Here is a 122,235-nt window from a genome sequence, read left to right on the forward strand (position 1 = left end):
TCCCCTGCAGGCCTTCTTGTAGTGGCCATCTTTGACCACATGGGGACGGCCATCTTGTGTGTCGGAGTGATGGTCAATTTGCATATTACTCTTTTATTAGATAGGATTATTTCTCCATGGTTACAACATTGGTGTGTCTCACTCAGTGATCACAACCTCACATTTCCCAACCATTTTATTATCCTCCAGACTGTTTTGTCTGGAAGGGTTGTATGCAAGAAGAAAAGAAACATTTTCCCAGCAAAACATTTTTATACAGTGTAACCAGAAAGACACATCATATTCAAGAATTGGTCAGGAAGAATCCTGAACTTTCCTTTTTTTTTTTTTTCAACATGGGTTTACATAACCTCCCACTCCTTTGGTCCTAATCATTTCCCCAGTGAGCAGCCTAGAAAAAAATGAATCCCTTGCTGGGGACAGCTGCATTTAATAATCAAATGTCTTGCAAAAGTGTGTCTAGCAAGAGAGAGGTGAAGGAAGTAGAGTCAGGCTATCAGTTCATTGGTACAAATTGCAAATCACCTGAAAAGTTGACCATAGCAAGTCAACAGCAGTGAGCCATCTCCAAGAAAGGGTGGAGAGTCTGACCTGTGGGGAGTAGGTGAAGTGGTCACACTCCCTGTGATGTCCTTCCCTAGCTTGCAGCCTTCAACAGTAACCACAAGTTAGCCTCTGGTTAACTTGCTGATTTCAATTCAGTAACCACAATTAGTCTCTGTGTCAGAAATATGAAGCCAATCAGCAGCTCAATTATACAAGCCCTTTCCTGTAGGCATTTGTATGATAGTCAAATATCATATTCACTCATCATCCGTGATATTTTCGTACTTCGTGGCCCTGCGGTGGCTGTCCTAAGGAGGCAACCATTCCAGAATCTGAGTCCTGTTCTTTGAGATAGATGCGCTTTCAGTTGAGCACAGCTCACAGTGAGGCTGAAAGCAGCTGCAGAAGAGTGTCAGGTTTCAGCTGCGAGTCAGGCCCTGGCAATTAGAATCTGTGAACCCAGGATTTTTCAAAAGCCAATAATATTGTAATAACTGTGTACAATGCCAGGTGGGTACTTGAAATATCAGGGGGACCAGTTTGTAAAGTATGCGATTGTCTCTAACCACTACACCTGAAACTAATATATATAAAATAGAGAACTATGCTAATTAACCGGGACACCGTAACGGGTCGCCTGAACAGGAGGAGGTTGCTAGCGCAGCATGGGGGGCAGGGCGGCAGGGGCCTCCACGCGCCTGCGCTGGGGAGGACCTGATCAGCAGTGGCCGCGGCTGCTTCAAGGGCTGGAGAGGGAGGCAGGGCCGGACTGGCAGCAGCTGCAACCGCCCCGGGGCCCGGAGAGCGAAGCAGGGCCAGTCTGGTGACTCGAGGGTGGTCAGCGCCTTGCGATTTCGAATCGCTCGCTGGGCTCCTAGTACAAAATAATATTGAATGTAAAATGTAATTGAAAAAATACACTTTTTTAGAAAGCCAGTGGCTTTTTTTTTTTCGGGTACCAGCAAAGTTGAGACAAGGAAGGGCCAGACAGCTGTATTCCCAGCCCAAGTGATAAGAAAGGCTTTCCTAAAAGCCCTTCTTGTCGCTGAAACCGGTTTGGCTCAATGGATAGAGCGTCAGCCTGCGGACTGAAGGGTCCCAGGTTCGATTCCGCTCAAGGGCACGTACCTTGGTTTCGGGCACATCCCCAGTAGGAGGTGTGCAGGAGGCAGCTGATTGATGTTTCTCTCTCATAGATGTTTCTAACTCTCTATCCCTCTCCCTTCCTCTCTGTAAAAAAATCAATAAAATATATTTTAAAAAAAAACAAAAGCCCTTCTTGTCAATTTTAGCATCCAAACAGATGCACTCAAAAATATGTATATGTGGTTGGAAAACCAGCAGCTTCTGCTGCCAACCACTTCATTTCAACAATTGCACATTAGCACACTGGGTTCAGACCTCCCAAAGTGCCATTTTTTTACCTGAAGATTGACTCCCTTTTTATTATATCCCCCATTTTTTTTCCAGAGGCTCCAACAGGCAAAAATAAAAAAAATAAATAAAAATTCATGATGGGGTCTTGTTCTTTCCCCAGAGTTGAAATTGCAGTCTGCCCACAGGCAGCAAAAAGCAAGGGGGCTTTGATGCCTGTACACTTTTTCCCCCTTTGCAGCTTTCCCTGTCAGGATGATCTATGTCTAGCACGGATGAAATGGTGAGTATAAAATGTTACATCAATTTTGATTATACACTCAGGTGTGATAGTCATAAAATACAAAGCCTTTTACAAAGCCCCTCAAACCCTTAGCCTTAAAAGCAGCACATACAGTTCTAACTGGTTTGGCTCAGTGGATAGAGCATCGGCTTGAGGACTGAGGGGTCCCGGGTTCCATTCCAGTCAAGGGCATGTGCCTTGGTTGCAGGCACATCCCCAGTAGGAGGTGTGCAGGAGGCAGCTGATCGATGTTTCTAACTCTCTATCCCTCTCCCTTCCTCTCTGTAAAAAAGCAATAAAATATCTTTTAAAAAAAAGAAAGCAGCACATACAGGGTTAACGTTACAGCAACCAGCAGATCAAGCTGCAAAGTATAAGGAGGGGCTGTCCCTGAGCTGAGGCTGCTGCTAAGCTGAAGAAAAGCCTAGAATGTTTTGTCTTTTTTAAAAATTTGTTTTAATTTCTATTAATTTCAGAGAGGGAGAGAGAGAGAGAAACAATAATGATGAGAGAGAATCATCTATCGGCTGCCTCCTGCACTGAATCACACCAGCCAGCCAGCCAGTCAGTCAGGCTGTTTTTTTGTGTTTTGTTTTTTTAACCCTCCCCACTCCGGTTGACCTAAAGACTTGCTCCAGCCTGGGGAACCAATTTAGCTATTTTTCTTTGACTTGAAAGAGAGAGCAACACAAACTTTTAATATTTTTGTCCGCTCAAAGCCCTCCTTCAAAAATGTTGGGGCTCTTTCCCCTCCTACCTTGAGGAGAGAGCAACTACAAACTAATTATTTTTTATTTTTTATTTTTACTTTTTTTTAATTGTTTGAAGTATTAAAAATAGTAATACATATGTCTCTTTTTTTCCCCCATTGACCTCCCCCCACCCTCCCCTTCCCCACAGTACATGCCTTTACCTGCCCCCCCCCCCCAGTGTCTTTTATCCATTGGTTATGCTTATATGCATGCGTACAAGTCCTTCGGTTGATCTCTTACAGCCCCCCCTCCCCCTAAAACCTCCTCTGCCTTCCCACTGTAGTTTGACAGTCTGTTCAATGCTTCTTTGCTTCTGTATCTATTTTTCCCCCTTTTCTTTCCTTTAAAAAATCTTGCCTCTGCAGACTAGAAATAGACATATAATAACAAAAAATGTTTGAGTCCCAATTTCAATGTCCAAGAGTTCTGATTCCCCGTTTCAATGTCAAACAGTTCCTTATGTGTACATGTCAGCAATGATATCTGGATGGTGGGCACATGGTGGCAATGCAGGTCCGACCCTCTCTGGTTTGGTCCTAGGCAACCTGCTGCGTCTCACAGCTGCTGACTGCTAGTGTGGCAAGGCGTCGTCAGCGTCTTCCATCTCTGGACTGTTTTTCCTCTTGTCTTCATGGTTGGAGCAGACCTGTCAATTCCTCTCTGTTGCAGGAATCCACATGGTCTTGGAGTTGTTTTCTGAAAATATACAAACATATTCTCGACCAAAAGTTAATAAAGGAATCTTTTCTATATAATTGATTTGGGATCCTTTTTATTTTTGCCCAAATGATTTTCCTTTGTCTTATTTAGACACCATGTGTGTTTTGCTGTTAGCATTACAAATAGAAATTAATTTTGTAAAGTAAAAATTTTCTAGATGTAATTTACTTATAGGATATTTTTCCTTACATGATATTACCCTACCATGCCCTCTTTTTTTGATTAATGGAGGCTTTTTGTAAATTTTATAATGCAGTCTTGATAACTTTAAATTTTAACTTTTTGCACAAAAATATGACTGCTTTAGTTTCATTGCATGTTCAGGAATTTTACCATGAGATTATTTTTTTATTGGGGGGACTATTCGGGCCCTTTCTCCTCCCACTTAGAGGAGAAAACAAAAACCAAAGCCATGAGCTGAGCAGCTCTTTCCTCCCTGTAGCCAGCACAGCTAAGAGCAGCCAGGAGATGCAGCGAGGCAACCTGCCTATGGTTGGCTTTAACTGTTACCTTTTCACAAAGATGACAGCTCAGTTGCTGTTTAACACTGTAGGTAACTTCACAGCCTCTCAGACCCCAGGATTTTGTCACCTTCCATCATTGCTTCTTTCTTTTTCTTGAGTAACGCTGTAGCCACATTTCAGTGAGTCAGGGTTGTTTTATTGAGTCCCACCACTGCCACCACATCCAGTGATTCACCATAAGGACTCAGAGGACTCAGGATATAGTTGTATTTACAGCTAAGGTTATAACGGCAAACGGATATGCCATAGAATCAGCAAGGGAAAAAGACACAGGAAGATGCCATGCACAGACTTCCTTACGCTGTCTCTTCCTCCCACCAGGGGTCACACAGAGCATGCTGTTGCCCCAGCAACGGAAATGCAGCAACCCATGTGTGATATTTCTTACTGAGAAGTCTATTACTCAGTGTCCTCGGTTTTTATTGGGATTTAGTCATTAGGCACCCTCTGCTGAGCACGTACCAGTATTCCAGATCCCCAGAAGGAAGCAGATGTTTGTCATAAAACACACTGTATGCACAGTGAACCACCTTATCAGCTAGGAAATGGTGAGAACCCTCCTGAAATCAAGTTCCCAGACTCTAGCCAAGGGCAAACTTTGTGAGCAGGCCTTTAAAAGGATAGCAGTCTTAGGCCTGCTGTGTTAACCCCTTTCTGGGAACTCACATTATTCAGTCTCAGAATAGCAATACTCATACTACCACCACTGCTGGTATAATTATTAAGAATAGTATTAAAATGTAGAATGTAGATATATTCTCCCCATTCTCTCCCAATTTTTTCATGATTGGTCTATATCTGTTACCTGAATCCTTGCACACTAAACTCTCCCTTTGAACTGTCATTAGTCTTCTCAGTTCAGCGTTCACCACCAGCCCTTAGGTCAAAAACTCTCTGGTCATTTTGGTTTTCTGAAGCGTGTTCTTCTTAAAAATATGTTTTATTGATTTTTTAGAATGAGAGGAAGGGAGAGGGAGAAAGAGAAACATCAATGATGATAAACATCAATCAGCTGCCTCCTGCACGCCCCCTACTGGGGATCGAGCCTGCAACCTGGGCATGTGCCCTGACTGGGAATCAACCAGCAACCTCTTGATTTTTTAAAAAAAAATTTTTTATTGATTTCAGAGAGGAAGGGAGAGGGAGAGAGAGAGAGAAGCATCGATGATGAGAGAGAATCATTGATCAGCTGCCTCAAGCACGCTCCTCACTGGGGACCGAGCCCACAACGCGGGCATGTGCCCTGACTGGGTATGAACTGAGACCTCCTAGTTCATAGGTCGATGCTCAACCACTGAGCCACGCCAGCCAGGCCAACCAGCAACCTCGTGGTGCATGGGAGGAAGTCAATCCACTGAGCCACACCAGCCTTGCTGAAGCTTGTTCTTTAATAGGTTCCTTTGGAAGGACTTAGGAGGACAATATTCCTTCAGTTTTTGCATGTTGAAAACATTTTGTCCATGTCCTTTATAGTTGAAAGACAATTTTCTTCGGTGTAAATTTCTTAGCTCACTCTTTCTTTCCTTGTGTATCTTATATGTTACTTTATTTTATTCTGGCGTAAACGGTTACTATCAATCCTAGTTAGTGTGATTCAGTTGGTTGGAGTATCATTCCATGTCCCATGCACAAGAAGGTCACAAGTTTGATACCCAGTTAGGGCATGTATGGGAGGCAGCCGATTGATGTGCTTCTTTCACATCAATGCTTCTCTCTCTCTCTCTCTCTCTCTCTCTCTCTCTCTCTCTCCCTCTTTCTCTAAAAATAGTCTGATGATCATCTAATTTTCTTATCTTTATAAATCACTTGCTCTTATTTTCTACATGCTCAAAAATTTTTTCTTCATCTTTAAAGTCCAGTAATTTATAAGAATATGACTTGGTGGTGATCATTCTGGGTAAATATTGTCAGGTACAGAGTGTGCTCTTTCAAAGATCTCTTCTACCCCTCCTGCCCCACCACCACCCAACCCCACCTCCCAGGGATACCAACTATATCTTGAATTTATCCCAGAACTGATACTCTATTCATTTTTTAAGTATTTTTTTCCTTCTATGTTTTAGTTTGGATAGTGTCTATTACTATGCCTTCAAATTCACTAATCTTTTCTTCTGCCATGTCTAATCTGCTATTAATCCCATTCATGCATTTTTAAATTTCATATTATAGTTTTCATCTCTAAAAGTTCTATTTGGGCTTTTAAACATCTTCCATGTCTCTAGTCAATATGCTTAATTTAGGGTGTTTGTTTTTTTTTACATTTAAAATAAAGTTTTAATGATTACTTCAGTGTTCTTCACTATTTATTCATAATCTGTGCCATTTCTAAGTCTATTTGAATTTTTTTCCTCCAAATGATATGTCATATTTTCTTGGTTCATTGCATGCCTGGTTATTTTTTTTTAATATATTTTATTGATTTTTTACAGAGAGGAAGGGAGAGGGATAGAGAGTTAGAAACATCGATGAGAGAGAAACATCGAACAGCTGCCTCCTGCACACCCCCTACTGGGGATGTGCCCGCAACCAAGGTACATGCCCTTGACCGGAACTGCAGGCTGATGCTCTATCCACTGAGCCAAACCGGTTTCGGCGATGCCTGGTTATTTTTTACTGGATGACAGACATTGTGAATTTTACCTTGCTTGAAGCTGGATATTTTTCCATTCCTATAAATAAGAACAGAAGCTTTATTCTGGGACACAGTGAATTTAGCTGGGAACAATTTGATTCCTTTAGGTCCTGCTTTTCAGCTTTATTAGGCAGGTCTCTGGAGCTCTTTCCATTCCAATGGAGTCCTGGGGCTCTTTGGACTCTCAGGTCCATCTCCTTAACCCGGAAGAGCGCTGGGCTCTGCCTGGATTCCCTCTATCAGCACTGTGACTGGAAACTATCCAAGCTGAGGCATTAGCAGGACTCACTTCATTTGTTTCCCCTTTCTTTTTTGTTTGCTTCCCCTTTCTCAAGGCTCACTGTCCTTCGTTGCCTGATGTCCAATGGTTTGAAGACCATTGTTTCATATATTTTATCATTATTTTAGTTGTTTCAGGTGGAAGGGTAAATCTGGTCCCTGTTACTGCATCTTGGCCAGGAGCAGAGGAAATCTGATGCGCTCTCTCAGCATATAGTTTCAAATTGTTTATTATTGCAGGAAGTTTTCTTGAATTATAGTTTTTAGTATTTGTTTTTTCCCTTGGTCTGCTTTTCTTTTGTTGAGGAACCCCTATGATGTATTAATTGGATACTTTTAAAAAAAACTTTGATATTTGTCATTTGCTTTCAAATATTTTTCTTTATTTTCTTTTTTTAAAGTTTCCTCCTCTTTGCCTTCTATTTCTCTTAAGCTATCATGTATTGTACTTATTTGCTTTGTGTTCTTTGTCATTTATTCTGAATGATTTTTCTTTTATTTCCAAATATTTTCTGAGATCTGTCAAATAATTCCTGAAATTTTCTCTTTCTTATTTATGTTGTTCTTTCGTTGTCTTGCATCATTTTCTTAATGTTTTTTAGCTCGTTTGCATTCACTAATTATAGTTTTGATCTCTTAGGTGAGGATATGTTTCTGGCATGCTTTCATTGCCTCTTAGGATGGTATTCTACCCCTTAAGCTTTTATTCTTATAGCAACATTGTATGGGGTTTGCCCTGGGTACATTTTTGTTGCTCTTTATATGAAATTAGCTTTCCTTAACTTTTGGAAGGATGTGGGGTTCGGGGTAGTTTCTCAAATGTCAGAGCTCCCTCTCCTGTTGTTTTTGCATAGTGCTAAAAATCATGGCAACTTGGTTCTGAGATTTCTTGGCTCTATTTCCCCACTTTGATTTGGACATTCTCTTTCCTTACTGAAGTAGGCTAAATAATGGCTTCCTAGGGGAGATCCATGTCCTAACCCTTGAAACCTGTGAATGTTACCATATGGGGAAAAAGAAGACTTTGCAGATTGGATTAAGGATTTTGAGATGAAGAGATTTTTCTGGATTCTCCATGTGGGCCTTAACTACATACAGTAACAAGTATCTTTATAATAGGGAAGCAAAGAGAGATCACACAGATAGAAGAGGAGAAAGATATGACTACAGGGGAAGATATTGGAGTGATGTGGCCATAAGCCAAGGAATGACAGCAGCCACCAGAAGCCAGAAGAGGCAAGGAATGGATTCTCCCTTAAAGCTTCCAGAGGAAGTATGGCCTTGCCAACACTTTGATTTTGGCCCAGTGATTCTGATTTTGAATTTCTGGCCTCCAGATCTGTGAGAGGACAAATTCCTGTTGTTTTAAGTCACCAAGTTTATGATCACTTATGACAGCAGCAATAGGAAACTAATACAGAGTTTATACCGAAAGTGGGGTGCTGCTATAACAAATACCAAAAAATATAGGAATCACTTTGGACTAAGGTAATTGGAGAATAGGAAGAGGCTGGAAGAATGTTGAGGAGCGCTACAGAAAAAGCCGAGATTGCCTAAGACAGACTGTTCGTAGAAATGCACATGCTGAAGGAACTGTTGGTGAAGGCTCAAAAGAGGTGAGGAACAAGGTAGAAAACCCTATATTGTCTCAGAGGATGCATTTATCATCATAAACAGAAAGTTGGTACCAATATAAACGTTGAAGGGCCTGTTTATGAGGGCTCAAAAAGAAATGTGGTGCCGAAACCGGTTTGGCTCAGTGGATGGAGCGTCGGCCTGCGGACTGAAGGGTCCCGGGTTCAATTCCGGTCAAGGGCATGTACCTTGGTTGCGGGCACATCCCCAGTGGGGGGTGTGCAGGAGGCAGCTGGTCGATGTTTCTCTCTCATCGATGTTTCTAGCTCTCTATCCCTCTCCCTTCCTCTCTGTAAAAAAATCAATAAAATATATTAAAAAAAAAAGAAATGTGGGATATATTATTAGAAACTGGAGGGAAGGTCATCTTTGTCATACAGTGGCAGAAAATTTAGCTTAATTGTGCCCTACAGTTATGTGGAAAACAGAATTTATAAGCATTAAACTTGAATATTTAGTTGAGTTGATTTCCAAGCAAATTGTTGAAGAAGCAGCCTGGTTTCTACTTGCTGCTTATAATAAAATATGAAAGGAAAGAGATAAACGGAAGGAAGAATTACTACGCAAACAGGAACCAGGACTTGATTGGGGAAATTCTCAGCCTGTACAGATTGCAAAAGGTGCTAAAATTAGAATATTCAATGCTAGGAAAGTATGCTCTGCAGAGAAGGCCAAGGGTGTGACCAGACAACCTTTTGCTAGTACTGAAGAGATTAGGCATGTGATTTATGGATCCCTCAATCTTCAGAGCAGAAGCCAGGAATACAGATGGGATTGATGAGAAAAGATCTATGGAGGATCTTCTTGTCTAATGGTTTAAGTTCCTGTGACATATGCCGGAGGTTGCAAGGTTTTGGAGAATGTTATACCAGCAGAAGTACTGCCAGCTTGGATGGAAAGGGACAGATATGGGATAAAATGAAAGAAGGCGGTCAGACTCCTAAAATTCTGCAGGTAGAAAACAGGGTTATAAAACTATTCAGCTTCAAATATGTGTTAACCGGAAAAAAAAAAAAAGGCAAGAATAATTCCTAGATTGGGGTTTGGGCGGGTCATTTGTGGCTGTATTTCAAAATGGCTCAGTAACAATGACTTCCCTTTTCCTTCCATTTCCATGTCAATAACTCTTATCCTATACCTGTCCCACCATTGTATTTTGGGAACAGATAACTTGTTTTCTTGTTTTCCAAAGTCCACAGATGGAGAGAAATTTTGCCCTAGGATGGCATACTTATAGTCTCACCCATAACTGATTTACATCATGAGATTTGGGACTTCCAAACAGATGATTTTTAGATGAAATTTTGGACTTGAGAGGATGCTATAATGTTTTGACACTTTTGAGGATGTTGAGATAGGATATATGTATTTAATTTAATTTATTTTTATTTTTATTTATTTCAGAGAGTAAGAGAGAGGGAGAGAGATTGGAACATCAATGATGAGAGAGAATCATTAATCAGTTGCTTCCTACATGCTCTACGCTGGGGATGGAGCCTGCAACCCAGGCATGTGCCCTGACTGGGAATTAAACCATGACCTTCTGGTTCATAGGTTGACGCTCAACTACTGAGCCACGCCGGCCAGGAAGGGTGAATGTATTTTGTATGTGGGATGGGTGTCAATGTTTGGGGACTGGAAGGAAGACTATGGTAGGTTGTATAATGGCTCCCCAAAAGATATTCATGTGTTAATTTCTGGAACCTGTGAATGCTATCTTATTTGACAAAAAAAAAAAAAAAAAAAAAAGGAGGGGCGGGGGAGACTTCGTAGATGTGATTAAGGTAAGGATCCTGAGATAGGAAGATTGTCCTGGCTCTTCCAGGTGGGCCCTAAATACAATCACAAGTGTTCTTATATGAGAGAGGCAGAGAGATGACACAGACAGAAGAGAAGACAGTGTGACCACAGAGGTGGAGTTGAAGTGACATGGATGAAAGCCCTGCTGACACCTTGATTTTGGCTCAGTGGCACTGATTTAAGACTTCTTGCCTCTAGAACTGTGAAAGAATAAATTTCTGTTGTTAAAAGCCACCGTATTTGAAGTAATTCGTTACGGCAGCCATAGAAATGAATACACTTAGTTTCCATTGCCTCAACCAGCTCAATTTTTATTTCAACCCTAGCAGTTTCTCCTAAGTATAGATCCCAGTCCTAGCAGAGAGCCCTGGTGGATTAGTAGATAGTGAAGGATTAACTCAGCAGGTCTGGATGTCCAAACGTTGCACATTTCAAAGAAAAGTCTGGACCTTGCCAACTCCTGGAAGATAACCTTTAAAGCCCTTGGAATATCCTGCCTGTTAAAATTATCTTTGTTTATCGGAGTCCATGAGCCACACCAGATAGTTTATTCTAACACTGTGATTTATGGCGGGGGTGAGGGGGTGCTTGAGCCATGCATTATCAGCTTGAACTTTAGAGGGACTGAGTAACTAAGATCAGCCATGCCTATGTGACTGACCTCAAATAAAAATTCTAGACATCAAGGATCAGGTGAGCTTCCCTGCTTGGCAATACTTTATGTGTTGCCCTACATCTTCTTGGTGGAATTAAGCACTGACCAGATGGCTGCTGTGGGGGAAGAGAACTGGGAACTTGCTCCTGGACTCTGCCCTATGTGCTCTTTTCCATTGCTGATATAAATCTCTATTCTTTTTTTTGGAGATAAACTGTAACCCTTAGTATAACAGCTTTGATAAGTTCTATGAGTTCTTCTAGTGAATCACTCAACCAGAGGGTGGTCTTGGGGACCCCAAGCACAATCAGTTTTAAGAGCTCACAGGAATTGGGCTGCTCCAGCCCCTTCAGACTTCCCTTCAGACCCCTTGCACTCACTTGCTACAGATGGAGCAAAATGCCTCTCAGTTTCAGCTCCTGAATTCAAGTCAGCTTGCCATCCCTGTTGAGCATTTTATCATTCTCCTAGTCTCAGGTATGACAAATGCCCCTACTTCCCTCTGCCTTTTCCTACACAGATACCTATACCATGTAGTTCTCGTAGCTGTTGGTGACTTGACCTCACTCACATGTATTTTAAGATTCACAGATATTTCAGCTATTTCTATGTAAACAAACCACACCAAAACTTGGTGGCTTAAAATAACCATTTTATTTCTCATAATTTTGTGGGTCAGGAACTTGAGCAGGGGCCCAAGGGGATGGCTCATTTCTTCTCCATATGATGTCTGAGGCAGCTGGAATGAGATCACAGCATCCAAGATGATGTCATCACAAGATTGGGACCTTGGTGCTAGTTGGCAGCTGTGGCCTCAGTCCTCATGCACATGGCCTTTAAAAAAAAATGGTGTCTCGTTTTAATTTGCATCTCTCTGATGATTTCTGACGTTGAGCATTTTTTCATGTCGCTTGGCCCTCTGTATGTCCTCTTTGGAGAAGTGTCTATTCAGGTCTTCTGGCCATCTTTCACTTGGATTGTTTGTCTTCCTTTTGTTAAGTTGTATGAATGCTTTATATATTTTGTAAATTAACTGCTTGTCAGATGTATCATTGGCAAATATGTTCTCTCATACAGTGGGTTCCTTTTTCATTTTGATGCATCAGAGAGATGCAAATTAAAACAATGAGGTACCATCAAACACCTGCCAGAATGGCTACCATCAAATCAACAAACAAGTGCGGGCGAGGATGTGGAGAAAAAGGGACCTAGTACACTGCTGGTGGGAAGGCAGACTGGTACAACCACTATGGAAAACGGTGTGGAGTTTCCTCAAAAAAAATTTTAAAAATGGAATGGCCATTTGACCCAGTGATCCCACTTCTAGGAATATATCCTAAGAATCAGAATGAATGTATACACCCCTATGTTCATAGCAGCTTTATTTACAATAGCTAAGATCTGGAAACAGCCCAACTGCCCATCAGTAGATGAGTGGATAAAATAATCTGTGGTACATTTACACAATGGAATACTATGCAGCTGTAAAAGAGAAGGATCTATTAACCTTTGAGACAATCTGGAGGGACCTGGAGATTATTATGTTAAGCAAAATAAGCCAGTCAGAGAAAGACAAGTATCATATGATCTCACATATATGTGGAATCTAATGAACAAAATAATCTGATGAACAAAATAGATCCAGAGACATGGAAGCATCCAACAGACTGAGGAATCTCAGAAGGAAGGAGGGGGAAGAGATCAACCAAAGAACTTATATGCACATATGTATATATGTATAACCCATGAACACAGACAATAGTGCAGTGAAGGCCTGGGGAGGGGTCAGGAGTGGAGAGGAGGGGACCAATGGGGGGGGGACATCTGTAATACTTTCAAAAATAAAGAGAAATTTTAATAAGCATAACCAATGGACACAAGACACTTGTGGGGTGGGGTGAGGACAAGTGCGGGGGGGGGGGGGCGGGGTAGGGGAGGCCAGGGAAAGGTCAATGGGGGAAAAAAAGGAGACATATGTACTACTATTTGTGATACTTTAAACAATTTTAAAAAGTGGGGAAAAAAAGAGAAATTTTAAAAATAGATGACTCTAAAAAAACGAAAAGAAAATAATAAAAAATGGTGCCTCATCTTCCAGGGCCTCTTTCTGAAGAAAGATAGCATGGACTTTCTTATGGGGTATCTAAGTTTTCCTCTCAATAAAGCAGAAGTTCAGGACCTCTTAAGGCCTGGGCACAGAAGTCCCAGAATGTCATTTTATTGGCAAAACATAACTTAAAGCCAGCCCAGATACAAAGAGTAAAAAAATAAATATTCCACATCTTGATGGGAGAAGTAGCAAGCACATATGGGAATGGAAATATTCTTTGCAGCCATATCTACAGAAAAAAAATCTACCATCCTGGTATACTATGTCCTTGAGTTTCATTATGAATGTTGTACATGGGTTTTGATTTTGCTATCTGGTTGCTCTGTCTATTTGCATGTTGGCACAAAAAGAGATTTAAAAAATGCTCCACTGCCCTGACCAGTGTTGCCAAGTGGTCAGAGCATTGGCCCATGCATCCAAGAGTCGCAGGTTCCATCCCTGGCCCTGGTACCCAGGGAGTCGACTCAAGAGAATGAACAAAACAAAACCAAACCCCTGCTCTGCTGCTACCATGTTCCCAGCATTCCTTCTCATTTTAAAATTTTTTCCCAGAAAAGTACAGAAGTTTTGGGTGAGAGTAGAATGAAGAAGTAAAAACATTCTAAATCGGTGGTTCTCCACCTTCCTAATGCCGCGACCCTTTAATACAGCTCCTCATGTTGTGGTGACCCCCAACCATAACATTATTTTCGTTGCTACTTCCTAACTGTAATTTTGCTACTGCTATGAATCGTCATGTAAATATCTATGTTTTCCGATGGTCTTAGGCGACCCTGCTAGCGGTTCTCAGCCTGTGGGTCGTGACCTGAGAACCGCTGCTGTAGAGCCTAAGACCATCGGAAAACACAGATATTTACTTTCCATTCATAACAGTAGCAAAATTACAGTTATGAAGCAGCAACGAAAATAATTTTATGGTTGGGGGTCACCACAACATGAGGAACTGTATTAAAGGGTCGCGGCATTAGGAAGGTGGAGAACCACCGATTTAGAATGGTTCATTCTCCTGAGAAATTAGGAGAAATGCAAATAACGCATTTCTGTATGTGTATGTGTGTTTAACCTACCACTTGAAATAATTTGAATTATGGTTATGAGTAATGGAAGGCTAATTACCAGTAGAATTGATAAGCAGAGTTGAACTGACAAATTACTAATAGAGGAACAATAAACAGAAACAACAAACATAAGGACATGAAAAAGGAGTAAACAACAAAGTAGAAAAAGGGAAATAGTTCTTGATGGAAGCCACAAAATCATGTATATCATTAACAAATAAAATGGAGTGGATTCTCCTATAATAGACTGTAAAATTGGGTTAAAAACAAAAGCTGTGTGGCCCTGGCTGGTGTGGCTCAGTTGGTTGAACATCATTCCATGCACCAAAAGGTCTCCAGTTCAATCCCTGGATTTCTGGTTAGGGCACATGCCAGGGTTCCGGGCTCAATCCCCAGTAGGGGGCCTGAAGGAGGCAGCCTATGGGAGTTTCTCTCTCTCATCAATGTTTCTCCCTCTCCCTCTCCCTTCCTCTCAAATCAATAAAAACATATATTTTTTAAAAGCAGTGTTTGTTGTTGCCCTGGCTGGTTTGGCTCGGTGGATAGAGCGTCGGCCTGCAGACTGAAAGGTCCCAGGTTAGATTCCGGTCAAGGGCACATGCCCGGGTTGCAGGCTCAATCCCCAGTAGGGGTTGTCCAGGAGGTGACCAATCAATTATTCTCTCTCATCATTGATGTTTCTATCTCTCTCTCCCTTCCTCTCTGAAGTCAATAAAAAATATATTTTAAAAGCAGTGTGTTGTTTACTAAAAACATATCCTATATAATAAAAGCCTAATATGCTAAGTGTCCGGTCTTCTGGTGACTGGTCGACTGTTCAACCAATCAAAGCATAATATGCTAATGATATGCTAAGGTTGCTCAACTGCTCGCTATGATGTCCACTGACCACCAGGGGGCAGATGCTCCAACCAGTAGGTTAGCTTGCTGCTGGGGTCCGATCAATCAGGGCTGAGCAACTCAGGCCTGACACACCCTGGAGCCCTCCTGTGGTCCCTCCCCAGCCCTGATTGTGCACTGGTGGGGTCCTTCAGCCTGGCCTGCACCCTCTCACAATCCGGGACCCCTAGGGGGATGTCAGAGAGCCAGTTTGGCCTAATCCCACAGGCCACTTCCCTCAGGAGGGCGCCAGACGCAGGGCTCACAGCTGGCAGGCCCTGCTGCAGCATGAGCCTCTCCCGAACGAGACTGATTGGGTGCAAACCTACGGCAGGCTGAGTGGGGCAGGGATGAGTGGGTGCAGCAGGTAGGAGCTGCAGGCAGCATTGGACTATGGGTTTGGGCCAGATCCCTGCAGGCCACCCAGAGGGACCCCACCCATGCACAAATTTGTGTATCAGGCCTCTAGTTTAAAATAAAGAGGCAAAATTGAACCCATGTGAGGATACAGCATATAAATGCAAGCAGAACAAAAGCAGGTCTGATGATATAATTATCAAGTTAAAATCTAAGGCCAAAAGCATTCAACAGCTAAATAAAAGACATCCTATCTAATAAAAGAGTAATATGCAAATTAACCATCACTCTGTCGCACCCACCAGCCACGCCCACCAGCCAATCAGGAGTGAGTATGCAAATTAACCCAACCAAGATGGCTGCAGCCACGGAGAGAGTAGGAGGGAGGCTTGGGTTTCCCTGGCGATGAAGGAAGCCAAACTTTCCGCACACCCTGGCCGGCCCAGGCCTCCACTCCAGGCTACAAAGTTTCAATTATAGAAGATACATAAACCCAAAACAGAAATGGCTGCCGCCACAGAGGGAGCAGAAGGCTTGGCTCCGCTCCAGGCTACAAAGTTTCAATTGTAGAAGATAAATAAACTCCAGATACCAGGGCCTCCGCTTGGGTCACCAGGGGGAGTGGCTGGCCTGCAAACCACCGCAGGCCCTTCGCTCAGGCTGCCCCACGTCCCAAGGGAACCCCCACCCTGATCCAGGACACCCTTGAGGGCAAATCAGCTGGCCCCACACGTGCACCAGGCCTCTATCCTATCTAATAAAAGAGTAATATGCAGATTGACCATCACTCCAACACACAAGATGGCTGTCCCCATGTGGTCAAAGATCCTGCCCCCATGTGGACACAAGATGGCCACCACAAGATAGCCAGCAGGGGAGGGCATTTGGGAGGGACCAGACCTGCAAGGGAGGGCAGTTGGGGGCGATCAGGCTAGCAGGGGAGGGCAGTTGGGGGTGATCAAGCCTGCAGGGGAGGGCAGTTAGGGGTGACCAGGCCTGCAGGGAAGGGCAGTTAGGGGGGACCCAGGCCTGCAGGGGAGAGCAGTTGGGGGGACCAGGCCTGCAGGGGAGGGCAGTTAGGGGCAAACAGGCTGGCAGGGGAGCAGTTAGGCATCAATCAGGCCGGCAGGGGAGTGGTTAGGGGGTGATCAGGCTGGTAGGCAGAAGCTGTTAGGGGCAATCAGGAAGGCAGGCAGGCAAGCTGTTGGGAGCCAGCAGTCCTGGATTGTGAGAGAGATGTCCGACTGCCCGTTTAGGCCTGATCCCACCGGTAGGATCCCAGTGGGATCGGGCCTAAACGGGCAGTCGGACATCCCTCGAGGGGTCCCAGATTGGAGAGGGTGCAGGCTGGGCTGAGGGACACCCCCCCCCCCGTGCATGAATTTCATGCACCAGGCCTCTAGTTATATAATAATAGAAATGCAACAAAACCTTAAAATCATAATTTATAGTCTGAGATTATACCTCTTTCAGAATATGATGGATTAAGTTAACAAAAACAAAGGTAAAAAAAATATGAAAATTATAATCAATAAACTACATTAAATAGAAATAAAAAGAACTTTATATCTTACAAGCAGACTATATAATCTCTATTCCTATATCCTTAAAAAACATTCCCTGGTCAAGGGTGCTGTAAGGCCATGACTTGCTGCGGGCTCACCAGGACTAGAATTGGAAGGAGGAGGTGGTGACCAAGGAGACCTGGTTGCAGGGCTCACTCAAGGTCTCCTGTCTGTGTGGGCTCCCCAAGTTTCAGGATGGAGACCTCACCCTGGACCAGTCCAATGCCATCCTGTGACCCCCCCAAGTCACTCCCTTGGGCTGTACTGGAAGGACCAGTGGAAGGCAGTCCTGGCAGATCTGGTGAATGATCGTGTAAAGGACCTCCACTGTAAATACATCACCCTCATTTATATCAACTACAAAGCGGGCAAGGAGGACTAAGTGAAGGAAATGCCAGGGTACTTGAAGCCCTTTGAGATCCTGTTGTCCCAGAACCAGGGGGGGCAGGCTTTCATGGTGGGCAGCAAGGTCCTGCCACCCTGCTGCCTGGAGTCCTTCCTCGTGCTCTCTGCCTGGGCCTGTGGGGCATACCTCTGACCCAAGCCCAAGGCTTTCTGGCCTCCCTTCCTGCCCCTGCAACATGTGAAATTCCCCATCAATGGCAATGGGAAACCGTGAGTGCTTGTGGCACCCTCAGTAGGAGGCAGGGCTGCCTTCTTTCCTTTCCTCAGGACCAATAAAATTTTCAGGAGAGAGAGAAAAAAAATGTAGGGCTTTGAAGGATCACATTCTCTGATAAGAACCAATAAAAACAAATAAAATATTGCCAAAATACCTTAACCAGCTGGAAATTAAGAAAATTCATTACACCAACACTTTAGAAAAGCCACATAACCCTGGCCGGTGTGGCTCAGCTGATTGAGTATAGTCCCATGCACTGAAAAGTCATGGTTCAATTCCCTGTCAGGGCATATGCCCCGGTTGTAGTTCAATCCTCAGTCGAGATGTGTGCGGTAGGCAACCGATCGATGTTTCTCTCTCTCCCCCTTCCTTCCTCTCTCTCTAAAAATCAAAGAAAACATTTAAAAAAGAGAAAAGCCACATAATTCTATTAATTAACATTAAAAAGTATATAATACAATTCAGTAGCCATTTATATTAATAATAAAAACTCAAATTAACAATCAAAGGAAACTACTTAAAAATTGAGAAAACCATATTCCAAAATTTGCCAGAGAGCTTTATACTAACTGGTAAAATGTTTAAATCATTTCCATTAAAATTGGCAAAAAGATAGGGATGCTCTCTATAATATCTATTAGCCAACATTATTTTAAAGGTTCTATCTCAGCATTGTCCAATACAACTTTCCATAACGATGAAAATGTTTTCTATTTAATGCTGCCCAATACAGTAGCCACCATAACTGAAACCAAGGTTTGGCTGCCTGACCTCATGAAAGCCAAACTCGTGAGACAGATGCTGGTAAAAAGGAAAGAGATTTATTCAAGTGCTGGCATCTTGGGAAGATGGAGGATTCTTGTCCAAAGTCCATTTCCCCACCTCAGTGCAGGCAGAGGATTTTATAAGAAGGGGGAGGGAAAGCAGAACAAAGAAATCAAGGGGAGGGGATTTAAAAGTTCTCTGTGTGCAGGCAAACACAATCCATTCTGATAAGGGTCTCAAAACTGGTCAAGTGATGGTCTGGTGTTCATCATCCTGATTTTATGGTTGAAGGTCAGCAAATCTAGAACTGAGATGACTAAAGGTCAGAGTCTGCATTTTCTGAAGTAAGTTCCTAGGATTCTTATACAAATATGTTGTTTATCTACAAGCTACATATTAGTCAGAGTCAGCATTTGCAGAAACTATGTCAAAAAGAATAGTGGGATGGATTACAATTCACAACTGTTACACCACTAGCCATACACGGCTATTGGGCACTTGAAATGTGGCTAGGTGACTAAGAAACTGAATTTAAAACTTTTTTAGTTTAAATAATTTTAAATTTAAATAACCACATAATTGCAAGCAATACTAATAAGGAATAAATCTCTTTCCTTTTTACCAAAACAGTCAGACATAACTTGAATTTGCTATAGCAACAAAGTCTAACCAGGCGTCCTCAAACTACGGCCCGCAGGCCACATGCAGCCCGCCGAGGAGGACATTTATCCGGCCGCTGGGTGCCGCTGCCTGTCCTGCTTAGCAGCTGACTTGTCCCGGGCCCGCAGTGCGCATAGGAATTTGTTCATAGTTTTTTTTTAGACTATAGTCCGGCCCTCCAACGGTCTGAGGGACAGTGAACTGGCCCCCTGTTTAAAAAGTTTGAGGACCTGCCAAAACCGGTTTGGCTCAGTGGATAGAGCGTCAGCCTGCGGACTGAAAGGTCCCAGGTTCGATTCCGGTCAAGGGCACGTAACTTGGTTGCGGGCACATCCCCAGTAGGAGGTGTGCAAGAGGCAGCTGATCGATGTTTCTAACTCTCTATCCCTCTTCCTTCCTCTCTGTAAAAAATCAATAAAATATATTATAAAAAAAAATAAAATAAAATAAAATAAAATAAAAAGTTTGAGGACCGGCCAAAACCGGTTTGGCTCAGTGGAAGAGCGTCGGCCTGCGGACTCAAGGGTCCCAGGTTCGATTCCGGTCAAGGGCATATACCTTGGTTGCGGGCACATCCCCAGTAGGAGGTGTGCAGGAGGCAGCTGATCGATGTTTCTCTCTCATCGATGTTTCTAGCTCTCTATCCCTCTCCCTTCCTCTCTGTGAAATATCAATAAAATATATTTTTTTTTAAAAAAATAAATAAATAAATAAAACTTTTTTAGTTTAAATAATTTTAAATTTAAATAACCACATAATTGCAAGCAATACTAATAAGGAATAAATCTCTTTCCTTTTTACCAAAACAGTCAGACATAACTTGAATTTGCTATAGCAATAAAGTCTAAACAGGCATCCTCAAACTACGGCCCGCAGGCCACATGCAGCCCGCCGAGGAGGACATTTATCCGGCCGCTGGGTGCCGCTGCCTGTCCTGCTTAGCAGCTGACTTGTCCCGGGCCCGCAGTGCGCATAGGAATTTGTTCATAGTTTTTTTTTAGACTATAGTCCGGCCCTCCAACGGTCTGAGGGACAGTGAACTGGCCCCCTGTTTAAAAAGTTTGAGGACCGGCCAAAACCGGTTTGGCTCAGTGGAAGAGCGTCGGCCTGCGGACTGAAAGGTCCCGGGTTCGATTCCGGTCGGGGGCATGTAACTTGGTTGCGGGCACATCCCCAGTAGGAGGTGTGCAAGAGGCAGCTGATCGATGTTTCTCTCTCATCGATGTTTCTGACTATCTATCACTCTTCCTTCCTCTCTGTAAAAAATCAATAAAATATATATTTTTTTAAAAAAATAAAAAGTTTGAGGACCCCTGGTCTAACCTATTCCAGTGTTCTCTCCTCTATCAGACAAGCTGTTATATAGAATTAGACACATTCAAAATTTTTAAAAAGCCACATAAACCTAGTAACTACTGTATGGGATAACTAATACAATGACAATAGGAGAAATAATCACATCAAATATTGGATAAAAGACACAAAAGAGGCGATTGATTGCCCCAAAGAGGTAGGCCAGAGCTGGGAGTCCCACCTCGGCACTGCGTGGAGCAGTGGGACCCCTGGCCTCACAGTGCGGAGCCGCAGGCCCCGCCTCTGTGCCATGCTCGCAGCGTCAAGCCCCCACACACCCACGTGCACCCACTGTGCACACAGCCTCCTGGTGATCGCTAATTGCAGCATGAGGGCATCATGGCATGAGGGCGTGACGACCACATAGGCTTTTATTAATAGGATGATATGATTGTACAATTAGAAAACCTGAGAGACTATACCAGGAAGCTACCAGAATTGGTAGATAGTTTTGATAAGGAGCTATATACAAAATCTATATATGTAAAAGGCTAATGTGCAAAGTGTCCCCTTGGGAGTTTGACCAGGAGACCAGGACTTCGATCACTTGATTTGATGTGCGCTGACCACCAGGGGGTGGTGCTGAATGAAGAAAGGCCCCAGCTAGCAGCTGGAAGGCCCCGATCGGCCCTGATCCCCAGCCAGGCCTAAGGATCCTACCCGTGCACAAATTTTATGCACTGGGCCTCTAGTGTATTTATAAAAATGGGTACTTCCTTTCTGTACTAGTAGTAAGCAGATAGGATTAGCAAATATAAGTTTTAACAATGACAACAAAAATATTATAAATATCTAAGGACAAATTTTATAAGATAATGGACTTATAAAAAGACTATAAAATACTAGAGGCCTGGTGCACAAAATTTGTGCACTCAGGGAGGGGGGTCCCTCAGCCCAGCCTGCGCCCTCTCACAGTCTGGGAGCACTCGGAGGATGGGGAGCGGGCTTAAGCCGGATATCCTTAGTGTTGTCACAGAAGCGGGAGAGGCTCCCACCACTGCCACTGTGCTCACCAGCCAGCCGTGAGCCCAGCTCAGGGCTTCTGACTGAGTGGTGTTCCCCCTGTGGGAGCGTACTGACCACCAGGGGACAGCTCCTGCATAGTGGTCAGTGTGTGTCATAGTGACCGGTCGTTCGGGCATTTGGTCGCTTAGGCTTTTATATATATAGATAATACAATTCAAGTCAAAATTGCAATACTTTTGTTGGGGGTTGGGGGGCATTCATTTTGAAACTTGATAAAATAATTTTAAACTTCAGAGTTCCTGGAAAGATACATTTGCAAGAACAAAAATTCATATTACAGAGACACAATAGCGTTCAGATGAAATGAAACATATTTGTAACCTTATATTACAGAAGTGGTATTTAATTCAGTGAATGCAAGGCAATGTGTTCCATAACAGGTCCTGGCTGACAATGAATTTGACCTAAGTCCTGGGACCATTACAAAATCCCCTTGCTCTTTGTGTTCCAGAAAATGGCTTACTGCAAAGAATCTCTCTTCTGTATATGACTTAGATAGGACTCACAGATGCCCCTCTTGCTTACCTACAACAAGTTTGGATACAGACCCTTCAAATTCCAATTATTTGCCTCATAAACACTGATTAATTGGAACAAAATGCTTGTTAGCTAAACTTCAGTCAGGTTTCTCTCTTTCCTACAGGCTCCTGAACTCTGCTTTTCCCCAAGCCTGAGCAAGCACAAAAAATGTAAAACGTTTTCCTAAGAATGAGCTGACCTGTCAGAACCCGCTGGTCATTTTTCTGCTTGTGCGGCCTCTCTACAGATTCTGCTTATCTCGGCTTGCCTTCTCCTTATCCTGGCAATCAAAGAAAGGCCCTTTTCCTGTTTGGTTTTGAGCTGCTTGCAGATTTCTGAGATGGGAGCTTTATCCCTATTGCAACAGTCTTCCTTTCTAGTTAGTCTCTTCATATCTACATCTGGATTTGACACAACAAAAACAGAGCTTGACCTTGACCTCATGCCACACACCAGAGGAAATTCCAAGTAAATTCCAAGTTCCAGCAAAAAAAAAAGGAAGACAATAAAAAATAAATAAATGTTAAGACTATGTTTTTAGGGTGAAGGGATTGAGAAATACAGATTGGTAGTTAAAAAATAGTCATAGGGATGTAAAGTACAGCAGAGGGAATATAGTCAACAATATTTTAATAACTACATATGGGGCCAGGTGGGTACTGGGAATATCAGGGGAACACTTTATAAAGTATATGATTGCCTAATCACTATGCCATACACCTGAAACTACTATAAAATAATATTGAATGGAAACTGTAATTGAAAAAAAAATAAATTTAAAAAAATAATAAAGTGAGATGCACACACACACACAAATAAAATAAAATGCACTTAATGGGCTACAGGTAAACTATGTGATATTTATGAAAGTGAAGTTTTATTGCATCCATCCTTAAAAAAAGATTACCTTTTAGGACTACCTGGAATGGGGAAGGAACACCATGCAAGACAGGAGATACAGAAGCCAGAAAAGAAAGCTTAGACTTTTCTGATGACAGAATACATTTTTCTAATTACAGATCAAAGGACACATAAAATGCAAAGGACAAAAAGAGTTAAGGAGGGAACTATTGCAATGCAGCAAAGGGTTAATAACCCTAATGTACAAAGAGAGTCTACAGATTGATAAGAAAAGACAAATCACTCCAAAGAAAATTGGACAAAGGATTTGAAGACTGGCAGAAGTCAAAATCGAAATGGTCAACAAACAGAAAAACATCCTCAGTTGCACAGTAGTTAGGAAAATGCACATTAAAGCAGTTCAATGCTACTAGCCCTTAGACTGGCAAAGGTTAAAGAGAACATGGACATCCACTGCTGGAGATTTGCCTCAATGAATTCACATTTTGCTGGTGAGAGCAGGACATGTTACAGTCTTTTGGGGGAGTGATTTGGCTGTATCTATTCAACAAAATACCCTTACCTGTAATTAATAATAAAAATTAAAAATATAGGGGAGAAACCAAGATGGCGGCATAGGTAAACACCTAAACTGCTGCCTCGCACAACAATTTCAAAACTACAACTAAAAGACAAAACGGACACCATCCAGAACAACAGGAAGGCTGGCTGAGTGGAAATTCTACAACTAGAAGGAAAGAGAAAAGCACACTGAGACTCAGAGGAGCTGCAAGAGGCAGAGGTACTGAGACGCACGTGTGGAGAGGACTGGCAACTGAATGCGCGGCTGGCTTTCTCAAGCGGGAGGGAGACAAAAGCTCCCGACAGCTCTGAACTCCAGTTCCGGGTAAGACTCTGGGGACCCAGACTCATTTGGGGAGAAACTGGACGGTCTGGCAGTGGGCGAAACTCAAGGGTGGCTTTCTCTCAGAGGTGCTTGCAGCGATTACCACGGGACACTGAGACCCAGGGGCCTCTTAGGGCAGGGCTGACAGGAAGCCATTGCTGTCTGCTCCGCCCTAAGACTCCGCCCCATCCAAGCTGAGCACAGAGGCTTTTGCAAGTCTTGTCTCATAAGGGTGTCTCCAGCACAGAAGTTCTCCCAGCGGAGACACAGCTGATCCTCACAGCCAACTGGCCTGGAGGTCAATTCCTCCCAGTGATACCAACAACAATCAAGGCTTAACTACAACAAGACTGTGCACACAACCCACAAAGGAGTGCACCAAGTGTGTCCACCTCAGGTAACTGGGGAGGCTGAGCCACTGGGCCCTATAGGACACCTAGCACACAAAGCTACTCGATCAACTCAGGGAATCAACCAAAATGCAGAGACAAAGATTGTCAGCTGATTTCTCAACAGAAACTATGCAGGCCAGATGGGAGTGGCAAGAAATATTCAAAGTGATGAATAGCAAGAACCTACAGCCAAGATTACTCTACCCGGCAAAGCTATCATTCAGAATTGAAGGTCAGATAAAGAGCTTCACAGATAAGAAAAAGCTGAAGGAGTTCATCACCGCCAAACCAGTATTATATGAAATGCTGAAGGGTATTCTTTAAGAAGAGGAAGAAGAAGAAAAAGGTAAAGATAAAAATTATGAACAACAAATACATATCTATCAACAAGTGAATCTAAAAATCAAATGAATAAAAAATCTGGTGAACAGAATAAACGGAACAATAAAGATTTATTTTTTTAAAAAGTTCAAAATATAAGAAGCACAAATTGGTGCTGTGAAAACCTGACTTATCAACAATACAGAAAGAGAATCTCTCTCTTCACTCAGTAGCTCATGGGGAAAGCAGAAGAAAATGATCAGGAAGGAGATACACATTTTAAAGGGCCCAAGAACAAGCTTGTGAACTAATAAACACAGATGCTTAACACAACAACTGGAAAATTTACTCTTTTCTTTTTAAAATATTTTTAATGTTGACTCTGTTTTCCCCCATCACTCCCCAATTTGCCTCCCTCCACCCTGTCCCCACCCCCCCAGGGCTTCACCACATTATTATCTGTGTCCTTGGGTACACAGTGTTTTCAATGAAGAGATGACACATTTTTGAAAATTGGGCCCATGGGTTTTTTTTTTACCTCATTTTTATTGTTGATACAATTACGGATGTCCCCATTTCACTCTCTTTGCCCACCTCCACCCAGCCCTGGTCCCCCCTTTTGCCATCACCACGCTGTTGTCTGTGCTTATGGTTTATGCATATATGTTCTTTGACTAACCCGTTCACCTTCTTTCATCCAGCCCCTCCCCCCCCCTGACATTGACAGTCTGTCCCATGTATCCATGTCTCTGTACTTAAGCCTTAAGGCAAGTTTGAAGACATTTCAAAGACAACATGTTCAGGCTGCAGTGCAATTAGGACAGCAGTCACGACCATCCGATTCCCTTTGTGTTTGGGGAAATGGAAACCGGTGTGAGGAACTGTAAAATATTCTGCACTCCCTCTTCATTCTTTCTTTGAGTCATTAATTCTGAGAACAGGATGCTGCGGACTGAGGTGGCCCAAATCGTCAACAGCTCCTTCCGGCTGCATTTCAAACACCTGCGGATCAAAGGCCACTCAAGTGCAGCTGGTACTTGATGCTCTTGTTCCTTCCCCTATAAAACTCCTCTGCCGTGGAAAAGTCCCCAGGCTCCAGGGGACAGTGCTCGGGGCTGTTTTCTCTGCGGCACCCATCTGAATCAAGTACCCGTTCCCTTGCCCCTTGGGTCTCAAGGCATTTTGTTGTTGTTAATCTTCACCCAAGGATATATTCGTTTCACTGATTTTTACAGAGTGGAAGGGCCGGGGATAGACAGGAAGAGAGAGAGAGAGAGAGAGAGAGAGAGAGAGAGAGAGAGAGAGAGAGAGAGAGAGACACGCGTGGATGTGAGAGAGACACATCGATTGGTTGCCTCACACTGGCGCCCTGCCGGGGGCCAGGGATGGAGCCTGCAATCAGAATCAAACCCGCGACCCTTCCGTGGTGGCGACGCTCTAACCATTGAGCGAACCGGCCAGGGCTCAAAGCATCTGTGCAACTTCGACAATGGACTTCTGAATAATTCATGGGTCCAAAGGAGAAGAAAGCTATAAATGAGCACTTGAAATTGAACACTAACGATAAGACATCAAAACGTGGATCTTTACTAGTGGAACTTTAGCCTTAATGTTTACATAAGGAAACCAGAAAGGTCGATTAACCGGTTTTTAAAAATTGGATGACATGCCCCAGGACAGACGTCACCGGCCCCCCAGGTGCTCCTCGCACAGATAATCACTTTGGCTCCCCGCCCAGAGTGGTTCAAGTCCCGCGGCGGATGACTTCCGCTTCCTGGCCTAAATCTGACACGTACTCCCCCCCCCCCCGACCCCCTCCCGGTGGTAACGACCCAGGGTCGGTGACAGCCGAGGATCGGGCGATGCCCTCAGCCGGCGGGTGGACCGAGGCGCCTTCAGGTGGGCACGAAGCGGTGCCCCGGGTTCTGTGCGCCAAACGGGGATCTTTCAGTCCCTTGAGCAGGGGTGGGGGCGGGGCCGGGGCCGGGCCAATTTCCCCGGCTGCTGGGAGGGATGTGTTCAGCTGGCATGGAGGCGGGGGGAGGAGGGGCTGGCCGCCCGGGGGTTACAGCTGAGTGCCAGCACCTGCGTGCTGGAAGGCACAGCGCCTGGCCTGAGCCTCGGCGATCGCTGGGGACAATACAGGGGAGAAGGCCGGCGGAGTACCGCGGGGAGGGGGGGAGGGGGGGAGGGAGAGATCGGGCTGGGGACCGCAGGCTCCAAGACAGGAATGACCACCCTTCCAAGATGGCGACTCCCGGAGACAGATTCCTAAGGGGACAGCCATGCTAGGTGCCTGACAAAAGTCACTAAAGCAAATGGGAGAGTCCCCCTCTGCTCCCCCCACAGGCACACGCACTGAGATGTCTCGAGTGAGCCCGGTGTCATTGCAGATCACTTCCCAAGCGACACTGAGCATGTGCAGGATGAAAGAGTGCCTCCAGGGCACTTTTTAGGGCTCCGGGCCTGAGTTTAACAGGGGTGCCGACTAAGGGCCAGGAAAGCAGTCACGTGATTGTGTGGGTTTCATCACGTGAATGTGGTCCTCAGTGATGGTACCCGGTAGGGTGAGCGATGGATGGGGCTTCCCTGTGGTCACTTAGGAGGTGTGCAGAGTAAGTGCGAGGACCTACCTTTGACTTTGTTGGTCCTCCTGTATCTTTCTTTGTGTCATTAATTTCTGCCCTTGATTTAATTCTTTTCTTTTTTTTTTTAAATATATTTTATTGATATTTTTACAGAGAGGAAGGGAGAGGGATAGAGAGCTAGAAACATCGATGAGAGAGAAACATTGATCAGCTGCCTCCTGCACACCCCCCACCGGGGATGTGCCCGCAACCAAGGTACATGCCCTTGACCGGAATCGAACCCGGGACCCTTCAGTCCGCAGGCCGACGCTCTATCCACTGAGCCAAACCGGTTTCGGCTAATTCTTTTCTTTTTAAAAAAACTCTTATTTTTAAATTCCTGATTGAATGCTTACCTCATTAATGGTCAATCATTTTCTTTTATGATGTAATATAAGCAATAAGTTCATGATTTTCCCCCTGGGAACATTTGAGCTCCATGTCCCAAGTTTTGATATGTAACATGTTCACTATGGTTCCCTTCTAATGTTTTCTAATTTCTTTTTTTTTAAATATATTTTATTGATTTTTTACAGAGAGGAAGGGAGAGGGATAGAGAGCTAGAAACATTGATCAGCTGCCTCCTGCACACCTCCTATTGGGGATGTGCCCGCAACCAAGGTACATGCCCTTGACCGGAATCGAACCTGGGACCCTTCAGTCCGCAAGCCGACGCTCTGTCCACTGAGCCAAACCGGTCAGGGCAATGTTTTCTAATATCTGCTGTGGTTTTCTCTCTGACTCCTTAGTTACTTAGATATTTGATATCTCAAAAAGTTGACATTTTTGTTATTGATTTCACAACTACAGGGAGAAGCTGTCATCTGAGTGATTATTAGGTGCAGGAATGGATGTTTTTAAGTTCAATACATACCACCAGATTACTTTCTAAAACTTGTAAAATTGGAACTCCCACCAGCAGCCTATAAAACAGCTCATTCCAAGATCCTCTCCCACACTGAATGTTAGCGCTTTTTAAGTTTTCCTCATTCTCAGAGCCAAACACAATGATATCTAGCTTATTTTGGTATGCATTTTCCTGCCAACTAGTGGTTGAACATCTTTTCCTCTTTATTAGCCATTGAAATGTACATATTTTTTAAAAAATTTTTTCTATCCTTTGCTCTTTTTCCATTTGGGTGGCTTGTCTTTCTTACTAATTTGTGGATATTCATTTCTTGTCATTATATTTCTTTTGTCTCTTTATATATTTATTTTTATAAGGTGTGTTTACATATAATTAGAAGGAATAATAATCTGATTAAATATGTTTTTAAATAATTTTTTAAAATATATTTTATTGATTTTTTTACAGAGAGGAAGAGAGAGGGATAGAGAGTTAGAAACATCGATGAGAGAGAAATATCCATCAGCTGCCTCCTGCACACCTCCCACTGGGGATGTGCCCGCAACCAAGGTACATGCCCTTGACCGGAATCGAACCTGGGACCTTTCAGTATGAAGCCCAACGCTCTATCCACTGAGCCAAACTGGTCAGGGCTTATTAAATATGTTTTTATTCTTTGCAGGTTCTTAGTGTCTTTACTTGCTTAGTGAGTTCTCCCCACTTCATGCTTAAACAAATATATGCCTTAAATTTAACATTTTTGTTTTAAAATTTTAAATAGTATTTCTTATGTTTTATTATAATTCTAGGCTTGCTAAAATCCTAGTGAAATTTTTATTTAAATGGGTCATTCATTTTAAATATGTTTTAGAAAGAGGAAGGGAAAGGGATAAAGAGAGAAACATCCAAGGGAGAAATCTATTGGCTGCCTCCTGCACGCTCCCTACTGGGGATAGAGCCCACAACCTGGGCATCTGACCTGAAACGAACTGTAACCTCCTGGTTCATGGGTCAATGCTCAAATGCTGAGCCACAACAGCTGGGCTATGGTTTTAATTTTTTAATTTTAAATATTTTTATTGACTTCAGAGAGGAAGGGAGAAGGAGAGAGGAATAGAAACATCAATGATGAGAGCGAATCATTGATCGGCTGCCTGCATGCCCCCTACTGGGGATCGAGCCTGAAACCCGGGCATGTGCCCTTGACTGGAATCGAACCCGGGACCCTTCAGTCCACAGGCTGATGCTCTATCCACTAAGCCAAACCAGCCAGGGCTATGGTTTTAATTTTTAAAGTTAAATTTTAATGCAACTGGAAGTTATTCTGGTGTGGGGTGTGAGATGGGATCAATGTTTGTGTTTTCCATTTGGATGGAAAATTTGCCAGCACCAATCATTTAATGAATATCCCTTTCTAACTCAATTAAATGCTCATTGGGCCATGAGAGTTATTGGTTGGGACATTGAGGTGCTGAATGATTGATTCACCTGGGATTACCAGTCTTTGGGAGTCAGATTTTGGGCACCTATAGGAGTCATTGACTTGCACCTGTGGACATCGGTAATTGCAGGACTGTGTGAATTGAGAAATGATGGACTGGAAGGTCTATTATTGAGGAGTTTATTGGAGTCACTGATTCTATATATGGGCTGTGAGTTACAGGGTCCTCTAAGCTGTCAGGTTTGACCCCCCAAGGAGCCTTAAGCAGATCCATGGTTGCTTTTCTATGGAAACCAGTTGATAGCACCTTTGGGACATAGTTTTGTCAGACATTGTCAGTTAATGATTTAGGAGTCTGTGCAGACATGCTGGTTTTCAAAGCCCAGATGGGAATTGGAGGGACCAGAACAGGCAATGAGTTTCCATTTTCATCTTTGGCGTAAGAGGGTGGGCTCTACAAGTTGCTCATAACGTACATTGAATTAAACAGAAGATTGGTTTATGCACATGTGACATGGTCACCTCTCAGCTGAAGCACTATGAAGGCAGCAGGAAACAGAACTAATGTTTCTTGTGACTGTGCCTTATATAAAACTAGAGGCCCGATGCACGAAGATTCATGCAAGAACGGGCCTTCCTTCCCCTGGCTGCTGGCACCACCTTTACTCCGGCCCGGAGCTGCCTTTCTGCCTTCCCACGCTGCCCAGAGGCCCAGAGCAGCTGGGGCTGTGTCGTTGCCGTGGCAACAACGCAAGCATCCCACCCTGCCCCCAGCAGCTCAGCGCCTATGTATGCAAATTAACCCACAGTCTTTGTTGGGTTAATTTGCATAGTCACTCCTGATTGGCTGGTGGGCGTCACAAAGGTATGGTCAATTTGCATCTTACTCTTTTATTAGTGTAGATACCTTAGGGCACAGTAGTTAAGAAAATGCACTTCGGAGCCAGGTATACCTGAGTTTATGTCCTTCCCCCTAATCTGAGTGATCTTGGAGCAAATTTCTTAATATTTCTGAATGGCTCTATCTCATGGTAAATGGTAATAATAATAGTTCACAGAATGAGTGTGAAAATTAAGTGAGGTACCCAGTAAAATACATCTGGCATGTTATAATGGCAATATTTAATGAATGGTGTTGCATTCTAGGTGCTAAGTAAAAGTGAGTACTTTTGAAGCCTCTCTTCATTTGAACTGTAACAACCATATGAGACAGATATTTTTATCCTGTCTTAAGATGAAACTCAGGCAAAAGTGACTTCCCCAGAGTTGGAATTCAAATCCTCATTTATTTTACGACAAATCTCATGAGTTTTTCCATATTCTACACTAATATTTGGTGTTGGTTTTACTGAACTTTTCTCTTCCACAATGTCCAGCGCAGTGAACCATCCCTTGGTGCCCCCAGGAAGCATTTCTGGGGTGAATGTGAATGACTGACCATGTGGACACCGTCTTTCCAGGTTTCTTGGTGTCTCCTTGGATCTCCTGGACCAGACCCCACAGTGAAGGCTGTAAGATCTTCCTGCTGGTCCCAGAAGCCCTGGTTGAGTCCACAGACCCTGCCTAGGCTCCTGGGAAGAGTGGAGTTGTCAGCAAGAGAGCCTGAGGGCTGAGGCTCAGCAGGAACATGCCAGCCAACCAGAGCTCTCCCCAGTGGACTTTGTCCCAGCCTGCAGAGGAACACGGCAGGTTGTGTGAGGTGAGAAGGGAGCAGACTCCAGGGGCAGGAATTCATTCAGTAAAGAGATACTCCCGACCTGTCACCAGGGCCTCAGGGCAGGGGCAGGTGGGTTACAGGGACATCAGATTCCGGAATGGCTGCCCCTAAAACAGATCACTGTCCTCCTGCTGTGTGAGCACCACGTGGCTCATGTCCCAGACCCAGAGGAACATGTGATGTGTCTGATGGAGGAAAGGTGGGACAGGAGGGTCAGCATCACACCTGGAGGAGACAGGCAGTTCCCTGCAGGGTGTCTGCAGGCCTAGCCAGGGAGACCTTACATCCTGGCTCCCAGCACAGACCCTTCACTCTCCACTGGCTCTTTGCAGAGCCCAGCCAATCCCCACTAGAGCCTCATTTCCCTCTGGTCTCTGAGGATTTGCCGATTTCTCCTCTTTCCTGATCTAAGGCAGAAAAATCCCTTTACTTTCGGTAGTAGGGTGACCACAGGCTCCAGGGCCTTTCTAGTTCTTTCTCCTTTCAAAGATGAACAAAAAGGCCTGAAAAGGGACTTGACTGCAACCCAGTCTCCAGAGCATGCCCTCCACCCTCGCCACACTGCAGCCCAGACCAAGTATCCCACTAAAAGTTCCCTTGGAGATTCTGTAAACAGAGGAAGACAATGACAGAGCCAGACCCTTCCAGACAGCCCCCTCCTTCAGACTGTCCTGTGGATGCTGTCACCTATGGGATAGGCTCATTGTCACAGAAGCTCAAGGGCATGTGGTAATTAGGATAATATATATATTTTTTAAATATAATTTATTGATTTTTTACAGAGAGGAAGGGAGAGGGATAGAGAGCTAGAAACATCGATGAGAGAGAAACATCGATCAGCCGCCTCCTGCACACCTCCCACTGGGGACGTGCCCACAACCAAGGTACATGCCCCCAACCGGAATCGAACCCGGGACCCCTCAGTCCACAGGCCGACGCTCTATCCACTGAGCCAAACCGGTTTCGGCAAGGATAATATTTTTTAAAGTTATTTTTATTATTTCATGATTTGACAAGAAAATGTTAGAAAACTCAGGTAAGCAACCACAAGAGAATAAAACATTACTTGTAAATTCAGCACTACCCCTAATTAGCCAGTGTTAACATACAGCTCTATTCCCTTTCAGCGGTTTTCCCCTTTGTATGTGCATGAGTGCATGTGTGGGGGTATATGTGTGGGGCTGTGATTGTACATACATACCGTACACATATACATTATATAGCTCCAGTTTATATAGTATTTGGTTGCCTCCATTTTAACTTGGCAGTTTAACATAATTTTCTAGGCAATACGTATTTTTCTTCATGATGCATAGCATTATGTCTTGGATAAACTGTAATTAATTTAACCAGTCTACTCTATATGCATTTAAAGTGTTTCAGGGTTTCTGTTGTGATTAAAACTGCTGTGGTGCAATTTCTACACTTATGTAAATCTTTTTGCCCAAGTCACTGAAATTATGGTATATTTTGAGTCCTACTTTTTCAGCCCCACACTCTTTCTCCTCTGCTTCTGGAATTCTGACGACATGAATGCCAGATCTTTGCTTATAGTCTCACAGGTCCCTGAAACCCTGCTCATTTTTTTCCCCAGTCAATTTTCCTTCTGCTGTTCAGATTGGATTATTTTTATTTTCCTATTGTCAGGTTCTCTGATTCTTTACTTTGCCCTCTCTATTCTGCTATCAGGCTCATCCACTGAGTCTTTAAATTTTGGTTATTGTATTTTTTCAGTTCTAAAATTTCCATTCAGTTCTCTCTTATCTTTGTTTTTTATTTTTTTAGTCCTCACCCAAGGATATTTTTCCATTGATTTTTAGAGAGAGTGGAAGAGAGAGGGAAAGACAGAGAGAAATATCAATGTGAGAGAAACACATTGATTGTTTGTCTCCTGCACATGCCTTCCAGGTCCTGGAAGGAGCCTGCAACAAGGTACATGCCCTTGACCAGAATCGAACTCGGGACCCTTCGGTCCGCAGGCCGATGCTCTATTCACTGAGCCAAACTGGCTAGGGCCATTCAGTTCTCTTTTATATCTTACTAGAGGCCTGGTGCACGAAATTCGTGCACGGGGGGGGGGGGGGGGGGGGGGGGGGGGCGGGGGGCGGGTCCCTCAGCCCAGCCTGCACCCTCTCCAATCTGGGACCCCTCAAGGGATGTCCAACTGCCTGTTTAGACCCGATCCAGGTGGGATCGGGCCTAAACGGGCAGTCAGACATCCCTCTCACAATCCAGGACCACTGGCTCCCAACTGCTCGCCTGCCTGCCTTCCTGATTGCCCCTAACCGTTTCTGCCTGCCAGCCTGATCACCCCCTAACCACTCCCCTGCCAGCCTGATTGATGCCTAACTGCTCCCCTGCCAGCCTGATTGATGCCTAACTGCTCCCCTGCCAGCCTGATTGATGCCTAACTGCTCCCCTGCCAGCCTGTTTGCCCCTAACTGCCCTCCCCTGCAGGCCTGGTCCCTCCCCTCCCAACTGCCCTCCCCTGCTGGCCTGATTGCCCACAACTGCCCTCCCTTGCAGGCCTGGTCCCTCCCAACTGCCCTCCCCTGCTGGTCATCTTGTGGTGGCCATCTTGTGTCCACATGGGGGCAGGATCTTTGACCACATGGGGGCAGCCATCTTGTGTTTTAAAGTGATGGTCAATCTGCATATTACTCTTTTATTACATAGGATAGAGGCCTGGTGCATGGATGGGGGCCAGCTGGTTTGCCCTGAAGGGTGTCCCGGATCAGGGTGGGGGTTCCCTTGGGGTGTGGGGTGGCCTGGGCGAGGGGCCTGTGGTGGTTTGCAGGCCGGCCATGCCCCCTGGCGACCCAAGCGGAGGCCCTGGTATCTGGGGTTTATTTATCTTCTACAATTGAAACTTTGTAGCCTGGAGCGGAGCCAAGCCTTCTGCTTGCTCCCTGGCAGCAGCCATTTCTGTTGGAATTTATGTATCTTCTATAATTGAAACTTTGTAGCCTTAAGTGGAGGCCTGGGCCGGCCAGGGTGTGCGGAAAGCTTGGCTTCCTCCATCACCGGGGGCAACCCAGGCCTCCCTCCTGCTCTCTCTGTGGCTGCAGCCATCTTGGTTGGGGTTAATTTGCATATTCGCTCCTGATTGGCTAGTGGGTGTGGTTAGTGGGCGTGGCCTGTGGGTGTATCAGAGTGATGGTTAATTTGCATATTACTCTTTTATTAGGATATTTTTTTTGCTGAGACATTCTATTTTTGCATTTATTTTAAGTATATGGAAGCATTTTTATGATGGCTACTTTCAAAATCTTGTCAGATAATTCTAACATCTGTGTCATCTCAGTGTTTATGTCTATTGACTTCTCTTATTCAAGTTGAGATTTTTCTGCTTCTTCAGATTGATGCCTGTTTTTCAATTATGTACTAGATATTTTGGGAAGTATGAAACTCTAGATATTACTTCAATCTTGTGTTTAGCAGGCCCCCTCTGACTCTATTCTGCTAGAAAAGGAGAATCTCCTCCTTAATGCCTGATGGAGGCAGAAGTTCAGATTTCCCACGAGGCCTCCTCTGACATCCCAGAAGGGAATGAGCACCTTGCTGCTGCTGGGCGGGGATGGAATATCAGGCTCTCCACCAGGTGGAGAGGCAGAAGGGCACCTCCTTACTGGGTGGGGGTGGAAATCCAACATCCCCACTTAGCCTAAATGACACTATGGAGAAGAGGCTTCATTACCCTCAGGAAAGGATGAAAATCCAGGCTCCCCACTCAGCCTTTGCTGATGGGAATGGTGGTGGGGCCACAGCTTTTCCTGTGATGCTTGGCTGGAGTAGAGCAGTTATTATCGAAAAATGTCTCTCCTGCTCCATTGCCCCGTTTCCTGGTACTCTGGCTAGAGAGAGCAGTCTTTCTTGGGGCAGTTTTTGTGACGATTGGCATTCTGGGCTGCCAGTTACCACAGCACTTAGTCCAGTATATATGGGACTAAAAGAAAACTCAGGAAAATCACTGCTGTGGCAGTCCCCAGGCTCTGAGGTCCCTAGCCAGTTTGCCTTCGTCTCTCCAACTGACAGAGTGTTCTTATCTTTGTTTTACATATAATGCCCCGGGCTTTTCGCTGTCCTTAGCAAGTTGAAGCAAGGAAAAAACATGCCTATTCCATTTTGGTCCCAATGGTAAATTTTTTAAAAAATATGTTTTTATTGATTTCAGAGAGGAAGGGAGAGGGAGAGACAGAAACATCCATGATGAGAGAGAATCATGGATCGGCTGCCTCCTGCACACCCCCCACAGGAGATCCGAGCCCGTAACCCGGGCATGTGCCCTTGACCAGAATCGAACCCAGAACCTTTCCGTCCACAGGCCAATGCTCTATCCACTGAGCCAAACCAGCTAGGGCCCATTGGTAATTTTTAAGTTAAACTTTTTGAACAGATAATTCATTAATTTGGTTCTCTTCCCAACACCCCAGGTCTCCCTAGCACAGAAAACCATTCCTGGTTAGCTTGTGCGTGGGTCCAGTGGGGTATATGCTTAGAGATTATGCAAATAAAAACAACAAAGAAAATTTCCTTAACATTTTTCCATAAAGATGGTTGATACTATTACTGTTATATTGAACACTGATTTTTTAAAATTACTGTTAATTTGTACTTTTTTATCATGAAATATTACACACGTTTTGAATAATGCTGCTATAAATATTTTGAACATGTCTTCCGCTGCATGTGTGCACATATTCCAATTGGGCATATTTCCATGCGTGGAATCACTGTGTCCTAGTGTATGCATGTCGTCAACATTACAAGATGGGCCACCGCAGAGCCAACCGTCACTGCTGGCAGCGTAACACCTGAGAACCCCTGTCTGCGGCCATACTGGTAGGGCCCCCCAGAGACATTTTTTAAAAAATATTTTTATTGATTTCAGAGAGGAAGAGAGAGGGATAGAGAGTTAGAAACATCGATGGGAGAGAAACATCGATCAGCTGCCTCCTGCACACCCCCGACTGGGGATGCGCCCGCAACCAAGGTACATGCCCTTGACCGGACTCGAACCCGGGACCCTTCAGTCCGCAGGCCGACGCTCTATCCATTGAGCCACACCGGTCAGGGCCCCCCAGAGACATTTTGAGGTCCCCACTGCCACCCCCACTGACTCAGCTTTCAGCTGCCCTCATCTACCGCCATGGGAATGATCCGTCCCCGGAGAAGTCACCGCCTTGGCCCGCGCCACTGCCCACCCCGCAGCCCGCCCCTCAGCCCTCGCCATGAGGCTCTGATGACCTTCTTGGCCGGAGGGCCACCCCCGGAAAACCTGTTACCTATGCTGGCGGCCATGGCCCCTGCGCCTCCACCCATGCTTCTTGCGCCTCCAGTGGTGGTGCCAAGGCCCATCCCCCAAGTACGCCAGAATTACCATAACAATTCCGGTCAAGGGCATGTACTGCGAGGCCTCTATCAACCACCAGATCCACTTGGAGCTGCACACCTCCTACGTGTACACATCCATCGCCTTCTATTTCGACCGCCAGGACCAGGCCCTGCAGCACTTCGCTACCTTCTTCCTGCGGCAGTCCAGGGAGGAGTGGAAGCGCGCCCAGGCACTGATGAGGCTGCAGAACCGGCGAGGGGGTCGGATCCGCCTGCGAGGTATCAGGGGGCCTGACCACAACCAGTGGGAGAGCGGCCTGAAAGCCATGAAAAGCGCCTTGCACATGGCGAGGATGGTGAACCGGAGCCTGCGCAACCGGCACCAGCTGGCCACCAGCAAGAACGACGCCCACCTGCGCGACTTCCTGGCGCATCACTTCCTGCGCCAGGAGGTGAAGTTCATCTACAACGTGGGAGCCACTATCAGCGAGCTGCACAAGCTGGGAGCCCCCACATCCAGCCTGGCAGAGTACCTCTTTGACAAGCTCGCTCTGGGTGCGAGCAAGAAGAACTGAGCCCGGACTGCCGCCCTGATAGCCATGGGTGACTTCCCCTTGTCACCGTGCCCAGCATGCATGTTGCCACATTGCCCTTGCAAAACGTTCAGTTAAGTTTTTATGTTCAAGTTTTACCATTTCTTCAAATGCAGTTATTGGTTCTTAAATTTTAAAAATAAATAAATAAAATTGAAAGAAATATATATATAAAAAAAAAAACATTACCAGATGAAGCCAAAATGCTTTCAAGTGCGGTTGTACCAATTTACTGCCGTCAGAGAGTTATGTGAGAGTTCTCATTGCACCATCTTGTCTTCATCACTTCATCTGCAGTCCTTTTCACTGAAGACATTCTAGGGCAGGGGTCCTCAAACTTTTTAAACAGGGGGCCAGTTCCCTGTCCCTCAGACCGTTGGAGGGCCGGACTATAGTTTAAAAAAAAAACTATGGCCCTGACTGGTTTGGCTCAGTGGATAGAGCGTCGGCCTGGGGACTGAGGGGTCCCAGGTTCGATTCCAGTCAAGGGCATGTACGTTGGTTGCGGGCGCATCCCCAGTGGGGGGTGTGCAGGAGGCAGCTGATCGATGTTTCTCTCTTATCGATGTTTCTGACTCTCTGTCCCTCTCCCTTCCTCTCTGTAAAAAATCAATAAAATATATTTTTTTAAAAAAGTTAAAAAAAAAAACAAAAAAAAAAAAACTATGAACAAATTCTTATGCACACTGCTGGCCGGGATGCGTCGGCTGCTAAGCAGGACAGGCAGCGGCACCCGGCGGGCCGGATCAATGTCCTCCGCGGGCCGCATGTGGCCCGCGGGCCGTAGTTTGAGGACCCCTGTAGGGGTTGTGCAGTGGTTGGAATTTGCATTCCCTGGTTAACTAAGGAGGTTAAGCCTTTTTATGTGCCTATTGATGTTTTGGATTTCCTCTTTCGGAAAATGCCTGTTGAAATCCTTTGCCCACTATTCCACTGGGTGGTCTCTTTCCTTCCTATTGGTTTGTGAGAGTTGTTTACATCCTCTAAATATGAGTCTTGGTCAGTAATGTGTGTTGCAGATATTTTCTCCTATTCTGTAGCTTTCCTTTTTTGTCTTATAATGTTGTCTTTTAAATGAATAGAAGTTTTAAACTTCATTGTAGACAGGCTTATCCATTTTTTCTTATAGTTAATGTTTTTTTGCATCTTGTCTGTGAATTATTTTCATAATCCAAGATCATGAAGATATTTGTCTATATTATCTTTTAAAGGCACTATTGTTTGCATTTGCCCCATACATTTCTTTTTAAATATATACATACTTTAAAAATATATATATTGATTGCAGAGAGGAAGAGAGAGGGAGAGAGAGTTAGAAACATTAATGATGATAGAGAATCATTGATCTGCTGCCTCCTGCACACCCCCACACGGGGGATTGAGCCTGCAACCCAGGCATATGTCCTTGGCCAGAACTGGACCCTTCAGTCCACAGACCAATCCTCTATCCACTGAGCCAAACCAGCTAGGGCCATGCATTTCTTCCAAATGCCTTGTAGCCCCCTTTGTGTCCTAAGTTGGTGTCCAAGTTTTTAATTTGTTCTATCTTATTCAACTCTATTGCCATTGCCTAGCACAGAATTGATCAGCAAATGTATTGTATCTAGTTCCTACATTAATTAGAGGACTTAAAGGAATCTATCTTGCCCTAACCGGTTTGGCTCAGTGGATAGAGCGTCGGCCTGCAGACTGAAGGGTCCCAGGTTCGATTCCGGTCAAGGGCATGTACCTTTGTTGCAGGCACATCCCCAGTAGGGGGTGTGCAGGAGGCAGTTGATCAATGTTTCTCTCTCATTGATGTTTCTAACTCTCTGTCCCTCTCCCTTCCTCTCTGTAAAATATCAATAAAATATATTTTTTTTAAAAAGAGAGAGAATCTATCTTGACCCTCATTTTTGAAAAAAAAAATGAATGACTGAATATTCGAATAAATGAATGAATGTAGTACACAATGAATATCAATCTACTTCAATAAGCTTTTTCTCTCACAAAATAAAATGCAAAACTAGGTACTGAGTGAAAATCCTACATGATAATTATGGTAAAGGTCATGAAAAACAACTGCCTATTTATCTTCTCTCTATTCCACCCCCACCCCCCTATCCCCCCCCCGTGCTGACCCCCCTATCCCCCCCGTGCTGACCCCCCTATCCCCCCCCGTGCTGACCCCCCTATTCCCCCCGTGCTGACCCCCCTATCCCCCCCCCGTGCTGACCCCCCTATCCCCCCCCGTGCTGACCCCCCTATCCCCCCCCCGTGCTGACCCCCCTATCCCCCCCCCCGTGCTGACCATGTTTTGAACAGGATTGTGTTGTTACAGGTCTCACTGTCATTCGAGGATGTGACTGTGAACTTCAGCAGGGAGGAGTGGCAGCACTTGGACCCTGCTCAGAGACGCCTGTACCGGGAGGTGACACTGGAGAACTACAGCCACCTGCTCTCAGTGGGTAAGCACAGCCGACCTATGTGTCTGCCAAGGGGCCTCAGTGGGGCTATTTCCATTCTCAGCTGCTGAGTGCTCTGGGGCATCTCAAGTGTGTAATGATGTCGTTTTTTATTTGTCCAGATTCTTCAGTCTGTTTTGAGCATTATTATTATTACTCTATTCCCAGTGAAATGTGATTACTTTTCTGAAGAACAAATGGAAGTACCATTGAAAGGTCGCTGAAACCCATTTAGCTGGACCCAGTCTTTATCATGTCTATTAACAGGGTACCAAGTTCCCAAACCAGAAGTCATCTTCAAGTTGGAGCAAGGCAAGGGACCATGGACATTGGAGGGGGAAACCCCACATCAGAGCTGTTCAAGTGAGTAAGTGTAATCCATACAGATGTGGGAACATGGAAGTAAATATCACTTTTGTAGGAGAGGTTGGTACCTTTCAAAGGCTGTGAAGATAACCTGTCTTGGAAATTCTAAACCTTTTGGACTTGCTTGAGGGATAGTTGACAGAAGGTCCTCTGATACCTAAATGCCATCTCCATCTATGACCCCTGCCACATCTGTTGTCTTTTTCTCTTGGCTTTTTGCTTTAAATATATTTTATTGATTTCAGAGAGGAAGAGAGAGATAGAAACATCCATGATGAGAGAGAATCATGGATCAGCTGCCTCCTGCACGTCCCCTACTGGGGATCGAGCCCACAACCCAGGCATGTGCCCTTGACCGGAATCAAACCCAGGACCTCTATCCACTGAGCCAAACTAGCTAGGGCTTCTCTTGGCTTTTTGACAAGAAAGCTGTCTCTAATTCTGTACCCTGGATCATATACATACCACGTTATTTTATCTGGAACCTTTTTATACTCCACCTCCACCCCCACCCCTTATCTTAGATTCTGTCCTTGTACATTTAGGTATTTTTTTGGTAAGAGAACATTTGGTAAATTACAGAAGTAGAAGAAGTAACTCCTAGAAGAAATGGCTTAGGAAATGAGTCATTGAGGTAAAGAAAGGGCCCTTTGGGGCTTGGGAGTGAAGAAGCTAATGGTAATGTGCCTAGGGCAGGGAGTGGGAGAGGGAAGACAAAGAGAAAGGCACAGGTGCGCTCCCTGGAGGGGGAGCGCCCATTCAGGTATTTTTAAATTTCTTCCCTTTTATTCCAATTCCCCATATCCATTACGTTTGTCTCCTCCCATGGGCGACTGGTCTAATGTATTTGATCTTTGTGTTTGTATGGTATTCTCTTAAAGTCTGAAGTATGGGTTTGTGAGTATGTAGTTTTAGTATGTATAAATTACACTGTGCTATGTCTCTTCATTCTATTCCTTTTTTTCACTTGTTATCTCTTGTCTTTTTGATGATAACCATTCTAACAGATGTGAGGTGATATCATTGTGGTTTTTGTTTCCCTGACGATTAGTGGTGGTGAGCACCTTTTCATGGACCTGTTGTTCATCTGTATGTCTTCTTGGGAAACTTTCCATTCAGTTCCTTGGCCATTTTCAAATCAAGTTGGGTTTGGGGGTTAGTGTTTGTTGGTTTGTTTCTCTATTGCATTATGTGATTTCTTTGTATATTTTGGATGTTAACCTTTTATCATATGTATGACTTGCAAATATTTTCTCTCATTTCATAAGTTGCCCTACAATTTGCAGATTGGTTCTTTTGCTGTGCATTTGCTTCATGTCTAGTGCATTTATTGTCTTCCCCGAATCTGACTCTATTTTGTCCTGTTTGTTCAGATGATGCATTTTCACCCTGTGATCAGATTTCACTGTTCCATGAAATAGCTCTTTATTACTTCAGCATATATGGCTCTTTCCTTTTTCTCCTCCTCCATCTCACAGGAACTTAGAGAAAAACACAGGATTTTATACTTTGTGGTAGATTTCACTGTTCCATGAAATAGCTCTTAATTACTTCAGCATATATGGCTCTTTCCTTTTTCTCCTCCTCCATCTCACAGGAACTTAGAGAAAAACACAGGATTTTATACTTTGTGGTAGATTTCACTGTTCCATGAAATAGCTCTTTATTACTTCAGCATATATGGCTCTTTCCTTTTTCTCCTCCTCCATCTCACAGGAACTTAGAGAAAAACACAGGATTTTATACTTTGTGGTAACTGAGGCTTTTACCTGTTTAGAATGTTCACAGAATTAAGAACCTGTTTCTGTTGTATAATTCAGGGTCTGATTGGGAGAGAGAAACTGGGGAAGTTGAACATAAAGAATTATTAGTGCCCTGGCTGGTGTTGCTAAGTGGTTAGAGCATTGGCCCACTGACCAAAGGGTCCTAGGTTGGATTCCCAGTCAAGGGCACATACCTCGGTTGCAGGTTCATCCCTGCTCACGGTCAAAGTGAATGCGGGAGGCAACCAATGGATATGTCTCTCTCGCATCTATATTTCTCTCTCTCTCCCTCCCCCTCCTTCCTCCCTCCTACTCGCTCTAAAAGTCAATGGAAAAAATATCCCCAGAGAAAAAGAATTATAAGCTATAGTGGTTTTGGAGTAACAAGGGATGGTTAGTAAAAGTAAAGAGTACTCTAAAGAATAAAGGAATAGTGGGAATAACCTCTACTATTGTGATGGAAGGGAAGCAATCCAGACCTCGTTGGGAGGGCACTGCACGGTTTATGGCATGGCAGAAGAGTTGCTGTGGTGCCATGTTGACAGAACTTGCTAAAAATCTGACTTCTGGAGTTCCAGAGAAAACTGACCATGGGGAAGTGACTTTCTGGAGGTGTCCCACTCCCAATCATCTGAGAGAGGTGCAAAGGTAAACCCCTGGGTGCTGCAGGAGCTGGGTGCTGAAGTCACCCATTACAGACAGGAGCTGAGCTCTAGAGAAGCGTCTCACACTGCAAGGCCTGGTTGCTAGAGAAGCTGCGTGTGTATCAGAAGCCAGGTGTTAGCAAAGCCACCCACACTGCAGGAGCCTGGTGCTGGACAAGCTGCCCTTGTTGAAAGTGTGCTGAATGAGCCCATTAGAATCAGGAAGCAAACCCCCTTCCTTCTGCAGTGTCTCTCCATGACCCTCTAATGACCAAGCTCATCATTGTACCAGCTGGCAAAGGAAAAACACACTTAAAGAGACCCAGATCCATTTTTGTAGAGCGGACAAGAAAGCATAAATTTGAAGTTGAGAGGCAATAAATTGATAACTGGCAAACTTATTATTCCGTTTTCTGAAATGAAACATGGAGCTTGTTTAGTAAATTTTAACTTACATTTATTGAATTTGGGGAGATAGAGGAGGATATTTTGCTGTCTTCAGAAGGATTTTTCAAGTGTCTGCTAAAACCATAGAACATATTTAGAAAGGGAAGACAACTGCATGCACTGTTAATTTCAGTCTTTGTGTATTAATTCTTTCTTCTATAACACAAAACTGTGCCACTTTGAGTATCAATATGTATGGTACCATATTTCTTTATATGTTCATAGCAGAAACAACCTCCCTAGAGGTGTGCTGAAATGAGAACTAATATCAATGACAATCCATTTTGAACATGCACAGAGGAGTAAAACAACAAGCTTAATATAAATATACTAGAGGCCCGGTGCACGAAATTTGTGCACCTGGGGGGGGTGTCCCTCAGCCCAGCCTGCACCCTCTCACAATCTGGGACTCCTGGCTCCTAACCATTCGCCTGCCTGCCTGATTGCCCCGAACTGCTCTGCCTGCCAGCCTGATCACCCCCTAACTGCTCCCCTGCCAGCCTGATTGATGCCTAACTGCTCCCCTGCTAGCCCGATTGCCCCCAACTGCCCTCCCTTGCCAGCCCGATCGCCCCCAACTGCCCTCCCCTGCCGGCCCAATTGCCCCCAACTGCCCTCCCCTGCCGGCCTGGTCACCCCTAACTGCCCTCCCCTGCAGGTGTAGTCCCCCTCAATTGCCCTCCCCTGCCGGCCCAGTCACCCCCAACTGCCCTCTCCTGCTGGCCATCTTGTGGCAGCCATCTTGTGGTGGCCATCTTGTGATGACATGGGAGCGGTCATCTTGTGACGACATGGGGACAGCCATCTTGTGATGATATGGGGGGCCATCTTGTGGCAGTTATCTTGTGACAACATGGGGGCAGCCATCTTGTGATGACACGATGATGAGATGCCACCTAGGCTTTTATTAGTATAGATATCCTCTCATATAAGAATTCTGAGGTGAATAGGTTCATTCAACAAGACAACTCGAACCCTGATGCATCACTCAGGGACCATGTTCCAAATCATTGTTCTGCCATCTCTTAGGGCATTGTTGTCAGTTGTGTGGTTAATGTTGGGTCATTGTTGTATCCAGTGGGAAGGGAAAGGAGGAATAGAGAAGATTTGCCCACTGTCTTAAGGTCTGACCTGGAAGTGGCACATATCACTTCTGCTTATACTCCACTGGTGAGAACAAAGTGAAGCTGGTCAATATAATGCTCAGCTGCATTCTGTTCCTATAAAAGGATAGGTAAATAGATTTTGGTGGATGGCTTGAAGTTTCTGCCATACATGGCTTTCCCTCTCTTATTTTATACTTGTTAAAAGCATATATTCTGCCCAGCCTGGCATGGCTCAGTGGTTGAGCATCAACCTATGAACCAGGAGTTCATGGTTCAACTCCCAGTCAGAGCACATGCCCAGGTTGCGGGCTTGATCCCCAGTGAGGGGTATGCAGGAGGCAGCCGATCAATGATTCTCACTCATCATTGATGTTTCTATCTCTTTCTCCCTCTCCCTTCCTCTCTGAAATCAATAAAAATATATTTTTAAAAAAGAAAAGCTTCACCACATTTAGCATCATCACTACTCCCACTTGACTGCCACCAGCCACCTTCCAGTTTCCACTGGGAAAATTTGCAGCTGGCTACCGAGTTGGAGCACAGATACCTATTTACTGTTTGTCTATGTCAAGATGGCTGGTGATGTAAGAGTTTTTCCTATAGATATAAAGGAATTTATATCTATAAATTATAAATCCCATGAATGCAATAACAGTTAATGTTGATGCTCATAATGGTTCAGGGAGAAAAGCAAGAAGAATCAGAGAGATTAGTAAGGTTTTAAAGCTGATATGTGATAAGAACATACAATCTGAAATATTTCTTGTATGTCAGGCTTCCTTTTAAAAGACTTCAGTTTCTTCTTCTGGTTTCTCTACTCACTGTCCAGAACTCCTACTAGTGAATATGGATTCCCAGGTTTCAAATCCCATCTCTTTCACTTTTTAAGCTATTTGATCTTCAGCAAGTTATATAACTTCTCTGTGCTTCTATTGTCTTATCTGTGAAACATGATGGATAATAATAGCTACCGCTTTAGAGTTCAGTGAGGATTAAATGAGCTGTTTTAAGTAAAGCACTTGGAACAGTGGTGCCCAGTTCACCACAAATATTAGAGATAGTTTTGCATATAGTGAGTGTTCTAGAAGAATTTTATATTACTACATTATTACTATTTTCAATATTGTCATATGAACTTTGTGTTCATCCTGTCTGAACTACACACACCCGCTATCCTCTGTTAATTGTTCTTTGAGTTATTTTCATTTTTTTCTTTTTCTTTTTAGATAAGAATATTGGGAAAACCCAACAACAGAGAATTTCTGGAGAAGTTTCATTCCACTGTGAGAAATTTGGTCAAACCATAGATGATTCATTGTGTTCCATTTTAGAAGAATTGTGGCAAGATAATGACCAGCTAGAGAGATTTCAGGAAAACCAAAATAACCCTGTAAGTCATGTGAAAGTATTCATTAAAGAGAGGGGCTATGAATGTAAAAATATTGAAAAAATAATTCATGTGAGTACCAAGCTTGTTCCTTCGATTAAAAGATTCCATAACTGTGACATATTTGGAAAGAGTTTGAAGAATACTTTAAACTTGCATAATCATAATAAAAGCAATGCAACATTGAATCTTGACAAGATTTTTGGAAATGGCAACAATTTTGCCCATAGCTCTTCCTGTACTAAGAATGAGAATGCTAATAATACAGGAGCAAATGCTTGTGAACATAATCAATGTGGAAAACATATTGGCCACAAGCAAGTTCTCATCCACCATCAGAAAATTCATACTGGGGGGGAACTTTATGTATGTACTGAGTATGTAAAGAACTTCACCGAGAAGCCAGATCTCTTTGAGCATCAGAAAATTCATGCTGGAGAAAAAGCCCATGAATGCAACAACAATGAGAAAGTCTTCACTCAGAAGCCCCAAATTGATGTAGCTCAGTGTGTTTATACAAGAGAAAAACCTTATATATGCACTCAATGTGGGAAGGCTTTTACTCTCAAATCAAACCTCATTACACATCAGAAAATTCATACTGGGCAGAAACCCTACAAATGCAGTGAGTGTGGAAAGGCCTTTTTCCACAGATCATACCTCTTTAGACATATGAGAATTCATACAGGAGAAAAACCTTATGAATGCAGCGAATGTGGAAGAGGCTTCTCCCAGAATTCAGACCTCAATATACATCAGAAAACTCATACTGGAGAGAAACTCTATGCATGCAGTGAATGTGGAAAAGCCTTCACAAGAAAATCAGCACTCAGGATGCATCAAAGAATTCACACAGGAGAGAAACCCTATGTATGCACTGAATGTGGGAAGGCCTTCATCCAGAAATCACATTTCAATACACACCAGAGAATTCACACTGGAGAGAAGCCTTATGAATGCAGTGACTGTGGGAAATCATTCACTAAGAAGTCACAACTCCATGTGCATCGAAGAATTCACACAGGAGAAAAGCCCTATATATGTGCAGAATGTGGAAAGGTCTTTACTCATAGGACAAATCTCACTACACATCAAAAAACTCATACGGGAGAGAAACCCCATACATGTGCTGAATGTGGGAAGGCTTTCAGTGATCAATCAAATCTCATTAAACACCAGAAAACTCATACTGGAGAGAAACCCTATAAATGCAATGGCTGTGGAAAAGCCTTCATATGGAAGTCACGCCTCACTATCCATCAGAAATCTCATATTGGAGAGAGACACTATGAATGCAATGAGTGTGGGAAAGCCTTTATCCAGAAATCAACACTAAGTGTGCATCAGAGAATCCATACAGGAGAGAAACCCTATGTTTGTCCTGACTGTGGGAAGGCTTTCATCCAGAAATCACACTTCATTGCACATCATAGAATTCATACTGGAGAGAAGCCTTATGAATGCAGTGACTGTGGAAAATGCTTCACTAAGAAGTCACAACTCCGTGTGCATCAGAAAATTCACACAGGAGAGAAACCCAATATATGTGCTGAATGTGGAAAAGCATTCACTGACAGGTCAAATCTTATAACACACCAGAAAATCCATACTAGAGAGAAACCCTATAAATGCAGTGACTGTGGAAAAACCTTCACCTGGAAGTCACGCCTCACTATCCATCAAAAATCTCATACCGGAGAGAGACAATACGAATGCAGTAAATGTGGGAAAGCTTTCATTCAGAAAGCAACACTAAATATGCATCAGATAATTCATACAGGAAAGAAACCCTATGCTTGTACAGAATGTCAGAAGGCCTTCACTAACAGATCAAATCTCATTAAACACCAGAAAACTCATAGTAGAGAAAAAGTCTATAAAGGCAATGACTGAAAAAGCCTTCATCTGGGAATTATTCTCTCTCATCATTGATGTTTGTCGCTCGCTTACTCTCTCCCCCCCTCTCCCTTACTCTCTGAAATCAATAAAAATATATATATTTTAAAAATCATATGGTGCCCTAGCCTGTTTGGTTCAGTGGATAGAGCATCAGCCTGCAGACTGAAGGGTCCCAGGTTCTATTCCAGCCAAGGGCACATGCCTGGGTTTCAGGCTTGATCCCCAGTAGGGGGCGTGCAAGAGGCAGCCAATCAATGATTCTCTCTCATCATTGATGTTTCTATCTCTCTTTCCTTCTCCCTTCCTCTCTGAAATCAATAAAAATATATTTTTTAAAAATCATATGGTAACTATATGTTTAACAATTGCAGGTATTAAAAGAACAGCCAACAAACCAGTGTACAGAGATCAGAGAACAATGATTGGTCCTAACAGATGAAATCTCATTAAACACCAGAAAACTCATAGTATAGAAAAACTCTATAAAGGCAGTGATTGAAAAAGCCTTCATCTGGGTGTACATCATACATCTCAGTGGGGAAGAGGAGTGCCTGATGCTGAAATAATTGTGCAGGGGGGAGTAGATATGACAGACTACAGGTGATGTGAACATGAAGCAAACAAAGTCAAGAATCCCCCAAATCCAAGTAACTGCATCACCATAGTTGATACACAAGTATATGTGTACGGAGACTCTTCGATAAAGTCTTTGGGCAATAGACTTTTTGCTTTCATACAGGGACCCCTCAAGCTCCTACAAATGGTAGAAACAGAGAACTCAGGAGATGATTTGTAATTTCTAATGTATCACTTTATGGATAAAAGGCTTTATAAATTTAGCACTGGTTAGTTCTTCATACCCTGGAATGTAAAGATATTCAATACTGGCCAATTTTTTTTCAAATTTCTAAGGTGGGAGAAAAGTTTTCATTGTCCACATACCTGCAGGGCACTGAAGTCAAGGCAAAAACCTACTTGGGAATGCAGATCTGTGAGAAGACAGAAGTTTTTGTGATCATTAACATTTAAGACACAGAAAAGACTGCCATGAGGAACTGTTCTTTCTCTTCCCTTTGAAAAGTCAGCATGGTATATTTTTTAAAAATTAAATAGAATTGTAAAAATTAAGTCTGACTTTATGCATTGGTAAATTAGGCAAAGCTCTAGCTTATGTTACAGGAATATAGTTATTAAACGTTGCACACATCCAAAGGTGGCAATTGTTCCCTCATTAATTCCATGCTATGGCAGCAAGTGATGATTCACACCCAAAGAAACTATGCGTATCTTTAACCTGTACCCCCAAAGCTATCATTTATGCAAGTTGCAGACCACAGTCTTCTTATCCCTTTAGTGACTGACCCTGAGTCCCAAGACTCTGGACTTTCAGTCTCATCCACTGAAGCCTTTGCTTTCTTTGAGATTCTCATTTGAAAAAAAAAAAATGAGAAATTGGGTTTCAATACATAGCGTTTTGATTTTGTTTTTCCAATTTGGTTAAGATATATACATTTTCTTTTTAAATGTATTTTTTATTGATTTCAGAGAGGAAGGGAGAAGGAGAGAGAGATAGAAACATCAATGATGAGAGAAAAATCATTGATTGGCTGCCTCCTGCACACCTCCCACTGGGGACTGAGCCTGCAACCCAGGCATGAGTCCTGACCGGGAATCAAACTGAGACCTCCTGGTTCATAGGTCGACGCACAACCACCGAGCTATGCCGGGCAGATGTATTCATTTTCTACATGCATATTAAGAATACTTTTGTGTAGCCCTAGCCTGCTTGGCTCAGTGGATAGAGCGTCAGCCTGCGGACTGAAGGGTCCCAGGTTCAATTCCGGCCAAGGGCACATGCCTGGGTTGCGGGCTTGATCCCCAGTAGGGGGCATGCAGGACGCAGCCGATCCATGATTCTTTCTCATCATTGATGTTTCTATCTCTCTCTCCTTCTCCCTTCCTCTCTGAAATCAATAAATATATTTTTAAAAAAGAGTACTTTTGTATAGATTACATTATTTTATCCCCATTTTATAGATGTACAAACTGAGGCATAGATAGGTAATATGATTTCCCCAAGGACACACAGTTAGGACAAGGAAAAGGCAGGGTTTTTTATTTTTTCAAAATGCAAGCAGGCACTAATTAAATTTTTTATGACCTAGTTACTATTTTTTTCTTTTTAAAACTTTATTGAGATGCAATTCACATACAGTAAAACTTATCCATTTAATGTGGCAATTAAATTAATTTTAGCATATTACAGAGCTGTGCAACCATCACAGTAGTATTTTCAAATATTTTCATCATCCCCAAAAGAAACCCCATACCCATTAGCAGTCACTCTACATTTCTCCCACCTCCCCCGACCTCAGCCCTAGATAACTGCTAATCTACTTTCTGTCTCCATAGTATTCACTATTCTAGACATTTCATATAAATGGAATCATACAATATGTGGTCTTCTGTGACTGGCTTCTCTGAAGTAATGTTTTCAAAGTTCATACATGATGCAGTGTGTATCAGTACATCATTTATTTTTATTACTGAATAATATACCATTGTATGGTTATACCACATTTTGATTATCCATTCATCAGCTGATGGACATTTGGGTCGTTTCCACAGTCAGTATGCACTGTACTGAGGCATCATTGCATTCAGACACTATTAGTGGCTAATGGGGATCAATAGGCACAGTGATGACAGTTAATGCAGAGTCAGCAACATTGTGATTGGGACTTTTAAAAATCAAAGACACTACTCATGGCCAATGGGTGGTTAGCCAAGGTGAAGCTAGTGTGGTATCAGCATATACTGAGCTGGAATCTCACGTAGGTTAGTACCTACTCTTGTGGCTAAGTGGGGAGTAAGACCACTTCTAAAGCGTAGGGTGGACGAAGTCTCCCATTGCCAATGTCTTTCATCTGATCTAGTGTTCAAGATTCATGGTTTTCTTCCAGACAGCTCCTGGTGTGGGAAGAAGAAACTTTTTATTGTCGTTTTTTAATATGTTTTTATGGATTTTAGAGAGAGTGGAAGGGAGAGGGAGAGAGAGATATAAACATCAACATCAATCGGCTGCCTCCTGCACATCCCCTGCTGGGGATCGAACCTGCAACCCGGGCATGTGCCCTGGCAGGGAATTGAACCGGGACCTCCTGGTGCATGGGTCGATGCTCAACCACTGAGCCACATGGACTATTATTGTTTTTAAATTTTAATTGAGACATGATTTACATACAATAAAATGCACAGATCTTAAATTTACTCATTGGATGACTATTATATATACCCATTAACAAACATTCCAATCGAGATACAGAATAGTTCCACCACTCCAGAAAGTTCCCTCCTACCACTTAGGAGTTCATTCCCCCCTCAGAGGCAACCACTAATCTGCTTTCTATCATTACAGATTACTTTTCTTTATGCTTGCCATTTCCGTAACAATAATTTTAAAACATCAAATGTGGCCATAAAAACGGAAGGAAACCTTACTCTTTGCAACAGCATGGATGGACCTGGAGAGCATTATGCTAAGTGAAATACGCCTGTCAGAGAAAGACAAGTACCATATGATTCCACTCGTATGTGGAATCTAATGAACAAAATAAACTAACAAACAAAATAGAAACTGACTATAGATAGAGAACAGATTGACAGCTGTCAACCGAAGTGTGATTGGGAGGCTAGATGAAAAAAGGTGAAGGAATTAAGTTGCAAGGAGAACACTCATAGACAGACAACAGTATGGTGATTACCAGAGGGAAACGGGGCAAGAGGGAGGTAGAGAAGGGTACAGGGAGATAAATGATGAAGGGAGGAGACTTGACTTGGGGTGATGAACACACAATACAATATACAGATGATGTATTATAGAATTATATACTTGAAACCTATATAATTTTATTAACCAATATCACCCCAATAAATTAAAAAGAAGAACTCCTGGGAGGGGAGTGGGGCTGGAGATTGTTTAATCACCAATGGCCACTGATTAATCAGCCATGTGTATGTAATGAAACCTCCATAAACACCCAAAAGGATGGGTTTTGGAGAACGTCGAAGTCGGTGAATATACAAAGATTTGGGAAGAGCGATGCACTCAGGGGCATGATGTACCACATCCTTAACCCATACCTTGCCCTATGCATCTCTGCCATCCAACTGCTAAATAAAATGTTTCTCTGAGGTCTACAAAAAAAATACCATCAAATGTAATGTTTTAAGTGGATGGAATGGAGATTGAAAGAACTGATGAGATGGCATCTTGATAAATTGAATTAATACTTAGTAGATGGGGGTGAGGGCATGCTGTATACAAAATGCAGAAAGTGTAACCTGTATATTCAAGTGTATGCTGTATTGGGGGAAATCTGATGATTAATTCAAATATCTTGGGTCATCATAATCATTATGGGACATTCGGTGGGGGGGGGGAGCAAAAGGGGTATTTAATTTAGCATCAATTTACCCTGGTATAGTGTCACCAAATATTAAAGGCAAAAGAGTTACTTTTTCTTAGCAAATAAGGTAAAATAGAAAACATTCTCTTGCCCTAGCTGGTTTGACTCAGTGGATAGAGCGTCAGCCTGCAGACTCAAAGGTCCCAGGTTCGATTCCAGCCAAGGGCATGTACCTTGGTTGCGGGCACATACCCAGTAGGGAGTGTGCAGGAGGCAGCTGATTGATGTTTCTCTCTCATCAAAGTTTCTAACTCTCTATCCCTCTCCCTTCCTCTCTGTAAAAAATCAATAAAATACACACACACACACACACACACACACATATATATATATATGAAAACATTCTCGAAGTTGAGGTTTGCCACTAACAGAGCTCCACTAAAGACAACTCTAAAGGGTATTTTTCAGGCAAAGAAGAAAACGAGCCTGATTGGCGTGGCTCAGTGGTTGAGCATCGACCTATGAACCAGGAGGTCAGGGTTCAATTCCTGGTCAGGGCACGTTGCGAGCTCTATCCCCATTGGGGGGTGTACAGGAGGCAGCCAATCAATGATTCTCTCTCATCATTGATGTTTCTATCTCTTTCTCTCTTCCTCTCCCTTTCTCTGTCTGAAATGAGTAAAAGTATTTTTTTTTTAAGAAAACAATCCTGGAAAGAATGCAGAAAGGAATAAAGAGCAACCAAGGTGGTGAATATGGAGGTTAAACAAAATTAATGTATAAAGCAAAAATGTTTTCTGGGGAGATGTATATGTGTGTGTGTGTTTGTATGCACACATATATTACATATAAGTATATATATAAACCCCATAATACATCATTATATTTTAAAATATATATGTATATAAATGTATTTGAGCAAAGTTTCTATTAAAAGATTAGCTTTTGAAGGCAATTTTTTGGAAAAAAAGCCATAAAATACTATTGAAGGTCAAGAAAGATGTGTTTAAAAATAAAAAATAAAAAACCACATTCATGGATGAAAAGGCTTAAAGCCATTTTACACCTTTCAGATTAGCAATAATTTGTAAGACTAATAATAAGTCCTGGTGAATATGTGGGAAAATGTAACTTTTTCCCAAACTGCTCATGAGAGTGTAAATTAGTACAATTTGGAGGAGGAAAATCAATTATTTAATAAAGTGGAAAACTTCTATATTAATCAGAACCCAGCTAGGAGACAGAAGCCATATCAATTATTTTAACAGAAATAACTTATCATGAAGAATACTTAACTGGTTATGAAGTTATTAACCACATATATGAAAAGACAACAAGAGAACATTAAAATTATCATGGAGGTAGCAACTGCAGAAAGCAGCCAGACGAGGGTAATAAGGGAAGAAATTGAAACTACTAAAAGTTAGAAGGTTGGAGGAGGGGGTCTCACGTGGTTGGGATTCATACCTCTAAGGAGGGGGCCCCAACCAGCTGCTCCTCACGTCTCTAGGGGGTTGGGGTACCATGGAAAACTGCAAATGTGTGAATGCTGGAAAACTGAAAACTGGATTAAACTGCTGCTACTCTGAGGAACTACTGCCCCAGTGAAGAAGCAACGCTGGCCTGATGCTCAGATAAACAGGGAGGCCCAACAGGGAGCAGCTGGCAAGACAGAAACATGTTTTGTAGAGTCACGGCCCCAGCATCACAAAGCACAACATAGAAGGACATGTTTGGAGCTGGCGCACAATAGCCTAATAACTGGCACACTGCCTGCACCCTGTGACCCATCAGTTCCACTTCTAGATACTTTACACAGAAATAATACAAGTGCCTTTCACTAGGTCGGTGGTCGGCAAACCGTGGCTCACGTTGACTGAGTTTGCCGACCACTGGACTAGACTAAATGTTACCGTGTAGTTGGAAGCTGTGAGGATTAGGCAATTGTGGTTTATTGTGTGCAAAGAGGTAAAGGGTAGTATATGACAGTGGTCGGCAAACTCATTGGTTAATAGAGCAGCAAACTGCGGCTCGCGAGCCACGGTTTGCCACCACTGCACTAGGCAAATGGAGACATAAATAAATAAACCAGACCTATATTTATCAACATGGCTAGATTTTGGAAAGGAAACATTTCATTAAAAAAGAAAGCTGTGTAGCCCTAACCGGTTTGGCTCAGTGGATAGAGCGTCGGCCTGTGGACTGAAAGGTCCCAGGTTTGATTCTGGTCAAGGGCATGTACCTTGGTTGCAGGCACATTCCCAGTAGGGGGTGTGCAAGAGGCAGCTGATTGATGTTTCTCTCTCATCGATGTTTCTAGCTCTCTATCCCTCTCCCTTCCTCTCTGTAAAAAATCAATAAAATATATTTTTTTAAAAAAGAAAGCTGTGGAGGTTTAAACATAGTGTGCTACCATATATTAACCTTTTTAAAAGCAATATATCATCATATATTGCATCATTCATACTATCTTATCTAATAAAAGAGTAATATGCAAATTAACCATCACTCTGCTATACCCACAAGCCACGCCCACCAGCCAATCAGGAGTGAATATGCAAATAAACCCAAGCAAGATGGCTACGGCCACAGAGAGCAGGAGGGAGGCTTGGGTTTCCCTGGCAATGGAGGAAGCCAAGCTTTCCGCCTGCCCTTGCTGGCCTAGGCCTCCACTCAAGATTACAAAGTTTCAATGATAGAAGATACATAAACCCAAACAGCAATGGCGGCAGCCATGGAGCTGGAAAGAGCAGGAGGCTAGGGTTGCCCCGGGCGATGGAGGAAGCTTTCCACACACCCTGGCTGTCCCAGGCCTCCGCTTAAGGCTACAAAGTTTCAATTATAGAAGATACATAAATCCCCCCCAAAATGGCTGCCGCCACGGAGCAAGGAGAAGGCTTGGCTCCGCTCCAGGCTACAAAGTTTCAATTGTAGAAGATAAATAAACCCCAGATACCAGGGCCTCGGCTTGGGTTGCCAGGGGGCATGGCTGGCCTGAAAACCACCACAGGCCCCTCGCCCAGGCTGCCCCACACCCCAAGGGAACCCCCACCCTGATCCGGGACACCCTTCAGAACAAACCAGCTGGCCCCCACCCGTGCACCAGGCCTCTATCCTATCTAATAAAAGAGTAATATGCAGATTGACCATCACCCCAACACACAAGATGGCTGCCCCCATGTGGTCAAAGATCCTGCCCCCATGTGGACACAAGATGGCCACCACAAGATGGCCAGCAGGGGAGGGCAGTTGGGAGGGACCAGGTCTGCAAGGGAGGGCAGTTGGGGGCTATCAAGCCTGCAGGGGAGGGCAGTTAGGGGTGACCAGGCCTGCAGGAGAGGGCAGTTAGGGGCAACCAGGCCTGCAGGGAAGGGCAGTTGGGGGGGACCCGGCTGGCAGAGGAAGGAAGTTGGGGGCGACCAGGCCTGCAGGGAAAGGCAGTTGGGAGGGACCCGGGCCTGCAGGGGAGAGCAGTTGGGGGGGACCAGGCCTGCAGGGGAGGGCAGTTAGGGGTGACCAGGCCAGCAGGGAGGGTAGTTAGGGGAAAACAGGCTGGCAAGGGAGCAGTTAGGCATCAATCAGGCTGGCATGGGAGTGGTTAGGGGGTGATCAGGCTGGCAGGCAGAAGCGGTTAGGGGCAATCAGGAAGGCAGGCAGGCGAGCACTTGGGAGCCAGCAGTCCTGGGTTGTGAGAGGGATGTCCAACTGCCCGTTTAAGGGGGACATCCCTCAAGGGGTCCCAGATTGGAAAGGGTGCAGGCTGGGCTAAGGGACACCTCCCCCCCATGCATGAATTTCATGCACTGGGCCTCTAGTATATTTAAAAACTCAGGATAGATTAAAATTTTAAATGTTGAAAAGGAAACTTTAACTTTGGAGGAAAATATGGAAGAATATTATCACCCTGAAACTGACAATTAAAACATAAAACCTGAGAAGAAGAAAATTAAAGAACCAGCCACAGTCCTGGGGGAGATATTTGCAACATACATGACTGGAAAAGAATTTTTATAGTCTCAGATATTAAAAACAACATTTAAACCAAGAGGTAAAAGATAAACTGCCCATTAGAAAACAATGAGTATAAGGATATGAACAGTCAGTCAATGCAGCCAATCAACAGAGAGAAAGATGTTCAACCTCACCACTAATTAGGGAAATCCAAATGAAATAAAAACAACAATGAGCTCTCCCCTAAGGGGATCAGGACATATTTTCACACCAATGTAGGAGCCAAATTGTTACAGGTGCACTCTGTGTGCCCTGGTGATCAAATGGTGAAGGGAGTCTTCAGAGAGAAGCTTTCTCCTTAGCATAAGGCAAGTGCCAACCTACATGAGTTCTCTGATGTTCTGTGAGGTGTGCTTTACGGCAGAAGGCTTTCCCACATTCCTCACATTCAAAGGGTCTCTCTCCTGTGTGAATTCGCTGGTGTTCAATGAGGCGCACTTTCAAATAAAAGGCATTTCCACATTCACTACATTCATAAGGTTTCTCTCCAGTGTGAGTTTTCTGATGTTGACAAAGGGATTTCTTCATGCTAAAGATTTTTCCACATTCACTACATTCATAGGGTTTCTCTCCTGAATGCATTCTCTGATGTTCAATGAGGCGTGCTTTAACATAGAAGGCATTACCACATTTACTACATTCATAAGGTTTCTCTCCTGTGTGAATTCGCTGATGTATCCCAAGAGATGAGTGCACCCTGAAAGATTTCCCACATTCATTACATTGATAGGGTTTTTCACCTGTGTGAGTTCTCTGATGATTATTGAGAGTCGTCTTCATTCTAAAGAATTTCCCACATTCTTCACATTTATAGGGTTTCTCGCCTGTGTGTGTTCTCTGGTGTTGATTTAGGGATTTCTTTGCACGGAAGTTTTTCCCACAGTCACCACATTCATAGGGTTTCTCCCCGGTGTGAGTTCTCTGGTGTTGGGTAAGGGATATCTTAACACGAAATTTTCTCCCACATTCACTACATTCATAGGGTTTCTCCCCGGTGTGAGTTCTCTGATGAATTGTGAGGGTTGCCTTCTCAGAAAAGGTTTTCCTACATTCATTACATTCATAGGGCCTCTCTCCTGTGTGTGTTCTCTGATGTAGAATGAGTTGTGACTTCCTACCAAAAGATTTCCCACATTCATTACATTTATAGGGCTTCTCCCCTGTGTGAGTTTTATGATGAGCAATGAGGTAGGATCTTGCACTAAAGGTTTTTGCACAGTCATTACATTTATAGGGTCTCTCCCCTGTGTGTATTCTCAGATGTTCAATAAGGTTTGATTTCCTACAGTAAGTTTTCCCACATTCATGACATTCAAAGTTTTTATCTCCTGTGTGTGTACTTTTATGTCCAACAAAGCCTGTTTTCTTGTAGAAGACTTTCCCACACCCATTGTATTCAAGAGTTTGATCCAAAGTTTGAATCGTCCTATGCTGAAGGTCATTATCATGTCTGAGGGCATTACCCCCAACAGAACTGTTGCCACACAGCAGTGAGAGAGATCCTTTTAAAACAAATCAGATCATATCACTCTTTCATTCAAAACCCAACGGCTTTCCCTGTTACAGTATAAAATTAAAGTGCTTAACATAACCTATAAAACCCTCTACATAATTTGGCCCCTAGCAAACTTTTTGATATTGCTTATTAACACTCTCATCACTCATACTTAAGCCATACTGGCCTCTTTGCTATTACTAGGATATATCAGTCAGACTAGGCTTGGCACTTACAGATATCTGTCCCCAGAATATTCAAAATCTACATGGCTCCATATCTCTCACTTCACTAATGTTGGTGCAATGATGTTAACCTCACCAAAAAAGTCTTCCCTGGCCACATTCCCTAAAAGCACCCCCCTCCCATCATTGCCTATCCTTATTATCTTGTATTGATTTTTCCCTACCAAAGATTATGTATTTGTTTACTTCTGGTCTCTTTCCCTTGTGTAGAGGGAGAACAGAGATGTTAGTTTATTCACTGTTGGATCCCCACACCTTTGCACAGAATGTGACCAGCATATAGTTGACACTCAGGAATGAATGAATAGCTACAATAGAAGTCATCTGAAGCAATGGAGAGAAGGAAGGCATTGAGAACACTAAAGAGAGAGAGGATAAATGTCTAAGGTGAGGCAGGCAGGGATGGACAAGAGTGGTAAATAACCACAAAAATCAAGAAAAAATAGGAGAGAGCATCAAAGTGTGAGCATGATACTGGGATGTGTGATTTAGACATCTGAAACATATGGGTCTTCTGTTCTCCAGTCATTTTCAAAGAGCAAGGACCTCTAAAGAAAGATTCCTGAACTGCCGGAAGCCAGTTTCAGCATGTCATAATTACAAGAGTTTCATCAAAAGGTTGGTGAAGCTTGGTGGACTCAACAATGGCTGAGCCACATATGTAGTTTACCTGTTGAAATGGCTAAAAAGCATCTCCCCCAAACCTAAATAGGATTGTTTGCTGCCAGACAGCTCAGGGCATCTTAATCTGCATGTTATTGCCTCCTGTTGGCCAAACACCTGAACAGCTGCAGGCTATTCCCCAATCTGACAATGCTTCTGTAAACCCTACCCTTTGAAGCCCTACCCTTTGAAGTGTATGTCTCCACCTTGCCTTAGGACAAATTGTGTTAATAAAAAACACTGGGTCCTGAGTCAAGGAGAAGTCTTTAGCTCCTTTAGCTGAAGCTCCTCTGACTCCCAATGCCTTTCAAAACTATCTTTCATCTTTGGACTCCTTATTGAATCTACGCACAGCTCCTTTCTCCAGATTGCTGAAACCCTTCATAATGCTGAGACAAGAACCCTGGCACTGAACGATAACCTTAGACCTAAATTCCTGGGCTCTTATCTCCCATTATCCATATGCCCAGTTCTTGCTCACTCACCTGGGTAACCATGGCCTGAGGATTCCTCCTCTAATATCCACAGCTCTTCTCCTCGCTCCAACTTGAAGATCATCTCTGGTTTGGCCACGCAGAGGCCTGTTAATGGGAAATGGCACAGGACATGGGCCAAGTTGTCTGAGCTTTAGGGCCTCTGATGGAGGAGGAAGGTGCATCTTCATGAGCTGAACGAGGAAGGGGGCCCATTTAAACCTTTTATCGGGGGAAGTGAGAACACACACACTCTTCCTGGTGCCCCAAACTGATCAACCATCTGTGACCCTTGAATCTAAAACTAAAATATCATTAAACTCTACAACAACCAAAAAAGGAAGCACATGCTACCAGGAGTTACATAGACAATAATTCTCACCCACAGATGCCAGGTTGCTGTAGTTCTCCAGCATCACATCCTTGTGCATGGTCCTCTGAGCAGAGTCCAGTCTGTGCCACTCCTGTCGGGTAAAATCCACAGCCACATCCTCGAAAGATACAGGTCCCTGTAACAACAATCTGAAATTATCAGAATGGGACACATAGAAAAGATTTCTGGGAACTAATTCTCTCAAAAGAACACCATTAAGAATTTACTAGAAAAACTACACTGGAGCCCAGATGGTGTGGCTCAGTGGTTGAGCATCAACTTATGAGCCAGGAGGTCATAGTTCAATTCCTGGTCAGGGCGCATGCCCAGTTTTCAGGTTTGATCCCCAGTAGGGGGCATGAAGGAAACAGCTGATCAATTATGTTTCTTTTTCGTTGATGTTCCTATCTCTCTATTCCTCTCCCTCCCCCTCTCTCTAAAAAATCAATAAAAACAGCCCTAGCTGGTCTGACTCAGTGGATAGAGCATCGGCCTGTGGACTGAAGCTTCCCAGGTTCAGTTCCAGTCAATGGCACATGGCCGGGTCCGAGCTCGATCCCTAGTGTGGGGCGTGCAGGAGGCAGCCAATCCATGATTCCCTCTCATCATTGGTGTTTCTATCTCTCCCTTCCCCTCTGAAATCAATAAAAATATTTTTAAGCCCTACTTGGTTTGGCGCAGTGGATAGAATGTCGGCCTGTGGACTGAGGAGTCATGGGTTCGATTTCAGTCAAGGGCACATGCCTGGGTTGCAGGCTCGATCCCCAGTGTGGGGTGTGCAGGAGGCAGCCAATCAATGATTCTCTCTCATCACTGATGTTTTCTATTTCTCTCTCCCTGTCCCTTCCTCTCTGAAATAAATAAAAATATTTTTTAAACATTTTTTTTAAATCAAGAAAAATGTATTTACAAAAAAAATTTTTTAAATAAACTGCTGTTGTTGCCTACTCCTGGTACTAAGCAAGAAACAGCACCTGATCAGGTGACTCGAATTTTGTAAAATGCATATTCCACAATTGAGAATATTGCTAGTTCCTCTCCATAACACTCCCTAAAAGAAGGCTGTATTTGAATAAGGCCCCAAAGAAAAGTAAGCCATGTCTGAACTGCAAACAGCTCTCCTGATGCCTTTGGACCCTTATGCTCCACACTCAGACATAATTCTCAAAGTCTGTGCTACTTGTACTAACAAAGATGGGAGCCCCATAGGCTTATGACCAAAATAACCATGGTGACGGGGAGGGAGGTTATGCATCGATTTAACAACATGGACTACCAGTCACCAAGGCAGACCTGGTGACAGCAGAGTGCCTGACTTGCCATCAGCAAAGAATAACACTGAGTCCCTGATACGGCACCATTCCCCCGGGTGATCAGCCAGCTATCAGTGGCAGGTTGATTCCATTGGGTCACTTCCATCATGGAAAGGGCAGCACATTATTCTTACTGAAACAGACAGTTACTCTGGATATGGATTTGCCTTCCCTGCACACAATGCTTCTGCCAAAACTGCCATCTGAAATCTTATCCACTATCATGGTATTCCACACAGCAATGCTTCTGATCAAGAAACTCACTTCACAGCAAATAAAGTGCAGCAATGGGTCCAAGCTCATGGAATTCACTTGTCTTACCATGTTCCCCACCATCCCGAAGCAGCTGGCTTGACAGAATGGTGGAATGGCCTTTGGAAGACTCAATTGGCCTGCAGGACAAGATGGAGTTCCTGCAGGTCCTGAAGCACAAGCTGCAGAGGGTCAGTGGCCACAGCAGCCTCTGTGGCTATACACAAATTTTCTTCAGGGCAAATCCTGTTGGTACATTAGTTGGGGGAGACAAATATGGAAACAAATACTATGAAGACAACAAGCAGTTATTGGCTCTTACCAATGGGCTATATATACAGTACTTCCTCACCCCTTATCCACAGGGATATGTTTCCTGAGACCCCCCAGGGGATGCCTGAAACCACAGAGAGTAATGCAGCCAACAGCCAAAGAACACCTTGAAGAGGCAAGGAAGGATGCTCCCCTAGAGCCTTCAGAAAGACCATGGCTCTGCCAACACCTTGATTTCAGACCTCTGGCCTCCAGAAATATGAGAGAATAAATGTTTTGTTGTTTAAAGCCAAGTTTTTGGTCACTAGCTATGGCAGGCCTGTAAACTAACACAAATTTTATTGGGACACTAGAGGCCCGATGCACGAAGATTTGTTCAAGAATGGGCCTTCCTTCCCCTGGCTGCCAGCACCGCCTTCGCTCCGGCTGGAGCCACCTTTTTGCTGCTCAGGCCCAGAGCTGCCTTTCCGCCTTCCCACACTGCCAAGAGGCCGCTTGGCGCCTGCATATGCAAATTAACCCACCATCTTTGTTGGGTTAATTTGCATACTCCCTCCAGCCGGTGGGAGTCGCAAAGGTACGGTCAATTTGCATCTTACTCTTTTATTAGTGTAGATGAGGTACTACTGTAATAATTACCTAAAAATGTGCAAGTGGCCGAAACCGGTTTGGCTCAGTGGATAGAGTGTCGGCCTGCGGACTGAAAGGTCCCAGGTTCGATTCCGGTCAAACGCATGTACCTTGGTTGCGGGCACATCCTCAGTAGGGGGTGTGCAGGAGGCAGCTGATCGATGTTTCTCTCTCATCGATGTTTCTGGCTCTCTGTCCCTCTCCCTTCCTCTCTGTGAAATATCAATAAAATATATTTTTAAAAAAAATAAAATAAATAAATAAATAAAAATGTGCAAGTGATTTTGGCTTGGGATAATGTGTAGAATCTGGAAGAATTTTGAGGTGTGTGACAGAAAAACACTTAGATTGCCTGGAAGAAACTATTGGAAGAAATATGGACATTAAAGGCACTGCTGCCCTGGCTGGGTAGCTCAGTTAGTTAGAGCATTGTCCCCATATGCCAAGGTTGCAGATTCAATCCCCGGACAGGGCACATACAATAATCAATGCATAAATAAGTGGAACAACAAATTGATATTTTTCTCTCTCCCTTTCTATCTCTCTAAAACCAATAAATAGGTGTGGCTCGGTGGTTGAGTGTCAATCTATGAACCAGGAGGTTATGGTTTGAACTTTTTTTTTTTTTAAACATATTTTATTGATATTTTACAGAGAGGAAGGGAGAGGGATAGAGAGCTAGAAACATCGATGAGAGAGAAACATCGATCAGCTGCCTCCTGCACACCCCCCACTGGGGATGTGCCCGCAACCCAGGTACATGCCCTTGACCGGAATCGAACCCGGGACCCCTCAGTCCGCAGGCCGACGCTCTATCCACTGAGCCAAACCAGCTTTGGCAGGAGGTTATGGTTTGATTCCTAGCCAGTGCACATGCCCAGAGTTGCAGGCTTGACCCCCAGTAGGGGGAGTGCAGAAGGAGATTGATGTTTCTATCTCCCTCTCCCCTCCTCTCTGAAATCAATAAAAATATATTTTTTAATCAATAACTTAAAACATTTTAAAGGCATTGCTGCAAAGGGCTCAAAAGGAAGTGAGAAAGAGTAGAGGAAGCATCTATCATCTTAGAGAATAAGTGTATCATGATGAGCAGAATGTTAATAGAAATATGAACATAAAAGGTGCTTCTAAGGTAAGATTTCAGATGAAAATGAAGAACAAGTTACTGGAAACTGGAGAAAAGACTATCCTTGTTATATAGTGGCAGAAAACTTGATAGTATTGTGTTCTACGGTTGTGTGGAAAATAGAACTTATAAGGAATGAACTTGGACATTTAGCTGAGAGATTTTCAAGCAAAGTATTAAGGGTGTAGCCTGTTTTTGTCTTGCTGCTTATAGTGAAAGGTGAGACAAAAGAAAAACATTGGCTAAGAAACTATTAAGCAAAAAAGGAACCAACACTTGATGATTTGGGATATTCTTGTCCTACCCATATTGTAAATAAAATTAGAAAATTCACTGTTCGGAACTAGTGCTATGGAGAGAAAGCCAAGAGTATAGCTAGCTAATCTTTTCCTGAAGAGATGAGATAAGTGATTCATGACCCACTGAACCATCTAGGAATAGAGATGAGATTATCCAGTAAAGATCTCTTGGCCGATGGGGACCTACACAGGAGAGCCACAAGGCTTTTGAGAATGTTGTATGTGCAAAAACACTGCAAGCTTGAACTGAAAGGGACAAATATAGGACAAAAAGAGAAAAGGCTGTCAGACTTCTAAAATATTACAGGTAGGAAACCATCTGATGGAACTACCTAGCTGTAAACATATGCTTGTAAAAAAAAAGGAAGAATGACTTCCAGGGAAGAGTCAGAGAGTGGAGATGCAGGCCCAGGGGTAGAGAGAGGCCAATGGAGCAGTAGGTGGTATAGGGGTTGAAAACGGTGCCACAGGCCCAAAACATGGAGCCACCTCAGCCCCACAAGGCAAGTATTAAGCCACAAAGAATTATTTTCAGGCCTTGTGTACAGATGTAGCTGTGAACAAAACTAACTCCATTTTTGTGTTCCTCATTTCTATTCAGGTTTTTCATGCTATGAATTCTGACCAACCTCACTGTTCTTAACAAGCACACCAAAGCTTTATGGTTAATGATTATCTGTGTTTCTTAAACCTACACAATGTAGCTGTAAAGATTCTTGTCAGTAGTGGCCAGAATGGCATGGCAACCAAGATAAATATCAAACTAGTGTTAGCATCAACTCTAAACAGTCATCTATCGCAAGGCCACCAGGAGGTATGGCTCCTGGCACATACTGCATTATTTGTCCCTTTGTCTTGACAATCATTAATACCTAAGCTATACTATAAAAAAGGTAATGGAACAGCAGTCTGATAGCAAAGAGTATCTGCACAGACTGCTAAGTCACCTGCCTGCTCCAATCCTATCCCTGTAAGGAACTTACTTACCTTATAATAAATTCCATTATCATCTATGGAGTTGCCTGCATCGTTTTTTGGTCTCAGTAAACCCTCTCATCTGGCTGGTATGGCTTAGTGGTTGAGCATATCGACCCATGAACCAAGAGGTTTCAGGTTTGATTCCCACTCAGGGTATATGCCCGGGGTTGCAAGCTCGATCCCCAGTGGGGGCCATGCAGGAGGCAGCCAATTGATGATGTTCCTGTCTCATAGATGTTTCTATCTCTCTCTCCCTCTCCCTTCCTCTCTGAAATCAATAAAAATATTTTTTTAAAAGAAACCCTCTCATTACAGTGGTCACTACATTGGTGCTCCATCCTCAGACACCTTGAAACCTAATGGAATTGCCATGCTAAATTTCAAACTTGCTTGGGACCAGTGACCCCTCGATTCCTTCCAATTTCTCCCTTTGGAATAGAAATGTCTATCTTATGCCTGGTCCACCATTGTATCTTGGAAACAGATAACTTGTTTTTTAATTTCACAGCTTCACAGATGGAAAGAAAGTTTGTCCCAGGATGGATAATACCCAGTCTCATCCCATCCATACTTGACTTAGATAGTTTAAATAATAAGATCTAGGGCTTTTTGAGCTGATGACACTTAGATGAGATTTTGGACTTAAGAGTTGATGCTAAAATGAGTTAAGACTTTTGGGGATGTTGAGATGTGGTGAATTTATTTTGTACGTGAGATGAACAAGAATTTGGAGACCAGAAAATGGACTATAATGGGTTGAATGGTGGCCCCCCAAAAATATGTCTACATGCTAACACCTGGCCTCTGTGAATGTTACCTTATTTGGGGAAAGGATCTTTGCATATGTAGTTAAGGATCTTGAATTGAGATCATAGTGAATTACCTGGGTGGGCCCTAAATACAATGACAAGTGTCCTTATAGCAGACAGTAGAGGAGAGGGGAGTGATGCTGTGGTTCCTGGGCACCATTCAGGTAGCCATCACATTGGCCAAGAGGAGCAGCATGGTCTTCATGGTGTTGATGGCAGGTGATGATGAGCAGTCTACACAGATTGCTGCAAGTTGGGAAGATGACAAAGTGACAGAAGCATCCTCAAACAGTTCTGTTGCTGTTAAAATCAATACCAAAAGATGCACTCACTAAAAGTTGAAACATCAGCTGCACACGGGAACCAGTCAGGCAGTTTTGTATGTTTTCATCCCTCATTTGAACCCTGTAACACTTCTAAAAACTCTCCATCCAGATTTTGTGATACACCTCTCTTCATACAAAGTCATATGTATGGAAAGAACCAAGATGGCAGCATAAACACCTATACTTGCTGCCTCTCACAACCACATCAAAATTACAACTAAAAGGCAGAACAACCACCACCCAGAACTGCGGGAAAGCTGGCTGAGTGGAAGTTCCACGACTAGAGAGGTGAAGAAAGCGGATTGAGACTGGTAAGAGGTGCGAAGGCGCAGAAAGGGCTGGCACCTGGATGTGCTGCTCTTTTAATCGGGAGGGAGCTACAAGCTCCCGCTTGCTCTGAACTCCAGTTCCGGGCGAGACTCTGGGGGACCCAGACACATAGAGGGAGAAACTGGACTGTCTGGCATCGGGACAGGAACACGAGGTGCTCGCAGCGATCATTGTTCCTGCATGGGGGCGCAGGACACGGAGACCCAGGGACCTCTCTGGTGCCGGGCTGACTGGCAGCCATTGCTGTTTGCTCCATCCTGGTGATTCCCAGAGAACCTGCCCCACCCAATTTACAACCCCACCCAAGCTGTACACATCAGCTTTTGCATATGAATGGCCTGTCCTTTCTCCGCCTGAAACCTGTCAAACTGCAGCTGGGTCAGAGACCCCCAGAGCTTCCAAAAGAAGGCCCAAGGCCCGGCAGCAGCAGCCCACCTTGCTTCACAGCTGGGCCTCATTGTGGCACTTCCAAAACCCATACAAAGAGGAGGAATCTGCAGATGTCTCTATAGCTCCTGCTGGACGGCCTCAGACAGTGGTTGACCTTACACCTCCTTGGAGACCCAAGACCCAGTATACCCAGTGGTCAGAGTGAGACCATCCAGATTACAACTCTTCACATCCATAGGAGACACACTCAAGGGGCAGACTCCGTGAGCACCAAAGCCCCACTGAAGCAAGTCCTGCCCCATAAAGGTGTCTCCTGTGCAACAGATCTCCCAGTGTAGACACAGCTGGTCCTCACAGCCAAATGGCCTGGAGGTCAATTCCTCCCAGTGATGCCAACAGCAATCAAGGGTTAACTATAACAAGACTGTGCACACAGCCCACAATGGAATGCACCAAGAGCGTCCACCTCAGGTGACTGGTGAGGCTGAGCCACTGGGCCCTATAGGACACCTACCACACAAGTCCACTCTATCAACTCAAGGAGACTTAGTAGCTACCCAATATATAGAAACAAACACAGGGAAGCAGCCAAAATGCAGAGACAAAGAAACAAGTCACAAATGAAAGAAATGGATGAAAGCAAACTACTGGATATAGAGTTCAAAACCAGGGTTATAAGGTTACTCAAGAATCTTCTAGAAACCTCTGAGAAATTTAGTGAGACCCTCAAGGATATGAAAAAGGCCCAATCAGAAATTAAGCATACACTGACTGAAATAAAGAATAATATACAGAGATCCAACAGCAGACTAGAGGATCCCAAGAATCAAGTCAAAGATTTGAAATACGAAGAAGCAAAAAACACCCAACCGGAAAAACAAAAAGAAAAAAGAATCCAAAAATATAAAGATAGTGTAAGGAGCCTCTGGGACAACTTCAAGTGTACCAATATCCAAATTATGTGGGGTGCCAGAAGAAGAGAGAGAGCAAGATATTGAAAACCTATTTGAAGAAATAATGACAGAAAACTTCCCCCACCTGGTGAAAGAAATAGACTTATAAGTCCAGGAAGCCCACAGAACCACAAACAAAAGGAATCCAAAGAGGACCACACCAAGACACATCATAATTAAAATGCCAAGAGCAAAAGGCAAAGAGAGAATATTAAAAGCAGCAAGAGAAAAACAGTTAGTTACCTACAAGGGAGCACCCATACGACTGTCAGCTGATTTCTCAACAGAAACTATGCAGGCCAGAAGGGAGTGGCAAGAAATATTCAAAGTGATGAATAGCAAGAACCTATAACCAAGATTACTCTACCCAGCAAAGCTACCATTTAGAATTGAAGGTCAGATAAAGAGCTTCACAGACAAGAAGAAGCTAAAGGAGTTCATCACCACCAAACCAGGATTATATGAAATGCTGAAGGGTATTCTTTAAGAAGAGGAAGAAGGAGAAAAAGGTAAAGATAATAAATTATGAACAACAAAGTGACAACAAATATATATCCATCAACAAGTGAATCTAAAAATCAAGTGAATAAAAAACCTGATGAACAGAACAGACTGGTGAATGTAATAGAATCAGGGACATGGAAAGGGAGTGGGCTGACAATTCTCGGAGGGAAGGGGTTGTGGGGGCTGCGGGAAGAGATTGGACAAAGAGCTTACACTTATGGACAAGGTCAGTGAGGGAGGGAAGGCCTGGAGTGCAGTGGGAACCGGGTGGAGGGGAGCTATGGGGGGGTGGGGTGGAAAGAGGAACATCTATAATAATCTGAACAATAAAGATTAAAAAAAAACACAAAGTCATATATATAAACAGGAAGAGGAAGTTCAGGACATATCACTCCCTCTCAGAAGCCTAGTCAATGTTCAAATAAGAGGCCTACCCAGAACTTCACTGTCAATAAAAATATTTTTTTAAAAAAAAGGACAAGAAGACGAACAACCTAGCAAGACAGAAAACTTTGTTTAAAAATATATTTTATTGATTTTTTACAGAGAGGAAGCGAGAGGGATAGAGAGTTAGAAACATCAATGAGAGAGGAACATCGATCAGCTGCCTCCTGCACACTCCCCACTGGGTATGTGCCCGCAACCAAGGTACATGCCCTTGATCAGAGTCGAACCTGGGACCCTTGAGCCCGCAGGTGGACACTCTATCCACTGAGCCAAGCCGGTTAGGGCAAGACAAAAAACTTTTAAATAAATAAATAAGCCAGTCCCAAAAGATTACGTACAGTATGATTCCACTTGTATAACATTTTTTTATTGATTTCAGAGAGGAAGTGAGAGGAAGAGAGATATAGAAACATCAATGATGAGAGTGAATCATTGATCAACTGCCTCCTGCACGCTCCACACTGGGGATTGAGCGGGCAACCCAGGCATGTGCCCTGAATAGGAATCAAACCGTGACCTCCTGGTTCCCAGGTTGACACTCGACCACTGAGCCACACCGCCAGGCTAACATTCTAGAAATGACAAAATTATAAAGTTGGAGCACAGATTGGTGGTTACCAGGGGTTAAGAAGGGAGTGGGAAAGAAGGGAAGTAGTTGTGGTCATTAAAGGACAACATGAGGGATCCTTATAGTGATGGAAATTTTCTGTATGTCAATACACTAATTGTGATACTGTATCAAGGTTCTTCACAGTGTTACCATTGGGGGAAACTGGGGAAACAGTACCTTACATTTGAATCTACAATTATCTCAAAATTAAAATTCTAGACTCCTCCTCCTTACCTTAAATGATCTGTCAGGTTGTCCTGGAACCAAGGCAGAGAACCTCTGGAGTAATTTCTCATTAGCTGGCATGTTCACCCTGGGTCTCAGCCCACCTTTCAAAGCTAGATGGGTGTCTGTATGTGGGCTGCAGTCAGAATGAATGGAAGATCCTGCCACCTCCAGGAAGGAGAAAGCTCCACAGCTCCACAGAGACACCAAGAACTCCTACAAGGATAGTATCCATGTTATCTGTGTCATTCCCCATTTACCCCACAAAGTTCAGCAAACCCACTCTGAGGGTTAGTTAGGGTGGATTATTTAAACAACCATGAGTTTTGGAGTCAAATTAATGAGCTCAGAGTCTCTTATCCTTGGGTGGTTCCACAGGCGGCTTCACACCATACCCAGCCAGCCCATCCCTTAATTCCAGGTTCAAGGCAGATCTGGGTTTGGGGGAGAGCAAACTGGAGCACTGAATGGTGCTAAAGCCTCGTGGAGTGGGCGGGGGAAGGACTTGTCCATGGGGACCTGGTTAGTGACTGTAGAGACAGGAAACCTGGAAACCTGGTCATCTGAATGAATGACTCTCTTCTGCCATCGTGAATTATTTTGCCATTTGAGGATGAAAGTCCTTAAATTCTTATACAGAAATCTCTTAGCCTCTTCTTCCCAGATGAAAATGATTCGACATTAATATTATTATTTATTAAATCAACAAATTGGGGATGGGGGAAACATGCTACTATTAACTCACAGGGAAAAAAATCGTTTGGCACAAGTCAGCAGCCTTTACTAATAAAAAACTAAAATTAGGGAAGAAATAAATTACTTACATTTCCCAAAAATCATGCACAAAACATAATCATGGAATACTATGCTAAAAAGTAAAATGGTGAAGCTATTGCTGTTAAAATTAGCAACAGGATAGGGATATCTGATACAATTCAAAATTGTTTTTCTGGCTTTGGCTCACACAATAGAAGATGAAACAATCAGAATAAATATTGCAAAGAAATGAAAACGTAGCTTTCTTTCTTTTTTTAATATATTTTATTGATATTTTACAGAGAGGAAGAGAGAGGGATAGAGAGCTAGAAACATCGATGTGATAGAAACATCGATCAGCTGCCTCCTGCACACTTCCCACTGGGGATGTGCCCGCAACCAAGGTACATGCCCTTGACCGGAATCAAACCCGGGACCCTTCAGTCCACAGGCCTACGCTCTATCCACTGAGCCAAACCGGTTTCGGCAAAACGTAGCTTTCTTTGCCAAAGATACGATTTTATACATAGAAACCCTACCAGACTCTTAGAATTCATTGCGTAATTTCATAAGGGGGCTAGATACAAGATAAAATTATAAGAGCAAATGGTGTTTCCTCTATAACAATGATAAAATGAAAATGGGAAAAGCCCATTAGTAATGATAGCAAGAAACATATAAAATAAACTTTTAAAGAAACTGTACCTACAAAATTTGAAAAAGTTAAAAAAAACTGACAAATATTAAAGTCACATAGACATACCATATCCCTGGATGAGAAGATACTAGTATAATAGAAATGTCAACCCTCTCCAAAGCATTATAGTGAAGTAATGCAAACAATTAAAGAAGAAAAATTAAATACAAAGCTCAGCCCTGACCGGTTTGGCTCAGTGGATAGAGCATCGGCCTGTGGACTCAAGGGTCCCAGGTTCAATTCCGGTCAAGGGCATGTACCTTGGTTGCAGGCACATCCCCAGGTGGGGAGTGTGCAGGAGGCAGCTGGATGATGTTTCTGACTTTCTATCCCTCTCCCTTCCTCTCTGTAAAAAATCAATAAAATATATTTTTAAAAACCCCACAAAGCTCAGTAATAAGATGGTGCATATAAAATTTTAGCTAAAGGGACTCTTAAAGGGAAATTCATGTTAAATGTTTTTTCACAAAGAAAGATTGAGTATTAATAAATTAATGTCAAAATTAAGAAGTTAGATAAAGAGAACATAGTACAGATTAGAGCAGAAATTAAGGACATAGAAAACAAAGGTAGATTAGAGAGGATCAACAGGGCCAAAAGTTGGTTCTTTGGAAAGACTAATAAAATTAGCAAACTTCTGGGGAGACTTATGAAGAACAAATCTAAACAGACACACTATTTATTATTATTAAGACCTGGCAACAAGACACAGCAAGGAGTCTAAAAACTAGCAACCCCAGAAAACCCCATCCCTGTCCCGCATAGACTCCCATTTACTAGCTTCTTTAATTCCCCACCAATTGACCCCACTAACTGACAGTGTATCATTCCCAAAAGCCTGTAACAAAAGCCACCACCTCACAATCGCCTCAATGACTGTCAAATCACAAACTCTCGTGCACTCGCGTTAGCGCCGTGCGCCACCAAAACTTAACGGCCTCTGAGGGACACTAGCGTTTCCTGTCATCACCCCTGCCACTACCCCTTGTGGGGCCGTTGGTTTTGCACACGATCTTAAGGTCTGTGTGGCTGTGGTCTACTCACTCTGAACCAGGTGCAGTTATGGATCCGCCCAGACTTTGTCCCTGAGTGATGTTGTAGGGAGAGGAACATGGCTGCGCCCAGGCGTCCGTCCATAAGGGACGCCATGTGGGAGTCTATTCCGTACACTGGGCTGTTCCACAAGGGGGGGGGGGGGCGCGGGGGGCGTTGTTCATGGATAGAAACCTTCTCAGTGTGAGTTTCCTTGAGCAACTGATCTTTGGAACTGGGTTCTAAGGGTCTGTGCAAAGTTTACAGAAGTAGAGGTGGCAGTCTCCCATCCCTGGGGGAGGGAGATGTTTCCAGATGTTCAAAGGAGATACCACTGGGAGGGGGGGTAAAGTCATGGTTACAGTTTCTTCCTGGGAGATGTCACTAGGTGAAAGGAGAAGGTAGGATGGTACAGTCCTCCTCCTAGCTGATACCACTGGGCAAGAGAGGGAAGAATCAGGGTGGTACAATCCGCACCTTGGAGATAACCACCAATAAAAGGAGGAAAAGTCAGACTAAAGCAAGTCCCCTCCTGGGCGATACCACAGGGGAAGAGGGGTGAGGAGTGTCAGGGTGGTACAATCTCTTTTTTTATTATTGTCTAAAGTTTTACATAAGTCTCCTTTTTCCCCACTTGACCCCCCCACCCATACAGTCTCCTCTTGGTGTGGGGGAGGGAGTGCAGGGAGGTGGAGGAATTAGTATGGAGGAGACTTGAATCCACCTCAGACTTCATTCCCTTCATTACCCCACTAAAATAGTAGCTAGAAGCCCTAGCTGGTTTGGCTCAGTGGGTAGAGCATCGGCCTGTGGACTGAAGGGTCCCAGGTTAGATGCTGGTCAGGGGCACAGGCCTGGGTTGTGGGCTCCATCCCCAGTAGGGGGCGTGCAGGAGGCAGCTGATCCATGATTCTCTCTCATCATGAATGTCTCTCTCTCCCTCTCCCTTCCTCTCTGAAATCAATAAAATACATTAAAAAATAATAGCTAGGAAAATAATTATAATACTAACCTTCAATATGGACAACTAACATTTTTCAGAAAATTGTCAATAGAAAAACATTTAGAAAAACATTATAAGCATATTTTTTATGAAAATGCATCTCCAAGACGTACCCCTGACTTCTGTCATTCAGGCTGCAGCTGTTTAAGCTCTCTTGTATGGAAATTCAGGAGATGCTACTGAGTCTTGAGAAAGAAGAGAGATTCTGGGTGTTTTTCACTTCTGAACTACCCATTCTTCAAAACCTAGTTCTAAGTATATCCTCCAGCAGGAAAGCCTTCTCTGACAAGAGGTAGAGAGGGTTTTTTTCCCCTGCTGAAGGCATTTCAGACCCAACAGGCCCTGACTAAACTTGGGTATGGGTTGCAGTGTACACTACAGACATTCAGATCTCTCTGGGCCTCAGTTCAACCATCAGGAGAGTTAGACTGACAGCCTCTCGGAGTATTCCATTTTCTCTGTCTCCCCTGCAGCATTTGTGAATTGAATGGGAGACAGAATGGCAAATGTGAGAACATTGCCGTAACCCACACACTTGTATGAAAATTACCAGAATTTACTGTGTGACTTCTGGTCGACCTCTCAAATCCTGGACTCTGTTAACTTCCATCACCAATGCTTCCTTGGCTGATCTCAAGCCTGGGCCTTTTTCTTTTTAACTCTACAACACCTATGTTGCACTTTTCTGATATAGATTCATGTCCTCTATTAATGATTCTATTATCAATATCCCTGTATTTTGACCCTGAATACAAACTATTGGTAACTTTTCCACCATATGTGTCCTTTATGGATTGAGAGACTAAGCATATGTTAATTTTCCATTATCAATATCTATCTGGTCTAGATCTCAACTATTAGACCATGATTAACTTTCTTTTTAATTTTAGAGAGAGGAAGGGAGGGAGGGAGGGAGGGAGGGAGGGAGGGAGAGAGAGAGAGAGAGAGAGAGAGAGAGAGAGAGAGAGATCTGTTGCCTCCTGCATGTGCTTCAACCGGAGGCTGAGACCTGGGTATGTGCCCTGACCAGGAATCCAGCTGGCCACCTTTTGGTGTACAGGATGATGATGATGCTCCAACCAACTGAGCCACACTGGCCAGGGCAACCCTGGTTAACTTTCTCTCTCTCTCTCTCTCTCTCTCTCTCTCTCTCTCTCTCTCTCTCTCTCTCCCGCTCTCGCTCTCGCTCTCGCTCTGTTTTTGTTGTTGTTGTTGTTGTTGTTGTTGCCGCTGTTCTTTGTGTTTCAACCCTGGTTACCTTTTTAACCATCAATGTCATTTTGATTATACCTCCCAAACAGACCTCTGTTATTGATGCCTGGTTTCAAGTTCAAACCAGAGGGATAATGATGTTTATAAAGTAACAGAGGCCCAAGTCCCAGCACTAGACCTGAAGACCATTGAAGGTAGACATTCATTCACGGTGGAAGTCTGCTTATAGGCCTGGGCTTATGGCCTACAAAACAAGATAGTGGTTTCTTCTATAATCATTAACTGACATTTTTAGATCAAACCAGGGAAATTGTTGCTGGAAATGTCAATATTTTCCTAGGCTATAGACATGGAATCGTTAATAGAGGCCCCGGGTTCAAGATAAGAAGTGATGGTTTGTCACTTAAGAGATTAGATTATGAAAGACTTTGGCTCTCTCTCTCTCTCTCTCTCTCTCTCTCTCTCTCTCTCTCTCTCTCTCCCTTCTTCCCTCATAGCACTCACTCTGGGAGAAGCCAGCTGCTATGGCACAATGGCACTCAGGCAGACTTTGGAGAAGCCCATATACCAAGCACTCCTGCCAATAGCCAGTGAGCAGCTGAGGCCTCTAGCCTGTAGCCATAGAAGTGAGCCATCTTGATTGCAAGTATTGTCTTTTAATGAGAGTCTAATCAGGGGTCCTCAAACTTTTTAAACAGGGGGCCAGTTCACTGTCCCTCAGACGGTTGGAGGGCCGGACTATAGTTTAAAAAAAAAAAACTATAAACAAATTCCTACGCGCACTGTGGGCCCGGGAAGAGTCGGCTGCTAAGCAGGACAGGCAGCGGCACCCGGCGGGCCAGATAAATGTCCTCGGCGGGCCGCATGTGGCCCACGGGCCGTAGTTTGAGGACCCCTGGATTTTTTTTACTTTCCATAGCAAATGTTGGTATTTTTGTTTTAGACTTCGGTGGGTTGTGGTTCCAATGTCAATTCAGTTCTTAGAGCTTTATCAGTGCTGTTTTATTCTGTCCAGGTTTTATAGTTTAGTTCAGTGAAAATAAAGGGGGTATGTGTTTATTACCAAATTGGAAGTCTTCCCAACATTTTTGTTTTAACATTTTATTTTATTATAATTTTAGATTCACAGGAAGGGAGTAAGAGAGGTCCCATATTCCCTTCACCCAGTTTCCCACAATGCTTACATCTTACATAGCTATATCACAATACCCAAACTAGGAAATTAACATAAATGCTAATTTTTTTATTGTGAAACATTTCAAATGTATAAGAATGTTAAAGAGTAGTGCATTGGCCAAAACCGGTTTGGCTCAGTGGATAGAGCGTCAGCCTGCAGACTGGAAGGTCCCAGGTTCGATTCCGGTCAAGGGCATGTACCTTGGTTGCGGGCACATCCCCAGTGGGAGGTGTGCAGGAGGCAGCTGATCGATGTTCTCTCTCATCGATGTTTCTAACTCTCTATCTCTCTCCCTTCCTCTCTGTAAAAAATTAATAAAATACATTAAAAAAAAAAGAGTAGTGCATTGAACATCTGTATATCTCCCACTGATAATTCAGTATTATGTGTATATCTCCCACTGATAATTCAATATTAAATATTTTGTCACTTTTAAGTTCTTGATCCCACAGACACTGTGAAATAATAAATGTTTGTTGTTTTAAGCTTCTATATCTAAGAGTAATTTGCTCTGCAGCAATAGATAACTAAAGTTTAGGTATTTTGTTCCTAATGGATTATTGCATTAATTTTGACTTTTTAAAATATTGCACTATAACATTACATGTTTTTATTGATTTCAGAGAGAGGAAAGGAGAGGGAGAAAGAAACATCAATGAGAAACATCAATCAGTTGCCTCCTGCACGCCCCCTACTGGGGATGGAGCCCATAACCTGGGCATGTGCCCTGACCAGGAATCCAATGGATGGTACATGGGAGCGACACTCACTCAACCAACTGAGCCACACTGGCTCGGCAAACCTTATTTATCTTGATTACTGAGCTTTTTGGTGCCCCTTTAAATTTTGCCTTTTGAGGTAAGTGCCTCACTTGCCTTACCCTAGTCCCAGCCTTAAACCTTGTTCTCTAAAGTCATAGACGATCGGAAACTTTGCTATTCGAGATGATATCAGTAAGAATAAAACATTCCACTGTTGCTTGGAGAATCCAAGCCACACCGGGGAGCAGCCTCCATTTTCAAGCCAGGTTCAGAGCTTCAAATAAGGAGTACATGGAGAAAACATGTCACATCTACTTTTGCATTAGTGTTTCCAAATAAAAAGTTCTCTGGATCTATTTCACAGTCCAGAGATGATGCTGAGTCTTTACATACCCAACGTGTTTTGCTTTGGGTTAATCAAAACACTGCTTCATTTAAATTTTAACTAACTCATCCTAGCCGGTTTGGCTCAGTGGATAGAGCGTCGGCCTGTGGACTAAAGGGTCTCAGGTTTGATTCGGGCCAAGGGCACATGCCTGGGTTGCTAGCTCGATCCCCAGTGGGGGGCGTGCAGGAGGCAGCCAATCAATGATTCTCTCTCATCACTGATGTTTCTCTCTCTCTCTCCCTCTCCCTTCCTCTCTGAAATCAATAAAAATATACACTGAGTGGCCAGATTATTATGCATTCAGAGATCATAATAATCTGGCCACTCAGTGTATTAAAAATGAATAAATAAATTTTAACTAACTCAGTTCTTCCCCCAAACCCTGTAGTAATCCCATTTTTCCCTTTGTTGGGTGGCCAATTATCCCTGTTTGCCCAGGACCAAGGGTTTACTGGGGCAAGGGATATTCTCTGGTAAAATTAGGAAAGTTTCAGGCAAACTGGGAAAAGTTGGCTACCCTATGGTGTCGTGGTCTCCCTTGCTGCAGCAAGTTAATAAACCCATTTCTGTCAGGACTATGAATCTAACCCTGGTGGTCTTTATCAGATAGACTTTTTCAAGGTCATTCATGTTGGAAGGTTTCACAGAGGTTGAGTTTGAGATCAGTCTTAGTATACCTAGATGTTGGGAAAGTTAATAGGTGTGGGTTCAAGCTCCACTTCAGAGGGGCATTGATGGAGTAATAGTTGAAAACTCAATGCCAAACCATACTAGATAAGCATTGACGTGGAAGCGTTATCAGAGCTCTATATTAGAGGTCAGACTAATGCAATACTTATAGGGTTAAAAATTGGTCCAGAGTTGGTGGAAATGTTTCTTAATACACACACACACACACACACACACACACACTAGAGGCCCGGTGCACGAAATTGGTGCATGGGGGGGGGGTGTGTCCCTCAGCAAAGCCTGCACTCTCTCCAATCTGGGACCCCTCGAGGGATGTCCAACTGCCCGTTTAGGCCGATCCCACTGGGATTGGGCCTAAACGGGCAGTCGGACATCCCTCTCACAATCCAGGACTGCTGGCTCCCAACTGCTCGCCTGCATACCTTCCTGATTGCTCCTAACTGCTTCTGCCTGCCAGCCTGATCACCCCCTAACCACTCCCCTGCCAGCCTGATTGATGCCTAACTGCTCCCTTGCCAGCCTGGTCACCCCTAACTGCCCTCCCCTGCAGGCCTGGTCACCCCTAACTGCTCTCCCCTGCAGGCCTGGGTCCCTCCCAACTGCCTTTCCCTGCAGGCTTGATCGCCCCCAACTGCCCTCCCTTTAAGGCCTGGTACCTCCCAACTGCCCTCCCTTTAAGGCCTGGTCGCCCACAACTGCCCTCCCTTGCAGGCCTGGTTCCTCCCAACTGCCCTCCCCTGCTGGCCATATTGTGGTGGCCATCTTGTGTCCACATGTGGGCAGGATCTTTGACCACATGGGGGCAGCCATCTTGTGTGTTGGAGTGATGGTCAATCTGCATATTACTCTTTTATTAGATAGGACAGAGGCCTGGTGCACGGGTGGGGGCCAGCTGGTTTGCCCTGAAGGGTGTCCTGGATCAGGGTGGGGGTTCCCTTGGGGTGTGGGGCAGCCTGGGTGAGGGGTCTGTGGTGATTTGCAGGCCGGCCACGCCCCCTGGCGACCCAAGTGGAGGCCCTGGTATCTGGGGTTTATTGATCTTCTACAATTGAAACTTTGTAACCTGGAGCAGAGCCAAGCCTTCTGCTTGCTCCATGGTGGCAGCCTTTTTTTGGGGGATTATGTATCTTCTATAATTGAAACTTTGTAGCCTTAAGCGGAGGCCTGGGCCGGCCAGGGTGTGCAGAAAGCTTGGCTTCCTCCATCACCGGGGGCAACCCTAGCCTCCTGCTCTTTCCAGCTCTGTGGCTGCTGCCATTTCTGTTTGGGTTTATGTATCTTCTATCATTGAAACTTTGTAGCCTTGAGTGGAGGCCTAGGCCGGCAAGGGCAGGCGGAAAGCTTGGCTTCCTCCATTGCCAGGGAAACCCAAGCCTCCCTCCTGCTCTCTGTGGCCGTAGCCATCTTGGTTGGGTTTATTTGCATATTTGCTCTGATTGGCTGGTGGGCGTGGCTGGTGGGTGTGGCTTGCGGGTGTAGCAGAGTGAGGGTTAATTTGCATATTACTCTTTTATTAGGATATATTTTTTAAATATATTTTATTGATTTTTTACAGAGAGGAAGGGAGAGGGATAGAGAGTTAGAAACATCGATGAGAGAGATACATCAATCAGCTGCCTTCTGCACATCCCCTACTGGGGATGTGCCCGCAACCAAGGTACATGCCCTTGACCAGAATCGAACCTGGGACCTTTCAGTCTGCAAGCCGACGCTCTATCCACTGAACCAAACCGGTTAGGGCATTAATATATTTTTTATTTACTTTAGAGAGGAAGGGAGAGGAATAGAGAGATGGAAACATCAGTGATGAGAGAGAATCATTGGTCCGCTGTCTCCTGCGCACCGCCTACCAGGGAAGCTGCAACCTGGATATGTGCCCTGACTGGGAATCCACCCCTGTCCTCCTAGTTCATAGGTCGACACTCAACCACTGAGCCATACCAGCTGCGTAACGGTGGAAATATTAACAAGGGCCTGGATTTAAATTTGGCAAGAGAACCATTGATGGTGAATTAGATAACAGATGAGCAAATTCAAGAGCCAACCAGAGTTAGTAGAAGTCAGCAATTTGAGCTCTCTCCTCAAGACCAAGTCTGAGCCGAAACCGGTTTGGCTCAGTGGATAGAGCGTCGGCCTGCGGACTGAAAGGTCCCAGGTTCGATTCCGGTCGAGGGCATGTACCTTGGTTGCGGGCACATCCCCAGTGTGGGGTGTGCAAGAGGCGGCTGATCGATGTTTCTCTCCCATCGATGTTTCTAGCTCTCTATCCCTCTCCCTTCCTCTCTGTAAAATATCAATAAAATTAAAAAAAAAAAAAAAAAAGACCAAGTCTGAGGGGCTGTAGATAGAAGGTGCAGCTGGCCAATGGCCGTATATGAGAGGTGGGATCTGGTTTCTGGTGGCTAATAGGATGAAGTAGCAGCCTGTTGCTAGGGAGAAGCCCCTGTTGCTATGTGGGGAGTGAGAGAGACAGGGTCTAGGCAGAGTTGCTATGGACAAGTAATTAGCTAATGACTGCAGAAGCTGGCTTCAGCCTCTTAAGCCTAAGGTGAAGTGTCACTAGGTGGCAACCCCACTGCCTTGTGAAAATGAAGCATCCAAAGTGGCTCCTGAGAGGCTGTATACAGAAGGCATAGTTAGCAAATGGCTGAGTGTGAGAATCAGGCTCTGGTCTCCCCAGTCATACGAGGCTGCCAGGTCTGTAAATCAGCAGAGGTCCCCATTGTCCAGTGCAATGAGGGGGCAGAGCATGGGCTGAGGAGGTGCAGATGACACAGTCCTGTGCAGAAAGTTGAAATGGGTGGGGCGAGGCCTGAGGTGGCTTTGGGCTAGATGATGCAGCTGGCCAATGGCTGTGTGGGAGACAGGTTTTAGTCTCCATGGCCACTGAAGTGCGAACATCCCTGTTGCTATGCAACAATAGCTTTGCTGTTCCAAATTAAATGAGTAAGAATGAACTCTCTCACTCTTGCCTGAAGAATCTAAATCACTGACGCAGAACAGCAGCCTCAATTTCCAACCCAGGTGGAGACTCTGGACAGATGATGTATTAAAAAAAAAAAGAAGAAAAAACAAATGAAATTTAGCATACAGTATTGAAACTAATATCCAAAACATATCCAAAATATTCAAAACATTGTCATTTCAACGTGTAATCAACTTTTTTAATATTTAAAAATTGATTTTAGAGAGAGGAAGGGAGAAAGGGAAAGAGATAGAAACAACAATGATGAGAATCATTGATTGGCTGCCTGCCCCATGCCCCGCACTGGGGATCGAGTTGGCAACCCAGTCATGTGCCTTTACCAGGATCTAACAGTGATCTCAACCACTGAGTCTCACCAGTCAGGCAACATGTAATCAATTTTTAAAAATTATCAATGAGCCCTGGCTGGTTTGGCTCAGTGGATAGAGCGTTGGCCTACAGACTGAAGGGTCCCGAGTTTGATTCTGGTCAAGGGCACATGCCCAGGTTGCGGGCTCAATCCCCAGTAAGGGGCGTGCAGGAGGCAGCCGATTGGTGATTCTCTCTCTTCTCTCTCATCATTGATGTTTCTATATCTCCCTCTCCCTCTCCCTTCCTCTCTGCAGAGTTGGTGGAAATGTTTCTTAATATATTTTTTATTGATTTCAGAGAGGAAGGGAGAGGGAGATAGAAACATCAATGATGAGAGAGAATCATTGATGGGCTGCCTACTGCACACCCCACACTGGGGATCAAGGCCACAACCTGGGCACATGCCCTGATCGGGAATTGAACCATGACCTCCTGGTTCATAGGTCTATGTTCAACCACTGAATCACGCTGGCCGGGCAATCCTATCTAATAAAAGAGTAATATGCAAATTAACCATCACTCTGCTACACCCACAAGCCATACCCAGCAGCCAATCAGGAGCAAATATGCAAATAAACCCAACCAAGATGGCTACCACCACAGAGAGCAGAAGGGAGGCATGGGTTTCCCCGGCAATGGAGGAAGCCAAGCTTTCCGCCTGCACTTGCCAGCCTAGGCCTCCACTCAAGGCTACAAAGTTTCAATGATAGAAGATACATAAAACCAAACAGAAATGGTGGCAGCCACGGAGCTGGAAAGAGCAGGAGGCTAGGTTTGCCCTGGGCGATGGAGGAAGCCAAGCTTTCTGCACACCCTGGCTGGCCCAGGCCTCCACTTAAGGCTACAAAGTTTCAATTATAGAAGATACATAAATTCCAACAGAAATGGCTGCTGTCAGAGAGCAAGCAGAAGGCTTGGCTCTGCTCCAGGCTACAAAGTTTCAATTTTAGAACATAAATATACCCCAGATACCAGGGCCTCCGCTTGGGTTGCCAGGGGGCGTGGCCAGCCTGCAAACCACCACAGGCCCCTCGCCCAGGCTGCCCCATGCCCCAAGGGAACCCCCACCCTGATCCAGGACACCCTTCAGGGCAAACCAGCTGGCCCCCACCCATGCACCAGGCCTCTATCCTATCTAATAAAAGAGTAATATGCAGATTGACCATCACTCCAACACACAAGATGGCTGCCCCCACGTGGTCAAAGATCCTGCCCCCATGTGGACACAAGATGGCCACAACAAGGTGGCCAGCAGGGGAGGGCAGTTGGGGGCGATCAAGCCTGCAGGGGAGGGCAGATAGGGATGACCAGGCCAGCAGGGGAGGGCAGTTGGGGGTGATCAAGATGGCAGAGGAGGGAAGTTGGGGGAGACCAGGCCTGCAGGGAAAGGCAGTTGGGAGGGACCCAGGCCTGCAGGGGAGAGCAGTTGGGGGGACCAGGCCTGCAGGGGAGGACAGTTAGGGGCAAACAGGCTGGCAGGGGAGCACTTAGGCATCAATCAGGCTGGCAGGGGAGTGGTTAGGGGGTGATCAGGCTGGCAGGCAGAAGCGGTTAGGGGCAATCAGGAAGGCAGGCAGGCGAGCAGTTGGGAGCCAGCAGTCCTGGATTGTGAGGGGGATGTCCGACTGCCCATTTAAGAGGGACATTCCTCGAGGGGTCCCAGATTGGAGAGGGTGCAGGCTGGGCTGAGGGACACCCCCTTTCGTGCACCGGGCCTCTAGTCCTATATAATAAAAGGCTAATATGCAAATCGACTGAACAGCTGAACAACTGGTTGCTATGATGTGCACTAACCACCAGGAGGCAGCCGCTCAACGCAGTAACTGTCCCCTAGTGGTCAGTGCACCCACAGGGGGAGCGCCATTCAGCCAGAAGCTGGGCTCAGGGGCTGGCAATCGCAGCAGTGGTGGGAGCCTCTCCTGCCTCTACAGCAGCGCTAAGTATGTCCAACTGATGGCTTAGGCCAGCCTTGGGTAAACTCCGGCCCGGATCCGGCTGTTCTATCCGGTTCTCTTGCTCTCCCCTTCACTCCTTTACTTTGAATTTATATTAGTTCACACAAACACTCCATCCATGCTTTTGTTCCGGCCCTCCGGTCCAGTTTAAGAACCCATTGTGGCCCTCGAGTCAAAAAGTTTGCCCACCCCTGGCTTAGGCCCACTCCCTGAGAGGGCACAGGCCAGGCTGAGGGAACCTCCCCTCCCCCCCGCCTGCCCTGAGTGCACAAATTTTGTGCACCAGGCCTCTAGTAAAAATATATTTAAAAAATAAAAAAAATGCTTGCCTTTAAAAAAATTATCAATGAGATATTTGGCATTGTTTTTGTTTTAATAAGTCTATGAAATCATACATATATTTTATACTTATATCTGAATTGGAATGCTAAATATTCATCAGAAATATTTGATTTGTATTTAGAGTTCAGAAAATTTAGTTGAAAACAGATTAATATTTACAAGTTGTTCCAAACATACTTCAGAAGTTTTCCAGTAACTGAATTATTTTAAATTTTCATTAGTTAAAGTAAATAAAATTTAAAATTCAATCCTCAGTCTTACAAGCCTCATTCCAAGTGCTCAGTAGCCACATGTGGCCAGTGTCTGTCATGTCAGATAGCATAGTACTCGACATGTCATTCATGGATGAAGCTGAAAGAGCCATGGTTTTTCGTTGTAAACCAGAGAGGCATGGATGGAAGAAGAGTTCATAGGGCCAAGGCTGGAGATATAAAAGAGATGGACACTGATGGTGAATTGTTGACAGAAGCCTATGTGAAAGGTCAGACCAGTGTACCACTGGCCTTGCAAGAGTTTACAGAGGCTTGGGTTTGAGGTCAGACCTCACAGGCATTGATAGTGTAGGGTTGGAAAACTTTTCCTTCTACCCTTTAGGATCTTTGGCTGGTTTAATAATTAAATTGACCAAAAACAGATTAACAGGAGAAACACAAACCTTTAATAACATGTGTTAAACACAAATGTTATTAAAAAATTAAATAAGGGTTTGTTTGGACATTGTTAGTGTCAACGTTAACAGTCAAACCTGTAAAGAATTTTTGTGAGTTTATTTGAGCCAAACTGTCGACAATTGCCCGGAAGCAAAATCTCAACAGATTGAGAAAATGCTCCAGAGAATGGCAGTTTTGCGCCTTGTTTTATACATTACAATCGAAAGAGAAGGCGCAAGTGGGTACATGAAATCCATTGGTGATAAATCGGAGAAGCGGGAGAAAGCAAACGGGGTTAAGGGCGGGGGGGGGGGGGGGCGGGTGGAATCCTCTGGGATTGGATAAAAGGTAAAATGACAGACATATACATCTTTTACATAGTTGGGTACAGTTAACAGTCAACAATTAACACTTTATAACAATGAGAGGATTTATGGCCTCTGTTCTGGTGTAGTTGTCTTCAGGAGGGGTCCGGAAAAAGGTAGGGTTACTTTGACATTCCAAAGGCATGTTATCATAGATGCAAAAGACAACAGGCTAAGTTAAGGTAAAGATTGTTGTCAGGGAAGAATCTATGCTAGGACTTGACTACCTGCCATAAACGGCTTTTAGTTAAAACGTTTTCACATCAGACCATCCTTTGGGGTTACTTTAGGTCTCCGAGTTTGCAAGGCCGCCACGCAGGCCTCCCGGGAGCTAGTCAGGTTAGCATTAGCCCCTTTTTGTCCACACTAGAAAAAATAGACCAGTCAGGGGCATCTAAACAAGCATGACTAGGTAGGAAAGACAGACATGCCCTTTGTCCCCGAGTTTTGCAAGTGCTTTTAGACACCAAGCAGGGGAGAGAAAGATGTAAGCCCTTCTGAAAGGACTTACATCAGCTACACACAAAGGGGATGAGGAGGGTGAAGCGGGACTCGTTCTGGGATGGAAGCAGCAAAGCTCCTGTGTAAACAAGAAGTGGAGGCTCCTGGGGTTCCAGGGTGCCTGGCTCTGGTTTTGTAGATAATCTTGGAAATAGCCACAGGGTTTAAGCAGTCTTTTGTTGCTTTTGCACTGCAGTTGTTCACTGATTAACCCCTTTTAAGTCTCTTCTTCCACCCTCTGTCAAGCTGCAATTTTGTTTAGGACGTCAGAATTTCCTCCTTGTCACGTGTATTCCTCCTCTATACAAGGAAGGGACTCAAGAAAGCAGGAACTCTCCAAAATGGTTAAAACCATTACCTTAAATATTATCTTCAGCTGAAAATAAAGGATGTTGGGGTGGGGGTGTCAGTTATGGGAGGCTGTGGGGAACAGCACAGTAAACAAGGGTAAGGTCATTATGCAGATTTTAAGTGGTTGACTTCTCCATTGATAGGGGTTTCTAAAGATTCAGTCACCCTCCCACCCCCATTCCTGGTACTGCTAGGGAAGACACCCTTACAAATGGAGATTTCCCTTACAAATGTAAATATCTCCTTACAAAGGACAACTTCTACTGGGTTTTCTGAGCTTCTCCCGCACATGCTATTTCTTAAAACCTACCACCCGAAAATAATACTTATGCCAAAGAGACATATTTTGGGGTGGAAAATTCTGCTCCCCTATAGTAGTTTAAAAATAGAGGTTTCCAGTCCAACCAAGATCCAGGGGTGGGCAAACTTTTTGACTCGAGGGCCACAATGGGTTCTTAAACTGGACCGGAGGGCCGGAACAAAAGCATGGATGGAGTGTTTGTGTGAACTAATATAAATTCAAAGTAAAGGAGCGGAGGGGAGAGCAAGAGAACCGGATAGAACAGCCGGATCCGGCCCGCGGGCCGTAGTTTGCCCACGGCTGGCATAGACCCATTTCTTCCTGTTCCAGCCCGCTAAGCACAACCGGCAACCCTGGAAATAAAACATGAGACAAAGGAAAACTGTGAGAGGCGGTAAGAAGAAGGTGAGCTCATTTAGGGTGCCAGGACTGTAGGAACAGCACAACTGCAGGGCAGCTTTGGTCCCCACACCCAACAGAAGATGAGGATTCAAGGCCAGGCCCAGCATTTCCCGGTGCCCAACCTAGCAACACAAGACAGTTCAAGTAGGCTCCTTCCTTCTCTGGATCAAATGGAAGTCCCTCTGACAACGTAAGGCAAGTATCATTCCACAACGGGGTGGATTGGGGGTTCCCTTACAATAAGCGGCCATGAGAAGAACTCTCTTTCTCCACTGGGCCTGAGACTCCTCTCCCCAATCAGCACCCCCGGGGCAGGCCGGGGGGGAACCTGCAGGAGGGATGCAGCCTCAGCAAGAGGCCAGGCCTGGAAAACTTCTTTTACCCAAATAAATAAATAGATAGATAGATAGATAGATAGATGGAAAACTTCTTTTACCCAAATAAATAAATAGATAGATAGATAGATAGATAGATAAATAAATAAATAAATACTTTTTCTCTCGCCTTCTAAATTCTTCTAGCAGGGTCAATAATCAAATGAACAGAGACAGATTAACAGGAGAAAATAAAAGTTTTAATACATGCACATGGGAAATTCACATAAGTGTGAAAATTCCAGACAGTGAGGCAACATTGGTATATATGACATGTTTATTTTTTATTTTTTATATTTTATACGACATTTTTAGAGAGAGGAGAAAAGGAGGAGATGGGGTCTTGGATCTCAGAAGTGAGAGTGGGCGATTTACAGGTAGTTGAGGAAGAACATACAGGGCATAAAAATTCTTTCTAGGCAACTCAGAAACTATGGGACACAGGGGGTAGCTAGCTAACAGACTTGGACTCTTCCCAACTAATGCTACTGTGAAGATTCCTAAGGTGATTAAGCCAAGGCTCCTAAAGCAGGTTTCTTTGTCTGAATCTCTTGAGCAGGAAAGGGGGGAGGGTCAAAGATTCGTCTTGTTTCTTAATAAACAGCTTAAAGTCAATATCCCAAAACAGCAACTTCAGGGTGGCAAAACTTGGGTCCCTTCATCCCAAAGACCTAAGATTCCCTTCTCCCAACTGGAGGTGTGAGGCTGGTGGGTGAAACTGGCAGGAAGGATCAAAAAAGATGGGCCAGATTTGCACTGGGGCAGGCAAGCCGAACCAGCAAGAGAGACCCAGCCACAACAAGCATCCTGACCCAGCATGCCTGCTTTGATCTTACAGGTCTAAGATTCCCCTTCCCTGCACAGACACCTGGGCAACCAGAGGGCACTGGGCAGGGGAGTCAATGGCATCCCGCTACCACGGAGAAACACCGAAGGCCTGCCTTATAGAAAGGCAACACCAGCAAAGACAATGGGAACTTCAGAGGCACCATTTAGACCAAGCATCTACACTAATAAAAGAGAAAGATGCAAACTGACCGTACCTCTGTGACACCCACCAGCCAATCAGGAGTGGGTATGCAAATTAACCCAACAAAGATGGAGGGTTAATTTGCATACACAGGCACCAAGTGGCCTGGGTCCCAGGGACGGGCGCCAAGCCTGCAGCCTCCCGGGACCCTCACCAGCCCTGGGAGGCGAGGGCAGTGGTGCCAAGCCACACCCGCAGGCTCCTGGGACCACTGCCGGTCACGGGAGGCCAGGGTGGCCCCACCAAAGCAGCCTGGGAGCACAGACTGTGGCCCAGCACAGGCCCAGAGTAAAACGTTGACAGCAAGTCCTTTCAGTATAATTGGGGCATTAGAGGCCCACAGAATGATCATTTCCTTTTCTATGAAACACATAACTCTGACACTCTATTTACAATTAAATAAGTTCCACATATTTTGACATTTTACAGCCCTGGAAAGTTACATGTAATGATCAGTAAAGTGAGAAGATGAAAAGAATTTTTAGGCTTTTAAAGATGTAACTAATTTCTGTCTAGAAGACACACCAATTCAAAAAGTGATGGTTTTATTGTCCTTTAGGACATTAGCCAGATTGTATCTAATTTAGCAGTTTTACTTTAGGCTGTAGGCTCCTCCCTGGCCGGGGCCTAGGTCAGGGCTCATGCAGGAGGCAACCAAACAAAGTGCCCTCTCACATTGATGTTTCTGTCTGTCTCTCCCTCTCTCTCTCTTCCACATTCTCTAAAAATCAATGGAAAAAATATCCTCAGGTGAGGATAAAAAAAAAGAAAGAAATGTCATATCCTATGAAAGAGACATCTTGAAAATGCCTAAAGAAAGTTGTCATTTTTTCGTGGTGAAGGGACTGGAGTCCGTGTTGATGAAAACACCTTGGCGGCTGCGGTGACTGGCAGTGGCTGCAGCAGTGGGGTGATGGGGCTGGTGCCTTCCCCTGATCAGCCTGGTCTCCTCCCACAAAGGGAGGCCAGACTGCGGCTTAGGCCTGCAGGGAGCGGGCCTAAGCCATCAATAGGACATCCCCTGAGGGCTCCTGGACTGTGAGAGGGGGCAGGGTGGGCTGAAGGACCCACCGACCCAGCACACAAATTTCATGTACCAGGCCTCTAGTATAAAAATAAAACCACAAAGATTCTGAAAATTAAACTGCTATTGGGACCACAGCACAAAAACCAGGCCAAAACCTGCAAGCTAAACCCAAACTGGGTGACTGGTTACTGAAATAAAAGATTTTTAATAGGACCCAGAGTCTTCTAACATCATAGACAAATGCCTAGGATACAAGAGAAAATTATCCATTATTCCAAGAACCCAGAAAAATTCACAACTTGAATGAGGAGAGACAATTAACTGACGCCAACACTAAGATGGCTAAGATGTTCAAATTATCTGATGGATTTTAAAGCAGCCATCATAAAAATGTTCCAATGATTAATTACAAATTCTACAAATTATCTTGGAAAAAATGAAAAATTAGGAAAATCTCAGCAATAAAATAGGAGTTATTTTTTTTAACCAGATGGAAATTATAGAACTGAAAATACAATAAAAGAAATAAAAAACACTTCATTGCATGTATGGGCTTAATAGTACAGTAGAGATGACAGCTGATAGAATGAGTAAATTAAAGAGAGATCACCCTGGCTGGGTAGTTCAGTTGGTTGGAGCACTGTCCTGATATGCCAAGGTTTCAGGTTTGATCCCTGGTGAGGGCATATACAAGAATCAATCAATGAATGCACAAATAAGTGGAACAATAAGTGGATGTTTCTTTCTCTCTAAAAATCAGTAAATTAAAAAAACACACAGATCAGTAGTATTTACCCAATCTGAACAACAGAGAGAAAATTGACTGAAAATATTGAACAGAGATTTATAGACCTAAGAGACCATAACAAAAAACTCAGCATTCATATCATAGAAGTCCAGAAGGATAAGAGAGAAACAGTGAGTCCAATTGGGTGAATTGACAAGGAGAAAATTCTGATGTCCTAAAAAATTACAGCAGGCCAGAGAGTGGGAGGAAGAGACAAAAAGGGGTTCATAGTTAACAACTGCAGTGCAAAACCAACCAAAGACTGTTTAAAGTTGGTGGTTATTTCAGAGATTATCTAAAAAGAGAGAAGAGCCAGGGTCAGGGAACCCCAGGAGCCTCCACTTCTTTACACAGGAGCTTTGCAGACTCCGCTGCTTCCATCCCAGAATTAGCCCTGCTTTACCTTCCCCTTCCCCTTTGTGTGTAGCTGATGTGAGTCCTTTCAGAATGGCTTACATCTTTCCCCCTACTTGGCGTCTGAATACACTTGCAAAACTCTGGGACAAAGGACATATCTATCTATCCTACCTAGTCATGCTGCTTCCTGGTCCTTTCAACTCCATGCCCGAGACTGGTTCCTTTTTGTTTGTTTTGTTTTGTTTTCTTTTTTTTGTTTGTTTTTGTTCGTTAGCAATGGCCTAATCAACTTTTTCCTTTAAAAACGACTTTAAGCTGTGAAAGTTAGATTTTTGTTTGTTTGATAGAATAAATAATTAAGAAATATCCCACATTTGGCAAAAGACACAAACCTACAGATCCAAAAAGCTGAGGGAATCTAAACAGGATATACCCAAAGAAATTCATGACAAGATATATCATAATTAAACTTTTGAAAACTAAAGACAATGAAAAGAATTTGAAAGCAGCCAGAGGGAAACAAAGCATTACTTTTAGGCGAACACCAATTTAAATGACAGTAGATTGGGTGGGGATGTCCTTAAAGGGTACAAATTTGCAACTAGTAGATAAAGAAGTTCTGGAGCTCTAATGCACAGCATGGTGAATATAGATAATGATAATGTATCATAAACTTGAATGTGGTTTTGGAGGAAGAAGAAACTTTTCTACCCTCAAGGTGTTTTTTTTTAACTGGTTTAATAATCAAATAAATAAGAGAAAGATCAGCAAGAGAAAAGAACCAAATTTAATATATAGGGTGGGGCAAAAGTAGTTTTACAGTTGTTCATATGGAAAATAATACAATAAAAGAATAAACTCTGTGTTTCAGAGTAAAACCTACTCATGCTCCAAAACGGGAATCAAACTGGCGACCTGTTGGTATGCGGGATGATGCTCAACCAACTGAGCCACACCAGCCAGGGCATAAAGTGATCTTAAAACCTGAAATAGCCACAATGTCTGGGATGAGGTTGGAGAAGTGCTCTAGTGGGTATGGTGGTGCCCAGAAGATGCCACAATAACGTGGAAATGGTTTATAGAAGACTGTTCTGCCTGGGGAATGAGAGGCTGAGATGCTCACGAGCATGGAGCCTCTTTTCCCCTAGGACTGACTCTGCCATTGTGTGAGGAGCGGCTGGATATTCTCGTCACTTGGACAACGCCCTGTAAATGGCTTTCAACTAACTGACAAATAGCTGCTTGGTTTATGGACAGGGTGTTGTGGAGGGCAGGAAGGGACTAAGCCCTGGGGTCTGAAGTCAGAGTAGAAAAATTTTTTAAACAGCTATTTGGAAAGGTCACCCCTCACAGGCACTGAGTCCCTTCAACAAAGGAAATAGTTTCTACCTGACCACTAAGCCCCGCCCCCTGCATGCCAGAGGCATGACAGAGCTGTCCCTGCCACAGACCACCCACATAGGGAAAGATCCGGTATAGGACTTCCTCACTGCACCAGCAGGCCATATTAGGAAGGGCCTGAGACAAAGGGGTCCCGAATTCGCGGGCAAATTCAAAGGGACCAATCAGGGAATGCCAGATCGTCACGGGTAGAGGGAAGGGGTATAAACGAAGGGACTGCCCCTTCAACAGCTCTCTCGCCTCGGTACTTGCCTGCTGCTGCATCAGCTACGGCGGGGCCCGGATTCGAATCTGCAATAAACTTTTCCCTGTTTGATCCAATTGGTCTCGGTGGTCTATTTCCGGGGGACGCGCTACGTTACAGGTGTCAAGGTGAATGGACAACATCCTGTTTGGATGGCTGAGGAAGATAAAACAGGTCGGCCTTGTGGGCTGAAGGGCATTCCTTTTCCCAGGCGTCAGGGGAGGCCTGAGCAGTGGTAAGTCCCTGTGTGTGGCTTGTCACTCACGCTCAGGCAGTGGCCCGTGGCCTGGCCCTGTGCTTGGGCAGGAGGGCCACGGAAACCTGGCCTGTTGCAGAGATGCCCGTGCGGGGCACAGCCCTATGGGAATCTGAGGGGTGCATTGCAGGAGGACATGTCCCATCAGCACTCCCTTCTAGGTTTGGAGGTGACTGGAATCCACGATCAGATGCACCCAGGTGCTCCCTTGAAATAGCCACCTAGGTCCATGGCATAGCAGTTGTGGGGGCTGCAGCAATGCAGAGATGGGCTGAATGTAGATACTGTCCTCTTGCACCTTCTGAGGCACAAAATGCCAATGACAACAGTGCTGTCTGCCAAGAAGGGAGAGAGAGAGTGCAAATGGCTATGTGGCCGATTCGCTGGGTGGATGGCCCAGAACGTAGCTGGCAAGTGAGACTGACACTGGTGGCCCTGGGGGCTACCAATGGGTCCTGACAGGAAGAGACACGGACTCTAGGCTGGGCTTTGCTTACCTGGTGGTAGATGCAAATGCTCAGGGTATTAGGAAAGAACCGGGACAGAAGATATTGCACCAATTTGTATGTCTGAGTATAACTTCTTCAAACCAAGGAACACACTTTATAGCCAGTAACGTCCAACAACGGGCAGAGATACCCTCCTTAGAGTAATATTGTGGTAGAGAATGGGAACAGGCAAATAGAACAGTGGTTGTCTGACCTGACCAATGACTGCTTGGGCTTCCTCTTTGTAGTCTGGAACGCCTTCTGCTCGGGGGCGACCCATGATGAGTGCCAACGAGGACCAAGAGATGAAACTGGAACTGCATTCTATATATGAAGGAGGTGAAAGTCCAGGAATTAAGTCCAGGTTCATTTCAATATAGGATAGGTGAAAATGTTGATCCCAAAGCCTCCTTAATAGAGATTTCCTAGACAGAAACATACCCCCTGACACCTCCCATTATATCTATGAACGGTTTTTTAAAAAAATTTTAATTGACTTTTAGAGAGAGAGAAAGGGAGAGGGAGAGAGAGAATCATCAATGTGAGAGCAAAATATCCATCAGCTGCCTCCTGCACACCCCCTACCAGGGTTTGAGCCTGCAACCTGGGCATGTGCCCTGACCAGAAATAGAAAGGTCAGCCTTTTGGTGCATGGGACAACACCCAATCAACTGAGCCACACCAGCCAGAGCATGATCACTTTTTAAAAAAAAACAACACTATATCCTCACCTGTAAAGCAGGACATATTAGCCAAGTTACAGGAAGTAGTGTAGTGGAAGTTAACCTCAGCACCGCTATGACCTACATGTTGTTCAAATACGCCAAGGATAGTGAAGAGTGGTTCAAGGAGAATCACCATCCCATTAATCGTAAAACATCCATAAGCAATCTCATCTCAGTTGAAACTCCTCATATGCCCCTTCAAGTAAGAAAAAAGACAAAAAAGAGAACAACTGTCAAAAGTCCAGAAACTGGCAGATAAAACATCACAAAGGAGAACTTCCTGGAGGGTGGAACTGGGTTGATGAGGTGAAGCATTTAAGGAAAACTGGCTCTAACGATGATGAAAAACACTTGGTATTTGAAGCAAGGGAAGAGCATCCTTTAAAAAGTAAACTGGGCCTGGACCGGTTTGGCTCAGTGGATGGAGCATTGGCCTGCGGACTGAAGGGTCCTGGGTTCGGTTCCAGTCAAGGGTATGTACCTTGATTGGGGGCACATCCCCAGTAGGAGGTGTGCAGGAGGCAGCTGAGCGATGTTTCTCTCTCATCGATGTTTCTAGCTCTCTCTCCCTCTCCCTTCCTCTCTGTGAAAAATCAATAAAATATATTTAAAAAAAAGAGATTTGGTTGTATTAAATTCTTTTCACAAACTTGCCTTAATCAAAGGGTGAAAATGTTACTGTTCAGTATACTTTGGAAGCCTTTTGAGCTATGTCAATGGACAAATACGGAGGATAATAAATAATCAATGTTAATTTATATGATCTTATTCTACCGGATGTGATGATTAAAAAAAAAGTATGGAAGCCCTTTTCAAAAACTCTTGTCACAGAGGAATGGAATACCAAGTGCACAATTATTTCGCATCATGACCCATATTAATAGGCTTCTTGTCTTAACAGTGTTCATCTCTTTCTCTTAATTACTGAAGCATAAATTGCTTCAGAGAGATTTAAATACTGGCATTTGAGCTTTACACATGATATTCTTTGTAGTTCCTTTTTATTGTTCCAGGGTGAAGTGCTTCTCTTTAATAAGTGAATATTAGTTTATACTTTTCTCTTGGTTTGGGTCACGATGTTTGATCATGAAAGCTTTCCATGGTGTGTGGAATAGGAGAATATAAAAACGAATCTGCCAGACACATTAGGAGGCATCTGAATAGAAGTGCTGGTTCCTATTTAAAACATTTATCTTCACTGCATATACCAAGAAGGGAGTAAAAGATGCCTTAATATTTAATTTTTGTACTGTTAGAGACAATGATTTTAATAAATTTCCATTTATCTGCTATTGTGTATGTTCAGTTTGGTAATTGAAGTCTTCTAAATGATTTAACATAAAATCACATCTCAAGTTTTGTTTCTTCTCAAGTATTCAAATGTATTTCTCAACCCAAGCATCCTATATAATAAAAGGCTAATATGCAAAATCAACCAAACGGCAGAACAACTGGTCGCTATGACGTGCACTGACCATTAGGGGGCAGAGGGCCTAAGCCATCGGTCGGACATCCTCTGAGGGCTCCCAGACTATGAGAGGGCACAGGCTGGGCTGAGGGACCTCCCCTCCCCCCAAGTGCACGAATTCCGTGTACTGGGCCTCTAGTCTTTGTAATAATAGACAGAAGTATTTCAAATACTAAAGTTTAGTATATGTTTGATTTAAAAAAATCATTAATAGAGGAAACTATTAGTGCAGTTTTACCAGGGAGTGACTGCTGTCTGTGCGATTTACAATGATTCCGTTTCTGCTCCCCAGCTCTTAAAATACTTAGAGCTGCTGCGGTCTCTGGATGGGGACATTGTTTGTTCCTCAGTTATACCTGTACAGCTTGGGTCTGAGTGTTTTTGTTTGTTTGTTTTAATCCTCACCTGAGGAGTGAGGATATTTTTTCCATTGATTTTTAGAGAGAATGGAAGGGAGAGGGGAAGGGGAGAAAGAGAGAAACATCAATGCATTTCGCTCTATCATATTATTTCAAGAAATAAAATGTGACTTAGCTTTTGAAAATTAGATTAAGTTTCTTCTTTATAATTATACTTACTTTACAGTTCAAATGATTTCACTGAAGCATGTCTATTATCATTACAGTTCTCAAAATGAGTTTTTAAAATATATTCTTATTGATTTCAGAGAGGAAGGGAGAGGGAGAGAGAGATAGAAACATCAATGATGAGGGAGAATCATTGATCGGCTGCCTCCTACCTGCCCCACACTGGCTAGGGCTCAAAATGATTTTTAAAAAATGTTTATTATATTGCCAAAACTGGTTTGGCTCAGTGGATAGAGCGTCAGCCTGCGGACTGAAGGGTCCCGGGTTCGATTCCGGTCAAGGGCATGTACCTTGGTTGCGGGCACATCCCCAGTGGGAGGTGTGCAGGAGGCAGCTGATCGATGTTTCTCTCTCATCGATGTTTCTAGCTTTCTATCCCTCTCCCTTCCTCTCTGTAAAATATCAATAAAATATATTTTTTTTAAAAAATGTTTATTATAAAATGTAAACACATGGACAAAGGGTAATAAGAAATGTCATGACCTGGCATATAACCAGCACAAGTTCCAACATTTTCATGAGAACTTTTTTTCGTTTTTTTTTTAATTTTCATGAGAACTATTTTTATTTTATTTTTTATTTTTTTTAACAAATTTTTTTTAAAATATATTTTTTATTGATATTTTACAGAGAGGAAGGGAGAGGGATAGAGAGCTAGAAACATCGATGAGAGAGAAACATCGATCAGCTGCCTCCTGTACACCTCCCACTGGGGATGTGCCCACAACCCAGGTACATGCCCCTGACCGGAATCGAACCCGGGACCCTTCAGTCCGCAGGCTGACGCTCTATCCACTGAGCCAAACCGGTTTCCACATGAGAACTATTTTTAATCCTATATAAATCACATAGCTATGACATCTTTATATCTATGTGATTAATCTATGTAGTTTTCTGTTTTTATATCTATATTTAACTCTATAAACAGGAAGCGAGGTTCCTTCAAATTTACAGTGTGAGCTGCAGTTCCAAACCCCCTAAAAACTCACCATTGCAGTGCACAAGGACCTGCCCCTGGCGAAGGGCTAGCTCTTCAGCCGCGGAGACTGGATGAGCCTTTTCAACCTGCTGCTTGCTGGCAACAGCACCGTGTGGGTGGTCTTTGTGCTGTAGAATCCCCAGGAGCAAAATCCCAGGAGGCTACAAAGGGGCCTTCGTGGCCTTGGGCAAGTTGTGCCTTCACAGCTGCCAGTAAGGATGCACCTGGGTGGCAAATAGGCAAGGATTGAGAGAAGGGGACAGAAAAAGCATAAGGGGGTCTTTCTTACAACTCACCTGGACACTGGCTTTTATCAGGAATGGCAACTTCTGTTAGTGAGGAGAGAAGGAGTCTGGGAAGCCAAGTTATGGATACCTGAGGGATCAGAAATGGAGAGTCTGTGGGGTGAGTGATGAGAGGTGAATAGGGTGAGGGATGGACAGCCTCTGGGGTGGGTGATGACAGATCAGTGGGATGAACGATTAGATGTCTATGTTCTTGTTCCTCTCCTTCCTTTCTTTTTTTTGTCTGGTGGTTTCTAAAACTTTCTCTGTTCCTTTTACTGTTTTCTATAATGTCCTCCAGACAAAGGCTATTCCCCCCCAAATCAACACTTGTATTATGTTCTTTCTCTTCATATCTGTTTGCAATTTGTGGTTAAATGCCATATCCTCCATGAGATGTGCCCTTAATTGCACCAAACTCCTTCTTTCTCTTTAGTGAAAATCAGAGCACACCATGTTATTGGACTCTTTGTTTTTTAACTGTTTGATATCTCAGTCTTTGATGCCTAACTGAGATGGAATCCCAGGATGCTTTGGGGAATCCAGTCTGATTCTTGGAAAAACATGAAACAGTCTGATCAACAGTTTTGCATCACCATAACAAAGGCCACTGACTTCCCAGGCATCATCTACCTTTAGCAAACCCCTTACTTTGTTATTTTATTTGTAGTCTTCTGCCAATTTCCAGCACCAAATATAAATAGGATGTTTTCAACTTCAAGTGACAAAAACCTAAACAAAAAGTAGTGATTAAAACCTTCCCACCATGTCTTTTTTGGCCCAAATTGTATAGCAATCCCATTCCTAAAACAGTCACTAGCAAAGGAAATGATAAGGTGTTAGTTCTCCACCAAAGCTGCTCCTTTCAGCTACACCAACCCTAAACATGGGTGAACTCCCCTTCCCTCAAATGCTCTGTACCCGAATTTGATCTGTCTCACCTCACCCTGCCAGTCTCCCTGACACCCATTCTCCGCCAAGTATTCCATCTCTGAGCATGATCTCCAATCCTCAGTGAGACTTGCCAGACATTCCAAGGAGCAGGAGGCCCCAGGCCTGTGTTGCCAGTGCCCTCACTGTAGCTAAGGGGCTGGCTTATTGCTAGGAGTTTCTCTATGGCTAAATTCCAGCCTGGGGACTTAAGCAGCGTTATTCCGGACAAGGCCCTAAATCCCGGACCTACGTGCAATATTAGTCCCCAAACTGATCTCCAGTGGCAAGCTTGAGGACCTCTATGGACTAGGCACCCACACACCAAAGGGAATCTCCCATTTGACTTCACTCTCAGAACCACGCTTGCCTTGAGTAGTAAAACTTAGTCTCAGTGTGGCTCTCTCAACTCTGTCCGAGTCTCCATGTGGACACCTGGCCTTATTCTGAGGTGGGTGGCAGACACAGAAGAATCTATTCTTGGACCTGACCCCTTTCCGCTGACCCCTTGCCCACTGCTCAGTAGCTTTGTCTCGAGGCTTCCGAGAGATCCAAGTCCATGTCCCTGTCCTTGTGTCCTTGTGTCCTAGTGTCTGGCTCAGAAAACCCTGAGGTGTGCGGTGTTGGTGTAGGAGAGGTGGGAAGTGGTCTCCATGCTGCCCAGAAAGATGGAGCATACTGAAGGGAGAGGCAGTACTGCAGGGATAGAGAGTTGGGTATGGGGAGGCAGCTGGAGGCCAGCTCAGAGAAGAGAGAAAACAATACAAGGGACATAAGGACACAAATACACTTAAGCCCTCTCACTCAGGTTACCCCCTTCATCTTCAGACACTATCCCTTCTCCTCTCTCCCTCACAGTCTCCCAGGCATCCTTCCTTGCTCCTGCAGGACCAGCAGGTCCATGTCCTCACCAACCTTATGCATTTTGGTGAAGTCTAAAAAAATGGCATATCCCCCACAAGAATACCAAGAAATGAAGCCTCTTGCTTCTTCCTTTTTCCTTTTTGTTCTCTCATCCTATACCTTATACCTTCCCTCTGTTTTCTAATGTGTCCTTACAAGAAAATTTCACTTTATGAAAATATTACCAATAATGCCTTTAAAAAAAAATCCCATTTATACCCAGCCTCATTGATGGTGGAGTTCACTGGGGCAGATGGGCTGAGTGTGCTTTATAATAAAGATTGAACCTGTCAACTTCCCCCCAAAAAATCCAGTTTAATTTAAAACCTGAGAAGAGTGTGAATTTAATCTGCATAGAAGAAATAAACAGGTAACCAGGTGTTAAAATAAATATAGAAGCTTGGGTAGTAATATTGTTTTAAATGTAAATCTCTGGCAATAGAAAGTTTTTTACTTACCACTTGAGGTGTCACAAAAAGTGACTATGGCCCTAACCGGTTTGGCTCAGTGGATAGATCATCGGCCTATGGACTGAAGGGTCCCAGGTTTGATTCCAGTCAAGGGCATGTACCTCGGTTGAGGGCACATACCCAGTAGGGAGTGTGCAGGAGGCAGCTGATTGATGTTTCTCTCTCATAGATGTTTCTAACTACCCATCTCCCTTCCTCTCTGTAAAAAATTAATAAAATATATTTTTTTAAAAAGTGACTATGAATATGCAGCAACTATACAAAAGATAAATGTCAGAATGCAAAGGACCTTTAAATTTAAATGTATATGATTATTCTATTGAAAAGCATGAAGAATTTACCTTACCCTTATCCTTTTATCATAATACTGGAGCTAAATGTGAAGCCCTTATTTAGCTTCTTTCTTTTAAAAAAATACATTTTTATTGATTTCAGAGAGGAAGGGAGAGGGAAAGAGAGATAGAAACATCAATGATGAGAGAGAATCATTGATTGGCCACCTCCTGCATGTCCCCTACTGGGGATCTAGCTTGCAACCCGGGTATGTGCCCTGACTGGAATCGAACCCGGGACCCTTTAGTCTGCAGGCTGACACTTTATCCACTGAGCCAAACTGGCTAGGGCGGCTTCTTTTTTTCCTTATTTTTAAAATTGATTTCAGAGAGGAAGGGAGAGGGAGAGAGAGATAGAAACATCAATGATGAGAGAGAATCATTGGTTTGCTGCCTCCTGCATGCCCCGCACTGGGGATCGAGCCACAACCTGGGCATGTGCCATGACTGGGAATCCAACTCTGACCTCCTGATTCATAGGAGGTCGCTCAACCCTGAGCCACACTGGCTGGGCACATCCTAATATTTTAAACAAAATATTTTACGTTTGAACCCCATTAAACCAAGATTTAATAAGACAAACTTACAGGTAATGGTACCACTTAAAATTCTCCATTGACTAGTCATTCATGCCTGGACTGTCATCTATATCATAAAAGGCCTGTGGTTGTGATGCTGTAACAGCAGAACAACCAAACAACCGGTCACCAGGAGGTGCTGGAGCACCTCTCAGGCCCTCCCCCAACCCTTCCCACCCCCACCCCCAGGGGTGTCGGCGGAGCATCGCGAGGCGCCAGCAGTGTCCGTGGAGCATGCAAGGCGTTGCGGGGTGGCGGACATGGCCCTGATGGCAGGCTAGGCCTAGGGGACCCTACATGCACACGATTTAATCGTGCACTGGGCCTCTAGTTTTCTATAAAATGCTAGTAAGTTTCTAAGCTACAAGGCCTACATGTTCATGTATAAATTGTAAGCAAATGGCTGGGACATGGTGCCCTGGTCACATTGCTTTTATCCACTTAAGTTACGTAGTCGAGTCTTTACTGCAGCCACCAGAGTCCTGGCAGAATGCCCTGTGATCATACGGCTGACCACCAACCTGTCACAGGGGCGTCTTATGTTAATCTGCCTACTATTACTCTATGTAACACAAATGTTCCTCTGCGCCATGTGGACATTGCCATCCCATGCAACAAGGGGGTTCACACAGTGGGTCTGATGTGGTGGATGCTGGCCCAGGAAGTTCTGTACATGTGTGGCTCCATCTCCCATCAACAACCATGGGAGGTCACGCCTGATCTCTACTTCTACAGAGACCCTGAAGAGACTGGAAGAGAAAAGCAGGTGGCTGCTGAAAAGGCTGTGACCAAGGAGGCATTTCAGGGTGAATGGACTGCTCAGCCTGAGTTCACAGACTGGTCTGAAGGGGTGCAGGTGCCCTCTGAGCCCATTTAGCAGTTTTCTACTCTAGACTGGAGCACTCAGCCTGCCGCTAAAGACTGGTCTGCAGCCCCCACTGCTCAGGCCACCAAATGGGTAGGAATAATCCTGAGTGGTCTTAAACTGTTCTTCCACAAACTCTTAACAGAATGAAGAAAAGGTTGATGAAAAATAAACAATTTCTTAAAAAACATCAACTGCTTGCTGTAGTTTAGAGGAGGGTTCTCAAAGACAGAGTGACACAACACATATGATTTCTGTTGTGTAGCCAGTCTGGTTTAATGTTACCCTGTAGGACTAGGCATATGGGGAGTGGCAAAATACTGACCTTGCTTTTACTGTGTGTGTAAATAATAAATCCTTTGATTCATTGTATTCTTACCAGTTGAATCTATAGAAATATGGCTACTGATACTTAGGGACTCCTTGACCACTGACAAATTGGCACCCAATGTGGAGCTGGTAAAGTCACAATGCCTTTTTGGAGAAAAGACATAGGAGTCATACAGACCAAGTTAGGGGACATGAGGAGACCCCCTGTGACCTGGCAGTGCACACTCTTTTTCTTCTCAGGGCACTGCCACCTGCAAAACACATTCATGGGGAAACCCACCCCCACACAGTTTGTTACCAGTGGGTGAGTCAAGATTTAATGCAAGTACCTGTACCCTCTAATGTCCAAAGCTTTCACTATATAGATGACTAGAGGCCCTGTGCACAAATTCGTGCACGGGTGGGGTCCAGCCAGCCCACCCCTATCAGGGCCGATCGGGCCAGGCCTGCCAAAGGGAGGTGCCACGGGTGATTGGCTGGCCGGCCTCACCCCCTGGTCAAACTCCTGGTTGAACTCTTGGTCGAGGGGACAATTTGCATATTAGCCTTTTATTATGTAGGATGTCCTGTTGGATGGCAAGTCCAAAGCCTTAGTCTCAGGAGCCCTGACAATGATGTGGGGAAGGAAAATAATTTCCCTTCCTATTCTTTTCAAGTTCTCCTAGCTGGGCTAATAATCAAATTAACATGAGACAGATTAACAGGAGAAAAATCACCAAATGTCATCTGTATGTACATACAGCAGTGCCATAAGAATATGGGATCTGAGGACAGATCAGACAATTAAGGCTTATGTACCACCTTGAGCTAAGGAGAAAGGGGGGTTGTGGTTAGGGACTTCAAAGGGCAGGAGGGCAATTCACAAGGAGCTAGAAAAGCAAATATTTGGTAAACAAATGTTTGCTGGATCATCTTTAAGAATGGGACACAGAGAGGACTTTGATCAAATGGGCCTTGCCAGGTTCCTCCCTGTCCATTACACTTAGTTCATATTAAACTGTGGTTATCTATGATGATCTCAAAGAAATCATGCTGTTTAGGCAGTTAGGGAAAAGGTTTTTTTCTGCGTCTTTCTTAAATATAACCAGAATCAATATCCCAAAGGCATATTTTGGGGTGGCAAACTGGTACCCCTCAGTGTCATCTCACCTTTACCAGTAGGACTAGCTGATCAAACCCTCCACCTCCCCACCTCTGAAAATCAAGTCCTAATTGCAGATGGTTTCTTGGATCTACCTGGGTGAGTTTAAAGCACTCAGTCCCTCTGGAAGTCAAGGAACAAGGCTACTATCTATACTAATAATAGAGAAATATGCAAATTATCCATTACAGTGTCATGTCACGACTGGATCAGCAGGCTGCATCCCTGCCCTCTGCTCAGGCAGCTGCAAGGCCCGGGGTAGGATAGGATACGATAGGAGGGGATAAGAAAGGAGAAGGAGAGGAAGGCAGGCCTGCATGCACACAGGCCAAGAGGAGAAACAGAAACACAGAAAGGGAACAAGAAAACGATACAGGAATGGAAAAGGTAAGGAAATGCGGGGCTGCACACGGGAGATGGCGGGGAGAAGATGTGCCCAGTGAGGAGAGGGGCGGGAGCCCCGCCCAGATGCAGGAGGAAGGAGGTGGCCCCCGGCGCAGGCCATTGGCAGGGAGGTGCCCATGGGTCCGGCACAGAGTGGTGGATGGTCCGAGGCCTTCTGGGTGGAGGCACTCCTGCTTCATGGCAGCAGCAGCAGTGCCTGGGCTGCGCAGGCCTTGGCCACCCTCGCTGGGACAGGTGTTCCAGGCAGGGAATGGGAGCAGGATGGTGGCGGGGAGGCCAGGGAAGGGGGTGAAGCGAACACCTTCCCCCCCACTCAATGGAAGCTTTAAGAAGGGAGGGAGGGAAAAACTTTATAAAGGAGTCAGTAGAGAGCAGAGTTAAAGAAGGAAAAAGGATGTATGAGTGAACTGTAGGAGCTATAATGAAAATCAAGTATAGTTGTGTAGTGGGGACAGATTTTAAAAGTAGGAGTCAGAAAAGAAAGAAGATAAATGATAGTGAATAATTAGGCAGGTAGATAGATAGATAGATATTAAAACAGTGGAAGTAAGTAGAGAAGAATGTATGGGAAAGGTAGGATGAGAGAGAAAGAGGTAGGGAAGAAAAGTTTTAAAGGGGAGCTGGTAGAGCTTAAAAGGAGAAGGAAGAAATGGGGGAGAGAGCAAAATAGGTCCAAGGGAAGAAGTGAAGGAAAAAATTAAGGTGGGAAGGAAGGAAAAGGGGAGGGAGGGCAGGGGTAAAGATAAAGGAAAGAAGGAATGTGGGGAGGGAGGGAGCGTAGGAGAAAGATGGGAAGAAGGATGATGGAACAGAAGTAGGAAATAAGGAGGAAAGGAAAGTTTATAAATGATGAGTCAGTAGGAAAAAGTGTTACATAAAGGAGAGAGAAAAATTTGTGAGAGGGAGAAGCCAATAAGGAAGTCAAATACAATTGTGTGTGAAGGGGATAAGATTTTTAAAAAAGTTAATAGGGGCAACCAGGCCGGCAGGGGAGGGTAGTTAGGGGGATCAGGCAGGCAGGCAGGCAGAGTGGTTAGGGCAGGCAGGCAGGTGAGCAGTTAGGAGCCAGAGGTCCTGGATTGCGAGAGGGATGTCCAACTGCCAGTTTAAACTGCTGAGGGCTCCTGGATTGGAGAGGGTGCAGGTTGGGCTGAGGGACCTCCCCCCCCCACTGTGCATGAATTTCGTGCACCAGGCCTCTAGTCTCTTATAAAGTACAGGACTATGTTTACGATACAAACCATCACTACTGCCAGACTATAACTTAATTTTTTTTAATTGCTTTCAGAGAGGAAGGGAGAGGGGAGAGGCATAGAAACATCAATGATGAGATAGAACCATTGATTGGCTGCCTCCTGCACACCCCCTACTGGGGATCGAGCCCACAACCTGGGCATGTGCCCTTGACTGGAATCAAACCTGGGATCCTTCAGTCTGCAGGCCAGTGCTCTATCTACTGAGCCAAACCAGCTAGGGCCAGAGCTCTAACCACTATGTTGTATACCTGACACTAATGGGCAAAATATATGATGAGACATGTCACCAAAGATATTGCCATCAGGAAAATGCAAAGGAAAACCACACTGAGACATCCTTACATATCTATTAAAATGGCTGAAATAAACACTAATGACAACACTGAATACTGGAGAGGATGCAGAGAAACTGGATCACCTATAGTATATACATTGCATGTGAGAATGTAAAATGGTACAGTTACTCTGGAAAACAGTTTCTTATAAACCCAACATGCAGCTGTCATATGGCCCAGCACTGCATTCCTGAGCATTTTAACAGAGAAATGAAACCTTACACACAAAAACCTGTACATCAATCGTCTTAGCAGCTTTGTTTGTGACAGCCCCATACTGGAAATATCCCAGATATCTTTCAGTGAGTGAATGGTTAAACAAGTGGTGGTACATCCATAAGATGGAATATACTCGGTGATAAAACGGAACAAACTGTTGGTTAATACAACCTAGCTGTATCTCAAAGAAATCATGCTGTGTGATAAAGAGCCAGTCTCAAAAGGTTTCCTATTGTATGATTCCATTTATGTAACATTCTTGAAATAACAAGTTACTGAGGTGGAGAATGGATTAGTGGTTGCCAAGGGGACAGAGATGGGGGAGGGAGACCATAAAGGCATAGCCCAGGGCTCTTTGTGCTCAGGGAACAGTTCTGTTTTGACTGCAGCAGTTGTTACATGAATCTACACATGTGGTAGATTTGCACAGCACTACACACACACACAGAGTACATGTAAAGCTGGTGAAATCTGAATAAAGTATAGATTGTATCATTGTCAATTTCCTCATTTAAAAATATTTCTTGATTGATTTTATTTATTTACTAGTGGCCCGGTGCACGAAATTCATGCACATTAAAAGGGGATTAATTAGAGGAAATATTTTAATATTGCTATTTGCCCTTTCTCTATAATAGAAGTGTCAGAGATGAAAGAAAATTAGTAAAATGTATATGAAAATCTTCCTCCTGTCAGAGTCTGGGGCACACCACGGGAACCGGAGTCAAGTCCCTGCCCACCCACGGTGCCTCAAAATCGTACAAGACCCAGACCCAGCCGGCCCCCCCATTGGGCTAGATCCAGACCCGGCCAGTCCCACCCTTGTCAAGCCCTGCCAGGCAGGAGGCACAGCCTCAGGTCCCCTGGTGTGGCGCCGGGGCAGGGGGCGTGGCCTGAGGTCCCCTGTCAAGCCCCATGGGAGCAGGGGGGTGCAGCCTCAGGTCCCTGCTGATTGCTCGTTAAGGCTCATCATGGGAACTTGGCCTCCGCTGTGGGTGCAGCCATCTTGTGTTATGGAAACCCCGCCTCTGCTGTGGGTGCAGCCATCTTGTGTTACAGAAACCCAGCCTCCACTGTGGGTGCTGCCATTTTTGTGGCGGAGTGACGGTCAACTTGCATATTCCCTCTTTATTAGATAGGATGCATTCATTGGTTGTTTCTTGTATGTGCCCTGACTGGGGATCGAACCCACAACCTTGGTGTATCAGGATGATGCTCTAACCAACTTAGCCACCCCACCAGCGCAAATTTCCTTGTTCTGATATTGTGCTATAGTTATGCAAAAATTGTGTAAAGGATAAATGGAATTTCTTGGTATTTTTTTTGGGGGGGGGGGACTTTATGTGAATTTATTATTTCAAAAATTTTTTAAACTTCATGAAGAGGGGACTGTGCTCAATGGGCCCTGGACTCAAGGACAGTATAGCTTGGCAGAGTGTTACATTAAACAAAATATTTTTAAAACATTTTTTAAATTTAAAAAAAATATATTTCTATTGATTTCAGAGAGGAAGGGAGAGGGTAGAGAGATAGAAACATCCATGATGAGAGAGAATCATTGATCAGCTGCCTCCTGCACACCCCACACTGGGGATGGAGCCCGCAACCCGGGCATGTGCCCTGACCGGGAATCAAACCTCGACCTCCTGGTTCATAGGTTGACTCTCGACCACTGAGCCAGGCCGGCTGGGCTAAACAAAATCTTTAAAGTAGGAAAATAGATGAAAATGTTCATGCTTATGGAAAATGCATGTCCTACAAATGAAACCAGATGGAGCGCTCTGGCAATGTCTCCAACACTAATCCATAGCACTGGTAGTTGGTGCAGCACAAGACTGGTGTGCAAGCCACAGTCTTTTCACAGCGCACAGGCACGAAGGGCACCTTTGCCTGCACACTGGTGCTCCCGCCTTTGGAATGACTTCTCCTTTGTGTCTGGTGGTCCTCTAGCTCCCAATGTCTGTTCTGAGGCTGTAACCCCAACCCGACCTGTTGCATATTCAGATTTGAGCTTGTGGAGGGGGATTAGGAAGAGAACCAAAAGCTTATTTTATTTGCAGCTTTTGATCATACACATTAATCAAACTTTGAATTGCACCATAGTTACATAGCAACTCATATTTATGTAACAGTCTCAATATTCTATTAAGAACCGAAATAGCCGAAACCGGTTTGGCTCAGTGGATAGAGCGTCAGCCTGCGGACTGCAGGGTCCTGGGTTCGATTCCGGTCAAGGGCATGTACCTTGGTTGCGGGCACATCCCCAGTGGGAGGTGTGCAGGAGGCAGCTGATCGATGTTTCTCTCATCGATGTTTCTAGCTATCCCTCTCCCTTCCTCTCTGTAAAATATCAATAAAATATATTTTTTTAAAAAAAGAACCAAAATACTAGAAAGATGTTTTTTTTAACTAACATTCCTATATCTTTTTCTTTTTTTATTGAATGTATTAAGATGACATCCTATATAAAAAAGAGTAATATGCAAATTAACCATCACTCTGCTACCGCCACCAGCCACGCCCACCAGCCAATCAGGAACGAATATGCAAATAAACCCAACCAAGATGGCTATGGCCACAGAGAGCAGGAGGGAGGCTTGGGTTTCCCTGGCGATGGAGGAAGCCAAGCTTTCTGCCTGCCCTTGCCGGCCCAGGCCTCCACTCAAGGCTACAAAGTTTCAATGATAGAAGATACATAAAACCAAACAGAAATGGCGGCAGCCACAGAGCTGGAAAGAGCAGGAGGCTAGGGTTGCACCCCGTGATGGAGGAAGCCAAGCTTTCCACACACCCTGGCCAGCCCAGACCTCCGCTTAAGGCTACAAAGTTTCAATTATAGAAGATACATAAATCCCCCAAAAAATGGCTGCCGCCACAGAGCAAGCAGAAGGCTTGGCTCTGCTCCAGGCTACAAAGTTTCAATTGTAGAAGATAAATAAACCCCAGATACCAGGGCCTCCGCTTGGGTTGCCAGGGGGCGTGGCCGGCCTGCAAACCACCACAGACCCCTCGCCCAGGCCACCTCACGCCCCAAGGGAACCCCCACCCTGATCCGGGACACCCTTCAGGGCAAACCAGCTGGCCCCCACCGGTGCACCAGGCCTCTATCCTATCTAATAAAAGAGTAATATGCAGATTGACCATCACTCCAACACACCAGATGGCTGCCCCCATGTGGTCAAAGATCCTGCCCCCATATGGACACAAGATGGCCATCACAAGATGGCCACCAAGGGAGGGCAGTTGGGAGGGACCAGGCCTGCAAGGGAGGGCAGTTGGGGGCGATCAAGCCTGCAGGGGAGGGCAGTTAGGGGTGACCAAGCTGGCAGAGGAGGGCAGTTGGGGGCGACCAGGCCTGCAGGGAAAGGCAGCTGGGCGGGACCCAGGCTTGCAAGGGAGAGCAGTTGGGGGGAACCAGGCCTGCAGGGGAGGGCAGTTAGGGGTGACCAGGCCTGTAGGGGAGGGTAGTTGGGGGGGGGACCCAGGCGTGCAGGGGAGAGCAGTTGGGGGTTACCAGGCCTGTAGGAGACGGCAGTTAGGGGCAAACAGGCTGGCAGGGGAGCAGTTAGGCATCAATTAGGCTGGCAGGGAGTGGTTAGGGGGTGATCAGGCTGGCAGGCAGAAGCGGTTAGGGGCAATCAGGAAGGCAGGCAGGCAAGCAGTTGGGAGCCAGCAGTCCTGGATTGTGAGAGGGATCCCAGATTGGAGAGGGTGCAGGTGGGCTGAGGGACACCCCCTTCCCCCGTGCACGAATTTCGTGCACCGGGCCTCTAGTTGTTAATAAAATTATAAACATTCCATGTGTACAATTCTATAATACATCATCTGTGTGTTGTATGGTGTGTTCACCACCCCATGACATTTATTTCCTTCCATCACCATTTATCTCCCATTACCCTCTTCTACCTCCCCCACTCCCCCCTATATCTTTTCTGAGTTCTAGTATGGGTATTTGCAAAATCCTTAGCCCTAGCTGGTTGGGCTCAGTAGATAGAGCATTGGCCTGTGGACTGAAGGGTCCTGGGTTGGACTGCAGTCAAGGGCAAATGCCTGGGTTGCGGGCTCACTAAGGGAATTACTGTGAATAAGACATCAGTTTGTTGTTCCACTTATTTATGCATTCATTGGTTGACTCTTGTCAACCCTGGACCAGGGATCAAACCCAAAACCTTGGTGTATGGGCACAACACTCTAACCAACTGAGCTACCCAGCCAGGGTGTGTATCCTTTTTTTTTTGGTAAAATATATTTTATTGATTTTTAGAGAGGAAGGGAGAGGGAGAGAGAGAAACATCCATGATGAGAGAGAATCATTGATTGGCTATCTCCTGCACGCCCCACACTGGGGATCAAGCCCGCAACCCAGGCATGTGCCCTTGGCTGTTATCGAACCTGTGACCCTTTAGTCCGCAGACTGACGCTCTATCCACTGAGCCAAACAGTTAGGGCTGTGTATCCTTTTTTTAAATATGCATTTTCACAGCTCACAAAGGAGATGACTGTGAAGCTGGCAAATTCATCAGGAAATATTAGTACATCTCCCATCCTATCTAATAAAGAGGGAATATGCTAATTGACCCTCACGCCATTGCAAAGATGGTGGCGCCCACAGCCAATAAGAAGGAATATGCTAATTGACTGCCCCGCACTCAAAGATAGTGGTGCCCACAGCCAATAAGGATGGACTATGCTAATTGATTGCCACGCCCTCAAAGATGGCAGCACCCACAACCACAAGATGGTGACACCCAGCCCCCTCAGCCCCACCAGGGTGCCTGCCTCCAGAGTCCCCCAGTCCCCTCAGCCTCCCAGCTGCCCAGGGCTGGCCTGAGGCACAGGCAAGCCTCAGATGGTGGCTGCCCAGCCGCCCAGGGCCGGCTGAGGCTTGCACTGCCGGCAGTAGCAGCAGCAGAGGTATGATGGGGCGTCGCCTTCCCCTGATTGCCGGGTGGCGTCCCGCCTCTGAGGGCTCCCAGACTGTGAGAGGGGGCAGGCCAGGCTGAGGGACACCCCTCCAGTGCATGAATTTTCATGCTCCGGGCCTCTAGTACCACAATAAAAATTGTCAGAAGGCCAGGGAGAGAAGTGATTTCTCAACTGCACGTGCCTTGAAGATGTCATGTCCTGACTATATTACTGGCTGCTTTAGTAATGACCCTGAGAAGCCTCAGGTTCGCCATGTTATAGTTTGTTCAGCCACCTTGTTTAATACTAGGCTAATGAAGATGGTATGAAGCAGTTCTTAAATACTCATGACAAGACTTTAGCAAGTGAGGACCTCAATGAGTTGTTTCCAACATGCATAAGACAACTGAGCATCTCTGCCAAAAAGATCCCCCCAGACTCACATAAATACAGTGCTCTTTCCCTGGCCAGTGTAGCTCAGTGGTTAGAGTATCAGCACCCCCAAGCACTGAAGGGTCACAGTTGGATTCCAGTCAAGGGCATGTACCTGGGTTGCAGGTTTGATCCCCATCCCGGTTGGGGTGTGTATAGGAGGAAACCAATCAATGTGTCTCTCTCACATCGATGTTTCTCTCTCTCTCTCTCTCTCCTCCTCCTCTCCTCCTCCTCCTCCTCTCCTCCTCCTCCTCTTCCTCCCCTCCTTCTTCCTTCCTCCCTCCTTTCCACTCTCTATAAAAATCAATGGAAAAAATATACTTGGGTGAGAATTAACGACAAAAATACAAAGTGCTGTCAAGTCTACATAGCACTTGAACAGAATCTTCAGCCTGAAGATAGTGTTTGAAGGACAAGGTCAATGCAGAAAGGCATTTTATACATCACTGGGAATGGTATTTGGGTGTGGGTAGGGGGGCATAAATACTAGCATCATCTTTTTCTGAAGTAATCACCTGTTTGTTCTAGAAAAGGTTAAAATGAGTCATCTCTCTCCCAGTGTCTCCTCCACCCACTTCCTTCCTTCACATACCTCCTCCATAGCTCTTATGATTCCGGAGCAGAAACAATAGGCAATAATTACTGCTGTTGCAGTAACTGACATTCACAAACGCATGATTATGAACATAAAATCATTTACATTTTAAAATATGGATTACCAAAATGAGTGAAATATGCATACAAGTAGTTAATGGAGGTTTCCATAGAGACGGTCGGCCATCTTGTTCCCAGTTGTATTGTTTACCATTGTTCGGGAATTCATCCACCATAATTATATTCTTCCTAGAATATGAACACACACACACTGAACTCATTTAGGAAATACATTACTACAAAATTTAGGTTATGCTGTTATTTCATCTGTGCTCTTGGAACCATGGAAACAGGGCAGCAAGAGCTCTGTGCTCAGATCATCATCCAACCCCTTATGTTTGCAGATGTAGAGAACGAGGTCAAAGCCCGAGATGGGAGTTAAGAGCAGGCTTCTGAATAGAACTGGACTGTGCTCATTTTCCCTAGAGTAAGATGGCATGGCAAGCCCCCTGGAAAATGCTAACTTCCAGTGAGGGAGGCACCCCTTGACACTGGAGAAAGATATCTATCATACACAAAGCACTATTTTGAGGACATTACCAAGCTGTGGAATGTAATATTTCTTTATCTCAAATTGTACCATCTAATTACGTTTTAAAAGTGCAAATATCACTTTTTAAAAATATTTTTTTATTGATTTCAGAGAGGAAGGGAGAGGGAGTGAGAGAAACATCAATGATGAGAGAGAATCATGGATCAGCTGTCTCCTGCACGCCCCCTACTGGGGATCTGCCTGCAACCCAGGCATGTGCCCTTGACCAGAATCAAACCCAGGACCCCCACCCTCTATCCACTGAGCCAAACCAGCAAGGGTCAAATATCACTTTTGATGCTATATTTTTGGGAAAATTAGTAAATGACTGCTGCAGTTTTTAAAACGGTACTTCCAAAATAGACACACATAACTCCTGATTTCTTGGGAATGCTTTTACACAAAGGTGCTGGCTCATAAAATTTCAACTTAACAAAAAAAGCAGGTTTTCCACAAATTCTACTTTAGGAAACTGTTGGAGGAAACATGGAGGGGAGAGGATCCAAGATGGTGACGTAGGTAAACACCTAAACTGCTGCCTCGCACAACAATTTCAAAACTACAACTAAAAGACAGAACGTCTATCACTGAGAACCACAGGAAAGCTGGCTGAGTGGAAGTTCTACAACTAGAAGGAAAGAGAAAAGAGCATTGAGATGTGCACAAGCGCTGAAAAGCTGAGGTACGGAGGTGCGTGATCCAGGCTGGTGGCAGGCGTTGCTTTTTTCAACCCAAAGGGAGACAAGCCCCCAATTACTCTGAAATCCAGTTTCTGGGGAGACGCGGGGGACCCAAACTCCTACGGGGAGAAGCTGGACTGTCGGGTTGGAAAGTGAGGGTGGCTTGCTTGCAGGGCTGCGGGCAGGAATAATTGTTTACTGCGCTGGGGCATGGGACACGGGGACGCAGAGCTGGCTAACTGGCAGCCATCGCTGTTTGCCACGCCCTAGCCTAGTCAAGCCCTGAGACCCCGCCCCGCACAACCTACAAACCCACCCAAGCTCCAAGCAGCGGCTTTAGCATATGAATGGTCTGCCCTATCCCAGCTTAACCTAGCAAACTTGCAGCCCGGGTCAGACAGCTCCAAAACCTCCAAACCCCAAGCAAAGAGGAGAAAACTGTAGTTCTCGCTGTAGCTCCTGCTGGGTGGCCTCAGACAGTAGCTGACCTGCACCCCATTGGAGATCCAGAAGCCAGTGTACCTAGTGGTCAGTGTGAGACACCAGATTTCAACTCCTCACATCCATAAGTGACACATTCAAGAGGCAGACTCAGTGAGCACCAAAGCCCCACTGAAACGAGTCCTGCACCATAAGCGTGTCTCCAGCGCAGCAGTTCTTCCATTATAGACACAGTGGGTCCTCATAGCCAATTGGCCTGGAGGTCAATTCCTCCCAGTGTAACAACAGCAATCAAGGTTTAACTACAACAAGACTTTGTACTCAGCCCACAAAGGGCTGTACCAAGAGCGTCCACCTCAGGTGAATGGGGAGGCTGAGCTACTGGCCCCTATAGGTCACCTACCACACAAAGCCACTCCATCAACACAGGGAAGCAACCAAAATGCAGAGACAAAGAAACATGTCACAAATGAAAGAAATGGAGGAAAGCAAACTACTGGACGACATAGAGTTCAGAACCACATTTATTGGGTGTTTTTTTTTGTTTTGTTATTTTTTTTATTTTAATAAATCTTTATTCAGATTATTACAATTGTTTCTCCTTTTCCCCCCCATAGCTCCCCTCCACCCGGTTCCCCCCACCACCTTCTGCCCTTACCTCCCCCCCACTGTCCTCATCCATAGGTGTATGATTTTTGTCCAGTCTCTTCCTGAACCCCCCCATACCCCTTTCCCCCTGAGAATTATCAGTCCACTCCCTTTCTATGCCCCTGATTCTATTATATTCACCAGATTATTCTGTTCCTCAGGTTTTTAATTCACTTCATTTTTAGGTTCACTTGTTGATAGATATGTATTTGTTGTTCATAGTTTTTATCTTTACTTTTTTCTTCTTCCTCTTCTTTAAGAATACCTTTCAGCATTTCATATAATACTGGTTTGGGGGTGATGAACTCCTTTAGCTTTTTCTTATCTGTGAAGCTCTTTATCTGCCCTTCAATTCTGAATGATAGCTTTGCTGGGTAGAGTAATCTTGGTTGTAGGTTCTTGCTATTCATCACATTGAAAATTTCTTGCCACTCCCATCTGGCCTGCATAGTTTCTGTTGAGAAATCAGCAGACAGTTGTATGGGTGCTCCCTTGTAGGTAACTAACTGTTTTTCTCTTGCTGCTTTTAATATTCTCTCTTTGTCTTTTACCCTTGGCATTTTAATTATGATGTGTCTTGGTGTGGTCCTCTTTGGATTCCTTTTGTTTGGGGTTCTGTGCGCTTCCTGGACTTGTAAGTCTATTTCTTTCACCAGGTGGGGGAAGTTTTCTGTCATTATTTCTTCAAATAGGTTTTCAGTATCTTGCTCTCTCTCTTCTTCTGGCACCCCCATAATTCTGATGTTGGTACGCTTGAAGTTGTCCCAGAGTCTTCTTACACTATCTTCAACTTTTTGGATTTTTTTTTTTTTTTGCTTTTTGCTTTTTCAGTTGAGTGTTTTTTGCTTCTTTGTATTTCAATTCTTTGACTTGATTCTTGTGTTCCTCTAGTCTGTTTTTGGGTCTCTGTGTAATATTTTTTATTTCAGTCAGTTATGCTTAATTTCTAGTTGGTCCTTTTTCATATCTTCGAGGGTCTTCTTATATTTATCAGCCTTTTCTAGGATATTCTTGAAAAGCCTTATAACTGTGGTTTTGAATTCTATATCCAGTCGTTTGTTTTCCTCCATTTCTTTCTTTTGTGATCTGTTTCTTTGTCTCCCCATTTTTCACTGCTTCCCTGAGTTGGTAGGGTAGCTTTGTGTGCTAGGTTTCCTATATGGCCCAGTGGGTCTGCCTCCCCAGTTAACCTGAGGTGGACACTCTTGGTGCACCCCTTTGTGGACTGTGTGTACAGCCTTGTTGTAATTAAGTCTTGATTGTTGCTGGTATCACTGGGAGGAATTGACCTCCAGGCCAGTTGGCTGTAAGGATCAGCTGTGTCTATGCTGGGAGAAGTTCGGTGCTGGAGACAGCCTTATAGGATTAGACTTGCAAATTGCAATAGCCTCTGTGCTCAGCTTGGATGGGGTGGAGTCTCAGGGCGGAGCAGACAGTCTTGGCTATGTCAGCCTTGCCCTTGCGCACATGCGCGCGCCCTCAGACCTCTACCTTCCCCGGCTCCCGAGTCTCCGCCCGAGAGTCCAGATTCCCCCCACAAGAGCATGGGTCCACAGGGGCTCACCTGGAACTGGGGTTCAGTGCAGTCAGAACTGGGGCTCAGTGCAGTCAGGAGCTTCTGACTCCCTTTCACTAGGGAAAGCCTGTGGCAACCTCCGCAGCCTTTGTGCGCACTGGCATGTGCGTGCCCCCAGACCTCTGCCTTCCCCGGCTGCCGAGTCTCCGCCCGAGAGTCCAGATTCCCCCCGTAAGAGCGTGGGTCCCCAGGGGCTCACCTGGAACTGGGGTTCAGTGCAGTCAGAACTGGGGTTCAGTGCGGTTGGGGGCTTCCTTCCCCCTTCCGCCAGAGAAAGTCAGCCAGGCTCTCAGCCACCCTTCCTCTCTGCGCGCGCAAAGACCCTTTGCCGTACCTCCAATTCTCTGTGAGCTTTTCTCTTTCCTCTAGCTGTAGAATTTTCACTCAGCCAGCTTTCCTGTGGTTCTGGATGGTGTCCGTTCTGTCTTTTAGTTGTAGTTTTGAAATTGTTGTGCAAGGCAGCAGTTTAGGTGCTTACCTATGCCGCCATCTTGGTTTCTCCCAGAACCACATTTATAAGGTTACTCAAGAATCTTCTAAAAATCTCTGAGGAACTTAGTGAGACCTTTAAGGATCTTTTTTTTTTTTTTTTTGTCTTTTAGTTGTAGTTTTGAAATTGTTGTGCGAGGCAGCAGTTTAGGTGTTTACCTACACTGCCATTTTGAATCCTCCCCTTTAAGGATCTTAATGAGAATGCCAAAAAAAATGGAAAAGGACCAGTCAGAAATTAAGCATACACTGTCTAAAATAAAGAATATACAGAAACTCAACTGTAGATCAACATACCCCAAGAATGAAACCAAAGATCTGAAATATGAAGAAACAAAAAACACTCAACCAGAAAAACAAAAAGAAAAAAGAATCCAAAAATATGAAAATAGTGTAAGGATCCTCTGGGGCAACGTTAAGCGTACCAACATCTGATTTTTTGGGGTGCCAGAAGAAGAGAGAGAGTCAAATATTGAATACCTATTAGAAGAAATAATGACAGAAAACTTTCCCTACCTGGTGAAAGAAATAGACTTATAAGTTCAGGAAGCACACAGAACCCCATACAAGAGGAATCCAAAGAGGACCACACCAAGACACATCATAATTAAAATGCCAAGGGCAAAAGACAAAGAGAGAATCTGGAAAGCAGCAAGAGAAAAACGGTTAGTTACCTACAAGGCAGTACCCATACGACTCTGTCAGCTGATTTATCGGCAGAAACTATGCAGGCCAGAAGGGAGTGGCAAGAAATATTCAAAGTGATGAACGGCAAGAACCTACAACCAAGATTACTCTACCCAGCAAAGCTATCATTCAGAGTTGAAGGTCAGATAAAGAGCTTCACAGACAAGAAAAAGCTAAAGGAGTTCATCACCACCAAACCAGGATTACATGAAATGCTGAAGGGTATTCTTTAAGAAGAGGAAGAAGAAGAAAAAGGTAAAGATAAAACTTATGAACAAGAAAATGACATCAAATACATACCTACCAACAAGTGAATCTAAAAATCAAGTGAATAAAAAATCTGAAGAACAGAATGGACTGGTGAATATAATAGAATCAGGGACATAGAAAGGGAGTGGACTGACAATTCTCAGGGGGGACGGGGTGTGAGGGGTGCGGGAAGAGATTGGACAAAAATCTTACACCTATGCCCTAACCGGTTTGGCTCAGTGGATAGAGCGTCGGCCTGCGGACTGAGGGGTCCCGGGTTCGATTCCGGTCAGGGGCATGTACCTTGGTTGCGGGCACATCCCCAGCGGGGAGTGTGCAGGAGGCAGCTGATTGATGTTTCTCTCTCTCATCGATGTTTCTAGCTCTCAATCCCTCTCCCTCTCTGTAAAATATCAATAAAATATAAAAAAAAAAATCTTACACCTATGGATCAAGACAGTGGCGGGGTGTAAGGGCATGGGGTGGGGTGGGGAATCAAGTGGAGGGGAGCTATGGGGGGAATAAAAAGAGGAACACCTGTAATAATCTGAACAATAAAGATTAAAAAAAAAAAGAAACATGGAGGGGATAAGGGTGTTAGAAGGATTCCATGGGAAAAATAAGAAACACCAAAGCACTCCAATAGGAAATTAAAGATGTCTAACAGCAAAGAAAAAAATAAAAATAAATAAAAAATTAAAGAAATTAAAGATGTCTGTTCTTCCTCCAAAATGATTTAGGGCCGAAACCGGTTTGGCTCAGTGGATAGAGCGTCGGCCTGCGGACTGAAGGGTCCCGGGTTCGATTCCGGTCAGGGGCATGTGCCTTGGTTGCGGGCACGTCCCCAGTGGGGCGTGTGCAGGAGGCAGCTGATTGATGTTTCTCTCTCATCGATGTTTCTGACTCTCTATCCCTCTCCCTTCCTCTCTGTGAAAAATCAATAAAATATATTTAAAAAAAAAATGATTTAGGTAAGTGAGGTGATGGATATTAACTAAACTTAACATGCTAATCATTATGCAATATCTATCTATCTATATAAAGAGCCAGGGTCGTAACATCCACAATGACCGGAGGCTCGACCGAATGCCAGGCTGTGCACACAGAAGGTGAGCGGGCTGAGCTGCTGACCTCTTGGAGAGAGAGAGGCAGGGTTGATTAGCAGTGGCAGCAGCTGCTGGTGAGGCGGGGATAGAGAAGCATGGTGATCAGACCCTGCTTGCCTCTCCCAGCCTTGCCAGCAGCCAAGCCTCTCTCTCTCCCAGAGGTCAGCAGTTCAGCCCACATGGCAGCACCCTGGGGCAGCTGCTGATCAGCCCCGCCTCTATGATCAGGCCCAGAGATAGGCCCAGAGATGCTGACCGGCATAGAAACTGACCAATCAGAACCAAATCTGGGTGAACTGCAAAGGCAGAACCTAAGGTGGGGGCTGAGGAGGGGTTTTAAGGACAACAGCTGTTTGGTGTAAGGTGTTAAGAAAGTGTTTCAATTTTTTAATGAGCGGTTTGGCAGTATAGTGCATATGGCTGGCTATCAGTCCAGATATAGGGGTTATGTGTTTTTGTCTGCCAAGAGCATCTCCTCCTGCTGAAAAAGGCTCCCCCCCATTTAAGCAATCCTATCCTATATAATCTATACTAATAAAAGGGTAATATTATAGACCGGGTCGACTGGCCATCTTCCAGATATCTGGATTCCTTCTGGACAAAGCCACGGTGGTGGGGGCCAAGGCAAAGGCAGTTAGGGGTGATCAGGCCAGCAGGAGGGCAAGGTAGGGGCGATCAGGCTGGCAGGCAGAGGGGTTAGGGGTGATCAGGCAGGCAGGCAGGTAAGTGGTTAGGAGCCAGTCATCCCAGATTGTGAGAGGGATGTCTAACTGCCGGTTTAGGCCCAATCCCTAAGGGGGTCCCAGATTGGAGAGGGTGCAGGCCGGGCTGAGGAACCCCCCTCCATGCATGAATTTTGTGCACCAGGCCTCTAGTGTACATATATCAAATCATCATGCTGTACACCTAAAACCAGTACAATGTAATATGTCAATTATATCGCAATAAAACTGGAAAACAGAAATAAAAATAATAAAAAATAAAGATCTCAGGCGAGCACACATCAGCTGTGAGTTCAGTATGCTCTTTCCCTGTGTAGTCAGATGTCTTTGCTAAGAGGTTTAGAGCTTCAAATGTAGTTAACAAGTAATACATGCACACTCAATACATTTCCTTGCCATCTATTTAATTGTTTAAATCCAATAAAAGTAGCCTACTTGATGTGTCTAACTCTGCCAGGCAGTTCCCTGGCCTATCTCCAGTAAAATGATTTCTGTTGGAGTTTTCTTTTAAATATATTTTTATTGATTTCATAGAGGAATGGAGAATGAGAGAGAGATAGAAACACCAATGATGAGAGAGAATCATTGATCCACCACCTCCTGCAGGCCCCCTACTGGGGACGGAGCCTGCAACCCAGGCATGTGCCCTTGACCAGAATCGAACCCGGGACCCTTCAGTCCACAGGCTGATTCTCTGTCCACTGAGCCAAACCGGCTAGGGCTGTGCTGAGTTTTAACATCAGAAAAGATGTAAGCATTGAACTATGATTATTATAAACTCTTTAAAACTACCAAAAAAACTCTTCTTTAACTTGGGTTTCTTATAAATAAAACTTCACCTTCATTTAAAAATTACACAACAGGCCGAAACCGGTTTGGCTCAGTGGATAGAGCGTCGGCCTGTGGACTGAAGGGTCCCGGGTTCGATTCCGGTCAAGGGCATGTACCTTGGTTGTGGGCACATCTCCAGTGGGAGGTGTGCAGGAGACAGCTGATCGATGTTTCTCTCTCATCGATGTTTCTAACTCTCCATCCCTCTCCATTCCTCTCTGTAAAAAATCAATAAAATATAAAAATTACACAACAGTACAATCTGAAGCTTCCCTTATTTCTGTGTCCTGTGAAAATGAAGTCAGCCCTGTGCCATTCCATCGCGGGAGTCATCAGGACATGCCATAGATAGGGATGGCGACATGGAGCTACATTGTAGACGCCAAAGTAGGTGATGCTCTGTCTCTGCTTGGGCAACAAAATAATCACCTACTTTTTTCCATTCTGGGTTATAAAAGAACTACCATAAATAGTTGTAATTTGCAGGAGGAGGGAAATTTCTAGAGAAAGCCAGTTTTGTTAAACCACTTACTTTCTTTTTTTTTTTAACCAATTACTTTCAAACATCAGAACGACTAAGTAGCATTCCCCATGAACCTGGCATCCTCCCAGTGCTCATCCTCTGATGAAAAACCCTCCACATACTAGGACAGCATTAATCCCACTGTGGCGGGGTGCAAAGAGGTGCGGCTAAGGAATGAGATGATCTATAATAATCAACTGATCTCTAGAGTTGGTCCTACCAACACGACTCACTCCTTCAAATTATAGGAATACATTTCCTTTTTTTTTTTTTTAAAAAAAAAAAAGAAAAGCTTACACATGATCGAATGCATTAGGAGGACTGAAAAGTACCTGTACTTTAAACAAATAAAATTAATTTTTGGCACATGTTAGAAGAAATGTAGTAGTAGAAAGAGTGGGGCTTTAGGGAGAAGACTTGGCTGCAAGATACCGCTTATTTGCTGCATGACCTCGGGCAAAGGCAAAATGCCTAACATCCTAAGCAGCAGTTCCATCATCTACAACATAGATAACACCGCAGCCCACAGTGTTATCACAGAGGGCAAATGAGAATGTGTCTGGAAGGCTTTTGTAATTTCTGAAGTCCCATACACATTATTTGTTTTTTATGACCTTAAAGCACTACAGTTTTTAATAATAGTTATTAATTATTAAAGTGGTCTGGCCAGTGTGGCTCAGTGGTTGAACGTAGACCTGTAAACCAAGAGGTACGATTCGGTTCATGCCAGAGTTGGGGGGGTGCAGGAGGCAGCCAATCAATGATTCTCTCTCATCATTGAAGTTCCTCTCTCTCTTTCTCCCTTCCTCTCTGAAATCAATAATATATTTAAAAAAGAAAAAGCTGTGTTCAAAGTAGGAACATTTTGTGGCACTCTTACTTGCCCTCACACCATCCTCTCCCTGGCACCATGGCAATCATGGTCTTGGTGGCAGTCAAGATCTCAAAATCTCAAATCATTAGCTGGGTTCCCAGCTTCCTCCCTTGAAACCAGTGGCCAATGCAGACCTTATTTGCAAATGATTGTGTAGGTGCACCTTGTCCCATGTTCCTGTCTTCTTGCTGCCTTCTGGATTGATAATTTATGTTTCCTTCCCTCAAATGGTTTGAAATTTATACCTTTTCTGGTGTTTAGTTCAATATCCTTAATTTATCAAACTGTATTTGCCCAACTGAAAATCTTTTAAAAATATATATTTCAGAGAGGGAGAGGGAGATAGAAACATTAGTGATGAGAATCATTGATCGGCTGCCTCCTACACACCCCACACTGGGATCAAGCCCACAATCTGGGCATGTGCCCTGACAGGGAATCGAACCGTGACTTCCTGATTCGTAGGTCGATGCGTTATATTCCTCAGCACACTTTTACCTATAGCCAAATCACCAATTCCTTCTTCAGCTATGTCTAATGTGTAAACTTATCCATTGACTTCTTACATTTTGCTATTATCTATCTCAGACCTAATTCTTTTTTTAAAATAAATCTTTATTCAGATTACAATTGTTTCTCCTTTTCCCCCCCATAGCTCCCCTCCACCAGGTTCCCCCCCCACCTTCTGCCCTTACCTCCCCCCCACTGTCCTCATCCATAGGTGTATTTTTGTCCAGTCTCTTCCTGAACCCCCCCATACCCCTTTCCCCCTGAGAATTATCAGTCCACTCCCTTTCTATGCCCCTGATTCTATTATATTCACCAGATTATTCTGTTCCTCAGGTTTTTAATTCACTTGATTTTTAGGTTCACTTGTTGATAGAAATGTATTTGTTGTTCATAGTTTTTATCTTTACTTTTTTCTTCTTCCTCTTCTTTAAGAATACCTTTCAGCATTTCATATAATACTGGTTTGGGGGTGATGAACTCCTTTAGCTTTTTCTTATCTGTGAAGCTCTTTATCTGCCCTTGCATTCTGAATGATAGCTTTGCTGGGTAGAGTAATCTTGGTTGTAGGTTCTTGCTATTCATCACATTGAAAATTTCTTGCCACTCCCGTCTGGCCTGCATAGTTTCTGTTGAGAAATCAGCGGACAGTTGTATGGGTGCTCCCTTGTAGGTAACTAACTGTTTTTCTCTTGCTGCTTTTAATATTCTCTTTGTCTTTTACCCTTGGCATTTTAATTATGATGTGTCTTGGTGTGGTCCTCTTTGGATTCTTTTTGTTTGGGGTTCTGTGTGCTTCCTGGACTTGTAAGTCTATTTCTTTCACCAGGTGGGGGAAGTTTTCTGTCATTATTTCTTCAAATAGGTTTTCAGTATCTTGCTCTCTCTCTTCTTCTGGCACCCCCATAATTCTGATGTTGGTACGCTTGAAGTTGTCCCAGAGTCTTCTTATACTATCTTCAACTTTTTGGATTTTTTTCTTTTTGCTTTATCGGTTGAGTGTTTTTTGCTTCTTTGTATTTCAATTCTTTGACTTGATTCTTGTGTTCCTCTAGTCTGTTTTTGGGTCTCTGTGTAATATTTTTTATTTCAGTCAGTGTATGCTTAATTTCTAGTTGGTCCTTTTTCATATCTTCGAGGGTCTCGTTATATTTATCGGCCTTTTCTAGGATATTCTTGAAAAGCCTTATAACCGTGGTTTTGAATTCTATATCCAGTCGTTTGTTTTCCTCCATTTCTTTCGTTTGTGATCTGTTTCTTTGACGCCGCATTTTCACTGCTTCCCTGAGTTGGTAGGGTAGATTTGTGTGCTAGGTTTCCTATACGGCCCAGTGGGTCGGCCTCCCCAGTTAACCTGAGGTGGACATTCTTGGTGCACCCCTTTGTGGACTGTGTGTACAGCCTTGTTGTAGTTAAGTCTTTTTTTAAAAATATATATATTTTATTGCTTTTTTACAGAGAGGAAGGGAGAGGAATAGAGAGTTAGAAACATCAATGAGAGAGAAACATCGATGAGAGAGAAACATTGATCAGCTGCCTCCTGCACACCTCCCACTAGGGATGTGCCTGCAACCAAGGTACATGCCCTTGACCGGAATCAAACCCGGGACCTTTCAGTCCGCAAGCCGACGCTCTATCCACTGAGCCAAACCGGTTAGGGCTGTAGTTAAGTCTTGATTGTTGTTGGTATCACTGGGAGGAATTGACCTCCAGGCCAGTTGGCTGTAAGGATCAGCTGTGTCTACGTTGGGAGAAGTTTGGTGTTGGAGACAGCCTTATAGGATTAGACTTGCCAAATTGCAATAGCCTCTGTGCTCTGCTTGGATGGGGTGGAGTCTCAGGGCGGAGCAGACAGTCTTGGCTTCCAGTCAGCCTTGCCCTTGCGCGCATGCACGCCTGCAGACCTTTGCCTTCCCCGGCTCCCGAATCTCCGCCCGAGAGTCCAGATTCCCCCCACAAGAGCGTGGGTCCCCAGGGGCTCGCCTGGAACTGGGGTTCAATGCAGTCACAACTGGGGCTCAGTGCAGTCAGGAGCTTCTGACTCCCCTCCACTAGGGAAAGCCTGTGGCAACCTCCGCAGCCTTTGTGCGCACTGGCATGCGCGCGCCTGCAGACCTTTGCCTTCCCCGGCTCCCGAATCTCCGCCCGAGAGTCCAGATTCCCCCCACAAGAGCGTGGGTCCCCAGGGGCTCGCCTGGAACTGGGGCTCAGTGCAGTTAGAATTGGGGTTCAGTGCAGTCAGGAGCTTCGGACTCCCTTCTGCTAGGGAAAGCCTGTGGCAACTTCCGCAGCCTTTGTGCACACTGGTGCGCGCGCCTCCGGAACCCTGCCTGCCGGGGCTCCCCCAGGTCTCCGAGTCTCCGGGTGCCTTTCTCTCTACCTGATAGTCCAGACTCCCCCTGTATGAGCCTGGGTCCACAGGGTTTCGCCTGGGACTGGGGTTCAGTGCAGTCAGAACTGGGGTTCAGTGCGGTCGGGGCCTTCCTTCCCCCTTCCGCCAGAGAAAGTCAGCCAGGCTCTCAGCCGCCCTTCTTCTGCGTGCACAAAGACCCTTTGCCGTACCTCCAATTCTCTGAGCTTTTCTCTTTCCTTCTAGTTGTAGAATTTTCACTCAGCCAGCTTTCCTGTGGTTCTGGATGGTGTCCGTTCTGTCTTTTAGTTGTAGTTTTGAAATTGTTGTGCGAGGCAGCAGTTTAGGTGCTTACCTATGCCGCCATCTTGGTTTCTCCCAGACCTAATTCTTTTTAAAAAATTTTTATTGCTGAGGGTATTACAGATGTCCCCCATTTCCCTCCTCCTTTGCTCCTCTGCCCAGCTCCCGCCCCTCAGGCCTTCACTGCACTATTGTCAGCATACATGGGCTATGCATATGTAAGTTCCTTGGTTAATCTCTTCCTGCTCCCCTCTAGAGATGTCAATCTCTTCCATATCTCTGGTCCTATTTGTTCGTAAGTTTATTTTGTTCACTGGACTCCCATATGAGATCCTATTTGCCTTTCTCTGACTGGCTTATTTCCCTCAGCATGTCCTGGTACTTGGTTCTTTTTCAACTCATTTTTTTCCAACGTTTAAAAGTGTTGTTTCGCTCGTAATTATTTCTATGATGAATAAACACAGCTGGTTTACACTGGTGTGAGAATTATATGTGAGGCAGCTCTATGTATTTGTTGTCTTTTATTTCTCCTGATTCCTATGCATGTTGTCTTTTTACGATGCCTTTGGGTAAATCAGGGAACTTGAAATGGCTTCACTTTAGGAGGGCTTTGTCCAGCAGGAATTATCCACAGGCAATGAGGTCTTCCTGTTCTTACAGACCATTCTGAACCAACTCTTCATGCCTGCTTCCTAATATCTGAAATGGGGTAACAGTGCTTAAATCATGCAGCCTACCTGTTTAAATGACAGCTTTTGAGTTCCTGAATCCAATCAGACCTGAAACTAGGATTTGTTTCCTTTAAGTCACTTTGAACTCCTTTGTTTCTGCCTGCCAACTGCATGACTGGGAGATCGGTGGTTGGGTAATTTGGGGCTGAGTGACCCCCCAAGTAGGTCTCACAGCTGGTGCAGCAGCAGCCTGGGGAGAACGTTGAAGCCGACTCTGGAAATGCTCCCTCAACTGCTGAATTCCCTTCCTCAGTGTGAAGGACTAGGGCCCTGTCCAGATACCATGCATTTGTCCACTCCACTCCATCCCACAGCTGTGCCCACAGAAGCCATTCCTGAGGTGATGGTTGGGACCAAGAGGGGTCAGGTGGGAGATCTGTGCTTCAACGGCCTCTTCAGCTCCTGCTACACGAGAACCTGTGAGCCTTCTATGATAGATTCTTTAGCTCACTCTTCTCTGGGAGGAGGCTGGAGGGATCCTGCCTGGTGGGGGAGCAGGGGTCATGGTGGGATAGGGGCTAATCAGGGGTGGGCAAACTTTTTGACTCGAGGGCCACAATGGGTTCTTAAACTGGACCGGAAGGCTGGGAACAAAAGCATGGATGGAGTGTTTGTGTGAACTAATATAAATTCAAAGTAAAGGAGCGGAGGGGAGAGCAAGAGAACCGGATAGAACAGCTGGATCCAGCCCGTGGGCCGTAGTTTGCACACGGCTGGGCTAAGTACAGGGGCAACACAGACACACTTTTATCTTGTCAGGTTGGCTGGTACAGGCCAGGGGTACCACCTCTGCAGTTCTCAAAGGACACTACGGGAGGCCTGTGGGGTGGTCTGGATAGTATCTTTATGCCCAGAAATCACACATCTGCCCACGTGGATGCCTGTCTGTTCCAGACGCACCTTTCCCATCAGCTGTAGCATAGGTCATATCCAGAAAAAGATTCCCATCCCGGGCCCAGTGGTCAAATGGCCCCCGCA

The 122,235-nt window shown here is 44.6% G+C and overlaps 2 protein-coding genes and 2 pseudogenes across 5 annotated transcripts; 3 read left to right on the forward strand and 1 right to left on the reverse strand.

Moving 5' to 3' along the window:
• Positions 1–26,386: 26,386 nt before the first annotated feature.
• On the forward strand, positions 26,387–47,293 carry ZNF41 (zinc finger protein 41). Its single transcript, XM_080652464.1, has 5 exons — positions 26,387–26,473; positions 30,950–31,188; positions 39,454–39,580; positions 39,845–39,940; positions 45,130–47,293. The coding sequence occupies exons 2-5, from the start codon at positions 31,117–31,119 to the stop codon at positions 47,181–47,183; spliced, it is 2,349 nt and encodes a 782-aa protein (XP_080508590.1). The 5' UTR covers positions 26,387–26,473; positions 30,950–31,116; the 3' UTR covers positions 47,184–47,293.
• A 1,988-nt stretch (positions 47,294–49,281) lies between these two features.
• LOC308239407 (zinc finger protein 157-like) lies at positions 49,282–70,909 on the reverse strand. 2 transcript variants are annotated; one of them, XM_080652233.1, is made up of 6 exons: positions 70,821–70,909; positions 68,333–68,539; positions 60,493–60,669; positions 58,868–58,994; positions 58,498–58,593; positions 49,282–50,159 (listed from the first exon to the last, which is right to left on the reverse strand). In XM_080652233.1, exons 3-6 carry the CDS (start codon positions 60,505–60,507, stop codon positions 50,122–50,124), a joined length of 276 nt encoding a protein of 91 aa, XP_080508359.1. In that variant the 5' UTR covers positions 60,508–60,669; positions 68,333–68,539; positions 70,821–70,909; the 3' UTR covers positions 49,282–50,121. The 2 variants fall into 2 exon arrangements, with proteins under 2 accessions (XP_080508359.1, XP_080508358.1); XM_080652232.1 differs by lacking the exon at positions 60,493–60,669 and having other exon boundaries at positions 49,374–50,159; positions 70,821–70,903.
• A 19,579-nt stretch (positions 70,910–90,488) lies between these two features.
• Positions 90,489–95,812, forward strand: LOC308240340 (RWD domain-containing protein 4-like; annotated as a pseudogene). Its single transcript has 3 exons — positions 90,489–90,679; positions 90,897–91,286; positions 95,771–95,812. The product of its transcript is annotated as an RWD domain-containing protein 4-like (transcript).
• Positions 95,813–97,953: 2,141 nt separating this feature from the next.
• On the forward strand, positions 97,954–98,447 carry LOC308240341 (small ribosomal subunit protein uS2-like; annotated as a pseudogene). The gene has a single exon. The product of its transcript is annotated as a small ribosomal subunit protein uS2-like (transcript).
• The last annotated feature ends 23,788 nt before the right edge of the window (positions 98,448–122,235 follow it).

This window comes from Plecotus auritus (genome assembly GCF_963455305.1).
Source record: "Plecotus auritus genome assembly, chromosome: X".
Lineage (NCBI taxonomy): Eukaryota > Metazoa > Chordata > Mammalia > Chiroptera > Vespertilionidae > Plecotus > Plecotus auritus.

Coding starts and splice junctions, on each gene's coding strand:
- ZNF41 (XM_080652464.1), top strand. CDS start 31,117: ATGCCAGCCAACCAGAGCTCTCCCCAGTGGACTTTGTCCCAGCCTGCA. Junction 39,581..39,844: donor CAGCCACCTGCTCTCAGTGG/GTAAGCACAGCC, acceptor GTCTATTAACAG/GGTACCAAGTTCCCAAACCA. Junction 39,941..45,129: donor CCCACATCAGAGCTGTTCAA/GTGAGTAAGTGT, acceptor TTTTCTTTTTAG/ATAAGAATATTGGGAAAACC.
- LOC308239407 (XM_080652232.1), bottom strand. CDS start 70,889: ATGTTCCTCTCCCTACAACATCACTCAGGGACAAAGTCTGGGCGGATC. Junction 58,995..68,332: donor AACCTGACAGATCATTTAAG/GTAAGGAGGAGG, acceptor TTGTTGTTACAG/GGACCTGTATCTTTCGAGGA. Junction 50,160..58,497: donor CTCAGGCCATGGTTACCCAG/GTGAGTGAGCAA, acceptor TTCCCACACCAG/GAGCTGTCTGGAAGAAAACC.